At 47.6% G+C, this 117115-nt stretch overlaps 2 protein-coding genes across 2 annotated transcripts; one reads left to right on the forward strand and one right to left on the reverse strand.

Annotated features, from left to right (window-relative positions):
• Positions 1-4477: 4477 nt before the first annotated feature.
• Positions 4478-52023, forward strand: LOC135873116 (uncharacterized). The gene is given in 22 exon segments (XM_065397597.1): positions 4478-4562; positions 5870-5984; positions 8604-8778; positions 12997-13108; positions 14203-14309; positions 14634-14760; positions 17323-17443; positions 18252-18337; positions 19160-19284; positions 20943-21002; positions 24965-25064; positions 25067-25158; positions 26155-26221; positions 28356-28450; positions 29383-29511; positions 32432-32546; positions 33372-33509; positions 34662-34828; positions 36732-36820; positions 41225-41396; positions 48758-48884; positions 51992-52023. Coding segments are annotated over 22 exon segments (2436 nt in total).
• Positions 52024-66074: 14051 nt separating this feature from the next.
• On the reverse strand, positions 66075-116445 carry DENND2A (DENN domain containing 2A). Its single transcript, XM_065407350.1, has 19 exons — positions 116360-116445; positions 112467-113687; positions 110820-110947; positions 108328-108449; positions 103675-103872; positions 100784-100877; positions 98423-98473; positions 93219-93406; positions 91743-91852; positions 91394-91463; positions 90928-91005; positions 90212-90352; positions 84483-84631; positions 72659-72836; positions 70958-70999; positions 69260-69377; positions 68227-68466; positions 66954-67040; positions 66075-66106 (listed from the first exon to the last, which is right to left on the reverse strand). Exons 1-19 carry the CDS (start codon positions 116443-116445, stop codon positions 66075-66077), a joined length of 3333 nt encoding a protein of 1110 aa, XP_065263422.1.
• Positions 116446-117115: the final 670 nt, after the last annotated feature.

Here is a 117115-nt window from a genome sequence, read left to right on the forward strand (position 1 = left end):
GAAAAGCTTCAAAAACAGACTCCAATGAGAAACTGCTGAGCTTGAATTGATATGCAAACTAGATACAATCAACTTAGGCTTGAATAGAGACTGGGAATGGCTGAGCCATTACAAACATTGAATCTATCTCCCCATGTAAGTATTCTCACACTTCTTATCAAACTGTCTGTACTGGGCTATCTTGATTATCACTTCAAAAGTTATTTTCTCTTACTTAATTGGCCTCTCAGAGTTGATAAGACAACTCCCACCTTTTCATGCTCTCTGTATGTGTATATATATCTCCTCAATATATGTTCCATTCTATGCATCCGAAGAAGTGGGCTGTAGCCCACGAAAGCTTATGCTCAAATAAATTTGTTAGTCTCTAAGGTGCCACAAGTACTCCTGTTCTTTTTGCTTTGGATTGTTATCAAGCAGAATCTGTCATCAGCATGGATGCATGTCCCCTGGAATGGTGGTTGAAGCATGAAGGGACATATGAATCTTTAGCACATCTGGCACATAAATATCTTGCAATGCCAGCTACGACAGTGCCATGAGAATGCCTGTTCTCACTTTCAAGTGACATTGTAAGCAAGAAGTGGGCAGCATTATATCCTAAAATGTAAACAAACTTGTTTGTCTGAGCGATTGGCTGAACAAGAAGTAGGACTGAGTGGACTTTCAGGCTCTAAAATTTTACATTGTTTTATTTCTGAATGCAGTTTATTTTGTACATAATTCTACATTTGTAAGTTCAACTTTCATGATAAAGACATTGCACTACAGTAGTTGTATTAGGTGAATTCCAAAATACTATTTTTTGTTGTTTTTTTTACAGTGCAAATACTTGTAATAGGGTGACCAGATGTCCCGATTTTATAGGGACAGCCCCGATATTTGGGGCTTTTTCTTATATAGGCTCCTATTACCCACCACGCCCTATCCCGATTTTTCACACTTGCTATCTGGTCAGCCTAACTTGTAATCAAAAATAAATATTAAGTGAGCACTGTATACTTTGTATTCTGTGTTGTAACTGAAATCAATATATTTGAAAATGTAGAAAACATCCAAAAATATTTAAATAAATGGTATTCTATTATTGTTTAAAAGTGCAATTAATCACGCAATTAATCGCTATTAATTTTTTTAATCGCTGACAGCCCTAATTTCTGTGAAACATTTTGGTTTCAATGAATTGTCATTTTCCAACGAAAACCTCAGAAAATTCCCAACCAGTTCTAGCTGCAAACTCCTTTTCCCTAGGGCTTTGGGAAACAACTTACTTCAGTTTAGAGTCTGATTTGCTGGCTCCCAACTGACCGTCAGTTTTCCTCTCTTTGACTGATTCCAGCTGTCACAGTCTTTTAGACTCCCCACCCTACTCCTGCCCCTGTCTCTGGTCCTTCTGACATTACTCACTGTATTCCCCATTCCAGAAGCTTCTGTTCTCTCTAGAACATTGCTGCCAGTCTGCCTCTTATATGGGGGAGTATTCAGTATCAAAGTCATTTATTCTCTTTCACTGATTATGAATTTAAACGGCTTTAAATTGAACTGAGGGAAGAACTGGTCTCAATGTATTGCTCACGAAAGCTCATATGTTCGTTATGGCAAACCTAAAATATGTACTCCAGATATCTGAGGTGTAAGGTTACAAGAAGTGTAAGATTACCAGCACATGACCAGGGTAGTATAGTGACACCTGTGCTCTACATGGCTAAGTTGCAGAGCTGAGCTGCAGTCCTGACACCCACAGAGAGAATGGTTTTCATTTGGTTTGGGGAGAAAAATAACAGAAAAAAACATACACCGAAGGCTGCATTTTCTTCAGAACTGTTACACTTGGATTTCCTGATATGGTGAACTGCATGCTGAGGTCATATTGAATGAGAATGGCCTTGGCTAAAGTGTCAATTCACTAAAACAGGGGTCAACAACTGGTTATGCAGCTTCATTACCAAATTGATTTGTATGGTTAGAGAGGTTGAAGTGTTCTCCCACTGGTTTTTGAATGTTATGATTCCTGATGTCAGATTTGTGTCCATTTATTCTTTTGCGTAGAGAAAAAGAATTGGTCCGGTTTGGCCAATGTACATGGCAGAGGGGCATTGCTGGCACATGATGGCGTATATCACATTGGTAGATGTGCAGGTGAACCAGCCCCCAGTGGCCTTTGTGAAATGAGCTTGTGGTCTCCGTAAATGTGCTAGGGGACAGGTATCCACGTCAGAAAAAGCATAACCAAACCTGGCACTAACTCCAGCAGCATTCCTTGTGGAGCATCCAAGGACTGAATGGGCATTTAGAGTGAACTACCTGCTCTCCTCCAAAGGTGGGTTTAACACCTCCCATGTTGGTAGGGTTGTAAAGGAAGCTCGTACTGCTACTTTCTGTACTATCTGTGGATAAATAAGTAGAACTTAAATCTCCAGGGCTCTCTCTTTAGTGGCTTTCACCAGCACTAAGTTCATGTTTAAAACCTAGTACAAAGAACAAAGGAACATGACAAGTGAAAAAAAAGTGATGTGAAAAGAGGGAAGAATATTTGGCACTGAGTTAGGAAAAGAAATCCCCATCCAGTTGTGAAATCCTCTCCTATCCCCTACACAGGGACCAGTTCCAGAGCCCCAGCTGCTTAGGCTGTTAATGATAGATAGACTATCTCAGCATGGAGCGTGTGGCTGGAATGCGAAACAGCTCAAGCCAATTCTGCAGCAAGCCCCACTAGTCCCACCTCCCTGCAGAGCTGCTTGAGTGACAATTCAGTGCAGACAACAGCCCATGTATGTCAGACAGAAACCCAGAGGTAAGAGACTGACAATATATCAGTCCACCACTTAATGAAATCAAATGCTGATGGTGTGTAACAAAGGGCTGCTGGCTGGGAGGGTTTGGGGGAGGATTACTTGAGGAAAAGCTAGTTTAAACTAGAACTGTGTGAAACTTTTGTAATGAAACTTCATATCTTTTGTTATAAACCAAAAGGTCAGGCAGGGTTTGCTAAAATGTCTGCCAAGTTCAAAAATCTCTCAGCAAACCTAGTCTGAATGTTGGCTGAATAGTTTCTAGTAAACCTGAGGTAATGTAGGGTTTTGGGTGGAAACAAGTTGGTTTTGATCCACAAATAGGTGCAACTTGGCAATTTCAGCTGATGTTTCACATTCGGTTTGCGGGCTTGTTTAAAACTGGAAACTCAGCACAAAACTCGATACCCAACTATCTTCAAAGGAGTTACACGAGGGCTGAATTTGGCCTGTGGGCGGCAGGCTCACACAACTCAAAACTAGAAAGTTTGTGCGAACCCTTGGGGATCCCAAACTGTTGGAGTTTTGCAGAGATCTAATAAAGAGCACATATATAGAAGGGGGATTTTGCTCCCTATGGATCATATCTGATTCCACACATTTAATGAAATGTGGGGTTTGTTTTAGTATGTACAGATTAAAAAAGGAGTATGGACATCTGGGTTTGGCCCACTGTTTAGGTCAGGAGTGTCTCATCTCTCTTGGCAACTGCTGTTTCGTGGCTTGAGAGAGGATGTCTATAAGAACTATACCCCCTCTTTGTATCAAACAGACCAGACCCATCCCTCCCTTACAGGTGGATTTCTAAGATTCTAGCAAAAATCACCTACTGAGTGTGTATATATTAATTATTACTATTATAGTAGTGCCTAGAGGTCCCAACTGAGAACAGGGCCTCACTGTGCTAGGCACTGCATGAACCCATAGTAAAAAGACACTTCCTGTCCTGAATAATTTACAGTCTAACTGGACAAGACAGACAAAGGAAGTATTATCCCATTTCACAGCTGGAAAACTGAGACCCAGAGGGTTAAGAGACTTGCCCTGGGTCACACAGGAAGTCTGTGAAGGAGCCAAGAATTGCTCCTGACTCCCAGTCCATTGCCTTCACCACAAGCCCATCTCTTTCTATGGAGCTAGCTTTCTATTTAGATATATAATTTTTTTAGAATGAAGGAATAGTTTCACAGACATTAACAGAAGTTGTTCAGAGAAAATAATAGCTTCTGGAGAAGGACTGAAGGAACTATTGCTAGAGTTGAACTGAAACTCCCCATTTCCAGCCCTTTGTACCTTTTTACGTAGCGATTACATAAAGTAAGAGATTAGTCAGCCCTCTTGTTTCTGGGGAAGCTAGTCTGTCTCTCCGTATTTACTATCTGCCATCTGGCTTTCTCTGGCTTTCTCTTTGTCTGCAGGTTTCTTTCTTTACACATTTTACCATACTGCTTACCACTTTGTCTAAAGCACCCAAAACCCCAGTTCATCTATACATAGGATTTTTCCGTCTGTTAGCCCATCCTCTACAACACATACAACTTGTTTTCTCAATCTGGAGATCACAGGGAGCCGGGCTGCAGTTCATGATTAACAAGCACTTTGGGAAATAATAAGATCACTGCCTTCTATACTACTTTCATTTGACATGGCATTGCTCTCCTGACAGTGCCATCCCTGCACACAGCATGATTGGAAATCTGGCCTGTACCTTGGGAAGACAAACAGCTGCTGTGGCTCCTAGGATCATCCAGATGAGAAGATTCCTGCATGGTGAGTAGTGTCCTCTGAAAAAGTCCCTGTGATTGGAATGCAACCGGGATCCTGAACTGGCAGTGTCTGGGAACAATGTAGAGGCAGCTCACTCAAGGTAGCCTGAGGCCTTTTAAAACTCATTTCACAGAGAGCTTCTGTTTTATGGCATTTATAGGAAAAAATATGGGGCAAGGGAACTTCAGTGCATGATACTGTAATGTCTTGGCTGTGGTGGTATTTTTAGCACTGACAGCTCCACTCTTTTAATGTGCACACCCTTCTCAAATCATGACAGACTTGCAAAGCCCAGTTCTCCTCTCACTTACACCAGTGTAAATTGGGATTAGCTCCATTGAAGTCCCTGGAGTTACACAGCTGTAAAATTGATGGGAGAGGATAATGAGGCCCATAATGTTCAATATGAAATTGATTGACAATTGACTTCACAGTTCAGATTTCAGGAGCGGCGTGACTGGGACCCTTCGATGCTAGTTCAATACAAAAAATAATAAAGAATAATCCTAGGATTAAAAGGATCCTAATCACTCTTCAAGCTCTACATTACTCCTAATAAAATTGTTTGTCTAAATTTGATGGCACCTTGGGCATAGATCTGATCTTGGGCTATCTGAATTCCTACCTACGGTGAGTGTTGTAGGTGCTGAGCCAATATAGAATGAATTCATAGCATTCTCTTCTCAAAATTTCCCCTAAAATTGGTCTCAAAATGATTAATTCTTTTCTGGTTTGTGGCACTAAGTAGTATATTTACTTGAAAAGTCTGAATAATTTTAGTAAACCATTTATCTTTAAAAAAATCCTGTAAATTCCATACTGAATTACCATATATGCAAAACAATTCTACATTTGCTCTTTTTACAATCTGATGCCACTGAAAAATGGAATAAAACTCTCTTTTCAGCCCTTTTTGATTCTGTTGGGTTTTTGGTGTATTCAAGAGAGGCATAGGGTTCAGGATTGCAAATGCTGGTGTGTTACCACCTTTCCCATCTTGTTCTGCAGGAAGAGAAAAACACTCTGATTGTGTGATGAAACTACGTTGTAAAGCATAAAAGGTTTTTTTCTTACCCAAATGATTTAATCATTTCAGCAGGTTTTGCTTCTTGCATGGCTTTGCAGGACACAGGACAGATTCACAAAAATTGGGATTGTCCCATAAAAATTAGGTTGTGTGCTCATCCTAGTCTGATCCTCCAACTCCCTATACAGCTATTCCCACACTGCCTAATGTAGATCAGTTTGATAAATCAAGAAGTCTATCGTCGCCTTAAAATATATATTATTTTCCTATATTTTATTCCTAGGAACTCATTTCAGGGTTTCATCTTCTGTGGAGGAAGCTCTGGCTGATGGGAGACCGATCGTAGCCTTGGAGAGCACCATCATTACACATGGCATGCCCTATCCCCAGAATTTGAGGTTGTAGATTTGATGATTTGATGACCCTAGTGCAGCAAAATTGTACGGTTGTGTCTGATAATCTATGGGCCTGTTTCTGTATTTGTGGTTCACCCAAAGCTGCCACTAAAATTAGTGGGAACTGAGGGTGTGACAAGCATGCAGAATATGACCTTGGTTACAAAACAGCTGCATCTGGGCTTCCAAAGATAGCAGAACTACATGACAAACCCCAGATTTACACGTACTATACATATCCATCTGTAGCGGGGTCGGCAACGTTCGGCACGCGGCTCGCGAGAAGCCATGGCCAGCACATCGCTCGCCCGCGCCACTTCTCGCCGCCTCCATTGGCCCGGGACGGCGAACCGCGGCCAGTGGGGGCCGCGATCGGCCGAACCTGCAGCGTCAGCAGGTAAATAAAACTGGCCCGGCCCGCCAGGGTGCTTACCCTGGTGAGCCGCATGCCGAACGTTGCCGACCCCTGATCTGTAGCATCAAATCCCTGGCTTTCTTCACAAAGTGGCAGCAAATGATGACATTGCCTTGTCTGGATAGAGATCTCAGGCATTTGTGGCTGGATGGCTTGTGGAGACCTTGCAAGTACTCATAAGTTTCTTTGGCTACATCTTTTATAATGTAAAAGTTACTGGAATACAGTGATGACCTCTGCTCATCTGTACATTGACTGTAAATGCCACTACAATGTTCTCCTGGATTCTCTTGCTGGCCTATGCTAAGACAGCACTGTACCAAGGAACCCCATCTCTGCAACCAACCCTTTACTTGTGGGTACCCTCTATATAAGTATTCCTCTGAGTGACAGTACCAAAAATGTAAGCAATCTCCCATACTTTTGCTTAGCTACTGAGCCACGGCAGAGGAAGGTTACTGTACTGAATTTTCTATTTGTTTCTTATACAGCCATTATTTTTCTCTGGTGCTCAGGGGTGAAAGTAACTTAAAGGACTTACCGGTACGCCTGAGTCCTGAGCGGGGGTGGGGCCTCAACCGGAAGAGGCGGGGCCTTTCAAGATTTAAAGGCCCTGGGGCTCTGGCTGTGGCTGGGAGCCCCAGGGCCTTTAAATCACCCTGGAGCTACCAGCTGCAGAGGCGGCTGGGAGCCCCAGAGCTCAGGGGCAAATTAAAGGGCCCGGGGCTCTGGCCGCCGCGGAGCTCCGGGCCCTTTAAATCACCGCGGAAGCACTGCCACCGCTACCCTGGGGCGGCAGGGCTTCGGTGGGGATTTAAAAGGCCCGGTGCTCCTGCCACTGCGGGGAGCCCCGGGCCCTTTAAAGCGCTGCCCGAGCCCCACTGCCAGAGCGCCGGCGGTGATTTAAAGGGCCCGGGGCTCCCCGCAGCGGCTGGAGCCCTGGGCCCTTTAAATCACTGCCGGGGAAGCCGGTCCAGTCCGGCACGGCGTACCAGCTCTTGCTGGTACGCCATACCGGACCGGCTTACTTTCACCTCTGCTGGTGCTGTTCCTTAGAGATCAGAATGCAGTGAGTTCTGTTTTAGTGAGAAGGCAGCTTGAGGCTGTCTAGGGCAGGTACAGAAGCCCCGGGGACAGAAGGACCTGCCAAACCTGCCAACAAGAAATGAAGTAGTCTCACAAATTAGTAAATAAAAAGCCTGCAAAGATGAAGAAGCCCCAACTTGCAGCCCTTCAGTATCCCACGCCTCTCACTGTCCATATCCAAAGTCAGTATTATGAGAGGAGGAATTTGAGTGTCTAATGAAGACTTGGAATAGGCGGCTATCCAGTAAAGGTGTATGAGCTGTGACTCATTAGCCAGTTATGCAAAATGTTTTATAAAAAACAATCCCATCCTTCAAGAGGATCATTTACACTAAATACCCTCACTTTTCAGGGAGCTGGCAGCACTTGGCCTACAATCTTCATGTCTTACAAAACATGGCAGGTATGGAGGTACCTAATATAAGCACATACCAGATTATGTGTAATTGCTTCCTTAACATACCAAATCATTACCCTTCATTTCTCCATGATATTCACCTTCAGCTGTTTGGTGGAGAGAAAAGCTGGCAGGGTACAGTAAATCAAGTTAATGGAAACAAATCCCATCCACACCTGTTTGCTTTGTGATGTGGAAAGCCACTTTTAAACAAATAATCTATGGCACAATTTAGGAAGAGTTCTCAGTCTCTTCCACCCACACCTGCCCTGGTTTACCTTTTAGGATGAAGTCAGAACTGATAAGTGGCTCGGGACATACAGCACTTTTTTGCTCACTGGCCACAGAATAGACCTGGCTGCATATTAGGGAGGGAAGACTATAATTAAACACCTCCACCACAAATCATATCTCCTCTAATCTATGCAACACAGACAGGCAGGTCAGACCTTCAGACACCTACTGGAAACTAAACATATAAAGAGCCCGATTTTCAGAGCTACTGAGCATTGGCAATGGGAGCTGTGGGAAGATCTGCACCTCTGGCAATGAGATCCAAAGACTTCTGCTAGTTGTAAGGTGCAGGAGAGGAACCAGATTTAGCAGAAGTTGAGGGAATGTTATAAAGTAGGAACTGGAACATGGTGGCAGAGAGATCTGAAGATATTTCCCACCTCATCATTTTTCTGTTTTATTTTTTGTTGCTCTGTCTGTATTATTTCAGCATGGCCAGAGAGGTGGAAGAGATTGTAAGGACAAATGGGTCAGTACCTGCAACCGTGGGCATTTTAAATGGCAGGATCCACATCGGCCTCAATGATGAGGAACTTCAGTTTCTGGCAAAGAGCAAAAATTTAGTTAAGGTATCTCGGAGGGACCTTCCCTACGTTCTCAGCCAGGTACTGTATGTAGATCTTCATTGCCATCAAGTTTTCTTTATAGCAATGTTATGCTGCCCCAGCCTAAACCCAGGTGGGAAAAGTACTTCTCAGTGTCTTGGAGATATCTTAATAATAGAAAATTGTATATGACGACATGTTCACAAAACATGTTCCTAACTAGGTTCCACACTAGTAGAGCTAGGAAACCACAATTTGATAGCCATTTCCCCAAGGAAATCATTCTGTGTTGGCTCACAGCATGAAAAGTGAGGCTTGGCTTAGAGTATGCACACTATAGTGAAAAAGCACTGGTGTGTTGCAAATGATGGCCAATGCAACAACAATGATAGGCCATACACTTTAAACATCCACACAACTGTTAAAGTGATTTTAACTGCTCAGGAGAGTTGCCAATTTGAAAGCCCTGGTGCCTGAAATCTTCTGTTTATCAGCAAAGCACGCATGGCAAAAATGGCAGCAGTACAAGACTCCTCACATAGACTTGCCAATGTGCCTTAATCCTGGTATAATGGGAACACTTCCAGGAATGAAGGGGAGTTCATTTTTTGCCCCCTCTGCTGGGATTGTTAACAAGGGTGCCAATTATTATGGTGGGGTTTTAGTTTTGTTTTTTTATGATGTGGATGACTGTCCACTAGGAATTAGACTGAGACCATCTGCTCATTTTGCATAGGCCAATGAACAGCAATAAGACAGCAATTACTTTAGGTTACACTGCTCTACAGCCAAAATGCTTCTGAAATAAATGTAGTCAAACGTTACTAATTCTGGGTCACTGAGAACGAAAATGATGCTTAAAATTGTTGATTGGCTCTAGTTTTCAAGATATGCTATTGGGTCAGTATATACGACCCTTGACTTGGGAATGGCGGAGGATAAGTGAGTTATAAAGGGAAGGGATCTCAATTTAAACCAGAAATGACTAAAATACATCTTTGACTGGATCTATGAATAAATCTATGACTGCTTTTGGACAGTACTTGCTTTTTAGGCAAAACAATGAATGATGCAATCTGAAGCTGGTATTGCGTCATACATTATATGAATTGCATCATGTTATTCCTAGAAGTCATGGATGATGCAATCATAACGAAGCTTACATCACTCTGCTGAACAAATTGCCTATATCAGCTCTAGAAATCATACAGTGTCGTGCTCTCTTATTTGTCAGTGTTTGATTTTGCAAAGGGACACATTTCTGTTTAGCCAAAGTGAGCAGAGATGCCTCGTACTTGTGTGAACAGTGCAGATAACTTCTGCTATGTTTGTGGTGAAGTGACTTTTGCATCACAAAAGCACAGTATAACCACTATGGTTAAGAAAGCCTATCACCTTTATTTTGGCTGCAAAATTGGAGATCAGGACAAGAGGTGGGCCCCACACATATGCTGCAACACTTGTACAACAAATCTTCGCCAGTGGTTGAACAGGAAAAGGAAATCTATGCCTTTTGCAGTGCCAATGATTTGGAGAGAGCCAACAGATCATACCAGCAATTGTTACTTCTGCATGGTGCCTCCAGTTGGGAAAGGTGTGTCAAAGAAGAAAAAGTGGACTGTGCATTATCCAAACATTCCATCAGCTATACGCCCAGTACCCCACAGAGAAGGACTGCCGGTTCCTGATGCACCAGAATCATTCTCACTTGAGTCAGACGAGGAAGAGGAAGAGGATGAAACTTCTGGTCCTGAACCATCAATGTCACAGGACCCACATTTTCGCACATCCTCCTCCTCTGAACCACACCTCATAACACAAGGTGAACTGAATGACCTTGTCAGGGATTTGGAACTACCCAAGAGTAAGGCAGAGCTGTTGGGCTCCAGACTACAGCAGTGGAATCTCCTGGCAGGTGATGTTAGGGTTTCCATGTTCCGTGACCGTCAAAAGGAAGGTGATCATGGAAGGTGATCTTGTAGCCTGCAACAACATCGATGGTGTGATGGCAGCCCTCAACATCGTTCACGATCCAGATGAGTGGAGACTGTTCACTGATTCATCGAAGACGAGTCTTAAAGCTGTTTTACTGCATAATGACAATGTTTTGCCATCAATTCCAGTTGGTCATGCAGTCCACATGAAGGAAACCTATGACAACATGAAACAACTTTTGAGGTGCATAAACTATGACCAACATCAGTGGCAGCTTTGTGGCGATTTGAAGGTTGTTGCTCTCTTGCTTGGTCTGCAGACTGGATACACAAAGTACTGCTGTTTTCTCTGCGAATGGGATAGTCGTGCAAGAGATTCCCACTACATCAAGAAAGATTGGCCACTCCGACAGTCATTGGAGCCTGGGAGGAAAAGTGTTCAGCATCCACCACTTGTTCAATCAAGGAAGATTTTGTTACCACCCTTACACATCAAGCTGGGTCTGATGAAGAACTTTGTCAAGGCCATTGACAAAACACAAGCACCTTTCAAGTACCTCCGTGGAAAATTTCCAAGGTTAAGTGAAGCTAAGATAAAGGAAGGTGTCTTTGTTGGTCCTCAGATTCGTGAACTTCTTCGAGATGATGCATTTGACCACGCACTGCGTGGCAAGGAAAAGACGGCATGGAAAGCCTTCCAGTTAGTGGCAATAAATTTTCTCGGAAACAACAAGGCAGACAACTACAGGTTGTTGGTGGAAAACCTCCTCAAGGCATACAAAAGCCTTGGTTGCAACATGTCACTAAAGATACATTTTTTGCACTCTCATCTAGATTTTTTTCCACCGAACTGCGGAGCAGTGAGCGACGAGCACGGCGAGCGATTTCACCAGGACATTGCAACAATGGAGAAACGCTATCAGGGCAAATGGAGCCCATCAATGCTTGCAGACTATTGCTGGACAGTGACAAGAGATGCTCCATTTAATGAATACAAGAGACAAGCCAAGAAGCGCTGAGTAGACACTGAATAGGACTAAACTATGTACATAATAGTTTTTTGCCTTTTGTTTCATAATAAATTTTATTTATATAACCCTTTTGCTGATTTTTGAAGTGTTACATAAACAGGACAGGTGAAATATTATCATGTAAAGCAACCATAAACACATGAAAAGACCTAGGTTTACAATTTATGATTAAAACTCTACTATCTACACAATATACATAGACATAAAATGTAAAAACTTAAATATCTTAGAAACAGTAGCCAATCAGTTGTTTTAATTGTCATTTGAATTCAGCACATCAAAATACATAATAAATAGCACATTTTATCTCTGAAGCAGACGACTTCTCAAAAATTGTAGACCAGTGTTATTTGTCTGGACTGGATTCAGCTTGGTGACGAGCCATTACTAGGATTTTTTAAACAAATATTTACCGTACAACCTCATGAATTTGGGACTTCTTGCTTGTCTTCCTTCCCAATAGCTTGGACAAAGATTTGTGACACAGATGCTCCATCTGAATAGTCTATACAGGAAGACTCAAGAGACTTCATCTCCATTCATGATGAGAGACTCCTTTCTCTTCCTGGTGTTATTATGGCTCGTGTGTCTAGTGCTGACCTCTGGAGCCCAACATCAATGCGTCTGCCTGCATGAGCATCTAGAGACCATAGTACCCATGAATAGCAACACTGACAAGAAAGGATGCCAGATAGAGAAATGATAGATCAAATTCTCTGCTGGTGTAAATGGGCACAGCCCCATTGATTCCATTTGACCTGATACCTCTGGCAACAGCAGCCATGTAATGCTCTCCTTTGGGAGCCACATCATTTCATTACTCCACATCTCATCAGCAATATCTAACAGCGTCTTATCTCATACCAGTCACAATCATTCCTTTTCTTGTATGAATCATGCCTCATTAACCTTTTTATTAACCAGGTAATCACTACTGCTATCCAGAGCACAAGCTTACCTTATAATAATAATGAATACGTCATGAACATGGTAGCAGATACATCCCTCACAGAAGTTAGACATGGAAAAGTCCTATTAGACCACCCCCTCCATAAAATGCCCTACTCCGCTGAAAAATGGCAAGAGCTAGGCTGCATTAGTTACCCTATCTTTGCAGCTCAGCAGCTTGTGTTTTGTACTGTGTGCCAAATGTAAGATGGCGTAAGACAGACTCTCTTACACTCAGTTGCAGTACTCTGTTACCTGCAAACTCGGCACAGCAGAATGTTTTGCAACTGCTGGTAGTTTGTCCATGAACATACAGTTCCCCATGTCACATAGTGTGTGGATTATGACTGGCTGTTCCATGACAGGGTTTGTCTGGCGGTACCACTGTGTCAGGGACGATGATTGTGGCACACAAAGCAGGAATCCCCGTGTTTGTGACAGGAGGGATCGGAGGGGTCCATCGCGAAGGAGAGAAGAGTAAGAGGAGCATTGCACTTCATATTGTCTCTTTGTTGTTGAATTAATGTTAAAGTTTTATTTGTTTACGTCCACCTTTCCCCTCTTTCCTGATTAGTCTGTATAGGCCCACAGTATTCTCCTGCTGGGAAGAGTAAAACAATCACCCCCTGCCTCATTCCAAAGATGGGAATAAATCTACACTAAGGCTCTGACCGCACTATGCTGGGTATCTATAGCACAAAGTTTAATTAGCACACTTCTCAGAAAAATATCCCTGACTACACTGGCCAGGGAAATCATACAAGAACCCTACCAGGAACAGGCCTGTAGACACATAGTTGATGCTAGCAACGGTTTCAGCATGAGTGTCGTCAGGACCTCTGATATTTCACCTGCCTTTCTTTCCAATTCTTTCTCTCCACAAGGCTCAACTTCTTTCTCTGGAACACCTATATTTCCCAAGGGAGGTGGGAGCTTCTCTTGACCTTTCTCCCATCCACAGAACGGTGTGTATACCATTTGATGGTGCTTGCTAGCCAGTAATTCAGTCCAATGGGAGCTGGCTGCACCCTTTGTAGTAGCAAGCTATGCTGATACAGACTATCAGGGAAGCTGACGTTATTGGAGATACTGATAAATATGCTTAGCTCTCTGTACTCAGGTGAGACTCTTTTGCAAGCGAGCAGAATTGGGCCCTGGTCAGTGCTTAGGATGGGTGACCCATAAAGGACAACCTAGGATGCTGTAGGAACATGACTTTTTAGTGGCATTCTCCCTTCTGAATCAGTACTGAACCAAATGCTCCAGCATAGTGTTGGAGGCACTGTGCTGCTGAAAGGCTGCCTTTCGGATGAGATGTAAAACCAAGTCCATGATCCCTTGCGGTCAAGAAAGATCCCACAGCACATTTTGCAAGTGAGGGGGTATGACTCATCGTGTTCTGGCCAATGCCCAAATGTAGAGAATTATATTCCTCTGATGTAAAATTTGCACTGCAATTTTAATTGGACGCAACATTCTTCTTCACTTCCATCTCCCCAGCAAGTGAGGAGAGCATGACAATTAGGAATGCAACTCTGTCACTAACACAAAGGCCACTTGTCCCTTAACAGCTATGGATGTGAGTGCTGACCTGACTGAGCTAGGACGCACTGCAGTTGCTGTGGTTTCCGCAGGCGTTAAGTCTATTCTGGACATTGGTAGGACGCTGGAATATCTGGTAGGTAGCACAAGTTGCTGTGTGGGCTGCTGAAAATGAGGGCAGAGAACCAGTCAACCCCCGATGACCCCATTGTTCTTGCCAACAGTGTCTCACTAAGCCAGATTCTAAGGCCATCACATTGGCCACCACAGTTACGTATCTGACTCCTTGCTTTGAAAATTACTGTGCAATATCTAGAGTAGAAAAGAGGATGTGTAAAACTAACCAAATTCTATTCTACAATGTGGCAACTCTTAGCTGGGTAGGTGGGAAAGTAGCCACTGTTGGTGGCTCTTCATTCCATCCGCTGATTATTTGTTCATCTCATCTTCACTGTTGTAGGAGACTCAGGGTGTCTGCGTGGCTGCCTTTGGAGACTCAAGGGAATTCCCTGCCTTCTTCGCCCGCCAGAGTGGCTTCCAAGCACCGTGTCAGGTGCAGAATGAGGAGGAGGCTGCCAAACTTATTGGTGAGTTTGCGGTGGAGAAAGGCCCAAGCTGTGAAGTTCAGATTTGGATCAGGAGGCAGGGGTTCACACAGATTGCTGTGTTTTAATGATGTACTTTCTGTGTTAATTTCACCTAGAGGGTGGCTGTCCAGAAGAACACCTTTTCTGTCCCCTTGCTTTGGAAGCAGAGAAAGAGAAAAGGGTCGGCCTTTAGATGGAACCAACTAAGCAGAAGTTACATATGCCTTGAGTCAAGGGTGCTGGAACAATTTGTATAGTGGGGGTGCTGAGACCCACTGAACCAAACTGTAAACCCTGTGTATGATGGAAACCACTTCAAGCCAGGGGGTGTGGCAGCACCCCCAGCAGCCCCAGTTCCAGCATCTGTGCTCTGAGTTGCACAGAGTTATTCGTACACACCCTGGCACTCTCACATACATGCAGTTTACCTGCTCTGAGGATCTGGAGGGGTTTCAGGTGAGCCCCTTGTTAACAAAGCTGGCCTCTGGACCTCAGGAAGGAGAATCACAGCTATCTTTAAAAAAAAAAAAGTCTCTGTCCTTTTTCATTGCAAAGATGGACTTGAAAATATAAGCTGATGCAAACGGATTGCTACGGCTGAAGGGACTATGCAGCTGGTCTCCACTTCTGGAGCAGGCTGGGAATACAAACAGATTTCCCTCTACCTCCTCCCCTCCCTTCGCACACACACACACACACACACACACACACACAGGTCTCCACTTCTGGAGCAGGCTTTGGAAATTTTCCGATGGAATGTTTTCCCATTGATTTGCTGAAAGCAAAACATTTTGCAGAAATGCATCATGTCACCTTTGATGAAAATTAGTTTTGAGACAAAAATAGAAAAAAAGCATTTCAATAAGGTTGAAACATGCCATTTCGATTTTTTCAGAACAGAATGTTTTGATCTTCTGTTTCAAAATGACTTTTTGTTTCAATTTTTTTCATTTTATCTTATGAAGTCTAATAGAAAATAAAAAAATTGAAACAAAAAGTCATAAAAAAGTCAAAATCAGAACCAAACTATTTTACTTTGTCAAAACAAAACAGTTCAATTGACCCAAAACACTTTTTTTCTTTTTTGGAATATTTGTTTGTAGGGAGTGTTTTGTGTTTTCAATCCCTTCTGGAATGAAACAATTTTGAAATTGTGAAACTCCCCCTGGAATGAAAAATTTGGGTCCAGCACAGCTCTGGAGTTTAGTTTGGGTATATCCTGAAGAATCATCTCTCGAACTCTCCCCCAAAATCCTCAGTGCAGCCCCGTGCATGGTATAATTGTGGAAAGAAACTGGTTACATATTGGGGGACAATAAATTCTTTTGCAATCTGCCCAGGAACATGAAGCTGGCTCTGCTCGTTAAACTCTTCAGCCCTCTCTGAATTCAGCCACTATTGCTACTGCAAAGGGAATTCTCTCCTTATGTCCCCTGTCATGGGGGAGAACCCACATGGTCCCTGCAGCCCCTCCAAACTTCCACCAGCAGTCATAGAATCATAGGATCGTAGGATTGGAAGAGATCTCAAGAGGTCATCTAGTCCCTGCACTCAAGGCAGGACCAAGCATTATCTAGACCATCCCTGACAGTGGATGAGGAGACAGGGCCAAGCTGCTACAGGCTGTGTGGGAGTCTTGTGGCCACAGCAAGCTACTATTTTGGCCAGAGATTGTGTGTCTGCCCAGCCCCAGCCTGAAATCAGAAGAACTGGTATTAGGAGGGAGTGTGGAGCCATGTTCTCCCACTCACTCTCCCACCCATCCTCATACTTCACCATATTGGGGAGACCGTCTTGCTTACATACAAACCAGCTAGGAGGGACCTCCAGTGGCCAGGGGAGACCTGCCCACCTTAAGAACCAAAAGGAACTTATTCCCCAACTGACTACCCAGCCCACCGCCAGCAGAGAACTGCTATCCGCCCACTCAACCATCCCACAATCAAAGCCACAGGAAATCTTGTCTGCCAGCATTGCCACTGTGAGGACCAGCTGCCAGGCAAGGGAACTGCTTAGGCAATATGTCTACACTAGCCATTTTCAGGAAATCTCCCACTGCTGCAGCACTACCATTGGCAGCAACAGTCGGAGCACTAGAGTAGACAGAGCACAGACGCACAGGTGTTACCACCACCCACTCATCTAACCCTGCTCAAAGCAGGTCTAGATAACAAGGGAGCCCCTTCTTAAAATGTTGTCTTCACGTCTCTGCTTTCCTCACACATATACCTGACATATACACAGACCTCCCCTCCCCGCATCAGAGTTTACACATACAACCTACAGGCTCGTGTAACTTATGTGTTCCCAGCTGTGCCTAACCCACAAAGGATGTGTGTGTTATAGCCCCCTGCTGTGAGGCCTGATTCTTCTTAGCTCAGTCTGCAGAGACTTGTGCTTTCAGCTCTGGAGATCACTGGTTCATTCCTTGATGCCAGGGAACATTCCATCACACTTATGCACGCACTCTCACTCTCTCTCTCCTATGCCTTGGTGTTTCACAGTTTGATTGGATTATTCAGCTCACACAGACACAACTAACAGCTGTCTCTCCTCTCTCAGCCAGCACCTTGGCACTGGGCCTGGGCAGTGGAGTGCTGATTGCAGTGCCCTGCCCTAAGGAGGAAGCTGCTTCAGGACAGGTCATTGAAGATGCCATCCAAGAAGCGCTGAGCAACGCCCGGTGAGAAACACTCCAAACTTTGTCCTTAATTTACTCTGTGGTTGTGACCACCTAAGGGGCTCCAGTGCTTATCATAAGTACTCAACTCCTTGGCACAGACCAGGGATGGGCATTTTAAAAGAGAACAGCATTGCCTTAAAAAAATTAAATATTCCCATCTCCTCTCCTAAATCAGAATTTATGAGCAGACACAGAAACTTTAAATACATTTATATTTCAAAACAAAAATGATTTGAAAATTAGCTCCCCCTTTCACTTTCCCCTGCAACTATTCATTATGTGTGAAATTCACCCTTGTGCAGATTGCCAAAACAAGATCTATGTACTACTTGAACCCTCTTCTGCAGAGAGATGAATTTCACTCCATATCAGTAATAATTCCTAAGGCAAGCTAAGGAAGTGCAGAAAAATACTGTTCTTTGGAGGTGAGGGAAACCCAGAACACAATTTTTAACAGCTAAGTAAAAGGAGAAAATGTTTTTCTAACTACTTTGCTTTGAAAATGAGTAGTAATTTAAAATCTATACTTAGATTATGTTGCAGATCTCAGGGGCCTCAGACTACTCTTGCTGTGATCATTTCTCTAGACTACACTGCAACAAGGATATAGTGCAGACTATGTCCTTAATCTCAGGTCTGGGTGACTCCCTGATATGATTTTCACTATAGTTCTATGTACTGAGGCTTGTTTACTGGGCCTTAGATGGCAGCAGTTATATAGCTAGATTATCTGTTAGTAATCAGTGAGTCCACTCTGATGCCCTGCTAGCTCACTTCTTATCAAAAGGTATTTTCTTTTTGTTTGCAGGTCGAAAGGGATCACAGGGAAAGAGCTGACTCCTTTTATGCTACAGAAGGTGAATGAACTGACTAGTGGAAAATCGTTGGACTCCAGTATCCTTTTACTAAAGAAAAAAAATATTCCACAACCTCCCCCCCCCCCCCCCACCCAAAATTTAATTGGACAGGTTGACCACAGAATACCGTCACTGTTGTTAATCTGGAAACTTGAAAGGGCAAATACTTTAGCATTTCAAAACAGCTGAATGCACAGAAACAGTTGTTAAACTTGTTAACACTCTGTCTCCCTCAATTTCTGCTGTAAAAACTGGTGACTGGCAAAGAGAGGAGGTGTTCTAAAGCCAAGGCTCTCCTGCAATTTTCAGGACAGGCAGTACACCAAACACCCAAGCTGCCAGGCTCCCTCTGTCTTAGAGAGAAGACTCTGGGCATCATTATTATATGCCACTTGAGTAGCATTTGTGCTTGAGCGTACTGGAGTATGGTCAACCACCCTGCATATGGGGAGAAAAAGGATGGCCCAGCAGTTAGGGAGTGCACTTGGGAGACATGGATTCAACTCCCTAGTATGCTACAGACTTCCTGTGTGATCTTAGGCAAGTCAGGTAGGGCCAGATCCTCAAAGGTATTTAGGCACCTAACTGTTAGGCTCCCCATCTGATAGCGTTTCCCTGCGTCCGAGGTATGTGGTAAAGATAAATGCCTTTAAAGATTGTGAGGTGTCCACGCACTAGGGGAATCTGGCATATGTACAATAACTAGAGTGGGGTGAATCAGGACCAAGAGGTCCCCCTGTGTCGTTGTCCCAGCCTCCACTTCCTGTTGTCTTCCCCTTAGGGAAGGGAAGTTCCTACACAGGCTTCTCCCAGACCAGGTTCTTGCCGTTTATTTCTTTAAAAAAGAATTTCCATTCAGACATTGCTCTGATCCAGAACAATGCCAGAGTGGGCAGCCGCATAGCTGTGGCCCTGAGCAAGATCCAAACTGCCACAGGGAAGGGCAACCTGCCTCGGCGTGAGAAAGTAACTTCACTTAGGCCTGTGAGTCCTCTGCTCTTCTGTGTGTAGTGCCTATCTACAAATAGCGTTATAGATAAGTTCACAGCCAGTGTCCGAAACATGGTAACTCTTCACCGTGGGGCATGGACCGTCCATTCTGCTGTAAACAGTTGGAGAGTCTCTCTTCGCTCTCTAATTTCCCTCAGGTGCTTTTTAAATCCTCTTCATTCTTTATTTTCATTCCCCCTTTCTAAAAGCTTCTCTGAGCCAGAGTCCTCAGTGATTAGCACTGGCATTGGCCTTAGTCATCAAAGAGGTCCCCTAGCACATTCAGCTTGGGTTTCCTACAAATGCCTTTAAGGTCCTATCTTGTTTTCACATTTCCCCCCTTCCCCCCACATAGATACCTTTCCCAACACACACATCAACTTAGTTGACGTCAATGCAAAGTACGGTCATGTCTGCACTATAGAGCAGGGATCTCAAACTCAAATCACCACAAGGGCCACATGAGGACTAGTACATTGGCCCGAGGGGTGCATCACTGAAACCTTTTCATACAATGATACAAAAGTATAGTCAAAAATGAAAAAAATGAAGAGTAATATAGTATGCTATCAAAAGTCAATGTATTAACTTTTTAAAAACTGTAATGCAAAGAGGGGTTTTAATAAAATATAAACACTCAGTAATGCACCTCACTCAAATGACAAAACACGCATTTACTTTTAGAATTACTTCGGTTAAAGCCTCTGCCCCTGGCCCCGCCCCCACTCCACCCCTTCCATGAGGCCCTGCCCCTGCCCCACCTCTTCCCACCCCTTCCACGCCTCCATTCCAACCCCTTCCCCAAAGTCCCTGCCCCAACTCTGCCCTCTCTCTGCCCCTATTCCAACCCCTTCCCCAAATCCCGGCCCCGGCCCCACCTCTTCTCCGCCTCCTCCCCTGAGCGCGCCATGTCCCCGCTCCTCCCCCCCTCTCCTGGAAAGTCCTACGTGCCGCCAAACAGCTGTTTGGCGGCGGGAAGCACTGGGAGGTAGGCGGAGGAGCGGGGATGCAGCGCACTCAGACGGGGGGTGAGGGGAGCTTGGCTGCCGGTGGAATCAGTGCCTATGGTGGGCCATAGGAAATAAGTCCGCGGGCCGCGTGTTTGAGACCCCGGATATAGAGCCTTGGCCAATATAGCTATGCTGGCAGAGCCCCCTAGCGTAGGCACAGTGTAAACTTGCAGAAAGAGTTATTCTGCTGGCATAGCTACACCCCTTCCCCAAACAACATTAGCTAGGCTGACAGAAGCACTCGTCTGTCAGTCTAGTTGCATTTACACTATTTGTTTGGGGGTTTTTAATTATTTTTTCCACACTCATAACCAACATAGCTGTGCCGACAAAACTTTGTATTTTTGGTGTTGTGTGTGCGTCTAATACCCTGCATGCCCCAAGCAATTTATTCTTCTGCGGCTGGCTGTAAGGAGGAGTAGTTCAGAGGGTAGAATTCAGAATAGATTTTCCTTTCTTTCCAAAGGTGCTCTGTGGAAGGACTGTCTGGTCTGGCCTAGCCAGATAAGATCAGGCCTTCACAGTATGATTTTCATCTACTTTGAGAGGTTGGTGGGAGAGCGAGCTTGAGAAAAGCAAACAAAACTCAGCACTTCTTCTGGCCAATTTTTTCCTCCACTCTCCCCCGCCCCTCTCATTAAGGTGGTGATTGGCGGCATCAATGTGGACTTCATAGCCAAGGCGAGAAATACCACCATACAGGTACTGTATCTAAAGCACGCTTAGACACTACCATTCTCAACTACTTTCATGCGAGTTCCAAGCATGTGTAGCGTATCTGAATATGGAAGTGCAGAGTGGGTGCCTAATGTGCCTTTATATATGGGGAGGGTACAGTGTCATGTATTGGTGTAATACAGGGGTAGTCAATAGGTGGACTGTGGGTCAAATACAGACCGCCAGATGCTTTTGAATGGACCCTGGAATATTTTTATTAACTTATCACCATCATCATCGTTTTTTTTTTTTAATTATTTTCTCAAGTCTAGACATTGACTATACCTTGACCAAGACATTGGGACCTTGACAAAAGATAATTGACTACCTCTGGTGTAATATGTGTATGTGGGCACACATCATAGCCTAATCTGACCTGCATCCAAGCTGATCTCAGTGCATTTCGTGGCAGGAGAGGAGGCACAAAAGTGGCAATATACCACCCTTGTGGCCCTCATGTTCAGAGGCTGTCTTCTGGAGGCTGCTCTGACCCAGGTGTGTAAGTTAAGGCAGCTCAAATTTACATCCAGCTGCTCCCAATCCCAAGGGGCTGTTCTAGCTGAACAGCTGGTGCACAGAGCTGCCCTGCCAGGCTCCCATTTTCTCCAGGCACATCCCCGGTACCAGATGCTGGAAGTGAGGTTATGGAACAGCCATGCTACTTCTGCAGCACCCTAGGATAACCCTTTTACACTGGCACTTCCCAGGAGGAAGTTTTTTGTCCTTTTTGTTGCCAAACCATAGCGATGCAAACCAGGAGCCAAAATCTGGTCCAATGTCTGTATGTGGAGTAGTGAGTGTAGGTTTATTTTTATTTGTGTGTATAGCGCATGTCCGTGTGTCAAACTGCACAGAATATAGCATGGCGAGTAAGTGTATAATGCAGTTCTGGGGGTGTGTACAGGAAGTATGTGTGTATGGGTAGAGAACATTTACGCAGGGGAACTCCTATCTGTGCAGAAACAAATCTTAAGAAGTCTTTCACAAAAGCTGCGGTATTACAGTTACAGCCAATCTGCTTAACTAGCTTGGATTTGGATGGGAAATCACTTTTAGTGTAAAAAAAATATGAAGTTGTAAATGTCACCAGCAACTCATTCTCTCACTTTTTTTTTTTTTTTTAAAGGAAGTATCTTTTAAAATCTATTTGGTATCTCAAGAGTTTTGTCTGGAACAGAATTGTGTCATCTCCATTTCAAAGCATGTCTGCTTGCCTTTAAAATGTATATGTACTTTTTATTTTTTTGTTTTCTGATGGGAGGTAGTATACAGTACAGCTGAATATGGCTTTATTCATTCATGTGAGGTTGAGTGGGACTCCTGGCTGGCCTGGCTTAAATTACAATGCACTGATTGCTGAATTAGGGACTGGGGCAAAATCCTGCTCTCGAATATGGTATCCTGCTCTCCGCACCTGTGCAGGGGAGTAATTGCTGGAGGAATCCAGCATTCATAGCTAGGGAACATGAACGAAGAGGTTATATTGCACACAAAACTAATAAGATGTGGGCCATGCCAGATCACTGAGAGTGAATTCTAGAGCGGAGAACATTTCCCTGTTGCTGGTCCCCAGGAGTTTTATCTGGGAAATGACATCAGACATAGCCTTAGTGACAGCAGCTGTGACAGGGCACAGAGGAAGAAGCCAACTGTAAAATACAAGATCCCTAGTCTATTTAGGCTTTTAGGGCCAGATTTTTGAAAGAGCTCTCATTGTTCTTGGGAAGGTAGTGTAGCATTGTGATTACAGCATTGGCCTAGAAATCAGGAGATAAGAGTTTAATTCCTTGAGTCTGACACAAACTTAATTTCTCTGTGCTTATTTCCCTGTATCTAAAATGAGGATAATAGTAATTCTTTCTTCCTGCCTTTCTTTTTCTGCTGTCTAGTTTGTAGTACAATGGGGCCTTGATTTCTGTTGGGATATTTTTCCTGGAAGGCTGGAATTATTCTGTGTCCGTATTTTAGTTTGAAATTATGTGTTGTGAGTAGTAGATTTTTCTAAAGCCCACTTTTCCTTGTATGTTGTCTAGTCTCACCTTAAATCATAAGATTCTTTTGTGAGCTATAGTATAGCGATACATTTGTCAACAACTACTGTTGCTATTGTGAATAGGGGGCATTCTGCAGTGGGAAATACTCCATAATATTACATTCTGTATTTGGAAAAATTTCCCTGAATACAGTAAGTTGGATTTGTATTAAACCACATGCTAAAGGTATAACACACTGGCTACGTTGTGTCCCTCTCTAATGGCTGCTCCACATAGAGGATGAGTCTACTGTTCCTCTACCAGTAGAATGAGTAAATCTGGTAGTTGGTAGCAGTAATAGGCATTTACAAGATAAAAGCCTACTTGTAATACCAGCTAATGGCATTACATGTTTAGCTCATGTGGTAGGGGCCTGGCTTTTGGTGCTGATGCTCCAGATTCAGTCCATGCAAATGACCCAATGTGAGGATTGTTACAAAGGTATTTTTCAGGCTATTTATGTGACATCAGAAAGTTTGGTTCCAATGGCAGTGCCAGGAAAATGTGTCTAGTAACTTCTCTGACTGCAAGCATCTCCAACAGCCACTGGGAGGCTGTATGAGTTCATTTTGTTAGTGATAACAGCTATGTAGCCGAATTCTCTCTAAGGTGGCAAAGACACGGTGGTATGAAGATGACTGTGTATCTTCTGGAACTCGATTGCTCATTTCACTTTTATATGCAGCAAACTGCCTGTCTCTGCATCATTGTGGGCTGCATAAAGTCTGGCTATTAGTCCTTCAGTTCATCCTCTTTGTCTGAGCCTTTGCAGACAATGTTTCCCCACTTAGATCTACAGTACAGTTGGTAGAAATATTTATGAAAGCATGACCCTTCTAGTTTGTTCTGTTAAGTCAGACATTCGAATGATTGCAGATGCTGCAGGCACGTGGGGTTCAGCGTGGGGAGGTCAGTCATGGCTCTCCGGGTGAGGGCAGGGTTCTGGAGCAACCCTGGGGTCAGCTTAGTGCACCAGCTGTAGCCAGGCCTCCCAGCTCAGGGGGAAAGGGATGCAGTTCATTTGCAACCCAGGGAAGCTACACTGCACCTCAGCCAGGGCTCCCCAGGATGCAGGATCACTGGGCGGTGGGCAACTGCCCTTCCACCTAAATCGTGCCCTATGAGCATTTCAGGTTTTTAAAAAGGGGTGGGGGCAGTGGCCCTTTTGCCCCCGTCTCCGGCGCCTACAGGGGGCTGGCTGGGGATGGATTTTGGCACTCGGCACCCGTGTTTAAACGTATGCTTGGAAAATATTCCGCCCCTCCTTGAAATCTCTGGGATTTCCAGAGCAATGATAATCCTCATGACCTCCCCTGAAAGAACAGGAAAACGTGTTGTTAGGGTTCCCTCATCACTCTGAACTTTAGGGTACAGATGTGGGGACCCGCATGAAAGACCCCCTAAGCTTATTTCTACCAGCTTAGGTTAAAACTTCCCCAAGGCACAAATCCTTTCCTTATCCTTGGATGGTATTGCTGCCACCACCAAGTGATTTAGACACAAATTCAGGAAAAAGGGCCACTTGGAGTCCCTGTTTCCCCAAAATATTCCCCCAAGCCCATTCACCCCCTTTCCTGGGGGAGGCTTGAGAATAGTATACTAACAAATTGGTTACAATGTGAGCACAAACCAAACCCCTTGGTTTTTAGGGCACTGAAAATCAATCAGGTTCTTAAAAGAAGAATTTTATTAAAAAAAAAAAAAGGAAAAGAATCACACCTGCAAAATCAGGATGGAAGGTAACTTTACAGGGTAAATAAAAAGATTTAAAACACAGAGGATTCCCCTCTGACTCTGCTTTCCAGTTACAAAACAGGAATGAAATTACCTCTTAACATAGGGAAAATTCACAAACTAAAACAAAAGATAATCTAATGCATTTCCTTGCCTTACTTACAATTTTTGTAATCTTAGATGCTCATTTCAGGTATGTTTCCAGGAGATGTTTTTCCTGCCTGGACCCTCTCTCCGTCCAGAGAGGGAACAACCAAAGGGAGCACAAGCAAAACTTCCCCCGCTCCCCCCCCCATTTGAAAGTATCTTCTTTCCCCATTGGTCCTTCTGGTCAGGTGCCAACTAGGTTAATTGAACTGATTAACCCCTTACAGGTAAGACAAATCAGTACAGCTGCCCTGTGTGTATTTATGACACATGTTTCTCTGGTTCCTGCGCTAAGAGCTCTAGGACTTGTTGATAATAAGCGATGACACCCCAACTGACTTGAGAGAGATCTTTCACCTGCCAGGTGGGGTGAGGCAAGCAGCCTGTCCTGTTTCTAGCTGGAGGATTTAGGGCTGCTGCATCTCAACAGGAGCCAGGTGAGGTAATGTACTGGTGGGGGAAAGCAGAGTTTGTTCCACAGCCCAGAATCTGGCCATGTGTGTGACACACTAACAGAGCACTTTAAAGAAAGCAAGAGAAAGTTGAAAGAATGGGCAGGAGGAGAGAGAAAGCAGCAGCCAGACAGATGGAACAGAAGGGCATTCATGAGGACGGAGACATTTAGGAAGAGAATGGAGGGGGAAAGGATATATAGATAGTGACGCAGACACTTCTGGGGACAGAGAGAAGGATGCACAGCACAGGCAGACATTGTAAAGCAGAGGTTTAATCCGACACTATCTATTAAATGATTTAAGAAGGATATTCCTAAACTGCTTAAATGAGGGTATGAAATGAGGGTATGAATGGGTTGGAGTCTGGTAATGGAATACAGAGTCTTTTGCCCGAGGGCCAGTGGTTCAAGTCCAGTCTGAGTTGGTCACTGTCTTAGTACAGAACTGTTCAGATCACATAAAACACTACAGTTGGCATCCTTGTAAGTAATCTCAGCACATAAGGCCAATATATTCAATGAACTAGGAGCATGAACTGCCCTCTGACCTACCCCCAGAAGTGGTTCTTTCTGCTCAGAGTTGAAGCAGGTGGGTAGGATAAGAAAGCTTGCACAGTTTTCTGTTCTGAAGCTAGAGGATGTCGGTCCCCACAGCTGTGTCAAGCCTACCATTTCAGAATCATTCAATTCACTTTAAACATATTCAGAGAAATTCTCTCTGTTCTATTCAACTTTCCCAACTCTACTAACTTCCGATTTACTCTTTCAGGCTGGCGGACAGACAAACGCTGGGCAAGTGAGCCAATCTTTCGGAGGTGTGGGGAGAAACCTGGCAGGTGCTTAGTGGTGGGTTTTGTTTGTGGGGGCATGCAAGTAACGGTTTATTGTGTATTGTTTGTATTGCAGGAGTGACTAAGCCCCAATCAGGATCAGAGCCCCACAGTGCTAGACACTGTACAAACACACAAGTGGATGCAGTCCCTGCCCTGAAGAGCTTACAATCTATTAGGAAACCAGACGCAACAAGTGGACATTACAAGAAATAGAAGGGGAGGGCTGGAAGGCAGGCAAGGGTAATGAAAATAAGGTCTTGCAATTACATGCAGTAACTATTTCACAGCGCAATGGCTCCAAATCAGAATTAAACCAACAAACATCAGTCTTCCCTGATAACTGCTGCAAACCTAGTCAGCATTAGTTAGCTGACTTCCTACAGGAGCCACAGTAGCTTTAGAGATTAACTCAGGGAGGACGTTCCACGCATAAGGGGCAAGCATGGAAATATTTGTGGGAGACGCAGACAAAGCGACCTTCAAGGCTGTGATCATTAGGGGGACATAATAAGATATGTGTTGCGAAGTCATTGGCACCACTCCAATAGCTCAGGTTTAGACTACTTGAATTACCGGTGCCATAATGAGCAGAGCTTGATATTTTGTTTATTTAGGGAAAGGAGAGAAGGTTTAAAGAAAAAACCCTAACGTATCTCATGTAGGAGCAGAGAAGTTATTTCACCTCCGTATTTGGCATTAGTTCGACTGCTGCTGGAATACTATGTCCAAAGTTTTGGTGTCCACAGTTCAAGAAGTATGTCGATAAATTGGAGACAGTTCAGAGAAGAACCACGAGAATGATTAAAGGATTAGAAAATGTGCCTTATAGTGATAGACTCAACAAGCTCAATCTATTTAACTTATCAAAGAGAAGGTTAAGGGGTGACTTGATTTAAAAATTGTCAGTGGTGGAGAATCCACCATAACCTTTGGTAAGTTGTTCCAATTGTTAATTACCCTCACTGCTAAACATTTATGCCTTATTTCCAGTCTGAATTTGTCTAGCTTCAACTTCCGACCATTGGATCCTGTTAGACCTTTCTCTGCTAGATTGAAGAGCCCATTACCAAATATTTGTTCCCCACATAGGTACTTACAGACTGTAATCAAGATTGGATGTTTTTCTAAAAGATCTGCTCTAGGAATTATTTTGGGGAAGTTCTCTGGCCTGTGTTATACTGGAGGTCAGACTAGATGATCACAGTGGTTCCTTCTGGCCTTGGAATCTGTGAACCCTGGAGTTAAGCTTTGAGGTCAGTCCCCAAATCTTGCTAATGTGAATCTGCCATCACCTCAGAGCAAGGAACGGATGGGCTTAAAAAAACCCCTCCATGCCAGTGAAATATTTGTGATAATTTGGGAAACTCATTCTCCACTAGGAGTCAGTTCTTGTCCAAGGTACAGCTGGAGCAGTGGAGTGGGAAGCCTAGTGGTGATAGGGTATGTCTACACAGCATTTTGGAGCGAGTCTCCCAGACTGAGTTGATAGATTCAGGTTAGCGGGGCTTGCGCTAGTGCTCTAAAAATAGCTGTGTAGAAAGCGCTCTGAAGGTGCAGCTCAGGCTGGAACTTGGGTTCTGAAGCCCATCCCCTTCCATAGGCTTCAGAATCCAAGCCACATCTTCAAAGTGCTGTCTACACAGTCATTTTTAGAGCACTATTCCGAGTCTGTCGACCCAGGCTTGGAGTGTAGACAAAATGCAGTGTAGACGTATTCACAGAATCCATGCATAGAAATGATAGGGGGGGACTCTGGGTTGCACTTCTGCAGGTGGGATCCCAAGGAAGAAAGGTGTTGATTGGGGGTGTTTCTTCCTTGCCCACCTCTCCACTTCCCCCATTACCAATTCAAACTAGCTACACAGCCAGTAGTTTCTGTGGCAGAAGACCAGCATATCAACTTGTCTTTTTCCCATGCCAGACAGACTGATGGGTAGCCACAGGGAGCCCTGATAGACAGTTCTGCTGAAGACGTACTAGCAAGGGACTCGTGGGTGGGGAGAAGGGCACCAGTTTTTCCAAGAAGGACCTTCCTACAAATGTTCAAAGATTTCACCCTTCACAGGTTGGAATTTGCGCTCAAGCATGCGGTCCTCTGCTGGGATTATAATCTTGCTCCCTTGCCATTTGTTTTTAGATTGTTTAAGCCGTCTTGGGAAGACCCCTCTCTTTATCTCAGCTCTGGGGAAGGATGAACATTCAGAGTCCATCTTGCGTTACTGCCGCCACATGGTAGGTCATGCAATGACAGTTCCCCAGAGGAACAGAGATGATAATTGAACTTCTTTGGTGTACAGAAACCCCAGAGTTGCATGTGTATAATCCCCTATCATCATCCAAATGTACACAGCTCTCTAACCTGTGCCATCATTCTCCTGAATGCAGGCAGAACAAATCTATCTGGGCAGGGCCGGCTCCAGCTTTTTTGCCGCCCCAAGCAGCGAAGCCAAAAAAATATATAAATAAATAAAGCCGCGATCGGCGGCACTTTGGCGGCAGCTCTACCGCACCACTTCATTCTTCAGCGGCAATTCGGCAGCGGGCCCTTCCCTCCAAGAGGGAGTGAGGGACCCGCCGCCGAATTGCCGCTGAAGACCCGGACGTGCCGCCCCAAGCACCTGCTTCCTTTGCTGGTGCCTGGAGCCAGCCCTGTACCTGGGATAATAGCTCAATGGTGCTTGCATTAGAACATTGGACCAAAACTGCCAGGACTGGGAGGGAACTAGCTGGCTTTCTTCAACCCACTAACCTTATTGTGCATCAGTGGGATGTGTCTGGCTGATCATCCATATAAACACCAGAAATCAGAGACCCCCTTCCTTCCTCAGGCAGAGCATCAGAAAGAGGTGGGAGCAGGGCTCTACCAAACTCTATTGGAGAAATCTGTCACTTCCGTTTACTAAATAATGTATTAGGCACCCATCTCCATGGAGCCTGGGTGCCTTACATCCATTAAAAACAAACCACCAACCAGTACTGTCCACATTGGGTATTATGGGGTTCCTCACTGATGTTGCTCAGCTCAAGATAGGGAGGAAGTGGAACCGAGAACAGATAGGTGGGCTGCCACGAAGCTGTCTGCTGGGGGAAGCGAAACCTGAAGTCAGCTGAGTGTGGCAGAGAAGGGAAATTTACTCCATTTATGACTCTTCCTCCTGTTTTAGGACATGTCAGGAGTCCTTCAGCTTGCGGGGCACAGTACAGCTACCTACTGTGCAGTGATTACAGGCAGCGGGGAGCTCAGCCTTGGCTTGGGAGACATGGACATCCACCAGCAGATAACAGAGCAATACGTAAGGACGCCCTCTGACCTATACTCCTTTATTCATGAGGAGGAGCCTGGATGTGTGACAGCAGCAAGCATCTAGTGCACGTGTGCAAGATAATGTGCGCGCGCGTGCGCTTGTGGGTGGAGGATGCCTAGATAACATCATTACACATTGCAAGTGCGGCATACTGAAAGCAGCATCCACCTGTGGAAGCCTAAGGGTAGCCTCAGACTTGGGTCCGTGAAATGGCACTGCAGCAAAACGCTGGTCAGCCAAAGCTACTTATTTCCAGCTAGCCACATGGAAACGGAAAACATTCTTTGCCCAACTGAGGGTCATCAATGCTGCCCTATCCACAAAGTCTATGCCACCGACTTCTCGAAAACTAATCCAAGGCAGCCTATTTCTCTAGGCCCCTTTGAGCCCCCAGTAACTTCATGCCCACCGACCTGGAGATAGTGTTTCTCCTTTGGAAACCAAAATAGGTAGCATGGATAGAGCCCCGAAAGCCCATTTTCCTGTCCCATCACCTTCTCTCTACTCCCCCATCCTCTCTGTTTCTACATGCTGAGCTATTTAAACACAGCTAAACAGATTCTGCTTCTCAGCCTGGTGGTTAGGGAAGGTTTCAGGACATTAATGGAAGTGATGTTGATTCAAACAAACCCCCACAGCCCTACCCGCTTCCCCCACTAATTCCACTGTTGACAAAACAAGAGCCTGTACTTAACAACTGATGGTGATTTGGAAGGCAAGTGTAATTTACTTAGCAGCAGGGCCCCCAGGAGGTTCAGAATTCATAGGGGAAAAAAGTGGTCACTGCTCCCACTTCCATCTCCACCCTTCCCCTCCCTACCCCTTGCCATCAGACAGGAAAACAAAACCTTTACTTGATGGGTTAATCCTCACGAGCTTTGCAAAATAACCAATGGAAACTCTGAGCCTAGCTACTGATGAAAGCTGCATTGTGGTGATGTTTACTTCAAGGAAATTTAGCAGAGACATGTGAGAGAGAGAGAGAGACTGCTGGAGTAGGGATGGAAGTCTATGGCACGTGGCAGCCATTTGTGCAACGTGTTGTCACGCCAGCCACCAAGAGCCACAGCAGGGCTGGGACACACATTACCGCAGTGTCTCTGAATTCTGTACGTTTGCCTCAGGGATGCCAGGGTTGTGGGAGATGGCTACTGTGATAGGAAGCGTTTGCTAAAATGTTGTACCTTAATATTTCTAGCTAAGTAACAAGAAATGCTGGGCTGCTTACGTAAGTGATCAGTCCCTCTGCTCTCTGCTGCCATTCACCCCCAGGTGGTCAAGATCTGGAAGTACTGTAGAGACAATATCTTCAGCCTCTGGGACAGGGAAAGCTTGATCTCACACCTGTGACCCCTTTGGGTAATTAGGGAGCAGCAGAGATGATGCATGCTGAAGAGAATCTCAATTCAGTTCTCACTGGAGGGAAAGATTGCACTGAGGTGAGGCCTCAGACCTAAGAGATAAAGACAGAGGGGAAATAAGATTCCCTGAACGGATGTTTAAAGGCCAGTTAACAGGTTATGCATAAAAAATTGGGGGCATTTGAAGGCCTGCAAATGGAGTAATAGACACAAACACAGAGAGAAGGGGAATGATTTGAAGACCCAGGAATATAGAAGGTTAAGTATGAATATGGGAGTTTGAAGGCCTGTGAGTGGGATATGTTCAGTGTAACACACAGGAGCTCAAAGGCTTAAGACAGTGCTTAAAGTTAGGCTCCTGTGTCCATATTTAGGCCCCTAAAAAGTGGTCTGACTTTCCAAGGTAGTGAGCACCCAGAGGCTCCCATTGGCTAAATATGGCATTTGGAGCCTAACTTTAGGCACCCCACTTCTGATTGGCTAGAAAGTTCATCTGGTTTTGGTGGTTTCTCCTTGGCCTTCATAGTGTGTAGGCAATTTCTAGCTAGCTCCTCTCCCCAAATGGGTTAAATGCGAACCTCTTTTCCTTCTGACTTTCAGCACAGGCTTCATATGCAGGTAGTGCATTTGGTAGGATTTCCTGGGTGGCAGGTACTCATTATGATAAAGGAATTTGGGGCTAGACTGATGGCTGTGTCACCATTATATGTTGGGATGTCCTCTTCTAACTCAAATCAGTCTTTTGTCACCTTTGTACTCATATCTTCTATTTATACCGTCACAAGGTTTCAGAGAGATGAGGAAAACATGTTGGGCTGAATTCAGACCTGGCGCATTTGTTTATATCAGGTCTGAATGTGGCCTGTTATTTCTATTGTTTTGGTTTAGAACAGTTATTGAAAAAGGGCCAGATCTCAAAAGGTATTTAGGTGTCTAACTGCCATTGAAATAAAATATTTTCAAGGGTCTGAATAAACTGCCCTCTCTAATCATTCTAGCTTGACCATGAGACATGTTGTAAGTTTTAATGGCTCCTCTCCAAGATAGTCCTGCAATTTAGTGTTGGTACTGCAATGGACTGAGACATGGGGATCTGAGAATGAGATTTGGTCCCTTGCTCCCTGGTCTAGCTGAGATTAGGAGCTCTGTAGAGGCACCCCACTGGAACTCAAAGGGGAGGAAGCATCTCATTTTGCTCACTAGAGACCTTCAGTTGCTATAGGAGCAGCAGTAAAGATCTTGAGGGGGAGCCACCAGCAACCTTCCTCTGTGAGGAGGACAGGCTAGTCTGGTACAAGGCTTGATAGTGGAGGATGGGAAAGAGAAGGAAAAAAATTGAGAACCTGCAAGACCTGTTTTCTCTTGGAAAATGCTCTTGGTTCACGTCAAGCCTGCGTCTAAGAGTTTCCACAAAAATTGATATTGCAAATACATCCTAGCCACCTGAGTCTATCAGCGAGATGTGCTAGGTTCGCATATCTCATTCTTGTCCAGTTGAGTCAAGCTGGATCAAGCTGCCCCTGTTCTATGTTCTGTATTTTCACTAGGTGTCCAAGTTCAAGGAGAGTCTGTGCTTGGCCCCACTGGTATGTATTGATGGGAACGTGCCAGTTGCCACCATTCAGTACGTCTGTGAAATTGCTAAAGAGCACCAGATAGCAGGTAAGGAGAACTCACTGCGAGTGGACCCCTTGGGGCATAATCCTGTGTGTTCTGAAACATGGCCCGCAAGGTGCTGAGCACCCTCTGCTCCTGCTAACTTCAGTGAGAGACTGAGAGTTGAAGGCACCAACACTATCTTGCATCAAGTTATTCCCCTCTTTCCCCATGTTTTTTTAAAATATATGAAATATGTTTTCATATATTCTTAGTTTTTCTTATTCTGCAGCTACATCAGATTTCTATCAGGGTAACATCTACAGCCCAGCAAAGGGTAAAGGTGAACTGAAAAGCTAAGCTGAAAGCTGAGGCAGGCACAGACTTGTATGCTGTATGCCCCCCATGGCTTGTGGCATTCAGCAAAGCAATACATTTTAACTTACCTATTTTTAAAAACCATTTGCCGCCCCCGCTCCCTGTGAAAATCTTGGTTTGCTGAAAACTCTTCACAACCCATCTTAAGACTTCAGAATTGTTCCCCGCCTTCTTCAGAAGTAAGCTCTGCAGGGGGAGACAGTTCTCTAGAGACAGCCAGAGAGCAGAGACTACAAAGATAGTTCCTGCTGGCTGGCTGGCTCACTGGCCTGTCTATCGAACTAAATGCCCATTCCTGACTGTGCCTCTCATCGCATCACCCCAGAGCCAGAAGCAGTTTAATCATTACTGTTGCAGTAGAAAGGGAGATTGAAGATAGCGTATCCTTTCCTGGCTATAATAAAGTGTAGATACCAAACACTGTAAAAATCACAATGAGCATTCCAAATAGCTGTCTGTCCTGAAGCCGAGAGATTGTTACACCAGCTAACCAACTACAATGTTTTTTTGAAGTGTGCTATGAGCCAACAGATGAGAACAAGGCTTCTAAGCCATTCCTTTCAGACAGCTGGAAAGCGCTGACCTACATCTCCCCCAATCTGCGAGAACTAAGGGCAATAAATCGGACCCTCGGGCACCCTGTGCTGGCAGGTACAGTACAGTGAAGTGGTAACGAGAGAGAAATACTTTCAGATTAACCTTGACACTGCATAGGGAGCTGCGTTTTCCCCACCCCTGCCGCCATTTCAGACTGACTGCTCCCACTGACCGCAAGTCCCTCGCTGTGCCGAACCAGCACTTCTAGAAGCAGCAGAGCTGTTTGTCATAGTGCTGCCTCCAGAAGAGTTAACTTTGGTTACCAAAACAGCTACAGCAGCTGGAGATTTTACAAAGCCCAAGAATCAGGGAAGGCCAGCTTTGGGCAGGGGCGTGATGAACTAGCTTAGAAGCTGCAGTTCACTGAAGCAGAGGAGCTGGTGACCACTGGTTGTGTTCTGAAAGAACATGGATTTTCTAGGGTTAGTACACAGACTTGTATTTGAATTAATTTCTATTTCAGTCCCTTTTTGGTTTTTGGGTGTGTTAAAACAAATGCACTGAACCTAAAGACTCTGGTTAACTAATGAGGCACCTGGACCACCTCACAAAATCTCCATAAGTTCTAAAACTTGATTCAGATAAGGCAAAAAACTAGTCCAGCAGAGAGTGCTCTAGGTTTGGGGTTGCTACATATCCTAGAGTTTGAGTCACTGTTTTTGTCATGCACGCTACAAGCCCAAGGAAAGAGGATCACTAGTTTATTTCAGATGCCCCAGTGAAGCATCACAGTATGACGGTATTTGTCTTCAGACTGTGACGCTGTCTCTATAGGAGATGAAACATCGCCCTATGCTGACACCAACACAATGGCATTAAGATACCGACAACATGACACAGTTATTTTGTGCCCCTGTGCACATACACAGGTGTAAACTCATGAGAGGTGGCACCCTCGTTTCGGAATGGAGCTGCACTGGAGGGGCTGTGTGGAAGCCCAGGATTGGAATAGCAGGTATGGGGAGGGTTGCAGGTCAGGAGTGAGAAGCACATAGTGGAGCTGTGAGTGGGAAGTTTGCACAGTATGTCAGCTCTGCGGCTGCCTCTGGCCTATGCTGTCAGCATTTTCCATGAGCATTGTAAACTCCCGGCTAGACTTTGAAAACCACTCACAAATAGGCCAACATCCCCTGACATGGAAAGCTCAAGTCAGCAGTTTTGTGGTCTGAAGTGATGTCGCGGCTTTTCTTCCATTGCTGTCTAAAGAGCTGCCGTCCAGGCTGGACGATGTTGTCAGGACTGCGATGACCCTAACCCACCCCTTGCTGACACAACTGCATTGTGTGGTGGTGACACTCGGCATGCATGGAGTCCTCTTGTGCGGCAGGAGAATGGAAGGAAGTGTCTCGCTGTGCCCTGGAACTCGCAAACAGGTAGGGAGCTCAGGAAGACCAACTGAGTGGCAAGGAGTTCTCATTCCCTTGTGCCTGGGAGCACTGGCATAGTAGTGACTCTTCAAGCCTCTCTCACCAAGGTTGATGCTGCTATACATTTACCTGTCCCTGGAGGACTGGACGGCTCTGAAGATTAATAATGGAAATTGAGCCTTCCTTTCCTATGCCACTGTGTGTCACAGGGTGGCAAAGGAGGCAGGTCCAGGTCCACTGTGCCAGAGCAAGTGCTCTCAGTTTGGCCAGTTGAGAGGCCGAGGCAGTACTTAGGACTTATAAATAGTGCCCTACCAAATTCACGGCCATGAAAAACGCATCACGGACCGGGAAATCTGCTCTCCCGCTGTGAAATCTGGTCTTTTGTGTGCTTTTACCCTATAGTATGCAGATTTCACAGGGGAGACCAGTGTTCTCAAACTGGGGGTCTTGCCCAAAAGAGAGCTGCAGGGGATCGCAATGTTATTTTAGGGGGGGTCATAGCATTGCCACCCTTACTTCTGCACTGCCTTCAGAGGTGGGTGGCTGGAGAGTAGCGGCTGTTGGCCAAGCGCCCAGCTCTGAAGGCAGTGCCTCGCCACCAGCAGCGCAGAAGTAAGGGTAGCAGTACCGCAACCCATCCTACAATAACGTTGTGACCCCCCTCCCCCACAGCTCCTTGACCCCTACAATTACAACATTATGAAATTTCAGATTTAAGTAGCTGAAATCATGAAACTTACGATTTTTTAAATCCTATGACCGTGAAATTGACCAAAATGGACCATGAATTTGATAGGGCCCTAACTATAAAGGATCCAGGAGAATCTGAAAGAGGAAGGAGACTCGGTGAGTGAAAGCGGTCTTAGAGCACAGACTGAATCAGTCAGGAAAAGGGCAGGTGAGAGCTTCCACACACCAGGGGAGTGGTGGAAGGTCCTGCAAGGAAGCTGTAGTTGGTTCCTGGGAAAAGGCTAAAGACAGGAGAGCAGCAAGAGGGGTTTGGTGGCTGGCATGTGTCCCTAAGCCAGAGGACCAAGGCTGAAGGCCAGAAAGCAGCAGTGGGAGTTGCCTGCTGACGTCTAAGCTGCAGCCCAGGGCATTAGAGAGGGCTGAAGATGGGAATAGCATCAGGGCTTACCCCACTTCACACTGGAGAGCTGGCCCCAGGGAAGCAGCGAGAGGGCCAGGGGGAGTGAGGGATGCTCCCCTGGTAAGGCTCTGGGGGTTCCTGCTGGGGAGAGTAGGGCTTACTCTTGCTGGAAGGGCTGGGGTGGCTGTCTTGGCAGAAGGACAGAGGAGGACTGACAAGAAGTCTAGTTGTGGAAAATTCTGGAGTGTAGTATTTGGGGTGGCATGTTGTTGGATTTTTAAAGACTCTATGTACTGGGATGTGAGAAATGGACTATGTTTTGTACTTTTTGTTTTGGATTATTTGAAATATGTTTTTGGTAATAAACCACATCAAAGGACTGGAGGGTAAGCTTGCAAGGAGTTACTGGGGATTCTGAAAGGGAAACTGAGGCAGGTGCCTCAGTCATGCTGTAGCTTGCCATAGGAGGGCACTGCAGGAAGGGCCATCCTACCATACAGTGTTTCATATCTGTGGAGTGATCACAGAAAGTGATCATTTAAAATGTGCTTTCCCCTCAGTAATTAAGAATGCAAGTTTGAAACACATTCTCCATGGACCTACATGCTAGTAAAACTTAGTTGCGCAAATCTTGGTGGAAAGCGAACCCCAAAAGGGTGCAAACATAGGCAAAGTTAATGTGATTCAAAATGTAAAGAAATAGTATTTGGATTCTAAGTATTGAGGCAGCTGTGGGCAAGATCAGCCAGGTCCAAATATTGCTTCTAGACTTCGGTGAGTTCCCAGTAATGCCACTCCTCCTCTCCCTCTCTACAGAATGCTGCAGGCGAGCTGTGTGCCACCCACTACCCAGCAATCCCCATCTCCAGGGAAGAGATAGTGAATGTCTCAGGAGCGGGTGACAGGTATATTACTAATTACCCAGAGAAAAGATGCAGTTATGGGATTCCTTTATTTTCTGCAGCTGAATTCCAATCTGGAATTTTTAACACTACCATGAAGACAGATTTCACTCTGATACTTGGGAATTAACACTAAACAGGGCCGGCTCCAGGCACTAGCTAAGGAAGCAGGTGCTTGGGGCAGCACTCTGTCTGCTATTGGGGCGGCACGTCCGGGTCTTCAGCAGCAATTCGGCGGCGGGTCCCTCAGTCCCTCTCTTCCTCTTTGAGCTGCCGCCGAAGTGCCGCCGAAGAGGAAGAGAGGGAGTGAAGGACCCACCGCCAAATTGCCGCCGAAGAATGGAGCGGCGCGATTGAGCTGCCGCTGAAGTGCCACCGATTGGCGCTTTTTTCCCCCGCTGCTTGGGGCGGCAGAAAACCTGGAGCCAGCCCTGACACTAAATCCACCCGATAAGGAGTAAGGAACATAATTCCCCACAATGTGTACTAAGAATTTGCCCATAACAGCTTAATGTCTATTGAAGCCAGTCTAGCCACTCATCCTCCTTTTCCCAGAACTGGCTTGAACATATGCTACAGCATTCTAGGTCCCAGCAGTACAGCTACAAGTTCTGAATTACTCTGGGCTGGGCTGCCAAACTTCTTGAAGTTTATTGGCTATTGAAGTACCATGGCAGTAGTCAAAATAAAGTAAACTACCTTAAGACAAAGCTGAATTAGTTTCTCTACAGTGGAAGTGAGACTTAACCTTCATTGTAAGGTTTGCTAAAAGTGGGACCCACCAGAGCCAGGAAGTGTCTTAAAGGCAGGAGTTGCCATACAAGTCAAAAAAAGAACAGGAGTACTTGTGGCACAAGTACTCCTGTTTTTTGTGTGTGTGTGGATACAGACTAACACAGCTGCTACTCTGAAACCATACAAGTTCAGTTCATCAAGTCCAGTGTTCTGCCTGTGGGAGTAGCTGGTACCTTATGCTTTGAGTTCTCACCATACCTTACCTAATCATTGATGCAATGCTGTACATTGGGGTCGGAGGGGACAGGCATTACTTACTGACCCCATAGTGATCAACTTACATCTTTATTATCCTCCTTGTCTTGTATAACTATGTGTGATACAGTCATAATTATCCAGACCTTTTTTCATAAACTGCAATGACTGATATTTTACTGCAGTGAACTGTCTGGGAAGTCTGTATGAGGCAGATTTTTCCACATTTATTTGCCACTAATTTTAAAGGAGTGATTAGCCTCCCACTTTCTCATGCTGGCGGACAGCATAAAAAGGGACTGGTTAGTTTCGTGGGAACCTTAGTAATTCTGAGTACTTCAGTCAACTCTCCTCTACTTTATCCTTTCCAGACTAAATAATCACAATGTTTCTGATCACTCCTCGTATGTAAATCCTGCCATATCTTTATCCCTCAGCATTGCGTTTCTCTAGACTTTTTCAATCTCAGCCACATCTTGAAGGTGGGGTGACCACAACTGGGCACGATACGTTGAACAATGACCTAACCTCCTCCAGAATAATTGTTATAAGTGGCCTAATATCTTATCATTTGCTCTCTTTTAAAATTTACCTAAACTTCCTATTTGCTTTAAGCTGCTCCCCTGCCAGACATTGTCCATGATATGTCTGATGACACCTAGCTTTTGCTTCCTAGAGGACCCTGAAAGTTCAGGCCCATTAGTATCTGTATTACTGTAGTCCTATTAAAGTTAAACTGATCTGCTCTCATGAAGCTCAGTTTCTCTGAGTCCATTTGGCATTTCTCATGATCTTCTAGTTTCTATGGTAATTTCCTTCTCCTGCTGTCTAATGGCTGTTCCTTCGCTCTGCAGAAAGCCTCTGTTCCATACAGTGCTGGGTGCAAGAACAGACTCCTTGTTGCCAGGCCTTTAAGACCAATGCTCACACAGGCTATATGTGCTGAGAAACCAAAGCGTACAGGGTGGCGGTGAACAGTTTCAAGGGATTGAACAATGGAATCTAACCAAAAGTTGCCAACACATTCGTGTCTCAATTAGTTTCACCTTCCAAATTCTGTGCTGGGATACAGCAAGGTTCACTGTGCTGTAGTTAATGGTGCCAAAGCTCTGACTTGGGGAAGGTGCTCAGAGCTACTCTAGTCTCAGTCTCTCCCAGCAGGAGGCACGGGAGGGAATGGTGTAGGTAGGGGCACTGGCTCAAGAGGAGCGTGCAGCTCATTTGTATCTTAAGGTTCTCTTGGAATCCCTGCCCAGATGGCTGGGTCTGCTGTCAGTTTGTGGAAGCTGTTTGCGCCCTGCACCCTGGTTGCTGTGACAACATAACAGTGCGTGCACATACACAGCACTGCTAAGGAATAATCCCCACCCCCCAAATATTCATTCCAAGTCTCAGGAGCTGTTGAGAGATTGAAAGGTCATCACAAACCACAGTGTTCTGTGCCTTTTGTTAAGCAGAAATGAGGTAATTCGTCTAAGTGAGAAATGGAAGTTTTTCCTTCCCATCCCCTAGGATGTAGTGAGAAGCACCTGGAAGCTCTTAGCAGTAGCCGCTCTCCAGAGGCTGGTACTGAGTGTAAATCTCTGCTGGCCCATAGCTACCAGATAGAGTGCTTGCCTGCACAGGGCAAGGGTAGCTAAGTGTAGCTCCCCAGACCCGATGAGGCCCTAGTGCTAGATGCCACCTGCAGCTGCTGTTGCCTTTACCAGGCAGATGAGGCCTGCAGAGACCTTAGATGAACCGTTGGCTGAAAGTTGACAGGACTACTTTATCTGTAGAGGACTTCCTCCCTCTGCAAACATAGGAGCTCTGTTTTAGAGCCCTAAGCCCTTCCCCTGATATTAGTGCTATCTCTCTGCTTTTTTTAAATATCTCCTCCATTCTCCTAGGACTTCCCATTCATCTTCCCCACTCTCCATTTCCTTCACGTCACCACCCCTTTTTTCCTCTTATGATCTCCATCACCTTCTCTCTTCCTCGTCTTTCCCTTTTCCCTTCTTCCTCGTCTTCACTGCTGTTTCCTCTGTCTCGGTACTTATTTATTTAGATGTGTACAAATGCTAGAAAGAGGCTTCTATCCATATACCCAGATGCCCTTGATAGAACTTGAATACATCACACAGAATGCCCCACATGCAGCAGCAGAAGTCAATAGAACCAGCCACCAGCAAGTCAGGCAGCTTAGAAGCTCATACTCCCTTCCCCCATCTTCCAACAATTCCCTATCTTTAGCCTAACTATTCCCCACCCCCATTGTTAAATGCCTACGGGGGGGTGGGGAGGGGGAGATCTTGAATGGTCTCTTGCAACATGTGGTAACTCCTTACACTAAGCAGTCTGTTCCACCTTGTACTTAGCTGTGATGCTGGGAGTACCTTTCCCAGATCTGAAGAAGAGGTCTGTGTAACTCCAAAGCTTGTCTCTTCACAAACCGAGGTTGGTCTAATAAAAGATATTACCTCACCCACCTTGTCTCAGAAAATTAAAAACAATTTCACAAACATCTCACAGGCAGTGCACTCTGCCCCAGGAGACTGGGAGTAGCCAGATGTGCGCGTGACAAAGGAAGGAATCTCCTGTTAACTCCTCTGTTATGGTAAGAAACATCACTCAGAGTCTCTAAAGGAAGTTCTGTCTCTCTTTTTCACATCCCAATGGTACTGGGAGCTTCTTAAATTAAGGCACTGAGGCTCAGTAGTGAGCTACATATCGGGGCGCTGGAACAATTTGTATAGTGGGGGTGCTGAGAGCCACTAAACCAAACTGTAAACCCTGTATATGATGGAAACCACTTCAAGCCAGAGGGTGCGGGAGCACCCCCAGTTCCAGCACCTGTGCTACATATTCTGAGCTCTACTGGTCATGTCTGTACTGAGTAGCCATGCAGCACTGACTAACCTCCCAAATAGGGCTGCTAATTTTGGTTGGACATATTCCTGGAGGTTTCATCTCATGACATAATCTTTAATTAAAGGTTAATCTTTAATTTTTGGAGACTCCAGGATAATCCTGGAGGGTTGGCAACTCTATTTCCAAAGGCAGTGGCATGCCGGGACAGTATAAAATGAGGGGGCACTCACTGTTTTAAAGTCTTGTCACGAACCCGGGAAGGAACATCTCCAGGACATGATACCCATCGCCATTAAAAGGATAATGTCTGTGACCCAGCGTCCTGAGGTTGGGACACGACAAGAGAGGAGACTTTCAGTCTTCCTTAGGGATACCCAAACCCCTTGTTAGACCCTCATCTCCCCCATCCCAGTTTCTGTTGCTTGTAGGTTGAGTTGCTGTAGGGACCCTTGGCTCTTAGCTTTGTTTTGTGAGTAGAGACACTTCAGTCTCTCTTTGGGATGGCAAGGTCTGCAGAATCAAAACCATTCCCCAGTGTCCAAAGCTGCGTTTTCTTTCTCGTTCCAGTTTAATGGCAGGGATAATCGCTGGGCTACTTGCTGGGCATGACACAGATACCTGCGTCCGGATGGGCCTGCTCGCTGCCTGCCTCTCCCTCCGTTCATACGAGCCCATCTCCCAGGAGATCAGCACTGTCAGCGTGAACCTGGAGCAGGTCAAGGCTAGGAGCTGGCCAGAGGTGAAGATGTGGAAGATGAATTAGAGCTCATGCTCTAGAGCTCTAGCAGATGTTACCTCCCCCTTCCAACCTCACCTGAAGTGCAACATGACTTCAGATTTCCACCCCACACTGTCAATCCCCCAATGCCACACAGCCAATATCTGGTACTGCACCTCCCAGAAAGCAACAACAACAACAACAACAACAACAAAATCAGGGTGCCTAAACAGCTTGGGTTGCACCTTCCTGAAAAAGCTTATATTTCTTCCTCCCATCTTCGTAGTGTAGACGCCAACCAGCTGTTCCTCCAGCCCAGAGAGTTGAACCAAACTCCTTTCAACAGCCCTGCTCAGCCACCACTTCGGCAACACAATGGATAGCTCAGACAATATGCTTATTATATATGGGCTGGCCGAACCGCAGCCCACTGGCACACAGTTCTAGGAGATGGCCCAGTGATCAAAGTAGAGCATCGTATGCTGGGACTTAAATATCTAGAAACTTCTATAGCCCCTCTGCAATGTCCAACTGCTTCCAAAACACAAATGAATGTAACCTCCCATCTCCTCACTGAGGTGGGGAAGCACTGTTCTTGTATTACAAATGGGGGATGGGAGGCACAGAGATTAAGTGACTTTCCCAAGGTCACAGTGAGTCTGTGGCACAGCTGGGAATGGAACCAAGATTTACCCGCTCCCAGCCCAGTGCTTAACCACAAGACCATCCTTCTACCTATGGCTTTTCTGGCATCCATCTTTTTATTACTGAGGGCAGTAACAATTTGCACCATTAATACAAATTAGATATAGTCCTTCGGCTGCTGGCAAGTTGCTAATCCTCTGACCACTGAGCAAACAAACCTATGAGAAGTAGGTTTATTCCATCTGGCATTGGGGTGCTCTAAGGGTCACATCTCCCCACCCCTTATAAAGCTGCAGGAGGGTTAGCCACTGGCTGACCCGGAGGCAGCAAGTCAGACCCCCTTTCCTGGATGGGACTTCTGCCACCATATTCTGTTCCCTTCATTTGGAAAAAAGATGTGTTTTGTCTCCTTTGTCCGTTCTGTCTCCAAGACATAATATCAGAGAGGATCTATAATCTCACCTACAGTGCTGTTACAAACATTTCACAGTGACATTAATGACCAGTGTGTTAGTAGATTTCCAACAATATATTACATGTCACCTTTTATATAAATATAACTGGTGTGAGAGGTGTATGAGGTTGTCAGGCCTGACAAGAGTCGCAGAGACAGAGTAGTGAACTACCGCTGGGCCGCTGTGTCACGGGAGCCTAAATACCTCAGAGGACCTGGGGCTAGGTACCACCACTCAAACCATTTTCAGGTCACAAGTGACAATGAAGGTGATGATTTTAACCCAATTCCTAGCTCACCTCACAAGAGCCACTATGCAAGTCCATGTGCTTGCAGTTCCAAATGCTCAGAAGACATCCATGGGGTTTTACAAGTTAGATGGAAGTATACGGTTAGCGAAACATCCTGTTACTGTTTCAGCCTGAACTTGCTGGCAGTGCTTAAAGTGGTCTTCAAAAAGTGGGAGGTTTCACGTAAGCTGGGAGCAGCAGCAGAGGTAAGACAGTGCTTAAAAAGAGAGAGAGAGAGTGTGTGTGCGCGCCCCTCAGTGATTCAGCTTGATTTTTCCCTCACTGGGTCTCTAACCCCCAACCTTGCAACTTTAAGCACTGCTCCTTGGGGTTGTTCAATTTTCATCTTCAGAGTTCAGTGGACTGGTGGTTGTCTGTGCAATTAAACCTCCTTCACTGGTGCCCTTATTGATAGAGAGCAGTTGCGGGGTGGGTGTGTAGCATTAGCCCTCCAGTATTACAGTGGCCCAACCTTCCTCCTCTTCAAAATCAGCAGGTAGTGTTAGCAATTCATTGGCTAAATTCAGCAGCAAGGCCAGCTAAGGTGGATGGTTAGCTTTTCTCTCACCTGTGAGCACTGGAAGTTGTGCTTTGCACCACAGGAAACAAAGCAGGAATCTTCTCTGCCTGTTATACAGTCTCAGGGATATTCATTTTTCACTAAGGCTTTGTCTACACTATGATCTGGGGGTGTGATTCCCTACTTGTGTACACATACTCGCACCAGCTCCCATCGAGCCAACACCTTTTCCCACCACCTTTGTGTACTCAGGGGGCAACTTCAGCCTAACCAAAGAGTGGGTGTACCAATGGTCTTTCCATTGGAAGCAGTGAAAGAAACACATACCCCCAACATCCCAGTGGTGAAAGTGCATAATCAGTCATCTAAGGTATTGAAAAATGTATGGTTGTAAAAGATGCCTTTGAGACCAAATTAGCCCCTTCCTCTCATGCACCTCCCTGCACCTGATGTGCACTGTTTGCCAGCAGATCCATTTATTTATCTCAATCCTGCCTGCAAATAGTTTAGCCAAAATATTCCATGATCACAACTGGGAAAGAGAACACTAGACACACACAGATACCTTTGAAAAGAGGAGGGGGGGGGGATGTTGCTAGTGGGAGGGCTGTGAGAGAGTTTGGGGGAGGGGGAGTTTCCCAGCAGTAGCAGCCAGGTTTGCAGGTATAAGAGGAAAGCTAGAATTTCAGTGTCATTGACACCCAGAAAGAGGGGTGGGGTGGAGGAAGATCTCTGCTTTATAAAAGGGTTTCAGCCGCCCACACTGAGCAAGAGGCAGTTCTGATCCTCCCTACAAGCACCTGGGCTGGGCACAGGAACACACAGTAGCTGAGAAGAAACCAGAGCCCAAGGATGAAGGTTTATGCAGTGACCACCATTGCTGTCCTCTCGGTGCAGCTCTCTTTCATGGTTCAGGCTGGGGATGGGAAAGGGTTGGTAGCTCCAGAGAAGCAAGTGGGGGCTGAGAGAGCGAGAAAAGGACCTCAGCCATCAGATGGAGGAGAGAAAGCGCCAGAAGGCAGCTCAGTGAGGTGTCAGCCTGCTGCCAGAGTGCAGAAGGCAGCAGGAGAAGCTGGAGTTGGAGCAAGGTCCCACAGCAAACTGCTGAGCAAGCCACAGCGAGAAAGCAGTAAACAGAAGGCCACTAGCAAGCAGCAGAGCCTCCAGCTGCAGCCCCCCAAGAGAAAGAGCCCAGGATCCAGCAACCACTTGGAAGGCCACGGGAAATTCAATACTGACACTGTGAGTATAACACCACACCACTGCCCTCCGCCTCTATCTTGCTTCCACCTCAGACTCTGTCCCTGCCTAACAGCTGCCTCTGGGGTGGTGGGGAAGTGACCCTAGTTCATCTCATCAGAGGGTGAAATAAAAACCAATGATTAAGGTCTGGGGAGACAACAGAGAATGTCCTCTTCCCCCAGCCATCCCATCCTGAAGGAGCTGCATACTGAGGGTTTGTATGGGAGAGTCGGAGCGAAAGAGTTCTCGGGGGGTCTCTGTGCCTGCCTAACAACCAGCTAAAGCCATCAAGGGGTTCTCCTAGTCTGTGTGGTATGCGCGCATACAGTTTTGTGATCCAGTATAGCTACTCTGTCTGCAGGGCTTAACGTGGTGTCACCGAAGATCTGGGTCTGTCATTCACTAGCTCATAATCAAATTACAGCTTTTTTTTCAGTATTTTTGGGGAGATTAATACTAAACAGCAGCCATAGCTCAGACAGCAGTGTGAGATGGCCTGTCTTTGCCAGTCAGGAACCTCGACACCCTGCTCGTAGGCTAGCCAGGGACGGGTGCAGAGCACTGGCGCAGCAGAGCTTGTCTCTTCTTAGAGTTCAGCATAAACAGACGAGCCCAGTTCTAAGCTGGAAATGCAAGAAGAAGTGTACAGAAATCTCATTCCCAGGCCATTTGTTCCCTTCTAAACAAGTGCGTTACGATTAAAACGAAGTGAATAATTTGATTTTTCAATTTGGTGCTGAACCAAACCCCCAAATATTCGGTTTGTTTTAAACCAAAACGAGGTTTTTTCCTCCAGTGTTCCCTTGCCAAAACAAGACAAAAAAAAAAAATTTTCTTCTGGTCGAATGAAACATTTTGAATGGTGATTCAAAACGACATTTCCTAAATGACATGTTGACACAGTCCAGTTTGAAAAATGTCAGAAGGAAACTTTCAACATTTTTGAATTTTTTTTTCAGCTGAAACTATTTTCTGAGTTCGCCTCAAATTCATGAACAGTTTTGGGGCCCTGAATATTATTTGGCAAATTTATTATTGGTTGAAAAAAATTCACCTCACACTAATTATGTCACCATTGCTGGTACCATTCATCAACATATTTTCAAAACACAGGTGTCTGGAGCTGGGCAACTAAATATCAACTTTAAGTGTCTAAGTTTAAAAATAGCATCTTGACAGAGCAGGTAGTTTATAGGGGCTGTAGCCCATGGGGACTGAGCTCCACCTCCAATCAAGGAGTGCTACTATGGACTCACTGAATACCTGACTTGCGTCACTTCTCACTGCAGTGGTCTTAGATCTGCCACCCAGCTTCACCCAGGCCACTTTAAACTTTGGCCAAGGTTTGATGACTCACATTACACAGATACCAATCTATAGCGAAAGGGCTTTCTTTATACCAGCATGGACCTCGATCAGCACCTCATCATAAGGCTGGGAACACAGCTCCTCCTTAGCGCCTATGACGTAGTGTGATGGGACCACTACCCCACACTGGCAGAGAAAGGGTTAACAGAGCCCTGGGGAGGCTGCGTGGGAAACAGCCAGTAGGAGAGGGACTGGGAGGGACAGCCAATCAGGGCCCAGAGGGTCCATATAAAAGGGAGTTGCAGGGTAGGGGCAGTTGCTGCTGGGAGCCCAGGGAGCAAGGACTGTGTTCCTGGAGGGCTGAGTGAACTGTAAGCACCAAGCTTGGACAGAGCAGTGACTAGTTCCTGGGACTGAATAGCTGAGGCCTTGAGATTAGGGGCTGGGGCCATGGGGAAGTGGCCCAGGGAAATAGAGCAGCATTGACCAAGGTTACAGAGAAGCAACAGGAGGCTGCTATTTACAGGATCCCAGGGTTGGGGCTTGGAGTAGTAGGTGGGCCTGGGTCCCCCCCCACTCACCAGAGGGGAAGTGGCAGGACTGTTGGACAGAAATATCCTCCCCCCCCACCTCAGAAGGGGGGAAAAGTGGATGGCAACTTAACCGGGGGGGCTGAGTTGAGAAGATGACACCGCGGTTCTGGGAGCTGAGAGAGGAGCCATAGGCAGGAGCAGAGACAGAGTGCCGGTGTGCACACCACAGACGGGGACATTGGTCTCAAGTTAATTCCCAGCACGACCAGGAGGAGGCGCCAGTGACACATAGGCTCTGCTGTCTGTCAATAGATCAAACTTATCCTACTCAGTATTAACAGTCAAAGTCAAATTAGAGTTGTATTTAAACAGGATACTGTTTAAGAGAATGAAGAAATGGATAAACCAAGAAATACAATAAAGAAAAACATCTCCTTGAACTTTGTCTAGGTAATGACTACACAAACCCAGCTGCAATGGGTCGTAATTGCAAAAACTAAAGGGTGGTAGAGGTAGCTGTACAAGCCAGAGTCCCCTGTCTGCACCCTTTGCTTTTCCCCCTTTGCCCTCCCCAGTTCAATGGCAGGTATCCAGGAGAGAGCTGATCAACAACTTCTCCCACAATTGCATGTCCTTCTTTCTGGAAGGGACTGTTTCTTATCTAATAAAACCCAGCTCATTGTCCATGTCCTTGCACTGAGTGTCCACATGTACTATTATCAGTTCATCCAGGCCTACTCAGACTTCTTCCTCCTAGCTCTCTACATTGGCGCTCAACTCTATAGAGAAATGGGTGGTTTCTTCCTGCAGGTTCATTCCAGCAAATTTCAAATGGATGAGGAGAGAGCTACGCCACCTGGAGAGAGCAGAGATCTAGTACCATGGTCCTTCCTTCAGTCTCAGTTGATTTATGGCTTTTAGAATTTTTGTTTTGTTTTGCTTGTTACGTTTGTAAAAATGGAACTGAAGCCCCCGGACCTTTCTAGATCCTTGTAATCTACCATTTTCTGTCTCTAAATAGAGCCAAGGTCTAGCTAATGTAGATTGTACATCCAGACCATTTAAGAAAAATGAAGTGAGGAGCCCAGAACAGGCAACAAATGCTCATCACATTACTTCATAGTCAACTTTGCAACTTGGCTTCATTTTCTCCTGGATTCATTAAAGATCCCTCCAGCTGTCTGGGAGAGATAAAGTGGATCTTCTGAGCTCATCTAATTTCCAAACGTCCTATTGCTGTCAATTTGCAAGTGTGGAGACAATGGCACACGAGAAGTGCAATCCCTGAGATTGACTGACTGACACGGATAAAACTGAATAATGAACTAAATGGCTTTTTGCAGCTCAGTTTAGAAGCCAGCCACAATTAGTAATGGCACAGTAGCCATACAGCTTTAAACAGAAGCTCCTTTTAGTGGCTTTGGGGTCAATTTTTTTCAAAGGCACAAATGGCAATCAGGTGCCTACCTGCCCTCTTAATGCCTGTGAAAAGTCTACCCTTTTCCCTCTGCCATGCACCTCTGCCAGGAAAGTAGTTCGCTTTAAGAGAAGCTGCTGTCATGTTTCAGCCCTGGGGCAAGTAATTAAATGTGGTAGTTGCTAAGCCACCTACACAAGATAGGGCTGTTATATAATTTGCTAAATTAAAAACAGGAAGGAGCTGGTTTTTTTATGAAGTCCCTGTGGAGCTAGGCTTATTAGTCCCTATTATTGATTTGCAGCTATGCCTAGAGAAGAGGAGAACTTTATTTGGATGGATCATTATTTGCACTGCTGTAACTCCGAGAGGCCCCACAGTGCTAGGCACCGTGCACACTTTAACAAAAAGATAGTCCTGGCCCAGATCAATCCAGGTTTGGAGGACTCTGAAATCCTCACCCTGCAACTTTAGAGAGTTTAAGAAGAAAGTGAGCACCACCAAGGGGAAACAGGGAGGAATCAGGGGCTCAGTTCCACCTCACAGTGTTTAACTATTAACCTGAAGTGCAGAGATGGGCCTCAACTAAACCTCCAACTGTGGAAACCCCAGACTTTGGACTGAAGGGCGCTTCGAAATTGGACCCTAGATCCCACTGTCATGGCTGTTCCTCAGTGCTAGAGCAAGTCAAACCAAACCCCCAGATCCAAATACTGGGGGTAGAAGGAGGAAATGAAATTTGGATCGGGATCCACACTTTCATGGGAAAAGGCCTATGCAGAAAGTAAATGTTTATGTTTAGAGATAACCCTCCCCTCAACTGGGGGGAATTCAGTGCATTTACTAGTGTAACCACTAGAAACCTGAATTAAAGTTCAGTATCGTTTGAGGGTGTGGGGATCACTGGGGCTGGGAGTTGGTTGCAGAGGGAGTGTGTTGGTATGACAGCCTCTCTCTCCCTTTCTCCTTCCAGTATTCCTGTCCTGGGATTCAGTCTAAGACCTGCCAGAAACCCTCAGACTGTGATGGCTGCCTTGGCCTCTACACCTGCAAACTGCCTAGGGGGAAGTGTGGTTTGAAAGCTGTTTCCAGGAAAACAGGTACTGCACAACTCCCATGTCAGCCAGCCCAATGCAGCAATGAATGCGTCAGGGGCCCATTACAGATGGCCAGACGGTAGGGGCTTTACGTATGTCACTTAAAAAACCCAACACCAAAATGCCACACTGGACTTTTTCAAAACCTCTCTTTGTGTTGCACATAACAACTCCTCCAAGCTTCAACAAGTGAACTACAGGCAGGGAAGTAATAGGGCACTAACTAGCCTCCGTTAACTCTGTATTGAAGACAAGCCCTGAGTGATTGAGGTTGCAAAGTTAAACACTCAAGTTAGAAAATGCCAGAATTAAGCTTGTGTGTGCAACTACCATTAAGCCCCCTTGAGCATATGTGCACTAAGATACAGCTTTTAAGTAGGATCACATACTAGTTTTTTCCTCAGGCTGACTGCTGCATTAGCTAACATGATTGTAAATGTGTTACATTGCATCTAACTTAGCCTTAGCTGCTAATTGGTGTTTCAAATGGGGTTAGTTACCCTGAGGTAAGTAAAACAAAACCAAAAAAAGAAAAACTCCAATCAAACAGACCACTACCTTTTTTCCTGAGCCTGGTTTACACTCTAAAAAAGTATACTAAGGCCTGGTCTACACCTAAAACTTAGGTCAACCCAGCTATGTCACTCAGGGTTGGGAAAAATCCACCCCCGACAGACATAGTTAAACCAGGCTAAGCCCCGGCATAGACACCGTTACCTTGACAGAAGAATTCTTCCAATACCTTAGCTACCACCTCTAGAGGGTGTGGATTAATCAGAGTGATGGGGAAAAAACCCTCCTATCACTGTAGCAAGTGTCTACGCTATGGTGCTACAGTGGCACAGCTGCAGCACCATAGCTGTGCTGCTGTAGCATCTGTAGTGTAGACAAGCCATAGGAGTGATTTTAAACAGATTTAATTAAACCAGTGCAAAACCCTGTGTGGACACTCTAGTCCAGACTACCAGAAGACCGACAGAATCCCGTGTAAGTGTTCTTTGTGAAGCCATAGGAACAACATCAGGAGACCTTAAACAGCATATCTATCTACTGTCATAATAAAATGTGGATATTCTAAAACCTTTTCTGTGTGGGAACAATTTTTCTGTGTAATCTAAGGTGTACATTTAAACCAATATAGTTACATGGACATAACATCCCCCACCCCACCACCATGTGGACAGTCTTATTCTAGCATAAGAGCACCTTTTTTCAGTTTTTCTTTATGACGCTTAGAAAGGGGATTAAGCTAAACAGCAAAAAGCCATTCCTATACTAGTATAAACACACAGGGGTTTATACTAGTACAGGGGTTGGCAACCTTTCAGAAGTGGTGTGCCAAGTCTTCATTTATTCACTCTAATTTAAGGTTTCGCATGCCAGTAATACATTTTAACGTTTTTAGAAGATCTCTTTCTATAAGTCTATAATATATAACTAAATTATTGTTGTATGTAAAGTAAATACGTTTTTTAAAATGTTTAAGAAGCTTCATTTAAAATTAAATTAAAATGCAGAGCCCTTTGGCCCGGTGGCCAGGACCCAGACAGTGTGAGTGCCACTGAAAATCAGCTCGCATGCCGCCTTCGCGTGCCATAGGTTGCCTACCCCTGTATAGTATAACTATGCTATGGCAAAACTTTCCCATGTAGACAAGCCCCAAGTAGCTGCATTTAAGACTTTAACTTAGATTATTCAAACTATTGAGTCCTCACCCTGTGCGATTTAGTGTTGTGTATGGTGCAATCCTGACTTGTGCCTTTAGAGGGCAGTCTTTTGACAGGTCAGTTAGGGTAAGTCTACACTTGGAGCTTGGGGAGACACACTTGCGCTAGCTGGATCAGAGATAGTGCGCTAAAAATAGAGCATAGCTGCAGCGGCGCGACAGGCAGCCACCCCAAGTACATGCCTATCGTCTTGGCTGGGTACGTACTTAGGGCAGCTAGCCCATCCCACCACTTGCGCAGCTGGCGGCCATGGTATTTTTAGTATGGTAGCTTAGCTTGATCAGAGCTAGCACAAGGATGTCTCCTCAAGCTGGGAAACACCCCCACCCCAGCTCCAAGTGTAGAGTAAGACTCTGCCTGGCTAGGTGGAGTGTGCACAGCCTTGTGGTGTTGCTTTATTGAAAAACAGAAAAGTAAATGTAAAGAGTGTCCTGTCCCTTTGAAGGCCAAACACAAAAACAGGGGTTTCCTCAGCTAAATTGATGGCATAAGGCCTGGCTTGCTGCAACCAAGTCCAAAGAAAGATCTAAAGTCCTGCTCCGCATATGCTTATTAAAGGGTAGTGAGGGAATTGATTAATTCCCCAGAGCTGGCTCAACCCTGCTCGCCTTGCAAGTGTCTGCACTCAGGGCAGCAGAACTGCAATCCTTTATTTAACATGAAACCCCTTTCCTGTCAACCCCTGGACCAGGTCTGCATAGCCTGTCACAGGCAGGGACCTGCAAAGCACATATATATTCTGTAAGCGCCCCAACCATTCATACTGCCATATAAATCAATTTTTTTTTAAAGATCAGTGGAAAGATACTGCTGCTTTCCTTAGATTTGTAATAAGATCTCAGATTTGTCCTCTGACCTTCCATCCCATCACAAGATGCCAAGCATGTCAGTGTAAGCAAGATGAGGAGGAAAGATGGTCTCAAGGTTTAGACACTGGAGTAGCAGTCAGGAGACTTTGGCTCTAGTCCCAGATCTGCACAGGTGTCTTGTGTGAATTTGAGAAACCTCTCTGTGCATCAGCTTCCACATAAAACCTGCCTTACTGCATGGTAGGAAGCTTAATTAATTACTGATTGTAAAGCAAATTGACATTAGGGGATGGAAAGCATTATAGAAATGCTGAGTGTTATGAACACACAGGCAAACAATGTTGTCTGTATGAATTTGCTATAGGTGTTTAATTAAGGATAGATGTTACTAGAGCTCATTTTTTTAAATTTTAACTTATTTACATATTGACTGCTTCTGTTTCTTTGACTGGCAGCTCCATTAGCTCTAAACAAATCAATACAAGCCCCAAGTCTGAAGGAGGAATACAACTGAGATTACAGCTAATCAATCCCTCATCACGCTTATTTCTTGGCGTGTGTTTTTTCTCTGTAGGTGGATTCTACCAAAGCGTACAAAGCACCTGAGATACTTGATCCTGCTAATTGTTGAATGACACAGCACGATATCAAGCTGGAAAAGTCGTACTGCAGCCTAGAGCCCAAACTTTTTGTATTTCTTCATAGCTCTCATTTTAAATGGAAGAATTCCAGACAAGAAACATTTCACAGTCTTGCTTTTTAGTCTTCAACATTCCATATGGTACATAGATTTGAATTGCTCTTTCCTTAGGACTACCAATGAAACTATTTCAGTGGATACTGAGCCCCTGGGCTCGAGGAGCACATTTACATTAGTCTTACTAAACATAGGCCACAAAATAAGAGGAACATGGCTGTAATTATTACTCCTGAGGGAATTCTGCACCTACAAATGATGTGCACAATATTTTAAATTTCTGCAAAATTCTGCAAATTTTATTTGTCAATAAATAAATGTGGCTCCAGCATGGCAGTGGGGAGCACAAGCCAGTGGCTACATTGAGGGGGGAGATCACCCTAAAGCCACCACCTGCCCTGGTACAGGAATTCAGCCGTGACGCTTCACCTGACCCTGACAGTGCAAGAGCTGGGCCTGCCCCAGAAACACACGGGGCCTCAGCCCCTCTGCGCCAGGCGCACCAGGTGTGAGTGGGCAGGCTCAACTAAGCAGAATCCAAGTGTGGAGGGGCTGAGTGGGGGGGGATCCAGGTGTGGGATGAGAGGGTTCTGTGTGGGGCAATCTGGGTGCGGGTGGCTCAGTGGGAGATCTGGATGCACAGGGGCTCGTTGGGGGTTTCCAGGTGCAGGCGCAATGGGACTCTGCAGGGAATCCAGGTGAAGGTGGTTGGGGCTCAGCAGGGGGGCTGGGTGTGGGGGGCTCAGTTGGGGGCTCCGGGTGCTGGGAGAGTGGGGCTTGATGGGGTGGGGGTCCAGGTGCAGCTGGTTGGGGCTCAGTGAGGTGGGGGTCCGGGTTGGAAGGCTCATTGGAGGGGTCCAGGTGTAGGGTGGTGGGGCTTGTCAAGGTGAGGGTTCGATGGGCCTGCTTAATGGGGGAGCCCCAGCGGCTGCCAAGGGGATGCTGCATGCCAGCCTCCCACTTCCCCCAGCAATTCCTCTATCCCCTTTTCTTCTCCATCCCCCTCCCTTCACTCCAGTGCCATAACAAGGGCAAGGCGAGTGAGGCACTTGCCTCGGGCACGCAAAGCCGAGGGGCGCAGAAAAGCCCCGGAGCGTCCCTGTCGGAAGGAAAGCTGCGTGGCTTTCCCGGCTGCTGCTGCCTCTACGGCAACAAGAGACGCTGGCCGGCAGAGGGCTGAGGGCGAGCAGCCACCTGCTGCACGTCAGGAGGGGGAGGGGAGGGGAGGCACACACGTGCTTCACAGCCCTCCCCTCCTCCTGCACCCACCTGGAGGAGACGCTGAGGGGGCTTCCGGTGGGAGGCAGGATTATCTGCAGTGGACCTCACTCACCTGAGCAGCTGCTGGGGCTTCGGTGCGTGTTTGACCCTGTGATCCGCCCCCCCACCCCCCGCCACCACTCCTGCAAACTGGGCAAGGGGCAGCCCCATCCCCCACCCCCAGTGAGGCTATGGCGAGGGGCAGCAGGGGAGGAAGGAAGCCACATGTGATGGCAGTCCCCTCCCCCCCAGCACCCACCACCCCCTCCCAGAGCCCACACCCCCTCTCTGGCCCCCAAACTCTGTCCCAGAGCCTGCACCCAGCCCTCCGCACTCCCTCCCAGAGCCTGCACCCCTCCACCCATCCTGCACCCCACCCTGTGCCCCAGCCCGGAGCCTGCACCCAGCACCCAAACTCCGTCCCAGAGCCTGTACCCTCACCCCCTTCCCCCACACCCCCTCCTGCACCCAAACTCTGTCCCAGAGCCTGCACCCAGAGGCCCTGCCCCAGCCCAGAGCCTGCACCCAGCACCCAAACTCCGTCCCAGAGCCTGTACCCCAGACTCCATCCCAGAGACCAACCTCTCAACTGTCCTACACCTCAATCCCCTGCCCCAACCCAGGGCCGGCACCCCAGACCTCCTCCCCCCACCCAAACTCCCTCACAGAGCCTTAGGCCAAGCCTGCACAACATGCGGCCCGCGGGGGCTCACTGTGCGGCCCGCGGGGGCTCACTGTGCGGCCCGCGGGGGCTGAGTAGATGGGCTCACTGTGCGGCCCGTGGGGGGGTGAGTAGGCAAGCGGTGGGTGAGGGAGGGGGGCTGAGGAGGCGAGTGGGCGGGCAGTGGCAGGGGGGGCAGGTGAGCCGGTGGCGGGGGAGGAGGGGCTGAGTAGGCGAGCGGGCGGGCAGTGGTGGGGGGGCAGGTGAGCCGGCGAGCCGGAGGAGTGGGGGGCTGAGGAGGCGAGCGAGCAGGCAGTGGCGGAGGGTGAGTAAGCGAGCCGGGGTAGGGGGGCTGAGGAGGCCAGTGGTGAGTCGGTGGCTGACCTGTTCTACTGATCTGGTCTGGCTCCCATCCCCTCTCCCAGGGCCGGCTCCAGGACCAGCAAAACAAGCAGGTGCTTGGGGCGGCACATTTCTAGTTGCGGCATTCTGGCGCTGGCCATCATAGGTGCCGACTCCGGGGCATGGGGAAAAAGTGCCCTCGCCACTCCAGCTCACCTCCGCTCTGCTTCCGCCTGCTCCCCTGAGCGCACCGCCGCCGCTCCGCTTCTCCCCCCTCCCTCCCAGGCTTGCCGCGCGCGAAAGAGCTGTTTCGCGCAGCAAGGCTGGGAGGGAGGAGAAGCCAAGCGGTGGGGCGCTCGGGGGAGGTGGCGGAGGTGAGCTGGAGCGGGGAGTGGTTCCTCTACCCCCCCGTTACTTCCTGTGCCCTCCCACCCTAGCTCATCTCCCCTCCGCCTGCTCCCCTGAACGCGCTGCCACTCCGCTTCTCCCCCCTCCCTCCCAGGCTTGCCACGTGCGAAACCGCTATTTCGCGCAGCAAGGCTGGGAGGGAGGAGAAGCCGAGCGGCGGGCGCTCGGGGGAGGCGGTGGTGGTGGAGTGGAGGTGAGCTGGACCGGGGAGCGGTTCCTCTACCCTCCCGTTACTTCCTGCTCCCCCTCACCCTAGCTCACCTCTGCTCCACCTGCTCCCCTGAACACGCCGCTGCTCCACTTCTCCGCCCTCCCTCGCCTGAGAGGGAGGGGGGAGAAGCGGAGCGGTGGCGTGCCTGGGGGAGCAGGCGGAGCGGAGGTGAGCTAGGGCGGGAGGTCGCGGGGGGCCCGCAGGAAGCAATGGGGGGGGAGAAATGCGGCATGCCGGGGGAGGAGGCGGTGCTGGGGATTTGGGGAAGGGGTTTGGAAGGGTGGAGTTGGGGTGGGGCCTGGGGCAGAGGGGCACGAAAAAGAAAGGGGAGGTGGCCAAAAATTTTTTTGCTTGGGGCGGCAAAAATCCTCGAGCTGGCCCTGCCCTCTCCAAGGGTTGCAGCTGTCTGGAGGTGCCTGCCTTCCACGCCTTCCTCATTCATTCAACAGGGCAATTAATTACAAAGTGGGGGGAAGATCTTATTCTACTTCTAGCAAAAAGACATTTTTCTTTTACCTTAATTATACTACCTTAAGGGCCCGCTATAACATATTACCGAGGTTCAATACTGCTGTTTCGGTGGGGCGGCGCTGGGGAAGGAGGGTTTGTTTCCGTGGGGCGGGTGGCGCTGGTGGGGGGGGTTGGCGGCGCTCAGGGGGTTACGGCCCTCAGCTGTTTTCTTTGGAGTAATATGGCCCTCGCCGCTTTACGAGTTGTGCAGGCCTGCCTTAGGCAGATGGGGGGCAGAGGGCAACTACCAAAATTTCTACAAACCTGCCGCCCCTGATACTTGGAGGGGGGGTGAGGAGGCGAGCGGCGAGTCGGTGGATGGAGGGGGGCAAATCTCCCAGATTCAAAATCTGGGACTGTGTCCCTTGGTCCTTTTTGCTACTTTTCTCTGGGCTGGGGGCTGTCCCAATGCTGCAAAGAGGGTGTTCCCAAAGGAAGGTGCTTGCTTCTAACCCCCTAGGCCATCAGTATGTCTGCTCTTCTCTAGTCAGCCCACTTGACAAGAACAGTTTGATTGTCCTTGGTCTGGCTCCCAGCCCCTCTCCAAGGGTTGCAGCTGTCTGGAGGTGCTGCCTTCCACGCCTTCCTCATTCACACCTCATTCATTCAACAGGGCAATTGATTACAAAGTGGGGGGAAGATCTTATTCTACTTCTAGCAAAAAGACATTTTTCTTTTACCTTAATTATACTACCTTAGGGGCCCGCTATAATATATTATCAAGGTTCAATACAAAGTCATATAAAAGTTATACAAACATGCATAATGCAGAGATTTATCTACAACTGCACTGATTGACTGCTGTGTGCAGTAATATAGTGACCCCTGGGTCTTTGAATGAGGCTTTATACTTGGGGGGGAGGGGGCGAGCGGTGAGTTGGGGGCGAGCGGGTGGGCAAAGAGGCGAGCAGTGAGCCAGCAGAGGTTCTAGGGGTGGGCATAGGGGTTTCTGGCAGGGGAGGGAGAAGGTGAAAGGAGGCAAGTGGTGGGGGGGGACTGACTGGGAGGGACGCAGCAAGCCAGCGGGGGGGTAGGGGGTGAAGAGGGGTGTGATGGTGGGGCCGAGCGGGGAGGGGGCGGGTCCTATTTTACTGCTGTGATCTGGTCACCCTATGTTAGGGTTACCATATTTAACAAATAAAAAAAGAGGACCCTCCACAGGGCCCTGGCCCCGCCCATTTCCCACCCCCAGCCCCGCCCCAACTCCGCCCCTTCCCCGCCCCAACCCCGCCCCCTCCTCCCTCCCACTCCCAGCCACGCGAAAAGGGCTGCCCGAGCGCTACCGGCTTCACGGTTTGCCGGGCAGCCCCCAGACCCTGCGCCCCCGGCCGGCGCTTCCCCAGCGCAGCGGAGCCCGGGAGGGGAAGCGCCCAGCCGGGGGCGCAGGGTCTGGAGGCTGCCCGGCAAACCGTGAAGCCGGTAGCGCTCGGGCTTCGGGCAGCCCCCATGCCTCCGGACCCTGCGCCCCCGGCCGGGCACTTCCCCTCCCGGGCTCTGGCGGCGCAGGGTCCGGAGGCATGGGGGCTGCCCGAAGCCCGTAGCGCTCGGCTCTTAAACAGAGCCGAAGAGTCAGGGGAGGAGCAGAGCCGCCGCGGCCGGAGGCTCTGCTCCTCCCCTGACTCTTCGGCTCTGTTTAAGAGCTGAGCTGCCCGAGCGCTACCGGCTTCGGGCAGCCCCCATGCCTCCGGACCCTGCGCCGCCGGAGCCTGGGAGGGGAAGTGCCCGGCCGGCGGCTGGGGTCCGGAGGCAAGGGGGCTGCCTGAAGCCCATAGCGCTCGGGCGGCTCAGCTCTTAAACAGAGCCGAAGAGTCAGGGGAGGAGCAGAGCACCCGCGGGAGGGGAAGTGCCCGGCCGGCATTTTTCCCGGACATGTTCGTTTTTTTGGCAATTCCCCCCGGACGGGGGTTTGATTGCCGAAAAGCCGGACATGTCCGGGAAAAACCGGACGTATGGTAACCCTACCCTATGTGTGCCATTTCTTCCCCCTCCCAAACCTTCCTTTTCGGCCCACAGCTGTTTCAGCGGGGTGGCACTGGGGAAGGAGGGTTTGTTTCTGCGGGGCGGGCAGCGCTGGGGGGGGGGCGCCATTTTATATTCTTGCCTTGGGCGCAAAAATAGCTAGTTATGGCTCTGCTTCACTCCCACATTCCCCTCCCCCTACCCTATTCCACCCCCTTCTTTCCCCACTGCCTCTTCCACCCACCACGTCACCCCCCTTCCTTCTTCCCCCTCCCCCCCCCGTTTACCCAGCCCCACTGCAGGCACTCACTGTTGCAAAGAAAACTGGAAGGCTCCCACCACACAGAAGGGGAGCCCAACTGGCACTAGGACCCAGGAGGCAGCATTCAGCTGCAGAGTCAGCAGAGTGGAGAGGCAGCCTCCTTCAGCTGGACAGCTCTTTGCTAGCAGAAATGGGGAGGGGGGGCAGTGGCATGTAACCCTGTGTGCCCCCACCATGCCTTACCTCTGTTGGGGGGGCAACCCCCCCAAAAAAACACTGTGCCCCTGGGTGTCCCACCTCCACACGGCTTCCCTTTGCTTCCCTGCCGTTTTCTGCAGGTGTGCAGTCATGCAGAATCCCCCCAGGAGTGAATTATGGCCTGTTTTATCGTGGCTACTATCAGGGGTGTTTCACTAAAAGCTGCCTGGTTCACAACACCAGTTTCAGCATGTCCACATGCAAAATAAACATGAATTTAGAAGGCAGTTAGCATTTTGAACATGTCTGGAAACTTTCCTAGTTCTTCCCCCATTCTGGCTCCAATACAGCAAAGTACCCAAGCACGTGCTTATGTCCCACTGACTTCAAATGTGCTTTACTCAGCTAAGCATTTGTGATGTGTAGCAGCAACTCTGGTGCGTCATTGGGAGCGGAAACATAACTTGAGACCTCGGGTTCTAACAGCATGAGCCTCTATTACCTGCGCTAAGAGACCCAGATTTGTTCACCGATGCCCTAGCATGTTCATCAACCTCCGTATGTGGCCCTGATGCCCCTAGAGGGGAACAGAACACTACACTGCACAGGTGTGGGTTACAGATGCAGTAAAGCAAATGGTTAAGTGTTTGGCTGGCCTGGGGCCTGTAACACTAGTTTCTCACCATTTATCTATCATTACATTTCCCTGACCCTTTTTTTTAAATATAAAGAAACAGCTTTAGGTTAGTGAGGACAAACTGTTCCGTGGAAATCACCACAGCGGGAGTCTGCCAAGATTTTTGGTAGCTGCAGAAACTACTCTTTACAAGTCACAGAATCACAGACAGATAACAGAGTTGTTAGGGCTGAAGAAGGCCCATAGTCTTGATCCAATCGCACTGAAGTAAGTCAAAGTCTTCCAACCGACTTCAGCAGACAGTGGATTGGCCTCCTGGTGCCTCATCCCTGGTTTGTGTGTTTATGTTCACACATGGCAAATATCTGTCAAGTCCTTGCAGTAGTCACACACTTGGATTACAGGTCTGGATTCTGAGCCCATCCCCCCTCCTGTCTACACACATAAGGTTTCAGGATGTTTGGACTAAAATGGTTGAGGTCTCCCTGTAGTTGACTCTAGAAATGAGTGCACTGTAAACAATCCCAAGAATGCTTGGTTTCTTTGGTTTACAATGAACAGGGGACTCTCTTTAGGCCTTTGCAAATGATGTTATAGCCAACAGTTGTGTCTAACTTTTTTCCCCCTGATTATTTGTTTGATTGCATTATTGTGCACAGCTCTTGCAATACAGAACAAAAACAGTGACTTCAACTGAGCCATTCATCTAACCCACTAGAAGTCACTGCTTGCAAATGTCATTGATTTTCAAGTGGCAGGTGGAAGATATGTAGCTTACCTGCCCTATACAGAATGATTGTAAGTGACAATACTTGGAAGTGGAATCTGACATGAAGACCAAGGGCATAGATTTGTGCAGGTCGATGGAAAAGCTTCTAAATAAAGCAAAATGGTAAATGCCACTTGCTGTATTTATTTTACATTAATTAAGTGAATTTAATGCTGGTGAAAAGTGCTATGCCACAGATCGGCAACCTTTGGTACGCGGACCGCAAGGGTAAGCACCCTGGCGGGCGGGGTCGGTTTGTTTACCTGCCACGTCCGCAGGTTCGGCCGATCGCGGTTCCCACTGGCCGCGGTTCGCCGCTCCAGGCCAATGGGGGCTGCGGGAAGCAGCGGCCAGCACATCCCTCGGCCCGTGCCGCTTCCAGCAGCTCCCATTGGCCTGGAGCAGCGAACCGCGGCCAGTGGGAGCCGCGATTGGCCAAACCTGCGGATGCGGCAGGTAAACAAACCGGCCTGGCCCGCCAGGGTGCTTACCCTGGTGGGCTGCGTGCCAAAGGTTGCCGATCCCTGTGCTATGCTGACAGCTCTAGAGACAGAAATTATCCCCAGAGCAGAGACAGCAGCAGCTGATATTGATTCAACCCTGTTCTGGAGGAACAGCACCTAGCAGAGAAAGGGGAGTTCAAATCTCCATTCTCATTTGGCCCCCATCAGCCTGTCTGCTGAGACTACTGACAAGGCGGCCAACAAACCACAAATGGATGGTGGGGTTTGTGATGTTGGCAATTGACTGCTGGAAACTGGGCTGTTACATGATCGAGGTGGGTAAAATAACAAATGGAAAAGATCAGTTGGGTTCTCCACTCTACCTGCTTCTAGAACAAAGCACATTCAATTTAATTTGTAACTGATGGAAGGAAACAGGTATTTAAAAAAACAAAAAACACCTACACATAATTAACCTTACATTATGCAGCGGGCCCCACTGATTTTTTGTGAATGCCACTACTGGCTTCTGAGGAAAACTGGAAATTAAGTAGCACTGAGTTTAAGCGGAGTGTACAGTACTTCTGAGAGCCAGGTGCCGAGCGTCCCAGCTTGGACACCCTAAAATAGCAGCACTGAAAGCGGAGGGGGTGATTAAGATGATAAGCCTCTAGCAACTTTGAGCCTGGACTGCAGGCTCTGTGGCTTCAAATTCCAGCTCTTCCCATTCCACCGTATGCAGAAGGCTGATGCCAGTCTTCTTACACGAACAACAAAGCAGAGCCACATCAAGCCCATCCTCAAACAATCCCACAGGCTCACTATTCCCTTCAAAACCGCCTGCGTTGTTTTTAAATCCCCTCACAGTCTTGCTTCAGACTACCTCAGGGACCTGTTCTCTGCCCCGTTCCCTTCTCATATCTAGCAACAACCCCCTCTCACATTCCTACTGCATGTGATGCAAGAGCCTTCTCCTCCGCAGCTCCTACTGTCTGGAACAGTTTCTCTGTGGCCTCAACGCGCCCTCATTTTATACCATTCGAAAACACATCCCTTACGCTTGCTTCAATTTCTGTCTTCCACTTCTCATCTAACTCAGTAAAGCATTTTGAGAGAGACACCCCGATAAATGAAATAGTATTGTACCAAGTTTGGTAAAAAGTCAATAACTTTAGATATATTTAGTGTTACTAAACTACCTCTGCAAACCCAGTCTCCCAGGGGAAGGCTCTTTGGGGGGGTCTTAAAGGTCCAGCTGAGAATCAGCTGGTTTTACCCTGTTTTGCTGCTGCTCTAGCCCTTCCTGACTTCCAGGGTTCCACTTTGCAGCTCTTAATGAAGTTTGTCTATTTATCACTGTCCCCATAATAATCATACTTGTATCTCACATTTATAGTGGGGTATTGCCCAGAGGCCGACCAGGAAGGAGGCCCAGTTATGCTACACACTGTACAAACATAAAGAATATATAAATTGCTAAGCACCATACAGACATTAGCTAATTAACACTCACCCATCTCTCTGAAAGGCACCTGTCCACCACTCACCCATTCACTCTTTGCACCCACCACAGCTCCTTCTAAGAGAGGTGCCAACATTTGAAGAAGTTTTGCAGGCACAACTCTCCAGAACACAAGGATCAAAGGCCACTAGCCCCCCAGGTGCTGAGAGGGGACTTTCATATGCATGACTCTGGTGAAATGTAGGCTGCTTTTAAGCTGAATATATGAATTGTCAAGGCCCTTCCATGGTCTGGGGGAGGGGTGTCAGATGAATATCCAGGACTGTGGGTGCTTTTCTGACTCTAGGGATGTCCCACTCCCCCATAATCCACCTTCCCCAAACACCACCATCCCTAAAGCTCCCCTTACCTGCGTGCATCCTCAGGAGACATCTCCACTCACCCTCTTTCTCACAGAGGGTGGATGTGGGGCTTCTCTCCTCTTTCCAGGGAGGAAGGCTTGGGGCTCCTCCCATCTGGCCTCTCTCCAGGGAGCAGGTGAGCTTCAGGACTTCCCATCCCTCCTCATCTGGGTGTCTTCATGAGCAGGGGTTAAAAGGCAATTGAAACAGGAGAGGGGAGCTCTCATGCCAGCCAGGGAAGAACTTCTAGCAGCACATCTGCTTTGGTATATGCCCTGTATTCTCCTATGCTTCCCTCCCCCACAACCTTGAGAGAGAGACACACAGGGTAGGACAGAGCATGGCTCAGCAGATGATGGGGAGGGAAACAGCTGCTGCCTGGAACCAGCAGAGCAGGAGAGGAGAGGGGAGGGAAGCAACAACCACCCTCCTGCCCACTTTTCACAGCTCCCCCTCATGGTGATGGGGCTAAACATGTTTTTTTTTTTTTCTCTTTTAACTGCTAGGCTGGTACTTGGGACCAGGTTCAAAATCCCAGGTGAAATAAGGCAGTCATGTGAGCTACATACAAACTCTCCCACTCCGTCCCGCCAAAGAGCTCTCCTAGTCCAGCGTGTGCAGGTGGAGTTAGTGATTTTATTTTTTCTCCCTTGATGTCTCTAGTTGTAGCTTGTAAGTTTTCAAACATCGCGTTGATGGCTAAAGGGATACTTTGGGTCAAATCAGACCCCAAATGTAGTTTTTTTTAAAAACTGATCTTTTTAAGAAAAAACAATAGAAACATTTTGCATCAAATAAGACATATCCAATGAAAACAATTTGCAAAAAAGTATCGCCATTCCCCTGGCAGTGTTTGCAGTCTGACATTGCAGCATTGGGCTAGGGCCTAAAAAATCTAAAAGAGAAATTAACTAGAAATCCACTCTAAACAAAAGGGAAACTGGCTTGTCAATTTTCATTGTCCAAACTGAGCGTAATGCAGAAAATAAACACCAGAAATAGTGAAAGCAAATTAGATTATAAAATACTTCCTGCTTTCATAATTTGCTTTCATTGCTAACAATTTTTTTAAAAAATATGGTTTTAAACCTAACAGTGTCCTCCTAACAGTCTATATTGTCATGTTAGAGGCCTGGGTTTGATTCCTGGGCCTACACTCTTGCTTCCTTGGCTAGCAGAGGGTGAGAGTGCTGCAGAAGCGCTCTGATTAACACCCACAGAAAGAGTGTTTCACACTGAGCCATCCAGTATCTTGCTCTTGTGCAAGCTCGGGAGGGAATCCTACCTGAGCCTGTTTTATGTGGGATCATATAGGTGTAGGGTGTAAAGTGCAAGGAACCAGTGAGGAGATCCCCAGGGTTCTGACAGGGAACTGGAGGACCTGTAATAAACCCCCAGCCCCATGAGTCATCAGCAGGGTGACCAGACGTCCCATTTTTAAAGGGACAGTCTCATATTATCCTGCAGGTGTCATGACTTTTTCTAAAAAACGGACAAATTGTCCGGCATTTTCTGTCTTCTCCCCCCCATCAGTACTGGTGGGTCCTGCTGCTGGCCGGATCCCTGCTCACCAGCCGCCCGCCCATCAGTGGTGAGTGGAGGGGTCCAGTGGCCGATGATGGTGTGGGTGGGCGTGCAAGGCTGGTGGCGGGGCAAAGTTGTAGCGCACGGGGCCAGCCGCTCCCCCTGCTGGTCCATCAGCGCAGCCTCCTCTGTGTGCTGGCTCTCAGCCAGCAGGACCCCGCCCCCCCATCCCATTTCCGGCCAGCACTGGCTGCGCGCTGCAAGCTGTGGTGGCTGGTGAATGTGGGTAGGCGCCAAGTGGCAGCCGGTTAAGTGTCGCCTCTGCTGCCCATCCATCTGCCCTTTACGTGCTCCCCCTCTCACTGTCCTCTCCCTACTTTTCCCCTTCACCCCCTCTCCCCTGCTTCTCCTCCATATCCCCCCGGTGGCATGCATCCCACTCCCAGCGCTGTGCGGAGAACCAGCCCCTGGTCAGAGTACTGAGCTCAGGAACAGCCTGGCCAGCAGGCTCCTTCCTTCCCCCACTGCCTGTGACTGGGCACCCACCCCGGGAAAGCCCAAGACCCTCTGATCTGGGGCACTGGCCAGGAGGAGCCGAGCCCTGCATGTGCAAAGCCCCGCACAGCGCTGGCATGGGGAATCCTCACAGGGTTTGCACAGAGAACCTTCAATGTTGCAGCACAGATCTCTACCACATCCACAAAAGGAGCCACCTCATTATCTGGGAGCAGTAATAAGTTGCTATACTCTAGTGGACTAGGAACTAAAGGGGTCATGAAACTGGTTTTGCCAGTGACCCACATAAAGAAATACAAATTCTAACACCACAACATCCTACCTTTAAAGACTGAGTCCTAAAACTTTTGATTTGCCTTGGACACAGTTGGCTGTTCTCTCCAGGTGCGCCTGAGGTGGTGAACCCATTGGCAGTGCCCCTTCGTTGCCATCAGCCATGTCCTGGCATGCCACCACTGCCAATCAAACACTGTGTAACACTTCATAATTAATCACCCACATTAAAAATGGTAACTTTCCACAGAACATGGCAGTCAGATCCCATGTAAAATGCAAGAACCATTCAGGAATTCATCAGCATCACAAGCTAACTACAACAGACACTGCATGTCTTGTCAGAGCAGAAGGGTTTTAGCTTTGGCTGAGCTGCCATATTTTGTGCCTGAGCTGATCCCCAGTCAAAGTTGGGGTCTGGAAAAGGGAAACCCACTTGAACTTCTGGAAGCCTGTTTCTAAGGGTTGGACGCTGGGCAGGGCTCATGTTGGAGAGCTCTTTGGTGGGCGTTATATGAAAGTGAGAGACATAAGAGAGTTGTAACAGAAAGAGTGCTTGAGCATCAGTGTGTGGGTGGGTGGGTGCGTGGATAAACAACTATTCGATTTGACCACTAGATGGCCCTGTTGACCCACATACAAAATGAGGCAGAAGAACATAAGAACGGCCATACTGGGTCAGACCAAAGGTCCATCAAGCCCAGTATCCTGTCCTCTGACAGTGGCCAATGGCAGGTGCCCCAAAGGGAATGAACAGACAGGTTATCATCAAGTGATCCATGCCCTGTCACCCAATCCCAGCTTCTGGCAAACAGAGGCTAGGGACACCATTCCTGCCCAGAGGCAGGGCTGGGGTGGAGCAGGGGCAGGGGCCCTGGGGAAGAGGCAGAGCAGGGGCTGGAGCAGCATGCAGCTGCGCAGGGCACCAGGAAATTTGGTGCCCCAAATTTCCTGGTGCCCTATGCAGCTGCGTACTTTGAGTATGGGTAAGGACGGCCCTGCTTGAGTGGTAACAGCTAATTTAGACCCCATCATTGTATATGTATAGTTAGGATTATGTTTTCCAATGTGCATTACTTTGCATTTATCAACATTAACTTTCATCTGCCATTTTGTTGCCCAGTCACCCAGTTTTGCGAGATCCTTTTGTAGCTCTTCGCAGTCAGCCTAGAAGGCTAAAAAAAATATCTATAAATGAAGCAGCGGGTTAAAAAAAAAAATCTATAATTCTCAGCAATAATTCCCAACTCATTTTCTTTTTACGCCACTCACTTTTAATTACATTGTGTAAGGTTCTCAACTTAGACAATACAAGGAAAGACCTCTCCATGAGGCCTGTGACACAGCTGCCTTGCAGAGCATAGCGGTCGATTAGTTGGCTGGCATATCAAGTTCTCAGTAGGTTTAGTGGTTCCCCCTCCACCTCCTTTCCTCATTCGTAAGCACAACCTGCCCATGTCCTTCAGCATCCCTGCAGTCCTCAGCGTCCTTGTTTTTGTCAAGACCTATTTTCATATGTTTCCTCTATTTCTCTCCTTCTGTCCTCCTTCGTTCTCAGTCCTGGGTAATACGACCCTTTCCCCCCAGTCTCCATTATCACACCCAACAGTGCCACTCGGAAAGGAGGCAGGGCATGTGTCAATGGTTAATATTTTTCCTAACCCCAATATAAATAGAACAAAAGTATAATAACTAAGAAATCAAATCCATTTGGAGGTCTGCAAAATGCTACTGCAGAGTTTAGAGTGCTTGGTCCAGTGCATGTTACTGTAGGAGTCCAGAGACCTCTCCAGGCTGCTCTACCGCCATCTGTTCATCTCATGGGGCCACTTTCACACAAGAGCAAACCCTGGCCTTTCTGCCTCCAGAGCTCAGCATCCAGGGCTGTCACCCCCTTGGGAGCAGGCTAAGTGGGAATGGTTGGTAACAGTTCATTTTGTTTCTGCTGAATTTAGGGTGACCAGATGTCCTGATTTTATAGGGACAGTCCCGATATTCAGGGCTTTTTCTTATATAGGCGCCTATTACCCCCCACCCCGTCCCGATTTTTCACATTTGCTATCTGGTCACCCTAGCTGAATTGTAAAATCCTTCTATTCCATGGAACGATGGTGCTCGTGACTCTTATTTCTTGTGGAGGAATTTCATTTTGCTACCTGATGGAGATGAAGTGAGGAAAACAGCCGTTACATAGCGACATATACAGTGGAGAAAGTCTGAGCTCCATCTCTCACCCCCAGAGCCAACTGGAGCAAGGACTGAGGGGGAGCTGCTGCCTCGGAATTACCCCCCCCCTCCTCAGCAATGCTAGGTCTTGTTCAAGAGCAAGTTCTCTTTCCCTCCCTCCCCCTAAGGAAGGAATTGGCTCCTGCTGGAGCTAGGCACAATAGCACTGCATGTGTCAGCCAGACAGGGGCGATTTGAAAGGGACACAAGATACGGCCTTCTCCCTCCTTCCCCCTTAGGCAGGAGTTAAAAGTTGTGCTTTCAAAGGACTTCCAGCCCTCTTTCTCTCTGTCCCCCTAGGTACTTACATGGCCTGCACTACTGCAATAGCGGAGCGCCTTACAGCTGTTAATAGATTTATCTTCACAACACTGCTGGGAGGTAATCTCCTCATCCTCACCTCAGCAGAGAGGGGCTGAAGCACAGGGGGATTAGCTCACTTGCCCATGTGGGGATCCAGTCCATCCCAGTGCCTTAGCCCACAAGACCAGCCTTCCTCCTTTGGTAGTCAGGTAATGAGCTCAGGGTCCAAACTTTGACACACACACCCCACCCCCGCCTCGGCAATGCAGCTCCCAGTGCCACTGACATACGTGTGCGTTAATACGTGGCCCAACCCTGACCACTGACTGAAGGCCCTGGGGGAAAGCAGATTCAACCCTCGGGAGAGTGGAGCTACCTAAAATAGCATCTTTGTTGCCAAATCACTGAACTGGTGTTAAGAGTAACATGCAACACAACCACCGTGAAAAGTCAATGGTTGCTCTGGCATCTTACCGAGTCCTTTCAGGAATTTATTGACTCCACTCTGCTCTCCACTGGGGAGCGTTTCCAGGTACTCCTGGGCACGTACCTCAAACAGACCTGCGGCAAAAAAGACCCACAATCCTTTTGGTTCCAAATATATAACAATAATACCTACCTCTTCATTAGTAGAGCTAGAAGCACTTTACTAAGGAGATGAGTACCACTATCCCCATTTTACAGAGGAGGAAATTGCAGCTCACAGAGCAGACATTGACTTGCCCCAGATTACCCAGCAGGCCAGTGGCAGACCTGGTCTCCAGAGCCACAGTTCAGTGCTCTATCCACTAGGCCACACTGCTTCCTCATGCAGGCATGACTAGCCAGACTGAGCATCTTTGCTTTGTGGAGGGAATGGAGGAATCTTTTTAAGAGAATTCTCTTGATCTCTCTGACAGGGAGTGAGCTGATAGTAGAATGTGGAGCCATTTGAGGAATTAACATTTGGGGGCCACATTTTCACCATCTAGGAAAAGCTCTTTGATCCCTCTGCCGTTTCCAATGTCCACCAGTCATTAGATCTTTTGAGGAGCTTGCTCAACCAGCACTGACCAGCCGTTTGGATGAGACAGGCCCCTCAAATCAGTGGAACCTTAGAGGCCACGGGACAGTAGTTAAGAGCTCCTCAACACCCTTCTCTCAAATGTCTATCCCCAGAAGGAGGCATTATGATAGTAAATACATTATACATCAATACACTGGAGCTAATGCTAGTTCTGTAGCATCCCTGACAAAAACTCAACATAGAACAGAAGAGGAACCACATGTGACAGAAACTAGTTATGTTGCTTAACACATCATGAGAAGGTGCTCACAAGCTAAGAGAAGCACCTCTAAACTGCTGCTATTTCCCAGCATTCATTAATAAACTCATCACTTCAAAACACTTTGCAAACATGAACTAAGCCTCACAATACTCCTGTGATGTAAGTAATAGTTCCCCCAGCTTTACAGATAGGGAAACTGAGGCAGAGAGCATTTAAGTGACTTATCCAAGACCAGAGATAGAGGCTAGGAATGGAACCCAGGAGTTATTGGCGCCTGGGTCTATACTCAGGCCACACCTCTCTCAAAGAGGGATGGGATCACTGCAATCTTTCAAAAACACATGGTCATCATGGCCTCACCCCAGAGCTACAGCCAGTGCTGCTCCAGGGGACGAAGCTGGCTGCTCACCCACCACTCCCAGGGGACTGATGACAAAGATTCCACAAGCCTAGCTGGAATAAGAAGAAGAGCCCCTAACCTTTGACCCCCTGTTTCCGCAGCTCCTGTTCCTGAATGAATCCCCCAAACATCTGGGTTTCCATGAAGACCTCCAGGAAGCGTCGAAGGCTCTTGGAGGAGACAGACTTGCGGAAGGCCTCCCGCTGTAGGGTCCGCTCCTCTCGCTCGCTGGGGGTCAGGAACAGGGAGTAGTGGCCCATGATCTCCACAAAGAAACGAACAAAGGCTTCAGACACCACTTCGTTCAAGGGGCTGGACTCTAAGGAAGAGGTGGGGGAGAAGCAGAGAAAGCCGTGAGGTGACGGTGGTGCTGGTGGTGGAACTGTGAGGATGCACTAGGCGGGAAGGGTCACACCCTGGTTTACTTTGAAGTTGCATTCCTGGCTTTGGTTCCACACCACCTTACCAGCCCTGCTGGCCTCTTTAGGAACTGTGCCCTGCACGGGTCTGAGAGTGAGAAGCAGCTGTGGAGAGAGAACACCTCAACATGTACTTTCCACTAGAAAGCTGGGAGTGGGCTGCCACTGCTCCCAGGAGCACTACGTAGGCTGCAGGCCCCTGGCAGGTGATCCAGTGTGGCACATGCACAAGGTGCAGAACCTCAGTGTGGCCCCCCATCAACCTCCACTCCAAGGTGCTGTTTGAGTCCAGCGGCTAAGCAGGAGGCCTTATCTCACTTTGCCGATTCACCCCTGCCCAGGATGGGGGTGCTGTGGAGGCCGCAGGCTCTGCCCGGCAGGAGGGGAAGGCTTCACTCCCAGGACTGACACCAAAGCAACTTCCTTGGCTAGGAGGAGTCTGGCTGTGGATAAGGTGTGTGTGTGTAGGCAGGACGTATGGGGCAGAGGCTGAAGGAGACCCCATGGAAGTCAGTCACATAGCAAAGGTCACCAGCGCGCTGGAGAGTTTAGCAAAGCCCAGCTAGTTCTAGCCATTGAACTGCATCTTCCATTCAAACTTGGGCCAGGGGATGAAAACTGCCCCTTTTGGGGAAGTGACTGAAGGGCCGCCGGGCCGGGCCCACCCGATGAAAACGAGCAGACAGGCTGTACCGTGTCTGCCATTCAGAGAGCCCTCCTCCTTGTCGCTAGCCAGCTCATTCCTCTGCTCCAGGATGTGCTCTAGCGCCGCCTGCAGCTTCCGAGGCAGGATGGAGTCCTCGTCCTCCATCTAGAAAACACAAGCACACACTCAGGGACCTTCTCAGGGTGGGGCTTGTGCTGGCTCCGGGAACCTGCATTTCTCCTCAGCTAGCTCGCGTGGAGTCCGGGAGAGATGGGGCAAGGGCATGGAAGGTTATCTGTTATGAGACCGGGAGAGCAATAATAACAATACTCGGCGCTTATCTAGTGCCTTCTGTTCGGGACTGTCCATCCCTTCTATACGCACTAAAGTGGGTGTCTCACCCCCAGCTACCACCTCGCATTGGACGGATTTGTAACCTTTCGTTTCAGTTGTTCAATCTGAGATCATGTCACCTGTCTCCCAGCCCTGACCCCACTGCCTTGCTGGAGGTAAGGTGTTGCTCTGATAATATCAGGAGCGGGAGTCAGCCAAACAATGCCAGCAAGCAGCTAGGCAGGCACAGCAGCTAGGCTAAAACCTGCATATGGCTAAGTGATTTTCACCCCCACCCCTCTCCCGGCCCCATACAGTGACATGCAGGGAGCAGCGGGAGAGGCACAGAGACACCACAGACGGATTGGGCAGTAACAGAGTTGGGAGTCAGAAGGGAGGGGTTTGCCACGCTCTAAGCCACTGGAAGAGGGCTGTATAGCCAGAGCAGCTGACATACGAAAACTGTATTGAAAGATAAGAAACAGCCGTTGTCCTCATATCACCCCTGTGAGGGAGGGCAGTGCTATTATCCCCACTTACAGATGGGGAACTGTGGCCCCGAGAGACTAAGAAACTTGCCCAAGGTCTCACAAGGAGTCTGTGGCAGAGATGGGAGTTGAACCCAGCGCTCCTGGACCAGTCCAATGTCTTAACCAGACGCTTGATTTCCTGCCCTAGCCTGAACTCTGTGGGTTGTGGCTGTGATTCAGAGGAGTTGGATTCTGGTTAGAAAACAAACAAAACCACCTGATAATCAATCCCTGGCTTCCAGGTCTAGGAATATGTTCCAGGACACCCCAAAATTCATGCTCCTCTGCTCCAGGTCAAAGGGAATCAGAAGAGGTGTATTTGTCTGCAAACTGATGGCCAGATTCTCATTTATTGTCTTCCCACTATGGTCTGGTAATGCAAGGACTAGACAGAGAGGAACATGAGAGGGACCGATGAAGACAGAAACTGAAAGATCTACTAAAACCATTCTTCACTGGAAGGCGCAGATATTACCCTAGAAGGTAGTGCTGACCAGTGCTTAGAGCAAAGGACAGTGTCGAGACTCGGGTCAATTCCCAGCTTTGCCTGTGACTCACTCTGTGACTTTGGACAACACACTTCTGCAGGCCTCGTGCCTCAGTTTCCCATCTGTTAAAAGGGGATAATGCTTCTCTACTTTGCATGGATTATGGAGGGTTTAATGTTTGTAAAGTGCTTTGAGATTCTTTAAGGTGCTACCTAAGCACAAAGAACTGTGACATTACTATTAAACAGCACCTGCCATCAAATCCTGCCTCCCAGTCTGGGTCAAGGCAGGTGCTCCTGGCCCAGCCAGCCAAGCAGAATAAGCAAATACAAGTCAAGGCAAGGAGAGGGAGGAAGTGGGAGAAAAAAGCCCCATATGGGACAGCTCTACTCACCTGTCTGAGGAACCGGTTATTAACGAGGTCAACCACAAGGACCTACCAAAGAGAGAATTGGGAATTGTTATTTCCTGTTACCAGAGATTATCCCAAGCCTTCCTGGTTCTCCAGGAAAACTCCTCCCCTCTCACAGAACCACAGCAGCAGGAGGAGATATAAAACACTGGTCAAAAGCAGGGTCCCTGTTGTGGTTTTCTGACCACTTCGCCACAAGCTACAAAATGACAGCTTGAACTGAAAGAAGCTGGCCTTCCCTAACCCTCCTGCCTTCGCCTCTCCCCTACACATCCCAAACCCTTAGACTAGAACACAATCAGATCTATTGTCTAAGCGAAAAGCTTTATAAAGAAGCCACAGGCTATTTTACACAGCCAATGATGAGTGAGTGACCAAAATAATATGGGGATTTATCATGAACTCCTATTTAGTATTTATTCTATCACAGAAAACAAAGCAATGCAATTTAAAAAAAAAAAATTAAACACATCATATGTAATCTGTGGGACTCGTTGCCACAGGAATATTGGAAGTAATTGCTTAGTATGACTCTGCAAAGATCAGCTCTGTATGAACAGTGTTGGTAGTTATAGAGCAGGTGTGAAGTGGGGAGGAAAACAGGGTCTCTGATATAAGCTTGTCTTTAAAAGATTATTTCCCTTAACACCTCACCACCATCAGTGCCACTGACGGGCAGAAGGTTGTAGCCCACCAAAGGTTTTTCCTGCACTGGAGTCTAGGAACACTTTGGATGCACGGCTGAAAAATGTTACGACCTGTCACGCTGTGTGTGTGTGTGCGTTTGCCCTTGCACACCACTCATCAGTCCTGTTCAGAGTTAGTCATTTATTTACAGGCCTGCTTATAATTATTATTTATTTGTAATGTGGGAGCACCTAGAAGCCCTAGTCACAGACCAGATCGCATTGTGCTAAGTGCTGTACAAACAGAACTAAAACACAGTCCCTGCTCCAAAGAGCTTGTAATCTACATAAGAACATAAGAACGGACATACTGGGTCCGACCAAGGGTCCATCTAGCCCAATATCCTGTCTTCCAACAGTGGCCAATGTCAGGTGCCCCAGAGGGAATGAACAGAACAGGTAATCATCAAGTGATCCATCCCCTGTTGCTCATTCCCAGCTACTGGCAAGCAGAGGCTAGGGATAAGTATAAGACAAGAGACAACAGATTGATACAGCCAGTCAGACAGGTGTCTGTACTAACTACAACCGTCCCAGGCCCTGGACAATCTCTAAAAAGAACAATTCATACATGACAGACTCAGCAATTGACTCTCCACATGCACTGTCCTGGTAGCACTATAACTATAACAAAACTTGTAATAATAAACCCCACCAGCAAAATCACCACTGGAGCCCTTCTCCCAACTCCCTGTGGGACAGGAAGGAAAAATGAAGGTCATTATATCAGTTCCCCCTACCAATTGCAGCAAAGTCCCTGCTCACTAGGTAGCAGCGTGTGTGTCTTGGAGCCAAAGGTTACGGGTTCTATTCACGATGCAGTTCACTGACAACTGGGATAGCTGTGTTTCTGCAGCCACAGGTAGTTACAATGCCACCCTGCCTTAAAACAGTGACACAATCTAAGAGGCAAACCCTTCTGGGTGAGAAGACAACACAGTGCAGCCAACGCCTGTGGCTTTTAAATACAACAATTTCATCTTAGTTCATGGCTCACCTCTTCCACCGGTAGCTCCTTGAGGCGGGGCAGTGAGCTGGTGAGCAGGCCAATCAGGAATGGGGTTGGTGAGCACACAATGTCAATCATGGAAGGCGGCAACACGGGGATGTAGGTGTGCTGCCAGGTGAAGGGGTAGAAGAGAGCCACCATGGCATGACAACACTTCGACAAGGTGCTAGAAGACAACACAAAGCACACAGCAGTAGAGGCAAGGCAGAGGGTGAGCACTGAGCACTTGCTGAAAATCAGGCCCCTTTCAGGTGTCTCAAGTTGGGCACCCACAGTCACTAGTCATTTTCAAAACTCTTGTCCCCAATCTTTATTTCCTGGTCTAAAGACACATGGAATGGGTCAGGATTACTGAAAACTATTCCTCTGTCACATAACAAGGGGCAGTTTCCCATTGCCTCCAGTGCATGCCTGGCAAGGACACACAGAAGTGGCTAACTGTGCAACTTTGCTTTCTTTAGAGAACAGAGATACAGTATTGAAGGCACTGCTTGTCCTGATGCTTAATTCTCTCCCAGCCCAGTGACACTCTTTTAAATTAACAACAACATCTCTTTCTGACACTGGGCATACACCTCAGCGAAGAACAAGGCTGCAGGGGAAAAGGGTATCAATGCACATATAACGAACTGTTCAGAGAAAACAGACTAAATACTCAATAGAAACCAGGACAAAATACTATACTACCATACAGGTCCTGCTCAAGACAGGGCCTCAAAAGGCCAGGCTGACCCAAGAGGATGGTGGGGAGGGACTAGATTGCAAGTATGTCTACACTGCAATTGGGAGGTGTGATTGTATACGGGGTAGACATACTCGAGTTGCCTTTATCTAGCTGGATCAAAACCAGCTTCGGTAACAAGAGCAGGGTAACCGTGGCAGCCGGACAGTGGCATCGGCTAGCCTCCTGAGTGCAACCCCATCCAGGACCTGGAGCACACGCGCGAGTGACCAGCCATGCCATGCTGCCGCAGCTACACTGCTATTGTTACTCCAGCTAGCTTTGATCTATCTAGATGCCTACAGTGCTGAAATCACACCTCCTGATTCCAGTACAGACATACCCTGAGGAGCTGGGATAGTTCATGCTTTTCCCATTCAAATGCTACCAGTGACTCTGCTGAAAGTTCCTTCACGGACGACTTCCAAGAAGGTTTGGCCAGAGAACTCTTCCAAGCGCTGGAAGGAGAGGTGGGTGGGGCGTGCGGTCAGTTTCACGGGGCTATGCAGAGCACGCTGCGGGACATTGGTTACTCATCTGTTCTGGCTTTGGAAGTGTTTGTGCATGTCAGGGGATGGGGAGGCTCGCCATAACAAGCTGTGTACATAACGTCATTTCGGTTTTACTAGCATCCAGCTCTTGAAAGAATGGGGGAGGGGAGAAAGGCTAGTCTGGCCTGAAGGAATCACATGGCCAGGAAAGCACTCACAGCTGGCTTGTATTAAACTCCATGGGGGGAATTTACAGTGAGAAATGTGGCCCTGGCAGCTGTTGCTGACTTGTAATGAAAGAGAGAGAAGGGGGTTTGGTAGATGTGGTCTTGTGCTCGCTCAGAAAGTAAGAGGCCTGATTTTTTGTTCCAATTAAGTCTGGTAAATTTGAGTCCCTCCAGCATGACAGCAGAGTGGGCTTAGGAGAATATCATGGTTGGGCTACAGGTTTTGGCTGCTTTTCACTGGATACATTCAATTTGGCAAAGTGTGACTTCTGTTGTTGGGACATCACTATGACCAGGTGAAGAAGCGCTCTGAACAGTTTATACAGAGGTTCATGGCAGCCAGGGGATAAGTGAATTCCGATCCTAGGGCAGAGAGAGGAATCCATTTAACACTTCAGTTTAACATGGGGATAGTGGTACTGCCCTCCTTTGTAAAGCGCTTTGAGATCTACTGATGAAAAGTGCTATATAAGCGCTAGGTTTTTGTTATTCTTTAGGCTTTACCAGTGACTCTAACCGGTGAAGAGAATATACTAGGGAATTACTTCAAGGGACTTCCACATGGAGGGAGTCTCTCTTTATAAAAGAGGCCCAGATTTTCATTTCCTTGCTTAAAGGGACACTGTCAACTTGATTTGTTTCTAACTGACAACTGTAAAAAAAAAAAAATTGACATTTCTGATGGAGCGTCTCCTGGATTTTTAAAAAAGGGCAGAGGGCTCTACTCCCCAGCTGATGTTCAGAAGGGTGCAGGAGCCTAACCACTAAAGCATGTTCCTGCCCCCTTCTTGCTCTCTGTGCACATTCCCGCCTGCTGCCCCTTCACCTCCACTTGCAATTTGCTTCTGCTCTCACCAGCAAGTCCCCTTTTGCAGGGCCTGCACCAACCACAGCTAGTGATACTGACTCTCCACAGAGTCCTGTCAATTGCACAAGGCAAACAACATGAAAAATAAACGTTCTTGGATTGCATTCATTTACAGCAAACTTGTAACAAGAGTAGGCCTGCCATGTGAATATCAGCCTGACTGTGTCCCTTTAAAACTGTCTCCTTTAAGGAGATGTTGCTTTTCCTCACACATTTTGGGGCCAACATTATCCGAGATTGAAAAGCAGGGGTTTCCTCCTCCTCCTACTTTATTTCCTAGCATATTTTTCACCTCCCCAATTTTATAACCTGCAGCAATACTAGCAGCGTTTGTGTGGAAGCACTGTCACCAATTATCAGTAATGTTATGGGATTATTCTGAGGATAGCATTGGAGCTCTTTTTTTTTTTGAGTTGGGATGCAGGTGGCAAGAGTAGAGGTTAAATCTTTGTCGTGAACCAACCTCTGCCTCCTTCATTTTCAGGGCACAGCCAGCAACTCTATCCAGGGATAGGAACTGATGTGAAAGGTTGGCCTTAGTGACTAATGAAACTAATTGGTCTGGTTCCAGACAGCTCTAAGGAAGAACATTGGGCAGCCAAAACATTACTCTACCTGGGGCCTAGTGGGATATTAAAACATTTTGTCCTCTACCGGCATTATAGTGACTCTCCATTCCCTCTTCCCCTGCTTGCAAGTCACAGTGGAATACAGAGGGCATGTGACAGCGGAAGTGGGAGGGAAGATGCCTGGGAGGACAGCTGGTGGAAGTCACAGACTCAGTTGCATTAGTTATGACAATTTTTTTTTTTAGTTGTATGCTGTGACTGTACAGGAAGCAAAGAAGGTTTCCTTCCCTTTTACCATAGCATCTCTGAAATCCTGGTCACCAGAACTCTCCCAGGTTAATCCTGGTCATCTGCTCTCAGTGTGGAACATTTCTCCCATTGAGGAATTTTCAGTCTACTTTGTGGATCAGATTGCTTAGCTTCAGATCCATCAGCATCCGGGAGTGCAGAGAAGTTGCTTTGGGGAGTAGGGGTGTGGGGAAGAATACAAATGTGGAGTCTCCTCTGCTTGAGTTTCAGCCAATATGGCTTGCTGTCAGGGCCGGCTCTAGCTTTTTTGCCGCCCCAGGCAAAACAAACAAACAAACAAACAAACGGCGGCCGGACTGCGGAAGCAAAAAAAAAAAAAAAAAGGCAGCCGCAGGGAGCGCGTGGAGGGCGGTCAAGGCGGCTTGCAGGGGGGTGAAGGGCGGCACTCACCCGCTCCCTCCGGCCGTGGGCAGCCCTCCGCCCGTGGGGTGCCTCTCCTGGCCGGGCAGGCGGAGCCCCCGGGGGCTGCAGGAGGTGCTGGCTCAGTCGCTCCTTTAAAGGCGGCTCGGCCGGGCCAGGCTCAGAGCGGCACGGGAGGGGGAGGCCGGCGCAGGCGACGGGGAGTGGCGTGGCCCGGGGAGCCCAGCGGCACGGTGAGTGGCGGGGATCGCTAGTTCATGTCTCTGCAGGGCTGGGCTGGCCGCCCCAAAATTGGCCAGAATGCCGCCCCTTACAATGTGCCGCCCCAGGCACGTGCTTTCTTGTCTGGTGCCTGGAGCCGGCCCTGCTCGCTGTGGTACTGGATGCATTCAGGGAACTTCAGCCTTTCAACTGCAAAATGGAACCTTTAGAACTATTAAAATCTAGCAGGAAGACACGGGTCCACTATTTGTGGAGACTGTCAATGCCTCCCTTTGGCGTGGCAGATTAGCGGCATGTCATGTGGAAATGATTTTTAGGCACATACTCTCTAGGCTGGGAATCCTATCAGTTATCATCTGTTCTCTAATCTTCTCCTTCAGGTTGAGGGTAGGGAGAAGAGAGAAAAGCAACTCCAGAGTGCTCAGACGGCCTGAGCCCTGATCAGTCTGATTTTAGACCTAGGTATAGCATGGAGCATGTGCTGCTCTTGTTGGTTTGTCATCTCCTACTGGTGATGATCCAAATCAAGTGTCCATGCTGATTCTTTTAGATCTGCCTTTGATACTATTGACCCCGAAGTGTTGTTGACACAGCTGCAGTCCCCAGCAGGGATCTATAGGACTTGTGACGGGGTAATCTGTCCTTTAAGAACAGTGGTGCCTAATGGTCAACCCACCCCATCACATGGCTTGGCCCTTTAAGAGGGCGAAAGGCCTGATTATATATACAGGGACTTGGGAGACACGCAGAGAGAGGAAGTGGTCCCGGGAGTAAAAAGCATTCGGGATGAAATCCCATTACTGTTTCTTTAAGGACACAGAGCCAGAAGCCTGGCAGAGAGAGAGGGGCAAGGCTCCCCTCTCCCCCAGCCAATTGGGATGAGCTGAAAGAAGGGGAACAGCATAAAAGCTGCCTCCTTTCTCATAGCAGAGTGGACAGTAGGCGACACCAGCAGGGAAAGGCTGGTCCAGCTGGGGGTGAAGCTGGTAAAGGTCCCACAGCTGGCTAATCCATGACTCCGTTCCAGAGAGGACAGCTAAGGAATCCTGCTTAGGGAGGACCACAAAATCTGCCTAACAGAGCCCACCCAGCTCCAGCGAGGAGAGTTGGTGAGGCTCCTAGGTGAGGGGAAAGGGTGAAATTAACTCATACAGCCCAGTTCCCAGGAGGAGAGCTGGGGATTCCAGCTTAAGGAAGGACTGAAAAGGGGTAACCCTGAGAATGAATCAAGAAGGGTTGCTGGACCAGAGGCTGTTTTCAGGCACAGGAATAAAGAGTCTCCTGAAGGAAGGAGCCAGAGATGGCTAGCTGGACTAAGCTCAAGGCAACGAATATCCCTGGGTATACCTGAGTGAGCTACTTGTGCTTGTGAATGTCACTAATAAATGAGACCCTTGCAAGGAGGGTGCTCTTTGATTAAAAAGATCCGTCAGACTTGATTATAACCCAGCTGAAGGGACGTGAGATGGGGTGCACCTACAGTGCCATGCCTGACCATAAGGGGGTGCACCAGGGTGACATCCAGGCCCTCACAGGACTTTAGACCAAGATTTTCAAAAATGGGTACCTTAAAGGTAGGCTCCTACATCCGTATTTAGGCTCCTGGATAAGTGTTCTGATCTCTAAAGTGCTGAGTCCTCAGCAGCTTCCACTCAGCCCAATGGAACTGCCACATTCTTAGCACTTTGGTGAAATCAGGCCACCTATTTAGGTTCGGCTTAAGGAGTCTGACTCTGAGACATCTGTTTTTGCAAATCTTGGTCTTCAGTGTCCAGGACTGTCACTTTGATTTGAAAACAAAATCTCACTACAAAGATAGCCTAATCCATTTGTGTCACATAGCAGACCTTAAGTACTGGTTGTGACCGCGTACCCCATAAGGCTTTATGGGGGGGTGTTTATAAATGTATGTATGATATAACTGAAATATGTTTTGTGCTGCCTGTGCCATGTAACATATCTCCGTAAAGGTTATGGTCTACTATATCTATTCATCCTTTGTACTTCTATACCATTTTCTACTTGAGGTTAAGAATATGGGCTGTATGCTTGCTTGATTTCTAAGTAAGCTTGGTGAGGCATTTGGTCAGCTTCTTTAGGAAGGAATTTGCCAGGTTAAGTACCTGATCAGGAAACACTTGGGGAACAATGGCAGGTGACTTGCCCAGGTGCCTCCAAAACTCCATCTTGGAGCTGGACTTTGCATAGGAGGGAGGAGGGGGGTCTCCTCCCACAAGAGAGAGCCTATTTAAGCCTGGGGGAGACCCCTCCATTTGGTCTTCAGCTGGCTAAAGAAGGAGCCTCTCTACCCCCCCAGGATACTTGAAAGAAACTGAAACAAAAGACAGACTACAGGGGTTGTGAGAGATTGCTGGACCCAGGCTAAAGGGAGAGTAGCCTGTAAAAGGGAGCATTCTGGAACTGGTGAGGAACTTATCTGTATTTAGTTTGATTAGGCATAGATTTGCGCATTTTATTTTATTTTGCTTGTGACTTACTTTGTTCTGTCTGTTACCACTTTGAACCACTTAGATCCTACTGTCTGTATTTAATAAAATCACTTTTTATTTAGTAATTTACTCAGAGTATGTATTAATACCTGGGGGAGCAAACAACTGTGCATATCTCTCTATCAGTGTTATAGAGGGCGAACAATTTATGAGTTTGCCCTGCATAAGCTTTATGCAGGGTAAAACCAATTTATCTGGGTTTAGACCCCATTGGGAGTTGGGCATCTGAGTGCTAAAGACAAGCACACTCCTGTGAGCTGGTTTTCAGGTAAACTTGCAGCTTTGGGACAAGTGATTCAGACCCTGAGTCTTTGTTAGAGCAGACTGGAGTGTCTGGCTCAGCGAGACAGGGTGCTGGAATCCTGAGCTGGCAGGGAAAACAGGAGCAGGGGTAGTCTTTGCACATTGGGTGGCAGCTCCCAAGGGGGTTTCTGTGATCCAACCCGTCACAGTGGCGTAGTCGGCAGGATCTGTGCACAGCTGATTGCTTTGAGATACTGGTAGTGATTTTAAGTGAGTTTTAAGTGTGGTGGCTGGAGAACAGACAAAGTGGTTACTGGTTTGTTATTTTCTGTTTGCTTATTTCGGGAAAGGGAAGTAGGGACAGAAAAGGAAGCAAAATAAGTAAGACGGAAGATCAGAAGAAACTAAAACTGCACAGGGTACAAATTGCCCAGAAAAGCTGAACGCTGGGCACTGTGAAAGTCTTGGTTAACTAAGAATCCCCTGAGCTAAGTGCATCTCAGTTTCAGTGAACTGCAGAGGGGTTGTGGCCCAGCACAAGAAAGCAGGACAATGAGTACTAGTGACGCTGCTAATAAACTAAAGCTGGCCAGGCTGGTAGCAAAAGAGAAAGAAAATGAACATAAGAGACAGTTGGAACTAAGACAATTAGAAATTAGTGCCAGGGAGGCAGAACATGCAAGGGAAGAGGCTGCCCACAAGAGAGCTATGGAGACGGAGGCAGCGAGGGCAGCAGCGAGAGCGGAGGCAGAACATGCAAGGGAAGAGGCTGCCCACAAGAGAGCTATGGAGGCGGAGGCAGCGAGAGCGGAGGCAGAAACAGCTGCCCACAAGAGAGCTATAGAGGCAGAGACAGCTGCCCACGAGAGGGCTATGGAGGTGGAGGCAGCGAGGGAGCGAGCGGAGGCAGCGAGGGAGCGAGCGGCGGCAGCGAGGGCGGAGGCAGAGGCAGCTGCCCAGGAGAGGGCTATGGAGGCCCAGAGGGAGGCCCAGAAACATGAACTGACTGTTATGGAGTCGAGGAGACAAAACCCTCCCCCTGCTGGCTCCGCTTCCCCAAAAATCCACAAATGGGAGCGACTATGTCCACAGTATGACGAGTCCAGCGATATCGCCGAATATTTCATCACCTTTGAGAGACTGTGCACCCTCCATGCCATCCCTGAAGATCAGAAGATGACCACATTGATAGCAAAATTGTCTGGCAGAGCTCTGGACATATTCAATAAGATGCCCATTGATGATGCTTCAAACTATGGTAAATTTAAGGAACTGGTTTTGAAACAGTTTCAGGTTACACCTGAAACCTACAGGGTTAAATTCAGGAGCCTTAAGAGGGGATCTGGATTAAGTAATGTGGCTTATGCCAATGAAATGAGAGATTTGGTAGATAAATGGGTGCGGGGGAGAGGCATTACCAGCTTTGAAGGGATGTGTGATCTGGTTACTCAGGAACACTTCCTGAATATGTGCAGTGATGAGGTAAAACAGTATTTGTGGGACAAAAAGGTAAATGCAGTGGGTGAATTAGCTGAGTATGCTGACTCTTATGAACAAGCACAAGCTGCAATCAAACATAAACCACTGGTGGAGGGGTATAAGGTTGGGGGAAAGCAGAATCACCGTTTTACCCCTGGGTCTGGGAAAAAGGAGGCTGGGCAGTCACCCCCCCATTCTCCTGTTACTCGTCCCAAATTTCCTGCACAAGCAGGGGATCCCAGACGGTGCTTTCACTGCAATTCCCCAGGGCACCTGAGGAGTAGCTGCCCCAAATTGAAGGAGAATAAACCTCCCTTGTCCCATGTTAGCTCGGTTGCCTTCAGCCCTGAGGCCCCAGAGGGCACCCCCACCTCTTATCACACCAGCTTGGTGGACATGGGGCCCAGTGAAGCGGACAGGGAACACATCAAGGTTGTCAAGATCGATGGCATGGAGTGTCTGGGATGGAGGGATACGGCGGCTCAGTTCTCTCTGGTTCGACCAAGTGTGGTCCCAGATGCTAGTGTTCTGACGGGGCAGACGACCCACATTAAGGGGGTGGGGCCGCAGAGGTTCCCTGTGCCCCTGGCTAAGGTTCATGTGGAATGGGAAGGTATGGAAAGGGATTTACTGGTGGGGATGCTCGAGGACATCCCCGCGGACATGTTGCTGGGAAATGATTTTTTCAGCAGAACTAGGACTGTTAGTGTGGTAACTCGCAGCATGAATTGTTCCCCAAGTGTTTCCTGATCAGGTACTTAACCTGGCAAATTCCTTCCTAAAGAAGCTGACCAAATGCCTCACCAAGCTTACTTAGAAATCAAGCAAGCATACAGCCCATATTCTTAACCTCAAGTAGAAAATGGTATAGAAGTACAAAGGATGAATAGATATAGTAGACCATAACCTTTACGGAGATATGTTACATGGCACAGGCAGCACAAAACATATTTCAGTTATATCATACATACATTTATAAACACCCCCCCCATAAAGCCTTATGGGGTACGCGGTCACACTGGTGTTTTCCCATGCCCACATGAAGGCCTGTACAGGCCTGAGCAAAGCTGGGGAAAGATTATCTCAATAGAGCAACGATTTTTGGGGGTAGTCATTTTTTGGGTTGAAAGGGAATGTTTACTCTTGTTGCTATGGCCAGGGGGAATAAAACTAACAACCAAATTCTCTCTTTGTCCACTGCCAAGCTTTGGATTGACAGATTTTTAAAAAAACATTCAATATTCATTCCAAAGATGGAAAAGACAAAAACATTTCACTTGCTTTATACTTGTTAGATGTGTTTTTGGCTCAGCTTGAAAACATTTAATAATTCACACAGTACTTGGCAAGAGTCCTTTCCACTTCCTTTCACAGAGACTTCAGATTTTGTAGCAATTAAAACACATAAATAAACTATGTGTGTATCACACTCTCTCTCTCTCTATTAATATATACATACATACCCTCACAACAAGTACACATACAGATAAACACAGTGATGACATTCACATGATAAATTAGAGTGGTGTGCGATAAATGCAATTTATCACGCACTTCACCTGCACTCTGACCATTAATTCATCCCTCCTGGACTCCTACTAGCATTCCAAACCCCTGAGCAGCTTCAAACAGCTGTCTTTCTACTTTTTTTTTAAATCTATTTGCCAGATAAATGTTTGTTTTCTTTCGCCCATAACGTGCAATTCCCATTCCCAAAGTAAACACTATTTAATACTTGGCAATTTCCTTGTCCCATGTTCCAGGACGAGTGACAGTCAGCCTTGAATCAGTGATAGATTTGAAGTCCAATATCTCAAAAGCCATCACTGATAGGAACAGGAGCTTTCCATCAATGGATGGAAAAGATTCTCAGCTTCCCATTATGATACACTACAGTGTTGCCAATGCCAAATGTTCCAAAATCATGAGTCAGGTCTCAAAAATCATGAGATTGGCTTTAAAAATCAAGGATTTTTTGTTTTTAATATTACATTTGGGTTATTTTCTTTGACTTCTGGTTTCTGAGCCTTTAAGGTACTCTTGGGTCATGTTTTCAAACTCGTCACCACAACTATGTGGGTTAGAAACTTATTTTAAGCTGATGGTAAAAAAAGAAAGCTGAGATTCTCGTGAAATAACTGACTCCAGGAGCTGGGGCTCTAAGAGAAATACCAAATATCGCAAGATTCACAATAAAATCACGAGTGATGGCAACACGGCACATAGTACTTGATTCTAGCCCTTGTAGATTCATAGATACTGGACCTTAAAACCTTTATGTATAGGAAAGCTATTGTATATAATTTTTAGAGGCTTCTACAGTTTGTAATACTTTCTCTCTTTTTCCAAGTCCTGGACAGTTGGACTCAGTACTAAGGCACCTGGCTTTACTGTCAGAAGAATACTGATAGAAAACATTTTTGCAATATTTTCTGTCACACACGTATTCTGGATATGCCACATGATGGTGCAATATGATATAAGGGTTTTACTGGCACTCATTGGGGACGATCTGCCTAACAATGTGCTGATTCCAAATTTATACCAATAAAATCCTTGCATGGTATCACATATTCTCACTGGCTATCATCATGTAAAGGTTAATCTATGCCTCTGTCCCTAATGAATCCAGTCATAATGCTGCACTTATCCTATATGGGAGGAAAAACCTCCCAGAGAAAACCTTATCATTATAAAGATTACCAAAATTATTTGTGTAGTTTAGACATGGGAAACATATGATTGTCTCAGGTTAAGGGCAGCGTCAGTGCTTTCATGCCTTGCATATTGATGTACTTTTAAGAGGATATGAAAAAAAATCTATATATGTAACATGTCAAGCGAATGTAACCAAATAGATCCTCCCCTTCTTGACCCAAAGCAGCAGTAAAGGAGCAAAAGTGGGGAACTGCAGCCTGTATGCTACCAGCTGCAGCCTGTATGCACCCAGCCTCCCCATTGGTGTGATGAATTTGTATGAGCTCTGCCCTGTACCCCTGCAGGGCGACTTGTTCCTTTGCTCCCCTATAAAAGGGGCCTCTCCACTTGCCTTCCCTCCCCCAGTCCCAGGGCTGTAGCCCGGCTGGCTGGGATCTGTGAAAACAGACAGCTTGGGGGTATTGTACGCTGCTGAAACCTGATCGCGCTCGTAAGTGTCATTACTCATCTGTAGCTTTTCCGTCACCGAGCTTTGAGAACTCTTCTCTCTGAATCCTCAAGTGCTTAAGAGCTGGATGGCTGCCAGGCACCAGCTGCATAAAATCTTAAAGAGACCTGGACCCCTGTGCTGAACTTGTGGGAGTGAATCAGTTTAAACCCCAAACCTCAAGAACCAATATTAAAAAATTAGTCAACAGAATCTGAGAACCTCAGCGAAAGGGCTAAGAGACACTGAGTTCCCTCTCTCCTCTCCCCCACCCCTACCCCTGGGCTTGGTTCCTGTGGGTGCCAGAGCATGACTGAGAAGGGAACATTGTTTCCTTCCCAAGCAATAGGTGGGGTTCTGCTTCCTTATTGCAAGGAGCTCTGCCTCGGTGAGATTCTGAGTAAAGGGAACTTGGTTTCCTTTGTGCACCAAAGGAAGCTCAGTTTTTGCAAGTTCCAGAGCTGGGCTGAGGTTTCTCGCAGCATGTCCAGTAGAGGGTGTGTCACCTCGTCAGAGCTCCTGCCCTTTGGGAGCATTGGCTGTACTTGCTGGGAAATAACAGAGAAGAACAAAAGAACAACACAGAGGGGCCAGTACTCCCTTCTCAGTCTCTCCTTAACTAACATTTGGTTTACAAGAACACAAGAGAAAGATGCAAAGGTGGGTACCTGAGTTTGTCTGCTATAAAGATCACTCTTCTCTCCAGAAGCAGGGACGCAAACACTCGGCTCAGGTGCCGGATGCTGAGAGAGGAGAACAGGGACTCAAAATCAACATGCTCAAGTCTCGAGTCTAGAGGCCGCCGCAGCTCAATTACCTGCCAGAAGGAAGCAAAACATGGCCTCAATCAGTGCACTGACAAGCAAGGGGCCAGACTCCCCCAGGACTTTAACCAGGGACCCTCTCAACCAAAAGAAACAGCATTGCTGCTGGAGCTAAAGGAGACTTTATGTTAGTGAGTGGCAAGCCTTGAGATTTAGTCTTTCTACAGGACCCACAAATGAAAGCCTGCAGATGAAGCTGAAGGCCAGCACTGGCTTCCCATCATATTTTCCCCACCCCCTTGAGCAGTGATGGTGAAGAGGTCTGAAGCAGCTGGCTATCATAGATGGATAGGTTCTCCCAACATGAGGTTCAGCAGACAGGGCTAATAACAAGTAAAACCTGGAGTTCAGTTTGGGCAAGGGCCTATATTCTAGTAGGCCACAGGAACAGTTCAGATTGCACTCTCCCAGGGGCTCTATCCAGAGTCCATTCCAGGTGGGTGCAGAAATCCATTGCAGATTCTCCCACTGAATTAGGCACAGGGAGCTCCCTCCCTATGTGTGTGATGCCCAAGCAGACTTTTATGTTTAGTCTTTTGACACAGGGCAGTCCCAGAGAGTGGAATTTTGTTCCCATCAGGAATGGATTCTGGGAAGCACTCTGCAGGGTACAGGGGGAAGGATGGAGGCAGGGGATGTTTCTAATTCTTCAGTCAGTTCAAACAGCCAGGATCACTTTCACTATGAGAATCTGGACGGGAAGGAGAGGGGAGCAAGGTCTAACTTGTAGACTATCCACTCTGGTAGCAATTACAACATAGACTACTGCCTTTGCTTCTATCTATGCATACAGTCCTCACCATAGCACTTCACTGCCATTAGTGTATTTCTCCTCAGAACACCCCTGTGAGATAGGGCAGTATTATCATCCCCGTGTTACAGAGGGGGAACTGAGGCACAAAGTGACTCGCCCAAGTTCACACAGGAAGTTTGTGACAGAGCAGGGAATTCAAGCCAGGTCACCCATGTCCCAGGCCAGTTCCATAACTACTAGACCATCTTTCCTCCGGTGCAACCAGCTTCAAAGCACCTTGCCCATTCTTCCACAGTACGTCACATGACCCACCCTCAACTTTGGACCTGGTTCTCAGGTAGGCTAAGGCCCCATGTGCTGTTGTGGCAGCTTAAAGGGCCTTAGCAGAAACAGCCCCCTAAGAATAACCCCTGTACAGTGAAGCTCTCTGGTGTAGGCAGCAGTCCGAGGGTATGGCTGGGGCATGCTCCACTACAGATATTCTATATGGGTTTCCCAGAGACCCTAAGGCCACTTAAATTTACCCTCAGGGCCAAGCCAGGCTCTACCCCACATGGCACTGAATGGGTTAATGTGTGCCTGAATGGGCAATTTACACAGCAGGCTACACCTGGAGAAAGAGCCAGGCTTAACTGATCATGAAGCCCGGGACTGGGCAGGAACAGGCTGGCTAACATAAAGAGAGGAAGCTTGTAGCAGAAGGGGGCTAGTAAGCTTTGAAGTGCTCCAATACCTAGGCGATGAAAGCCTGAGTGTAATACTAAAATGACAGAATAGCATACGGAGAAAAGGGGAAATATCTAGGGACTGGAAACATGTGCTTAGTGCCTCGGTGAAGAAACCCAGCAAGAGGCACTCTAGGCCTGAGGCCTACAGACCAATTGCGCTCACAGCATGTTTAGCCAAAACCATGGAAAGACTGGGGATGGAGAGATGAGTAGCACACTCAGAAGGAAATAGGCTCACAGATGGAACATAATGTGGGTTCAGATAGCAGGGGTGCAACTGACACCAATAGACACAGAAGCACAAAAAAGCTTGAGAAGGAACGAATACATGAGAGTAACCTTCCTGGACATAGAAAAAACCTGTGATGAGTTACAGAGAGAGGGACTATTATATAAAGTGGCAACCCTGGGTACTGTAGGAAGAATATACAAACGGACAAGGGATTTCCTACACAAAGAACTACGCGGGTCCGGGTAGGGAAAGCCTTTTCCACTGTATATTGAACTCTACAGGGGATTGTCATTAGTCCAGCCCTTTTTCAAATCATGATAAATGACCTTCCAAAGGAAACGAGTGCAGGAATAGGCATCACATGATTTGCTGGTGACCAGGCCATAGGGACCTAAAGCAGAAACCTCGGACATGCCACCAAAGGAATCAGCGATGCACTTTGCGGGAGTACAGAACGAGGAAACAGGTGGGGCTTCAAGTTCTCCACTAACAAAACTAAATGAATGATCTGCACAACATGGAAGATTCAGAAATTGTATAAATATATGACCAGCAGATAAATATAGTGAAAAAGGACAAATTCTTAGGTGTGATATCTGATAATAAGCTCACCTGGAGGGACCTGTGATGGAGCGTGCTTCCTCCACTTGCCCCGAAGGGGTTAACATAAGTCAGATGGGCCAATTAATTAGGCTGCAGACCAGGGGACATTTCAGCTGAGAGGAAAGCCGTAATTAAGGGAAGCTCACCTGTGCAGGAACAGGCCGGGCGTCTATAAAACCAGGAAGCTGGTAGCAGAAGGGGGTGCTGCCGGGAAGAGGGCTTCAGTCACTCTTCATGGGACAAGGAAGAGAAAGAGATTTAGACCCCAGAGGAAGGGTTTGTCTAGCAGACCCAGAGGAAAAGGGTTTGGCTAGAAGGGTGGAGAATGAAAGCCTGGGAGAGGCAATGTAGGAAGTAGTCCAAGAGAGAGGTAGGAAGGTTTGGGGTAGTACAGACCTTGGCTGCCAGAGATAGGGCCCCTGGACTGGAACCTCAGGGTGGGCCTGGGTTCCCCTACCAGCCACTGAATTAGTGGCCCAATCTGGGCTGTGATCTTGAGGACCATCTGGGACTATCCATCCAGGGGCCCTATCTCCATCACTGAGGGAGTTACTTAAGCCAGGGCAGTGGACTTAAGGACTGCCTGGGATACTGTGGAAGACTGTGATAGAACCACGGAAGGGGAGGACTGTTGTGACTTGGCCAGAGATGCAAGCCATGAAGACGAGGTGCTGCAGCTCCTGAGGAGCAGGAGAAGGGCCTCAGGGCGACAGAGCGAGATGACGGGCTGAGAAACCATAAGAAGAGGCGCCAGGCCGAAAGAGCTAATCCCCAAACCAGCCAGGAGGAGGCGCCCCTAGCAGTGAGTTGTGAACCCCGTGACAGGACCATATCAAAAACATTATAGATAAGTGCAAAGGGAGAATCAACTTACTAAGAAAACGGCGAACCCTAATCAGACCTATTATTAAGTATGGCTGCTAGGCCTTTAGGTCAGCATTGAAAACAAATCTGAGAAAACTAGACTGTATCCAAGCACAGGCATTGCATATTGCATGCGGTGCCTTCATTACTTCGCCTCTGTATGTAATGCAAATAGCAGCTGGAGCATGCCTATCACTCTCAGAATGAAGCTCCAAGATTTAGCCTTTAGGGCCAAAGTACTAGGTAATAGTGAAGATAATACTAAGCTAATATATATTAATTGTTGGGAATTAAGTGGAGAGCAGGTAGGACAAAACTCAAAAATCCTCAGTAAGTAGGGTAAGGAAGTAGATAAATGATCTCTGTGAAAATAAAGGCTTAAAAAAGAGGCCAAAATCTCTAGCACTGGGAAAATACTCCATCTCTGGAGAACCACCTCCTCAAGATAGATATGGAACTATATGATGAACAAAAGGAGAAGAATGATTAATATACAAGATATAGTAAATCAATGTATCTATGATACGTGGGGACACTATTGTCAAATGCATACTGATGGCTCCAGAGGAAGGAATGGGTAGAGTGGGACTAGCTTTCTGGGCACCCACATTCAGACTCAAGAAAGCCATAAGACTCACTAACTTTATCTCCAGCTGAGCTAATAGGGATATTGCTGGCACTAACCTGGGCCCTAGCTTTGCGGCCAGCTGCCATGGCCACCTTGTCTGATTCCTTATCAGGGTTGCAGACACTATATAATGGCAAGTCTGACAGCAGACACATATGTAATGAAATATTGCTGCTAACAGCTGAATTGGCACAATTGTATGTGACCATAATAATAGCATGGATCCCGGCACACGTAGGGCTAGCTGGCAATGAACTGGCAGACAAAGAGACAAAAAATGCTATTAAGGCCGAACAAGTTGACCTAGAGATCCCCTTAAGCAAACTGGAATTTAAGCACTTAATCAAAAACGAACTAAGGAAGGAATGGCAAGAACTATGAGCACATGAAATAAAAGGGAAAAAATTCTGTGAATTATGCCCAATAGTTGAAAATGTTGGTATAGTCCAAGACCCTGAGATGAACATTCTCAGTCCTGCCATGAGTGCAGGGGACTGTACTAGATGATCTCTCGAGGTCCCTTCCAGTCCTACGATTCTATGATTCTAAGAGCAAAATGGCTTTATTCAAAATGTTAACAGGTCTTTGTGGATGAAATAGTAACCTATTTCCAATAAACAAACAAAAGGATGGACTATGTGAAACATGTACAGCCCAGCAAATGATGGATCATCTCTCATGGAATTGTAAAAACTGTACCAGTGAAAGGAGATATACTAAGGGTTCTGAGTTTTCCATATAAATAAGAATATTTTCTTTGCCACTCCTGTCCAGAATACAAGGAAAATGGGGGCCCAATTAAAAAAGCTATTTTGCAATTCTTTAAGAATACTGGGAAAGGTGACAGACTTTAAATCATAACCTACCTCCAAAGCCCAGTGCATGGCAGTAAGACACACAGAATGTGACTCTGCTGTGCCACAAAACCCAAGAAGATGAAGAAGGAGGAGGGGGCTGCCGGGAGAGAGTCTGCGGTAACTCTCTGGGACTACAGAGTGAAGAGGCTCAAGGAAGAAGCCCAGGAAGTTGGCCCTGTGATCCTCTCCTAAACAGAGAGCTCTGACAGAAGCCAGAAGAGAGATAAAACAGCCGCTGGGAGTGGAGCAGGCTCCAGTGGTAAGCCCTGATAGAAGGGCAGGATTTGGACTCTACCATGGAAAGAGTCCTAGGAAGTGCTCAGTGGAGGACCAGAGCAGCAGAGAGGGATAAAAGATGAAGCCCAAGGAGGGCAGGAATTGACTTTTTAGTTAGTATACCTTTAGTTTGGAATTTGTATTAGGGGAACCAGAGGAGAATCCTGAGAAATCCTGGCCCCTGAGAAGGGGATAAAGAGAGTGGAACACCCTGAGAGAAGGGTGTGAGGACAACAAGGCCCAGACTTGGGGCTGAAGACCTTGTTAGAAAGGCAGTGGACAGTTTCTTTGTGGACTCTCATATTCCGGAAGGGCAGAGACTTTAAAGTGACCTGGCTAGAGGGCTGAGTCATGGGAAGAGGCAGACCACAGAGAACTAGAGCCATTAGTGGCCCTGAACAGCCCCAGAATACAGGGAGCATGAAGGATTTTTTAAGACACCTGCCTCAGGAACAGCGGAACTGAGAATCAATCCCTTTGACTCTAAACTCGAGCCTCCACTTCACAGGAATTTGCATATTCCCACTGCCCTGCACTACAGGTGTAGGCCTGATTTATTATTCCAGCAGGTGCTTGCTGGAATGGCCTGTCCTATCATCCCATCCTCCTCCAGCTCTGGTGTTGTCCTTACTTCAGTCCCTGAGCCTGGTAGGAAATTCTTGACGGTGATGGTCCGGCCCAGCGCAGGGAAAGGAGCTTCCATGACACTCCTCATGAGAGGCTGCACCAAAGCAGGGGAAATCCCCCGTCTTTTCTCAACCTCGTCCAAGATCTGGAAGAAAGAACATCAAGTCACAGATGTATAAACAGGAGGCAAGAGGGAGACAGAGAATAAAATATAAAAATATTAACCTTCCCTCCTTACCCCAGCGTGTGTGGAGCCCAAATATGCAGTATCATAATACTATGGAGTGAGCAAGAGAGACTAGAGTAGAAACCTTGGCTGAAATCCTTGCTCCACTGAAGTCAACAGTAAAACCCACTGACTTCAATGGAGCCAGGATTTCATCCTTTCTCTTGGTCGTTTTATTAAAGGAACATGCCAATGTTTGCTGATCCATATTTTTATGTAATTTAATTTTTAATAGTCTGTTTGCAAAGTTCATGTAATTAGTGTGTGTTCCCCCTCCCAATGCCATCTTCCAGGTTCTCAAGTCAGGGACAGTACTTGGTCCTGCTAGGGAAGGCAGGGGACTGGACTCGATGACCTTTCAAGGTCCCTTCCAGTTCTATGAGATAGGTAAATCTGAGCCCTCCACTTTACTGAACCTCATTCTTCTAGCCTTGATTTTGCTTTCAGCTTCATTACTGCCCACAGCGCAGGTTCTCTCCCTCTTTCCCCCTCACCTTAGAGAAGAGGTTGAAGCATCCAAGGCGGCTCACAATGCAGTAAACTTCAGGGAGACGCTTCCCTTTCCCACTGGGCTTTCAAGAGAGAAACACAAACGCACCAAAAAAGGTAGTTAGTTCAACCTAGACAGAGAGCAAGCGATTGCATTCTCTGCGCTGCTCGGGGCCTGATCGCTCAGGAACTGGCTGGTGAAACAGAAGAAGCTCTCATCGCGAAATTGTGAGAAACGCGAAGAGGGGCTGTATTTTGGAGTGAGGGGATGGATTCTGAAGACGGACCTTAAACAGAGCAGCACAGGGAAGCAGAAAGCTGGAGAGTCTCCTCTGCTGTGCCTTTTGCTTCTTCACTGAATAGAACAGCACAAGTCCCCCACCCCCATCCAGTTGGTGCCAGCAATACAAACACCACAGAGGAGGGTTTCCCCTTTGGACCCTTTTAGGTAACAGAATAATGAATAGTTACCAGTAGCCTTCTGCAATATCCAAACCGTCTACTTCCATCCTCACCAGTCAGGACAAAGGAGAAGGTCTCACTGCAGAATAGAGAACAGAGACCAGAAGAAGAAAAAAACCTGTCACATTAGGAAACACCACCGTACACACACCGACTCCACTGCCCAGAGAACACTTTACTCCTTTCATATTTCCACCTTTCCCCTCTCACGCTGTCAGTTCTGTTCCCTTCTGGACTCTCCAGGAGTGTCTCTGCCCCCACTGGGTTTCTCTCTCTTTGCCTTAACAGCTCCCATGGCTAAGTGAGTTGTACGTACAAACCCAGTTCTCATGGGAGGGAGAGGAAAACACCTGCCTACCTGGCAAATTGGTAGATGGGCGCCCAGTCTTTAGCATCGGGGAAGCAAAACTGGGGAATGGCTTTCAACTGATCCTCTGCCTCTCGCATGAATTTGAAGGAACGCTCGAGCTAGTGGAGAAGAGAAGGAGGGAATGTTTTCAATTAGTCACCTGGGGATGGAACGGCTTCAAATATTTGTCCTGTGATAAATGAAGAGGTGATGACAGAGACTAAGCTTCTGCCTGGAAGATATTAAAATTGCTGCTCTACTAGCTCACCTGACCTTAGAATTTTTTTAAGTAATTCCCCTCACACACTCCCCACCAACAGGGCTGGCTCCAGGCACCAGCCGACCAAGCACGTGCTTGGGGCGGCACCTTGGGGCAGGGCGGTGCTCGATTTTTTTTTTTTTTTTTGGATTCGGTGGCGCGGCGCTCAGAGGGGGGGCGGGGGCTTCGGGCGGAGCTCGGAGTGGGGAGGGGGCTTCGGGCGGCGTGGTGCTCGGAGGGGGGGCGGGGCTTCGGGCGGCATGGTGCTCAGGGGGAGCAGGGGCTTCGGGCGGCGCAGCGCTTGGGGGGGCGGGGCTTCGGGCGGCGTGGTGCTTGGGGGGGCGGGGCTTCGGGCGGCGTGGTGCTTGGGGGGCAGGGGCTTCGGGGGGCGGGGGCTGGCACGGTGTGGCGCTCAGAGGGGGGGGCGGGAGCTTCGGGCGGTGCGGCGCTTGGACGGGGGCGGGGCTTCGGGTGGCGTGGTGCTGGGGGGGGCGGGGATTTCGGCGGCGCTCGCGGGGGGGGGGTACGGCGGGGCGGCGCTCTTCTTTTTTGCCTGGGGCGGCAAAATAGTTAGAGCCGGCCCTGCCCACCAAACCCTACTTTTGCATGTGTTTGTCCCTGCTGGGTCTCACTTCTATCCTGTGATATAGCTAAGAGCTCGGTAAAGGGAGGAGGCTATCTGTGCGGGGACGTGTGTGCAGAATAAAGCCTGCAGCAATCTCTTGTTACACCATGTTGGAAAATGCACTGCCACATGTTTTCATTTGGTCCTGTTTCTCATGCCAAGAGAGACCTGTTGGTAATAGCTTTGCTCTCCCTGCAATGACAGTTTTCTGCACCCTGAGAATCACAGTCGCTGGTCTCTCCTAGCAGTACCAAGTTGCTTCCCTTTTATTGAGATAAGTGGTGGAAGAATTTTGTACACACTTTCTCCCAGGGCAGTGAAGGATCAAAGTAGCTGCTCCATCTGCATTCGAGAACATCATGAAGTTCATGGAGGGCAGGGCAACCTCCAAATCCTCTGTCCTATTAAACAATGGCACAGCAGGGGATTATCCTGCATTACATTATGGGCTAACATGAGAGCTCTAACTTCCCCTGAGAGTCTCCTGTTTAAACATGTGTCCTGCAGCACGCTAGCCAGGAGGGCAATGGGTTCCAGATGGGGATGAAGAACCTAAATGATGAAACTGCTACACCAGTAGGCCTTTGCCCATGCACCGAACCTTTAATGGAAACTGCTGGGTGACTTCAGGGACATATGCAGCCCCAGCCTGTTTCTTGTGCAGTGATACCACGACGAAGTACTCAAACAGCTGCCTCTCTTGGTACTCGATCAAGTCCCGCTCCAAGGTTTGGTACCGTGGGGCTTGCTTCAGGCGGGACTTCACATGTACCAGCCGTTGGCTGTGAGCTACAAAGAGAGAGAGAGAGAGTCATTTGATACTGGAATTTGGATAGAGCTCCCGCCATGCTTTGGAATGACCTATTGTGAGCTCACCGTGACTTTAGTGTGTTTCCTTTCCCAAGGGCTGAGTGAGAGGCAGAAACATTTGGAAGTTGTGCTATCCAGCTTCCAAGGAAAAGCTGTAATGGCTGAGACAGTATGTAATCCGAGCAGAGTTTCAACACAGGTGTGTAGCACTGGCCAAAAGCACACGGGAAGAGGGGACAAGAGTGTGGGTGCCCAAATTGCAACCTGTGGGGTCTAGGTGGAGCAGTGATTTAATAGGTAGGCTTTTCAGCCGGGGAGACCCAAATTGAAATCCAGGTGGGATAGCAAGTGAAAGAGAGAGTTCCTGGGGTCATCCTCGTCCTTATTCATCTCCATGTCAAAGCCAGCACATGTGACTGATGGATAGAGGTCGCTGGCAGCACTTGAAGCCCAGAACTAGAGTAGCTGGGGATACTGTAGGTCAGAACACAGTCAGGCTGAGTAATGTCACGGCCCCAGGGCTGTAATGGCATGATGGGGGAAGCTGTAGGCCAGGAATGAAATGCATCGGCAGAGGGATGAGTGAAAAAGGTTGCCTGATGCCAGCCCATACTATGCCTAAAGCTAATCAGAGCTCAAATTACTTTTATTTTTTAAAACAAGGGCCAAGTTCACCCAAAGATACTGGGAAAAGAACAAAACTGACCAGGAGCCTGAGACTATCACAATGTACAAACTATGGGACAATAAACACTCCAGTCGGGAAAGTAATGAAAGGCCACCCACTGGGGAGAGGCCAGACAAGATTCCTTTGGAACATTTTCCCCTGTAGTTTTATAGTTAGGTTCAAAGTAAATCTCCAAAAGTGTCCCCCTCCTCCCATAAAAGTAAAGTGGTAACGAACTGCAAGATGAGACTGCAGAATACTTCACAGCCAGGCACCCTGTGCTGCTGGGTGGCAGAGTGATGCCCCCAAGTTTGACAGGGGCAATCCATGATGGTGTACTGGAACTGATCAGCACCAAATAAAGTGAATGCAAACAAGAGCTCTGCCCAAGAAGAGGCAGCCCCTTGGAGACTTATAAGAATGCCTTGGGCCAGATCTTTGGCCCCTCATTAGGTTGCTTTGTGCTGCTCATAGGTTCCAGCTGAATACAACTGACAGCAGCCCTATGGCTGCTCTAAGTTACACCAGGAATGAAACAATGCCTGGTCAGGATATAAGGGGACTGGAAATACAGCTTACAATCATCCTTTATCCCCACCCCACCTGCACCAGTCAGGGCCTGGCTACAGGTGGGGTTAAGGCCCTTTATTGTCTAAGGCAGGGATTTTCAAAAACATTCAGTGCTGGCCTAAATCTGCTCCCTCTGAAGCTAATGGGAGTTTTACTACTGTCTTCAGTAGGAGCAAAGTAGGCTGAGTACTTCTGAAAATGCCACCCCTGCCCCCAAGGATGCAGCATGTACACTGTACCCTTCTTTTGGCGGCATGTCGTGTACATACGTGTGTAGTCTCCCTAGCACAGGTATAAACAGAAGGATGAAATGGTGAGCCACGGCTTAGGGGAGTAGGTACAGACATGCCTGAAGGCTGTGGGTATGTATGTGAGAACATACACTACATGCCTCTCCACTCGCTCAAGCAGTGCCTCCCCATCTACACTGATATTTTTAGCAGCATAGTGCCCCGCTGCCTCCTGGCTGCTGGGGAAAGGCTCTGGCAGGGGGGAGGCAGTGGGGAAAGGCTGCTGCCTGCCCCCTTCCAGAGTCTTTCCTTGCCGCAGCTAAAGACTCCGTCAGCAGGGAAAGGCTCTACCAGCCTCCCATTGCTGGAGCCTTTCCCTGCAGCAGGGAAAGACTCCAGAAGCGGGGAAAGACTCTGGCAGGGAGAAGGCAGCATGGAAAGCCTGAGCCTCTGCCAGAGTCTTTCACTGCCATGCGTAACTACACGCCGCAGTGTGGACACAGTGTGCGTTTCACTGCAGCCTGTAGCTACACGTACACTACATGCTGCCCGCAGTCGTGTGCAATGCAGGCGCAGCCTATACATCAAATTCTGCCTTGGCTTACGTCTTGTGCAACTCCATTAAAGCTAATGGGATTGCACTGTTGTTGTCATGGCAGAGTCTGGCTTCAGAGTGTTCTCCCTTCCCTTATGGACAGCACTTAAGATACTGTCTCAAACGGAAAGCCCCAAACATAAAACATTTCAATTACAAAATGGGCCCATTTTCCTAGTATTTAAAACAGTGACACCATACTGTTTGGGTCAGGAGAATAAGTGCATGGGGAACACATCTCAGCAACACATCATGGCTCCAGAGTTCTGATTCACACCTTTATAGAGACAGGTGTTATCTGCACAATCAGATTCAGAGCCATGTTTGGATTCTGAGACCCTCGGAGTTTGGTGCTCTTTGGATCTGAGGTTTTGGTTCGGCTGTGAGTTAGTTTCCCACACCTGAAAAAGAGCTCTGAGTAAGCTCGAAAACGTGTCTCTCTCTCCAACAGAAGTTGGTCCAACAAAAGATATTACTTCACCCACCTTGCCTCTCCACACTAACCGGCTCCTACTCATGGGAGAGCAAAATCCTCCCTTCTGGATTTTTAAAACAGGCAGGTTCCATCTCCAAAGAGATGCACTTTCCATGAATAGAAAAAGCAAACTAGCAATGGAAGCAAAAGCTGGTGAAACAAGGAGAAGAAAGTCCCGAAATCTGCTCTTGTTGCACACATGGAATGCCCACACGCATGTGTAGAATTACAATCTTTTTCAGCACATGAACACATGGGAACACAGAGGCTGTGTAGTTTTTACCACTCTAGCACTGTGGTACAGTGGTAACACACTAACATTTTTTACTGGAAGATTTTGGTGTAGTGATTGGGCAATGGCTATATGGTATTTCAGTAGAATTGTTCCCACATTGCCTTGGAATGTATGGGCCAAAGAGGTGGTGTTTGGACCCTGATCTGGATTAAGTGTAGGTTTGAGGCCCAATCAGGGCTCTAACTCAGGTTCAAACGAAAGTCTCATGAGCTGTCCTCACCAGATTTCAGCTAACTGCAAAGTGGATAACAGGCCTGTGATAAGCGGTCAGGTGCTAGGACCCTGCACAGAGATACAGGCCTATTGAGCTGATTCACCCTGGCAGCCAGACCAGACAGTTCATATTAACTCCAGTCCAGGAATAGAAAAGGGCTCTATGAGGCTCATCGAGTATCTCTCAGGGTATGTCTGCACTGCAATTAAAAACCTGCATCTGGCCCATGCCAGCTGACTCGGACTCGTGGGGCTTGGGCTAAGGGGCTGTTTAACTGTGGCGTAGACGCTTGGCCTCAGGCTGGAGCTGGAGCCTGGGCTCTAGGACCCTGCAAGGTGGGAGGGCTGCAGACTGAGCGTGAACATCTACACCTCAATTTAAAAGCCCCTTAGCCCAATCCCTGCGAGCCCAAGTCAGCTGACATGGGCCAGCTGCAGGTGTCTAATTGCAGTGTAGACATACCTTCTGACGCAGAGATAAGTTGAGTCAGGGACGGGGCCGGCTCCAGGCACCAGCCGAGCAAGCTCATGCGTGGGGCGGCAGATTCGAAGGGGCGGCATTCCGTCCAATCTTAGGGCGGCACGGCTGCCCTATTTTTTTTTTGTTTTTGCTTTGCCTCCGGGTCCAGTCGCCCTGCGCCCAGGGGTTTTGTTTTGTTTTTGCTTTGCCTCTGGGTCCAGCCGCCCTGCGCCCAGGGGTTTTGTTTTGTTTTTGCTTTGCCTCTGGGTCCAGCCGCCCTGTGCCCAGGGGTTTTGTTTTGTTTTTGCTTTGCCTCTGGGTCCAGCTGCCCTGCGCCCAGGGGTTTTGTTTTGTTTTTGCTTTGCCTCCGGGTCCAGCTGCCCTGCGCCCAGGGGGTTGGGTTTTTTTTGCTTTGCCTCCGGGTCCGCCCTGTGCCCTGGTTTTTTGGGTTTTTTTGGCTTTGCCTCCGGGTCCGGCTGCCCTGCGCCCTGTTTTTTTTGTTTTGTTTTTAAGCTTGGGGCGGCAAAAAAGTCAGGGCCGGCCCTGGTCAGGGACACAAGGGTCCTGCAGGGAAAAACCCTGCTAACAGCTAAATTCAGGAGGACGCTCAGGGTAATGTTTATGTTTGTTTTAATTTTTCTATTAAGGCAACCCCCCAAAAGGGATAAGGTTAGGTCATCTCCAGTACTAGTGCACTGTGTGAGAAGCAGAGTGGGAATGCCACCTGCTTACCCCTGCCCTGCACCAGGATCTGACCTGTTCCCCAAACCACAGGGCTAGGGTTGTATCTCTGCACAGGAATCTGAAAACCCTTATAGTCGGAGGAGTTTCGATTTCAAATGCCAGTTTCGGCTGGTTTCTAATTACAGCTATAAATCCAGACATAATCATAGTGTCACTAGTACAGTGCTGGAGTGATAACCAGGCCAGGGAATTCAAGGAGATTCTGCAGGAATCCCGTGGAGGCTGATACAACACATAGTTCCTCTAGGGCTGAGCAAACAGCCTCAGGTAGGCACAGGAGTTTCACAGGAGAGCATGTAGTGCAGCTCAATCTCTCCACTGAGCTGTGTTCCTACACTGCAATAGTTTGCTCCTCAAGTGAGGACTTTGGACTATGCTCATGCTGTCACATTGCAATGCTGCCTCTGGCAGCCTTCTTCACACATTTGTGACCCTTTACTTATCGAAACCTCTTCTGAACTGCCTCAGTGTCCAAGCCAACTCCCATGACAGTCCGTTTAGAAACTCCCATTCACTTCTGTGGGAGTTGGAACGGGCTCTCGGTTTGTTTTGGGCTCTCATGTGTCTCAAACTGAGCTTCTCCTGCGGTTCTGTGGCCTTTGACTTCTCTCTTTTCTGAGCGGAAATGAGTCTCTTCTCTAAGTGCCTCAAAGAGAAGAGGAAAGAGCTAATACACCCCTGGAAATCAAGTGTGAGTTTGTGAGTTACCATCTCCCATGTGTGTGCGGAGGGCAAACTTTTCTTACCTTTCAGTTTCTCTTCAGTGTCACTGTCCGATTCACTGTTCTCATCTGTAACTACCAGGAAACATGAAATAAAGACTGTCTAAAAATAATGCACTTCTTATGGATGGCAGAATAAAACCTGGCTTAACCACTTCAGGGGGCAGAATGTATCGCATACAAGGGCTCTTTCTTCCCAGGGGTGCCCACGACAATGGAGCCTTAGCTCACCATTCTTGATACCCTCCTGTCCATTAGAGGGCATTCAGAAAAGAGCAACAAAAGCGATTATGTGTATAGAGCAAAAGGAAAAATCCAGAAAGCTTCAATTGACATTCAGTTGGTTGTATGGATGTAACCAAGCACAAAATTTGGATCTAACATGCTTATCTTGGCTACACAATAACTTGAGGGATGGGGGGAACACAGTTAATTGCCATTCTGGATCAGACGCATGGTCTGTCTAGTCCAGTATCCCGCCTCAGACAGTGTCCAGAACCAGATGCATTAGAGGAAGGTGCAAGAAACCCCCAGAGTAGGCCAACGTGGAGCAATCTGCCCCCGTTAAGGTCTCTTTCTAATCCCCCAAAGAGATTGTTTTGAAACACAAGCTTTTATATATATATCATGACAAACATCTACAAGCATCTGTGAGAAAGAAACACCAAGAAGGGGAGGAATTGTTCAGTGCAACCCACGAGGTTACCATTAGGAGTAATGGACTAAAACTGAGTCTGGGGAAATGTCCTTACAGTAAGAGCTCCTAGGCTATGTCTACACTGCACTTTCGTCAGTAAAATTTTGTCACTCAGGGTGTGAAAAAAACACACCTCTGGCTGACAAAAGTTTTATCGACAAAAAGTGCCGGTGTGGCTAGCACTATGTTGGCGGGAGATGCTCTCCTGCCGACAAAGCTACTGCCCTTGTTGGGGCTGGTTTTATTTTGTTAGCAGACGAGCTCTCTCCTGCCGACAAAGAGGGGCTACACGGGAGACCTTACAGTGGCACTGCTGTCAGGGCCGGTGCAAGGAAGTTTTGCACCCTAGGCGAAACTTCCACCTTGCGCCCCCCCCCCCCGCCAGCCCTGCGGCAGCTCCCCGCCCCCCCCCCTGCCCTGAGGCGCCCCCCCGTGGCAGCTCCCCCCCCCCGCCCTGAGGCACAGCCCACCCCACGGCAACTCCCCCTCCCCCGCCAGGGAGCCATGCGGCAGCTCCCCACCCCAGCTCACCTCTCCGCCTCCTCCCTGAGCACGCCACCCCCACTCTAATTCTCCTCCCCTCCCAGGCTTGCGGCACCAAATAGCTGTTTGGCGCCGCAAGCCTGGGAGGCAGGAGAAGTGGAACGGCCGCTGCGCTGGGAGAAGGAGTCTGAGCCGCACGTGTCAGCGGACCGCCGGCAGCCCAGCCCAGGAACACTAAAAAAAAATTGGGGGCACTGCTTTTTGGCGTCCCCAAATCTTGGCGCCCTAGGCAACCGCCTAGTTTGCCTTAATGGTAGCACCGGCCCTGACTGCTGTATTGGCACAGCTGTGCCAATGTAGGGTGTGCAGTGTAGACAGTGTAGAGTGTGCAGTGTAGACGTAGCCTTAGATAATGGACTAGCCTTTAGCTTTACAAAAAAGGCCCTACCAAATTCACAGCCATGAAAAACGCATCAGGGACCATGAAATCTGGTCTCCCCTTCCCCTCCCCCCCCCCCCCCCCCGTCCGTGAAATCTGGTCTTTTGTGTGCTTTTTCCCTACACTACACAGATTTCATGGGGGGAGACCAGCATTTCTCAAATTGGGGGTCCTGACCCAAAAAGGAATTTCAGGGGGCTCGCAAGGTTATTTTAGGGGGGGATCACAGTATTGCCACTCTTACTTCTGCGCGGCCTTCAGAGCTGGGTGGCCGGAGAGTGGCGGCAGTTGGCCGGGCGACCAGCTCTGAAGGCAGCTCCCCGCCAGCAGCAGCACAGAAGTAAGGGTGGCAATACCACACCATGCCATCCTTACTTTTGCGCTGCTGCTGGCAGTGGCTCTGTCTTCAGAGCTGGGCTCCCGGCCAGCAGCCACCACTCTCCAGCTGCCCAGCTCTGAAGGCAGTGCCGCCACCAGCAGCAGCAGTAAGGGTAGCAGTACTGCAACCCCCACAATTACAACACCATGAAATTTCAGATTTAAATAGCTGGAATCATAAAATTTATTATTTTAAAATTCCTATGATAGTTAAATTGACCAAAATGGACCGTAAATTTAGTAGGGCCCTATTCATAAAGGAAGCCCCAGCCACTCCTTTTACACTGAACCAGACAAAGTGTTAGAAAACACACTGTACATCACAGTAAAAAATTCAAGCCAGGTAGAAACTCTCAAAAAGACTCAGCTTTGGTCAATGTTCATTTACCTTTCCCTGAATTGCTCTCCGTAGACTGGGACAGCCTCTTGACGCGCTTCTTCCCCCTTCGGGCCTCATAAATGGCGTTGATTTTCAATACCAGCTGCTCAGCAAGCAGGAGACAGAAAACAGAGTTAGTGCCCTTTCCCCAATAAGGGAGATGAAAATGTTATTGTTCCAAAGGGAATTTTCAGTTTCCTAATCCTGGTCAACAACCTTCCAACCACTAGACCCTATAGGTACCATAAACACTATGACCCTGGCTACCCTTTGTTGACAATGAGTCCCCCTGGGCCATGCCCTGGACCAGCCCTCCCCACTCCAGTGGATTCGAGAACAACAGATCACCAGTAAAGATTAGGGTTAAACTGTTCTCAACACCTCTTACAGAAAGCATGTTAGAGACCTATTGAGGATTTGAAAACCTACTTAGGTTACTGAGAACCTTATTTAAAAAAATGCTTTAGACACTTTATACATTTTCCACATGGGGGGAAATCAGTGCTAACTGAAGCCACTGTTAAAATGAGCTTTTAAAAAAAGTCTTTTAGTACAGTCCCTTTTGTAGACTAGTCAGGGCTGTAGATTCAAGGGGTCAGCTCATCATCCCTCTTTGCACTGCAGGCAGCGAGTGACTCTCACAGGGCAAATGGGGGTTCCCCTTATGTAGGGAAATCCCCAGGTGGTTTGAAGTCAGTATAGCCAGTTCAAGGCCAGGTGGCTCGTGGCCATCAGTTGGTCCAGTTGGTGTCCTGGGAGTAGGATGAATGGGGCATGATCAGATCTTGCTGTCATCTAAGGCCAGTGGCTCCTAGGATATATAGAGCACCTGAGGCTGATCTACCTTGGCCCAAAGCATTCCCTGGGTATGGGACAGCAACAAGGTGGCAGAATGCAACTTACACACAGGTAGACCTGAAGATCCAGCTCCAAGAGTTTTAAAAAACAATTTCAAACGAATCCCGTCCCATCCACCCCAGTGGCACAGCTCAATTATTGATATTTTTAAATATGAAATGGATGCCTAACATGACACAGCTCATCATGCAGATGGGACCTTGGGGGAGGCACAAGAAGCAGAAAGGCTTTATGTTAAGAGTTTGGCTTTGTTACTACGCTAGTACATACACACCTATGAGCGACCCTGGAGAACAAACATCGTGTAATCGTCAATGATAAAGAGGTGCTGGACTTACTGACTTAGTACAAATTTGGTCAGAAATGCTTTAAACAAAAGCCTTTAGGATAGATCATTTATTTCACATCTCGAGCTGTCTGTCCTGGTTCTCATGTTGGTACCAACATCAATGTATATAGTAAATCTTATTCCCGGGCACACAGCACTACACTCACCAATAAGTTCACACCCCTTAACTTCCTCATCCATGGCACTTAATGTGAACTTGTGTACACACATGCACATCCTGAAACGTGAATGCTCTCTCTCTCTCTCTCTCTCTCACACACACACACACACACACAAGCACACTAAGTAGACACATGGCAAAAATCTGCATCTCTTTTTAGGCATGAACACAAACATTGTGAAGACCCAATATGTACAACATAGACATGCACAATTAGATTTGTACACATGAGAACACATGATCAGAAGACATAAATACACACAAGCACGCATTTTCCCAAAGGAAGACTGTCTGCTCAGAGACACCGTTGCAACCTAGCACTGCTAACCTTTGCCAGAGCCTTGCTAAGAGCAGGAAAAATAACCATGTTTTGAAAGCATTCAATACGTGGTCCACAGCCTCACTTGAATTGAACCCAACTACTCCCCGATCTAAATCTAAAATAGTGTCATGATATATGAAATCACAGTCAATCTTAAATAGGAAGTGTTGTTAAAGAAAACATCTATAACTACAGACAAACAAACAAGATTCTACACAGCTTGAGTTTCAGCTTTGTCTCCTTTGTTTATGTGGGATCATACCCCTGCTTGGAACTCTTACAGCACATTGAGACATCTAGTGAATAATATCTTGAAAGAAAATATATATTATCACCAGGTAACAACTATTGGACACATGGCCCTTCATTGGATCCACCGCTCTCCATGTCCTTCACTAAACATGGTTGGAAACCAAGATGTATTCTTTGCAAAAAATTCATCAATTTTCTATCAACATTTGAATTTCATTAAAAAATCTAGTTGAAATTTCTAAATCTGAATTTTTTTTTACTTGTTTTATCTCTCACAGTAGTGTAGGACATGTCAGAGAGAAAAAACACATTATTTAGACCAGTGGCTCTCAACCTTTCCAGACTACTGTATTCCTTTCACGAGTCTAATTTGTCTTGTGTACCTCAAGTTTCACGACACTTAACTACTTGCTTACAAAATCAGACATAAAAATACAAAAGTGTCACAGCACACTATTATGGAAAAATTGCTTGCTTTCTAATTTTTGCCACATAATTATAAAATAAATCAACTAGAATATAAATATTGTATTTCCATTTCAGTGTATAGTATGTAAAGCAGTGTAAAGTCATTGTCTGTATGAAATTTTAGTTTGTACTGACGTGACTAGTGCTTTTTATGTACCCGTTGTAAAACTAGACCAATATCTAGAGGAATTGATGTACCCCCTGGAATACCTCTGTGGGCCCCCAGAGATACATGTACTCCTGGTTGAGAACCACTGCTTTAGACCTTGCAGAGATCTTTGGACCCCTTTTTTCCCATGAGAAAAAGGGTGGGTGGGATGTAGAAAATGTTTAGTACTAACTGTGAAAGGTTAATGGAAATCATGTCATAGCCCAGAACTCTTCCTAAATTTTATGGGCATGACATTGGAAATTGCACCAAAAAATTGTCCTTATCAATGTAACAACACATGAGAAGCCAGGATAAGGGGGGGGGAAAATCCTGAAGTTACCTTGGGAATCTTCCTTCTCCTCTTGCCATTCTGAGAATCTCCCAGGGAGAAGAAGGTATCATCTGGGCTGCTGGGGGTAGAGGGAGGGCTGATTTTGGAAGGGGACCCAGTACCGTCACGACTCAGTTTCCGTATGTCCAGCAGTTTGAAACTCCGCCGCTCTGAGTTTTGTCGAAAGAAAATGGGTTTGGAAAGCAACTGGGGAAGGAGACAGAACGGAGGAGAGGAAATAAATTAACACAGCACTCTCTATCTCACCATACGTCTCAAGGAAACATTGTGACAGCACTAATTTCAATTAGGTGAGCTGGAGCACATGGCTAGCACACAGGCAGACGTGGCTTACCAGTATGCTTGGCAGATTCTCACAGGCCCAAGAACTTTGCATGGCTGTCACAGTTTTCACAGGACTACTGCGCAAGACAATTAAAGACAATATTGTGCCAGACAATTAAAGACAATATTCCAGAGAAAGGTGCAAGAAACCCCATCATGGACAGCAATGGAAGTTAGTTTCTTCCTAACCCCATCAGTAAATGGTTGGTTAAGTCCAGTCATAGCCCAACAGGCTGATATATTATAGTATCACAGTTCAGATTCTAAATTCCCCAGACCAAAGGAGCTGGGAGTAGTGCCAAAGCAGCATACTCAGGGGGAGGGAGTGCCTCATATATCCTAGGGAGCAACTCCTGGACAATGCCGGGAGAAGCTCCAGAGAGAGATAGGGCCACTGTGAAATGACACTTTGGGGGAAGTGTGAAGAGGAAGTAGAGGAGGGAATACAGAGGGAAGTCATGGAGCATTCTCTCCTCACCAGTTCTAATCCCTCCACTATTTGTAACTTTTTTATTTAGCGAAACTACAGGAACCTATGTGTGGGTGTGAAGGTGCAGCTTCCCTTTACATTGTCAGTGTTGGCCAGTGCCTACAATTTTTCCTGTTGGTATGTCACAGGATGAGCTTGGGCCTTTAAGGGGGTCAAAGTTCAACTCACTCCTGTGATAGCAGGATTTTCAAACGCCCTCAGCGTTGGCCTAATTCTGCTCCTGTTTGAAGTCAATGGGAGTTCTGCCATTGAGTCAACAGGCACAGAGTTAGGCCACTGCTGTTTAGATAACAAGCAGTTAATTCAAATGGATTTCAAATTCAGCTCTCTGGTTAAATCCGAGCAAGCTGCTTTTCAGTGCAATGACTCTTGGTAACAACTTTTATCGCATTCTCCTTCTTTATAGTACAGCAGCACCCGGAGGGCCCGAGCAGGATCAGCTCTTCTTGTGTTGGGTGCTGTACACCCACAGAGACAATCCCTGCCCTGAAGAGCTTACTCTGCCCCCCCTCTCAGGAATGGAACACCTTCCAGGGAGGAAGGAATTGGGGGCAAAAATGAGCCGTCTGCTTCTTCACGGCTTCCGAGAGGGTGAAGAAGCTTCTCTTTTGGAGACTGGCCTCCACTGCTTCTTCCATCAACCCAATGATTCAATTTATTTATGATGGGTCTTCAGGGTAGGGAGCCTCTCAGACATTCCTAGTCAGTTCTGGGTTGGGGGAATGGGACGGGGCAGGGCTCTACCACGATTTGGGTCCAGTAAGGTCCATGCTATAGTTGAAACTATGCTGGCTATCAGACAGGGTGTTAACAGCACATTTTTCCTGACCAACGCGGACAGCAATTTTTTGTGTTAAGAACCATGTAGCAGTATAACTGTGTTATTTCAGCTCCTAGATACTACCTTGACAGGGGGCGCCATAAGGATGAAATCCATCCCCGTGCAGAGGGCCAGCACAAGGCCTATGCAATAGTTCAGTCCCATTTTGAGAGCTTGAGTGGGACTTACGAGGTGGATGGGTCCTTGTATGTGCCCTCTGCACAGGTGTGAATTCCATCCCAAATACCTGTGATGAAGAGATTAGCTATACAGCCATGCTACAGTTTACCTCTGGGGGGTAAGGAGCTGATCAAAAAATGCAGACACATTTTCATAAGAACATTTCATTGCAATTTCACATTTTCTAAAAAATCTCAATCACCCTAGAAGCTGGTTGAAAAACAGCAACATTTTTTGGGGGGGAAAAGGTGTCAACATTTTGAAAAAATTGAAATCAGCCCTAATAACAATATCTGCAGCTTGGATAGCACGGCGAGGGCTCTTGGTAAGGAAAACTGAGCTTATACCCCCGCTGTCGACATTACTTGTTACTAGTGTGATCTTCTACTGTCACATGGGCTGAGCCTGAGGCAGCCTGGACAGTGTAAGGCAGCGTTTCTCAAATGCGGCCACCGTGACCACCAGGGGCTTTTCTTGCGGCCACGACAGCCTCCTGGACAGTGGGGGTGGGGCGGCAAAGCAGTGGAACCTCCCCCAGGGCCACCAGCAGGGGTTGGGCCCTGCCCCCCTCTGGAGCCCCAAACGCCAGAGGAGCAGGCAACCAGTGAATTCCCCACCTTGCTAGGGGCGGTGAGTCTTGGCTTCAGCCCTGGGGTGGCGGGCAGCAGGATCCGGTCATGTGTTTTGGGGTTCTGGCTCTGGACTCTGGCCATGCAGCGGCCGGTGCCGGCCCTTGGCTCACACACACACGCCTCGCATCTCCCCTGACCCCTGCTGCCTCACCGGTCACCCATCCATCCCCCCATCGCTCCTGGACACTGCTGTCCCCCTACCCACCTCCCCGTCCAGGGCTTCTGGCTTGCCAGGGCTGAGTAAGTCTGCTGTGAAAATTTATATGTGTATGTTTGTTAATATTACTTTTCACAGCAGACTTACTAGCTAGCTGGGAGGCTGTGAAAAACAATATTAACAAACATACAAATGTTACTTTTCGCAGCAGCAGACTTACTAGCTATCAAGTCTTTAAAAAAGCTACCAAAAAGCCAAAGAAACAACAAAAAGAGAGAAGAATGTGCAAAGCACCTTATTTGGGTTTCTATTCTGTTTAGATCCAATACAGAATAGTGACAACTGTACATTATTTTTATTATTGAGTCTGCAAAAAACCCCAAACTCTACATAATTAAATTACAATGATTTGGAAGCATATATGTGCATATTTATTTGTTTTTCCTAAAGTTAATTAAGTATTTTAGGAAAAATTGTCAGAGCAGCCACCAGCAAGAATTGGTGGCTGCACTCTGAGGTCACCAAAAAATTGGTTGTGAGAACCCCGGGTCTAAGGGTAGAACAGGTAGCAACTGGAACGACACAGGAGGCAGACAGCATGGCTGCCCTTCACTGGATCACAAGCTTCCAGAAAGAGGCACAGACCATATATTTACCCCCTCCTCTGGTCTCATTGCTAAAGAGAAAGACAGCGTCAGATTGAGAGTTGCAGCGCTTGCATGAGATGGGGGAGTCCCCAAGAAAGTAGGACCTCAAGGGTGCACTTGTTAAGGATGTCTGAGCTAGCCAGGAATTCTAGTAAGCTCCTCCCAGTGAAACCACAGGGAGTTGGTTGCTACCTTTAACCAAACTGATCAACGGAAATCCAACAGGACCTTCCTAATGGAGGGAGCGATAGATGCTTCACTTCACAATTCTTAACAGCTGCAAAAATGGATTACATATTGCCCATGGATGCTGATCAGATTACTGGGCCTTGACTGGCGGTGCATCCAGTGCCACTTTAAAGAGGAGGAGGCTACCTTACACTGCAGCAATAAATGGCCTTTCCCTGGTTTTAAATATTGTGAGTGAATGTAGCACTCATAAAATTGTGGGGCTAATAGCGCAGGGCTGAGCGAAATACAAAGCAGCCCGGAACAGGTAAAACTTCCTTCTCGTAGCTCTGCCAATGGTCCTCAACTCTAAACCGCAACCCCACCCTGCTCTCCGGTTCTGGGGTTCCGCTAGATTGAAACTGAGACTGCCATCTGGTGGGGATTCTCTGTATAACTGGGCCCAAACCAACACCCCAAATGCAAATGCCCCTGAACCTCAGGAGAGGTCAGCCCTGGAACCAAATTTTGCAACGGAGGTCCACAGTTAGTTTTGTGCTGGACATGTGTAGAGACTAGATCAGAGCACAACTCATTTTCACTTGGAACCTAGTAAAAATCTGACTCCAGGTTTCCAGAGGCGAGAGGCCAACACGAGCCCACTGCACTATCACAGCCCTTAGCAAGTCTGTGCATATATGAGTTACCATCTTGGTTAAGATCAAACAGCTGCCCTTCCTTTTGTGATCTGCTTGCTTTCCCCCAAACTGCTTGCACGATGGGGAGGCTTCACTGGGAACACATATTTACAGAGGAAATGGATCAAAACAGGATTTTGTCCAAAACAAAACATGATCGCTGGGATCACACCCTTCTTGCATAAAATCTTAATGTAGCACTAACAATTACAAACCCTTAAATCTTATCACGGATTATTGAGCGAGTTCCAGATGCATGCTCCTGGCATACTGCGTAGGAGTTAACCCCCGTGTGAGAAAAACGAAAACAAGACACCGTACCAAAGGGTGAACATGGCAATTCTTGTGCCCATGGCTCTCTATTCTCGCTATTGCACCTCCCCTCAACAGTAGCTAAAACCTAAAAGGTAAAATCCTGGCCCCATTAAAGTCAATAGTAAAACTCCATTGGCCTCAATGAGAACAGGATTTCACCCAAAGCCTTTTGGGAACTGGACACAAGTCATGCTGGTCGAACCAGGATACCTTGGAGGGCGTGCCAGGAACAGAGGAGGTGGGGGATGCTGGGAAAGTCAGGACACATTTCTTCCCCAGGCAGCGGCTGTTCATCTCAATGTCTTCATAGGGGTTTTCCTTCGATGGTGGATCTGCAGCAAAGAGCCACACGCTATAGGTAAGAAATGCAGAAAATCCTGGAGGAGTCCCACAAAATCTCTGCTGGGATCCTATGGCTTTCTCCCACCCCCCACATCTGGTGGTTAAAAAAAATTGTTCTCAAACATTCTTGCCATCCCTTCCCTCTCTCCAGCTCTGGGAGTCCAGCTGCTTACTGGATTGCATCCAAATCCTGACCAGGATGTATCCAGCCATAGAATTATGTCACAGAAGTTAGAGATGGAAAAGACCCATTAAGTCCTCCAGTCCATTTCCCTGTCAATGGAGAAGTCATAAGGTTTTCATATACCGTGGCCCTTAATATCCCTTCTCTTCATTCTTCTGATTCCCTGTTCTCTCTGAATTAAAGGCCTGTGCTCCATCTAAGTCCCACCTAAGCCTTCCAAATATCATTTAAGTGGGTCTTAAGTGGTGCATAAGCCTCATGCTGCTAATTTGGGGTGCCTTGATTTGTAAGTGCCCACCCTGAGACAGCTAGTGCCTGATTCTTCAGAAATGCTGAGCACCCACAACTCCAGTTAACTTGAAAGTGAGCTGAAGATACTCAGCACCTCTGAGAGATCAGGCCCTAGGTATCTCAGTCTGGGTACCTAAAATCAGTGATGGAAAATGTAGGCCCAAGTGTCTGAATGGGCAGGCAATTTATTACGAGCCTTCTCTTTCCTTATGCATACTGTCGTGCCACCACAATGGAGAGCCATGAGTTAAAAGCAACCTTCTTTCTCTTGTTCTTGTACACATCTAGCTGAGAATGAAACTAGGGGGTCAGTAATGCTGGGGCAGGCACTGCAGCTTAGCTTTGGATCCTGTATATGGTTTGTATTTCTTCTTTGGCTGTGCAACAGCCTGCCCTGCCAGAGGTCAATGGAGGGGGGGACCGCAGCTGAAGTCATCAGACAAGGACACAACACCACAAGACCTTTTCTACCTCTTCTCCTATGATACTCCATGAGTCTATGAGTGACTGTCTGGACTCACCAAGGTGAGGGAGGTAAAAGTACTTTTGTCTATCAAAGAAAGCTGCATGCAAATGTTCTGGAACCACACACTGCCCCTGAACTAGAGAACTTATTTTAGGTGTAGGTTTTTCATGGATGTGAATTATTCCAACTGTAATTATCTGATCAGCATTTAACACACTGGAGAGACAGGAGCAGTGAGAATTAGCACTCAGGACCAGGGGACACTGCAGCTCTCCTCCTGCTGCCAGCGCTGTTTGCAGACTGACCTCCCACTTGGTATGGCAACTCCCATCTTTTCATGTGCTGTGTATTTATACCTGCTCCTGTATTTTCCACTCCATGCATCCGTTGAAGTGGGTTTTAGCCCATGAAAGCTTATGCCCAAATAAATTTGTTAGTCTCTAAGGTGCCACAAGGACGCCTCGTTGTTTTTGCTGATACAGACTAACACGGCTACCACTCTGAAATTTGTCAGCTTGGGGAGAGAGGCGTGGCTGTTTAAGAATGGAGGGATTTGCCAATTCTTTAACCCTGTAATATGATCCATGTTATTCCAGCTGGAAGGGTGACACTTACATAGTGGCTTTGACCAGCAGCTGTTAGGCAATCCCCTGTCCTTTGGCCCCCAAACCAGCTGGGGAAAGAGGGCACATAAGGTCCCACTAACTCTTGCAAAAGAGGCAGGCAGCTTTAAAATTTACAACTAATGCCAATCTCTTCTGATCGGGGAAAGGACAGAGCATCTCCACCTTGTCTGTAGCAAATCCCAAGGGGATGCGTATCCTTTGTGAGACCTCTCTAACCAAACACCATGAGAGTTTGCTAAGATCAAAATGGCAATGCCCTGCTGGTTCCTGTGGCTCTCTCCCATCCCAAACAACGTGACCCACCTCTGTAGGATACAACAGCACTGATTTCCTTCCTCTCCAGCTAAACTCTGCCAAGAGGTTCACTTAACTCTAGCTCTGCGACAGCTAGACTCAAAGCTCTTCAGGACATGGGATGTGTTCTGCTCTACAGTCTGGAAAACACTGTGTATGTAAGTGTAGGATAATAAAATAACATTCCTGGGAATGGCGCTGATGGAATCTCAGCCATCCCCAGGCATCTGCACTAACGCTGAAGGGTGGAATAAATCACAGTGCCACAAACGCGAACCCAGGGATTGTGGGACCCAATATTTTAATTTCACAGTCACCCGTTCACACAATATTTTTCTTCCTGCTGGCTGATATTTTGTGTGTGATGCACCACAACATGCTCTTGCCTAATAAATACACTCTCCTAGGTCAGGCCTTGGACTGTGACACGTTTTCATCGTTGGTCTCCAAGTCTTTTTAGTTGTCCAACCCCTCCCCATCCCCCTCTTGAAGCTCCTACCCAGAATGTCTTCATAGACGTTTTCCTCAGATAAAGTGCGTGTGAGGGCCAGCTTGGTCTGAGCATACCAATCCACCCTGCCATTCTCGGACGACGACTGCAGCAAGTCTTCAAACTCATAGGACTTCCTGTGCCATTCGGGGGGGAAGGGGGGGAAGAAGGGGGTGGGGGAGAAATAGGATGGAGAGTGATAGAGATAAACAGACTTTACAAATCCAATAATTCAATATCATTCACTCGTCTCCAGCAAGTCACTCAGACAGCAACATGAGCTACGGAGGAGCATCAGTGCACCACAGATCCATCCCGTACAACGTATAAAGCAATGTTGACACAACAATCAGTTTTTACCAGACTGGGACTAGTCAGCAAATGTCAGGGTTGCAATTGTTTATTTAGTGTAATGATTCTAACACGCATGTAAAACACTAGGGGCCACAGTCTGCAACACCTACGGCACGTTTACACGGCAATCTGGGATCTGACTGCATCACGGGTAGACATACCTGCACTAGCCCAGCTAAAATAGCAGTGTAGATGCAGCAGCACAGTTTTCAGTGTGGACTGTCCAAGCACGCCAAGGACCCCGGGTACCTGCTCGCACTGCTAGCTCGCACTAAGCCCACGTCGCCCCGGTAACACTGCTATTTTTAGTTCTGCTAGCACAGGTAAAGCTAGCGTGGATATGCCTACCCGTGCTGCAAGCACGCCTCTGACTGCAGACTTGACATACCCTAAGTAGCGTCTTCCTCCACAAGCAGTCCCACTGATTACTACTCAACATGAGTAAGCATTGTCAGAAATCAGGCCTCCTATGAGTGGTGCAGGAGAGCAATATGCAACATTGAATAATGAGAAGGGACAGCAGTGGAGCATCCTAGCCAGTCGATCACAGAGAGGTTTAAAGTCCTCTCCCAGTCCAAATGAAGTCAGGAATTTTTATTTTTAAGGTAGATCCACTGCAGAGGATAGGCTCAAAAAGAACAGTACATTTTTAAGGCAGGTTTTCCCCCACCACTCAAATATTTGGACTTACAAAAGGGGATGGGGTGGGGAGCAACCTCCAACAAAACATTAGTAAACAAGGAACAGACTTGAGCAGAAAGGGCAGCTCTCCTCTGAAAAGTGACAGTGTAAAAATGGCATGGCAAGGTCCCCCCTGACCATCTCTCAATGGCTTCTGATCAGCTGTGCTCATTCTGCAAGCAGAAAAGATTGTTTGTTTTGTCTTTAAACTGGCAACATCATGAACTCATCCTGGGATCGGCGAGTCAAGCTGGAATCATTCATTCTCACTCATTGTCACTAGTCATAGGATCTCCATCTCAAAGTCATTACACCTGTGGAAACCTATCGGCCTTGAGTGTTTGCACAGGTGTAACAGAGCAGAATATATCCTGCAGGCTCGTGATCACTGACATTGCTGAGGCGGAAAGAACACTACTTCACTTTCAGAGCCCAGGGTGAATTTAGGGAGCGGATAGTCAGAAAGACATCCTCTTACTAATGAACAAGGTTGAGACCCAATAAACATAGACCCCGATGATGCCACTTTTGTGGAGGCCCTTTTCAGAAGCAGAACTGTACACCACCATCAAATTAATCAAGAACTCCTGTACCAGCATTAGAATAGTAAAGCCAGAATACCTGTGGTCAGCATTATTCTTATGTTTCCCATTCCATAGTCTTCTGCTGACAGCTGATGGGGGAGGAGAAGAAGGGAGAGGAGGGGGAGGTATAGATGGCAGAGGGGGCAAGTTTCTCTTATTTCTAGCTGCCGGAATCCATCCCTCTTCTCCCTCATGTTTGAAAGTTCGCCTGGGCTTTGGAAGTGGGTTGATGAAGGGTTTCTTCTCCGGTATCCCTGGTTCTGTGTACACATTCTCCACGCTGTGATCCTTGCATTTCACTTGAGATGCTTTCACCTCTTCCAGAGTCCCAAAAATGGGCTCACTGATTTCTGAGTCTAAGCTGAGGAGCCTCTGATTGAGTTCAGAGCCACATACACCTTCCTGGTCCTCTGGGAAGGTTTGTCCCTCATCTGCCTTCTCCTGCAGACAGTGTGGGGAATAATAAGTACCTGGCAACTGTGGCTGCAATTCTGCTGATCCTTCTTTCAAGGCCTGCTCCAGTTTCTTGACCTGAGTCAGTACTGAAAGGTTCTCTTTCTGGACCTCCCACTTACCACCTTTCACCTCCTTGCATTTTCCAACACTGAAATCAACCTCCTCTTCCTTCTCCTGCATTTCCACTTTCCTCTCTGTTCCCTGCCCCATGCTCTTTGAAGTGCCCACTCTTCTTTCATTCTCTTTGCCTATCCCTTTGCATTCCAACTCCCAGGTTATAAGTCTCTTGGTGTCCACTTTCCTAGGCCCCAAAACTTCCCCACTCATCTTCTCCACCACACATGGCATCTTGTGCTCCTCTTTAACTCCTTGCTCTTCCTCCTTCCGACTGACCAGAGGAGAAGGTGTTTCCTTTTTCCCTTCCCACTCGGAAATCTTGTCCTTGATACTGAAGGGCTTATTCCTCAAACTGACTTTCCCAGCTGACTGTAAATTCTGAGGGCCTCCTATCTGTCTCCTTATGATTTTGCTGCTCTCCTTGACAGTAAGATCCACAGATTGGTCACTGATAATCATTTTGGGACTCAGCATGTTCTGCTGAAAGCAGTCTAGCCTTGGATCCAGCATCAAGTTCTCCAGTGATTTCAATGGGCTTTTCACCACAGAAGAAACTTGTTCAGCTTTAGGTCCTAGACTCAGCGTGAAACTGGCACCTTCAGAATAATTTTCACTTGAAGACCCAAACCAAAGTCTTTCTAATTCCTTCACAGTGTTTCTATTATTTTTACTTGCAAGCTTGACCCTACACAGCAAAGACAAAAGAGAAGAAAAAAATCACTTTTGCTGATCATTCTAGGTTTGGTCATCAGTACACCAGCTCTATACGCTCTATTGAAGCAGGTGAGGTTGGCAGGGATGCTCAAAGATGGGGGCTGCTGCAGAGCATTCTCAGGGGAGGATCCTGGACTCTGGAATGCACTCCTTCTCTCTCTTGCTATGACAGAGCCCAGTTTGATGCAAGACCTGTCTATTATCCCAGGCTTTCTCTGAGGGAGTGGAATGGGGTAAGCATAGGTGGGATTATAGTTTTTGAAAATTAAGAGTGTTCATACTGAGAACAGGTCCGTTTGTATTTTTGTATGCATTTTAAATAGAATAGTAGGGCTTTTTTACTTCACTTTAGACAGGTGCATCAAAATAAAAGTCAAAATGGACTCTAGTTTATTTAAGATTTAGTAGCTAGCACATGATTATCAAACAGACGTGTAGACTTGGGACACCGTAGGTATTCCTCTAAAGTCTACTCGGTAACGCCTTTCTAAATAGACTATTTGGCTTAATCATCGAGACAAGGCATAACAAGATCCAGTGGCTGGCAGCTGAAGTTAGCAAAGTTCAAACTAGAAATAAAAGGAGGGAAATTAACCAATGCAAATGATTTTCATGCCATCATTTGGAGTCTTTAAATCAAGGCTGGATGTTGTTCTAAAACATAGGGGCTAGTTCAACCAGACGGTATTGAACTAGATGAAGGAGCCATTGGATGAAATTCTATGGCTTGTGTTACACAGGCAGTCAGGCTAGATTATCACAGCAGCCCTTTCTTGCCTTGAGATCGATGAAACAGAAGAAAGAACCTCACCCATAGTGATCCCCTCCCCCAATAATTTCACCTTCCAAGTTTTTCCAGAGTGCCCATTAACACAATAACATTGCACTTTTATGTTTCTTATTATTATTGTTCATCAGTCACACAGCTGTAACATCCAGGGGACCCACAAAGGGATTAGGCTCCCATTGTACAAACACACACCACACAGAGAGTTCTTGTCCCACAGAGCACGCCATCTAAATGAAGCTTGTCATGGCAAGGGATAAAAACCACTTAATTACATGACACCTGGCTGCATCAGACAAACATGTACTTCGCCGCGCACCTGTCACCCAAGGATCTCAAAGTGCTTTTATCAACATCCATTAAGCCCCAGCTGGGAAGACATTTACATTTATAACATAATCACTTCAAACCCAAAGCTCTTCAGAGCACTTTGCAAAACAATAAGGACTTGTCTATGCTAGAAAGATGGCATCAGTGTAAGTAAATCAATTTTAAAACTATTTAGTTACAGAGGCACAATCCCCTTAAGTTAAACCAGGGGTGAGCAAATGCTCACGAAGTTGGGGGGTTGGGGTGTGGGAGGGGGTGCGGGCTCTGGGGTGGGGCCAGAAATGAGGAGTTCAGAGTGGGGGAGGGGGCTAAGGGCTGGGGCAAGGGGGGTTGGGGGTGGGGTGGGATGAGGCCTCCGACTGGGGGTGTGGGGCTCTGGGGTGGGGCTGGGGATGAGGGGTTGGGGGTGCAGGAGGGTGTTCCAGGCTGGGAACAAGGCGTTCAGAGGGCTGGAGGGGGATGAGGGCTGGGGCAGGAGGTTGAGGCACGGGAGGGGGTCAGGGGTGCAGGCTCTGGGCAGCACTTACCTCAAGCAGCTCCCAGAAGCAGTGGCATGTCCCCGCTATGGCTCCTACACGGAGGGGCAGCCAGGCGACTCTGCGCACTGCCCTATCCGCAGGCGCCGCCCCCACTGCTCCCATTGACCGCGGTTCCTGGCCAATGGGAGCTGCGGGGGCAGGGCTTGGGGCAGGGGCAGCGTGCGGAGCCCCTTGGCTGCCCCTGTGCGTAGGAGCCGGAGGGGGGACATGCCACTGCTTCTGGGAGCCGTGCGGAGCAGGGCAAGCCCCGGACCCAGCTCCCCAGCTGGAGCGCTGGAGCGGGGCAAGCCCCGGACCCTGCTCCCCGACGGGAGATCGAGGGCTGGATGCGGCCCCCAGGCTGTAGTTTGCCCACCCCTGTGTTAATCCAACATAAATGCACTTACCCCAGTTTAGTTTAATTCTATCAACTCCTGGATTCATATAAATTGGGTGAAGTGTGTCTACACCAGGGGTTGGCACTGATGCAACTAAATCGATTTAGTTACAATGGTGCAAAAACACAGTGTGTAGGTCAGCGCTAGGTTTCCTGCTGGTAGTGCAGTGAGCATGTAAGCAAACCTGGCAGCCATTATGCACCCAGCCATAGCTAACACCCAGCCTCGGACATTGGCATCTGTGGTTACCAAATGGAAGGGAGATACTAACCAGGGTATCATTGTCCCCAAGTCTCATGCTCCTGTAATTTCTGCCTATTTCAGTGGGAGGAGGGACTTTCGTGTAACCTTTTGGATGATGCCTCTAATGGGGTGGACCCCCCCCCACCCCTAGTCTAGCAGTGCACTGTGGTATCATCACAAGTTATTAGACTAACATCAGGATGTGGGATTTAAACGTACAACCTGATGGCCTAGAGACACCGGCTGAGGCATATTGATGCTAGAGGCACATTTTAGGCTATGAGAGAGAGCACCAATGGAAAGTAATGACTCCCTCTCCACTCCCCTCCCTTGGGAAAAAGAAAAACAAGAATTTAGGACTTTTCACCTCTCAATGGATTTGCAGACACCGTTTTCAGACTTGCTGCTCACGTCGGCTGCCTTGCTAGCTGTCATCGTGTCAGCACCTGGCATGGCGACAGATCACCTGGGGGAAGTCAAAGCAACACTGAAATGATCAGAGGTATTGTGACAGACTGACAATATCCTGTAGTATCCTGACCAAAGGTTATGGAATGAAGATAAATGTTACTAAATTAAGTAAAACGTGATTGAATCAGGGTTAGTACCTTGGGGATTCCATTGTATTAAAATGCAACTGTGTACGTGTTACGGGGCACTGTATGGACCTTCTCTAGGAAGAGGGGGATGCTAATGTACTTCCTCTGTTATCAGCCCTTTGAAATGTTCCTCCCCCTCCCCCCACGCAGAGATGTGCATATGCTAGTTCAAATGGGATTCTCCAGTGACCAACAGTCAAATTTATTGGATAAATAGTCTGGTTTTAAACTGACTTGGAGCCTTCTTCCTCATCCAGCAAACAGTCAGGACTCTGGTGCATGGAGGGCCCCAATCCTTACGGTAGGATTGGAAGGATGGGGCCTACTGAGACCCCATAAGACTGGGTACTTATATGGAGCTGAAGCTGTGATGAACTTGTGACCACAAAGGAAACTCCTCAGGTGGCGTGTCGAAGGACTGCTCCTGTCAGAGCCCTTGTTAGGATAATGTCTGGTACGTTTATTGACACGCGGGTAGGTTTGTCTATTGTTTTAAACACGTTTTCTCGACAGTGCTTTTACCC

This window comes from Emys orbicularis, chromosome 1 (genome assembly GCF_028017835.1).
Source record: "Emys orbicularis isolate rEmyOrb1 chromosome 1, rEmyOrb1.hap1, whole genome shotgun sequence".
NCBI classification, from domain to species: domain Eukaryota; kingdom Metazoa; phylum Chordata; order Testudines; family Emydidae; genus Emys; species Emys orbicularis.

Excerpts from the sequence above, each read along its gene's own strand:
- DENND2A (XM_065407350.1), bottom strand. The coding sequence starts at position 116,445 with ATGCCAGGTGCTGACACGATGACAGCTAGCAAGGCAGCCGACGTGAGC. Across the intron at positions 91,464-91,742 it reads CCCATCTACCAATTTGCCAG|TGAGACCTTCTCCTTTGTCC; the intron begins GTAGGCAGGTGT and ends TCTATTCTGCAG. Across the intron at positions 67,041-68,226 it reads GCGGAAACAGGGGGTCAAAG|GTCTGTTTGAGGTACGTGCC; the intron begins GTTAGGGGCTCT and ends TTTTTGCCGCAG.